General features: G+C 47.8%; 1 protein-coding gene and 1 long non-coding RNA gene across 2 annotated transcripts; both read left to right on the top strand.

Moving 5' to 3' along the window:
* Positions 1-7,779: 7,779 nt before the first annotated feature.
* HS3ST3B1 (heparan sulfate-glucosamine 3-sulfotransferase 3B1) lies at positions 7,780-37,202 on the top strand. Its single transcript, XM_050981405.1, has 2 exons — positions 7,780-8,351; positions 33,047-37,202. The coding sequence occupies exons 1-2, from the start codon at positions 7,909-7,911 to the stop codon at positions 33,663-33,665; spliced, it is 1,062 nt and encodes a 353-aa protein (XP_050837362.1). The 5' UTR covers positions 7,780-7,908; the 3' UTR covers positions 33,666-37,202.
* Positions 37,203-47,966: 10,764 nt separating this feature from the next.
* Positions 47,967-109,005, top strand: LOC115484588 (uncharacterized). Its single transcript, XR_003945256.2, has 2 exons — positions 47,967-48,045; positions 108,676-109,005. It is a non-coding gene; the product is annotated as an uncharacterized LOC115484588 (long non-coding RNA).
* Positions 109,006-125,402: the final 16,397 nt, after the last annotated feature.

Raw genomic sequence — 125,402 nt, 5'->3', positions numbered from 1 at the left:
TTCTCAGCCCTGCTGTGCATTGGCCATGTGTCAGGTGTCCATATGCTGCCATTTCACTGCCTTTAGGAAATTTTGCTGTTGCATGTCCTTTGCAAACAGACACCTTGCCAAAGTGAAGGCTAAGGAGACGGATATTGCAGTAGGTGCTCTCAGGTCTCTTTTTCAGTATTGCTGGTGCCACTATGGAAAATGAAAAATCCTGAACTCCAGTCTGCCATCACCCAAGGGTGCTTCTGGTCCCTGTGATCCCCCAGGATGGACTAATGCCAGCCATTCCCCCTCCAGCACTGCTGATATTGCTGCCCAAATTCTGCAGGGAAGGAGGCAGGTGAGGTGCATGAGGTGCCTTGCTGGGATGGCTTTGCACAGGAGATAAACCTGGTCTTTCTGCATTTCTGTGCTGGGCTGTGCAAACATCAGGCTTTGAGGACTCCTTGAACCTGGAACAGCAGTAGAAATGCAATGTTGTTTTTCCCTTATCCCATTTGGATAATTTGAATATGGTTGTTTGTCACTCTTTATCCTGGTTACTCAGGAACTCCCAATGAACTGGTCCTGCAGAATCACAGAATGGTTTGGGTTGAAAGGAGCCTTAAAGACCATCTTGTTCCAACCCCCAGCCATGGAATACCTGTTCTTTATGTGGTAGTGAAAAAAACAACAGTGGTGTGCTGTATCACTCCTGGCCCTTGGTCTGCTGGTAGCTGAGAGGGTCCCATCTTGGTGTTACTGTCACAGGAAGCAACTCTGCACCACCAGAAGCCTGTACTGAAGCTCATGGAGGAATCTGAACCAGTGACTCAAGAGGATGAAGCTGGGTTTTGTCTATTTGGACTTTGAATATTTTGTGTGGTTTTGCAGATAAAACAGTAGCCCTGAGGCTCAGAAGATCTTCATTCTTTCCTGATCTCTGTAGAAGAAATGCACTTCATCTGTAAAATAGGGATGGAGATTCTTCTTGTTGGAGGAGGGAACAGCTCAGGTCTCTGTCAGCCCACACCCATTGCTCTGAACAGCCCTGCAAGGTGAGTGCTGGGTAAGGCTTTGAGGAGTTGCATGGAGACTGGGTCCCCTCCTCTCTGACATTCAGCAGATCATGGAGCACAGCAGTGGCCTGGCAGGGTGGTGTGGGGAGCTGAGTTACGTGCCTGGGAGTTGCCCTGTGCTCTCAGGTTCACAGGGAGCCCCAGGCCTTGTGTGAGCTGTGTGTGGTACCTCAGCAGAGCAGGTATCCTGGTACCTCTGACAGGGAGGCATCCCAGCACAGCAGGCATCCCAGCACAGTAGGCAGTTGCTGGTACAAAACGCTCTGCTCTTTGTTCCACCATGAGTGAAGAAACCCAGTCCCTGTGCTCACAGCACTTTTCCTTCTCATTTCCCCCACTGGGCTTTTTTTTTTCTCACTTCCTGTATAATCTGCCCCAGCAGAGTCACACATTCACACTCTCCTGGCTCCAGCAGCATTTCCCGCTCAGCCAGGCCATGGTATTTCAGGGCTTACACAAAACACATGTCCTTTTCAGTTTTGACAGTCCCAGAAGAGTAGGAATGGAAACAGTGATACTGTTAGAAATCATTATCATTACAGATAGAAAGCATGTTGTCCTAGTTGCTCTCCAGAGTTGATTAGATATTCCCTCTTCCTTGGAAATGCAGGGTGTCTACAGAACACTTTGCTATTAAAACAGAGATATCAGCACTGTTTTCCTCCAAGCAGCTCTGCTGGAGGTGGTAATTCTATATGGTCCATTGCAGTCTGTCCCCAATGGCATTTTGAGTCATGGAATTTCTTGATCAGGCAAAGAGCCAGTCCCAGTGAGGGCTCAAGGGATGCAGGATGCCACTTGTCCTGTCCGTGGGACCTTGAGTCAAATACTTGCCTCTTGGTGCTGCAATTCCTTCTTCCTATCATGGCAAGACCAGTGCTGGAGGGCAGGGCTTGTCCCCCAGGAGAACGTGTCCAGTACTTGGCCTCGCCCGAAATAAGTCAGAGTCTGCTTCTAATGTTCGTCATCTCCCAAATAGGGTTTGGGAGGGTTAACGTGGGGTTAGTTTGGAGTCGAAGGCCTCAACTGTGCTGGGAGCTCAGAAGTGTCATCAGTGGTGACCCTCCTCCCTGAGATCCCTCAGACTGTACCCTTCTGGATGATTCCGTTGATGTTTTTTAGTCCTCTCTGAAATAAAAGTACTACAGGATTCTGTGGCTCCAACAGGAGGTCTAGTGAGCTTCAGAGCTGCCTTTTTTTCATGGAATGTGTGCTGTAACGCACATTGCCTGTGCCCCTCAAAACTAGTTGTAGTCAGAGCCAGACTCTGCTCTTCAAGAGAAATGCAAACATTGGGGAATTACCCTGGGTGATTGGAAAGAGCAGGGGTCTGATCTCCCACACTGACCTAACTGGGATGACTGGGAACATCTTGCCTATCTTCCTCACCCATAAAGCAAGTAGGAAGAAGAGGGAAAGAGTCATACCTGCGAGTAAGGTGCACAGAGACCAGACCATGCTGCCAGGGGATCTCCCAGCATGGCAGGACAGGCTCCAGCACTGAACTTCTTCAGGCACTCAAACCTCATTTGCAAAGAAGTGTCTGGCCCAGAGATCCATCTTTTGGTAGTAATTAAAGCATTTCCGCAGTGCTTCCAGGGAAGCTGCTGGACAGCATCCAGACTGGGAAAAGGAACCGCCTGAGTTTATCAGCGGAGTTCCAAGCTTTGGATGGATATTCCTGCTGCAAAGTTGCCAAGGCTATCCCTGTACTGAACCACACCCAGCAGCACTGAAGGGAAATTCAGGCATGCCAGGGGTAAGCGGGATGGCTGGGACCACACAGTCACCCAGCAACAGAGATCAATATTATTTAGGTCTCTTCTCCCTCGTCTGATTGCTCTGGCCTGGTTGTTGCGTTGCACTTGGCTTTCAGCAGGGGCAAGGACTGGCAGGAGCTGTCAATATGTTGGGAGTGAGGCTGATTAACCCTCCTCGCTTCAAAAATGAGGATTGGGAGGAGTGTAGTGGAAGCATCTGCAGGCAGATGTTCCCATGCCATCCTATGCTGCTCAGAGCTCTGCACAGGGTGTCGGTCGACCTCCACCCTGTGGGACCCAATGGACCTTGGCCGGACCAGGCAGAGTCCTCAGGGCTGTCGACTGACAAACGCTTCTGTTTTGGGGTGGGAGGGAGTCTGTCCCCTGCGGTGTAACTGCTGCCCGGCGGGTCTGGTCCCCTGGAGGCAGCCGGCACTGCGTCCCACGCTCCTGCCGGGAGCAGCATCGCTGGGCTTCCTGCAGGAATCGCTCCGTGGGGTGTCTGGAAGGTGCCCGTGGGGGAGGTGAGGAGCCATCAGGAAGTGCAGCTGAACGAGGTACCTGCAGACCTGAACCTTGGTGGTATCTGTCTCTGGAGCCGTGACAATGCCAGAGCCGCTGTCGGACTTCAGAGCTCAGAGCTCTGGAGACGGTCCAGAACCGCCCGCCGCTTGTGCGCCTTTCTCACAGTGGGGACTGCAGGAGGGCCGCGCTGGACAGACGGACAGAGGGACAGGGATTGCTCCGCGCTGCTGTTGGGATGTGCGGCCGAGTCTCGCTTGGCCGCGGTGACGGGCACTCCCTCTATTGACTTCTGCCGAAGTTGCATCCTTTCATCCAGCAGTGTCCCTGGCTCTGGTGATAATAGCACCTTCCCTAATGTCTGTAGCCCTCACTAAACCACAGACCAGACTGATTATTGCTGCTTTTGTAGCCTTTGCAGAGCTGTTTTTTATTTATAATTGCACCCCACTGGTCTCTTCATAATGATTTTCCCGGCTGCATCCTATGCGGTCCACTGCTGCAAAGCCACATTTTCATAGAGGCTGTTGTTGGTTTTAATCCAGCTTGTTATTTGGATGATATATTAATAGCAATATCTCTGTGAAGCTTTAGAGTGTTTTCTTTTCCAAAACATTTACAATAAAATCTAAGTGTTAGCCCTAAGAGCACATGTGTTTCCTTTGGCTACCTCCTCCAGCGATGAATCAATTAACTGTGTGCTCAGTGGAGAGCCTGTCTCACGAGCCTGTCTCACCCCGTCCTGTCCTGCCTTGTCCCCAGAGCCTCTCCTGAACCTCTGTTTAAAAGGTGTTTGGGACCCCAGTGGGAATAAGGGTGCTTGAAAGGCACCGTATGGTTGGAGGAGCGTGAACTTGTAATTGCCCATGAGCAGATTGTAGGAGGCTGTAATAATCCCAACTGTACTTTGCAGATGTTCATTTGTGTCTTGTGTTCTCCTAAACCCCAAATAACCCACCACACTTTATTTCCCAGAGAGGAAGGGTGATGAGGCTGGGTGGTTTGATGCTCTTGGGATGAGAAAGCACTAGTGAAAACAGAAGTAAAACCAAAGCTGTTGCCTCCTGAGTATTCTGAGTCTGTGGGTGGGGAGGAGTGGGGTGATGCTCTTTATTTTAGCCATTTATGGGGGAAACCACCCCCCCAGCAAAACTTGTCTTTGCTGGAAGTGGTTTAAATCGAACACTTAACTCACTGGGACTGGTGCCTTTAATTTCATTCAGAAGGCGACTGTGAATGGATTCTTCACCCACTTCAAAAGGCTGTGGCAGTGCGTCCGCTGTGGTGCAGATCATTCATGGACACTACAGGAGATGTGAAAACATCTGCTAGGTCCATGCCTGCTCCTTTCAGTATACTTACTCCCCTTGCTAATAATTGTCTGTGTTCTGTCATCTAGAAAGGGGCCTTGTGTTCCTCCCAGGTATTCTAATGCTAATTTGTTTAGTTAAAAAGAAGAGGCTAAACAGATGTGAACCATTTGGTTAGGTTGTAGTTCATTTGTTAGGCAGTGCAAAGGATTCTTGGCAGGATATTAAATATTACCCTGGCTGATCACAAACACTTCATATTTCAAGAGAGGAAGGGAGGTAGGGACTCCACTCCATAAATCAGCCTTTTCAAAGAAACAGAAAAAGGCAAACATTAGATAAATCTGTGTCATTATACTTAGAGATCAAAGGGGGTTTTACATATGTATTTATGCAACTGGCAACCCAGGAGACAATAATAACAAACATAGATCTCTGACAGCTTTACAAAAATAAAAATTAGCCGGTTCTAATCTGTAATTATCTGGGAACTGTGTGAGGTAGGAGGTTGCTTGCACTAGAGCTTTGCTGAGACAGTGAGCAAATGTTAAGTCATTCATAAATGCATCAGGAAGTTGTGTGGGCAAGAGGTTGCCAGAGCCACTGGGTGGTAGCAGGGCACGGCCACTGCATCTGCAGCCCTGGTTTTATCCACAGAGCCCAAATTAGGCAGGCAGGGGCTACCAGAGCCAGAGGTCACCAGGGAAAGCAGCATTTCCCCTCTGTGCCATGATGAAAATCATTCCTTTATGATGAAAATACAGAGTGATGAAAATATATAGCGATGGAAATATGTAGTGATGAAAATCATTCCTTGATGATTTTTGAGCAAATTGTCTACAAGGAATTTACCTGAAGAATCCATGAAGGCAGGAGAATTTCCATCCATGGGGTGTCTCCTGCTTGGCAGTAACATGGAGTTAGAGCACCGTGTCTGGTACCTTCCATAGCCTCACATGGCATTGTTGGCCTGGATGAGCCCTCCCACTATTCCCAATGGCTGGTCCACTCTGTACAGCTCAGTAAGTATAGGACTGGAGCCAGAGGCTCAGGTAAGTCATGGAAGAAGGGGAAGAAGCCTGAGAAGACCCCTGAAAGGGTTTACAAGCAGCAGAATAAGAGAAAGACTAATGGGAGCTGCAGTGGGTATTGCTTTAATCCAGGGCAGAGGAACTGAAACTTCTCCAAAGCAGCAAGCGCCATCACATCACCCAAGAGAAGGTGAAATTCAGTTGCGTTAAAATAATTTTGTGGACAAAGCAATGCAGCCACAGAAATTAGAGATGGAGAAGTAGCATGATGTCATCCCTCCTTCGTTCTGGCCAGTTACCGGGCTGATTTCCTATTCTCTTGTGCTGGTTTAAAATGACTTCAGCAACTTGGTTTCTGCCTGTTCCCATGGGAAACTTCCACAGTCTATAGATTTCACTGGTAGGAAACTCTTCTTGACAGTCAGACTATATTTTCCTTTACTCAATTCCATCATATCACTCCTACTTATGCCTCCTTGGAGCACCCTAAACGCTCTTCTCCATTGAAGTCAGTGCAGTTATGTGAGCAGTAAATTTGGCTTATGGCACTTGAAGAAATAGATATTAAAACCCCAGGGACGAATTAGGGAGCAAGGGGAGGGAGGGCAGTGGGGGAAAGGAAATGGTTTCAGGTTAAGAGAAACAAGATCTCCTCTTACATCTGTGTAGCAGTACTGCCCATGGCCCTGGTGGGAGCCTGCCCAGGACAACACAGCGGGACACTGTGAGAGGCAACAATGTCCCTGGGGTCTCCCTAGGTTGTTCCTAGGATGTCCCTGCTCAGTGGTGGGGTCACGAAGCCACAGCAGAGGGCTCTAAGGCATTATGTGGCACTTGGACTTGGGTACAGAGAGGTTGCATAAAGCCCTGGGCATGTGTCTTGCCAGTGGCCTGTCTCCCCCATCTGGGATGGCCACTGCCTGCTGGTACAGCAATCCTGATCCAAGAACAGTCACTGCAAGCTGCACCTCTAAAGGTTATATCTATGCATCTTTTAATAAAAACGGAATAGAAAAGCTGCCCAAATGCATTTGAGCTGTAAGTTATGTGATTGCTGGGAGAATACTAGCTAAAGCACTGCCATGGAATGTGCAAAATCCCCATCCCTGGAGAATGCTGGAGCAATTTGGTCCTGGAAAGGAGGGTCCCACAGCTAATGGTATTGTGGCAAGGATCTTCTCAGACAGAATCTTAGTCTGCCTTGCAGGACCTGTTGTGTTGGGTTTGGTTTCTGTGTGTTACTCCCATAATGTGGACTGTGGCAAATTCCACCAGGAATTTTTATGGGCTGGGATTTCAGAAAATACAGCATGACAGAAGGTGCAGCAGATTGAAAAGCCAACTCATCAACAAAAAAGTGAAATCACAGTATCACAGAATAGCTCAGGTTGGAAGAGACCATTAAAGGTGATATCGTCCAGCCCCCTGCCATAGATAGAGACACCTTCCATTAGACCAGGTTACTCCAAGCCCCGTCCACCCTGGCCTTGAATGTTTGCAAGGATGGGCCATCCACAGCTTTTCTGGGCAACCTCAGACTGTGTTCTATCACCCTCATTGTAAAAAAAAATCTCCCTGATATCTAATCTAACCCTGCCCTCTGCCAGTTTAAAACCATTATCCCTTGACTGGGCTAAAAGGTTTGTCCCCACCTTTTTCATAATCACCACTTAGATACTGAAAGACCACAATAAAGTCTCCCTGGAAACCTTGCTATCCACGTACCTGGGGATAAAGAGGAGAAAAAAATGACTGAGATGCCCCAAACACCATGATGCCCCCAGTGCCTGGCCCCCCGCTGGCGTCTCCCTGCAGCCGTGGGGGGACAAGGCACATGAAATCCCAGCCCGGAACTGAGTGTGTAGCACACGGAGCGCACCGGAGCCGCCCGGGAGTGCCGAACGGGCCCGCGGCAACTCGCGGCCCCGACGGTGCGACCCCTCCTGCCGCCGGCCAATCAACACGCCCTCCGCTCCCTTGGCCCCGCCCCTCATTATTATGCGAAAACCCGCAGCTGTGATTGGCTGAGAGCGCCGCCCATCCCCCGGGCCCGCGCACCGCCCCCGCGGCTCTGCCTGCGCTACCGGCGGCGGGCGCGGAGGGGGCCGGGCGGCAGCGCCGGGCGGCGGCGGCGGCGATGGGGCCGTGCTGAGGGTCCGCGGGTGCCCATGAAGCGCCGGGCAAAGCCGAGCCGAGCCGGGCGGGCTCCAGCCATGCATCCCGGTGCGCTCGCGGGCACATGGGGCAGCGCTTGAACCGCTGCCTCGATGTCCCCGTCGCGTTGCCGCCGCTGAGGCGGAGGCTGCTGCTGCTCTTCATCATGCTCTTCCTCTGGCTCTATATGTTCTACTCGTGCGCCGGCTCCTGCGCCGGGCTGACGACCCGCGGGTCACCCGCGCCGCCCCGCACCGCCCCGCCGCTGCCCCCGCTGCTGCCGGGAGAGCCGGGCGAGGAGAGCAGCCTGGAGGAGCAGCGGAGAGCTCCCGACGCCGGCACCCCCATCTCCAGCTTCTTCAACGGCTCCGGTACCAAGCGGCTGCCGCAGGCCATCATCATCGGCGTGAAGAAGGGCGGAACGCGGGCGCTGCTGGAGTTCCTGCGGGTGCACCCCGACGTGCGCGCCGTCGGTGCCGAGCCCCACTTCTTCGACCGCAACTACGAGCGGGGACTCGCCTGGTACAGGTACGGGCCGGGCCGGGCAGGGGCCCTGCGGCGGGACGGGGCTGAGCGGGGTCCCAGCCGTCCTGCGCTCGCCGCCCCGGCGCGGGGATGCGGCCGCCCCGGGCTTCGGAGCAGATTGGGAAGCGCCCGGGGCGAAGAGTAAATGCTCCGCTAAATGCTTTCCCCCGAAAAAACAACCCCTAAAAATATAAACCCAGAGAGCAACTTGCGGTCCCCGTTAGCCCAGGCGGCGGGGGAGCGTCTGCAGGTTTTCCTCGAGCCAAAATATATTTAATTTTTTTTTAAGTTACTTATTAATTTAATATTTTTGAACACTCTTATTCCGCTGTACTTCCCAGTCTTTTGCTGGAGCGTACTTTTCCTCCAGCTCAGGGTGTTGCTGAAGAATAACTGGTGTGTCTCCTGGGTCTGCACGGGCTGGCGGGCGGTGCGCTCAGCGACCGCGTGTTTGCGGGGTTTTTGACCCGTTTGGGTTAGGTTTTTTGGTTTGGGTTTTGTTTTTTTTTTTGTATCCATTGGGGTGAGACTTTACCCGTTTTCTCTTTTTCCTTTTTTTTGTGTGGGGGCAGGCGAAGTGGGGAAGATTTACCTGTTTGGGAATTTTTTTGCACGTTTGGAGGGGATTTGACCCGTTCCGGGAGCGCTGCCTGGTCTGGGAGGCGGCAGCTCCACGTTCCAGTTAAAACTTCCTCACTCGCTGCCTGCATTCAGTCTCCGTTAACTTTCTCCTTCCCCGTAATCATCTGTGGAGCTGATCGATTGCCCGAGGTCGCGATCGCCAGCCCGGCGCTGGACTGCGGGAGCGGAATGGGGTGTAGCGAGTAACGGGCGCGTCGGGAACAGGATGAACCCTTTGCATTGGGAGAAAATTATAAATTTGTGGCTTGCATCCTGTAAGGATGGATGTAATTGTAAGCGATTTTGCGAGGAGCAGCCCGGTCCGGAGTGTCTGTGTGCGGGTGGGCTCTGCGGAGAGGGCGGCGGTGGGAGCGGAGGAGAAATGCGATCGTATACCGAACGAGGGCGACCCCCGTTTCGGTGCCTTTCTCACCCTTTTCCGATTGAAGTTCCTTTATCAGGGTTGTTTTGAACATGTCTTTCTACTGAGTGTTTACAGGAATGCGAAAGAAGCCGAGATGGAAACTTTGAAGCTAGATGGGAGCTGTGGAGTTACGAATTGTAACCCCTTTGTAGTCTTAAAACTCCCATCCGACAAGTCCGATTAGGTTTATGTCTCTCTTTTTTTAATGTTGCCATCTCCCAGCAGTTAGTGAAATGAGTGCAGGATAAGATCTGATGAGGAGGAAGTAAATTTTGAAAGCCTTTTCGTTTTAGGAAATTCTGTCATCTCGGTGGAGGCTGTGGCGTGTTGTCCCGCAGCAGCCAAATGAAAGCTTTGTAAATTCAGCTGCGTTTAAAAATCTCACATTTTGAAGGAGAACTTGCATATAACAGAGCAGAAAACCTGTCAGGATTTATCAGCAAAATGGTGTTGTATGTGTTGAACTCTGTTTTTAATTAGGCACCTAAATTAGACCATAAAATGGTTGATTAATCTTTTACAAGAAGGAGGTGGAAGGGGAGAAGGAGAAAATAATGGTTATGATTGAGTTCATCTGTCATCCCAGATGTAGTGGGTGAAAGCCAATATATAAAGGATATACATTATTTTTAAATTTGGAGAACAGATATTGTGTTTAACTTCCTAAAACTTCACCTTATCAGCTGCTTAATTTTAGGCAGTGTGGGCCCTATTCCTGCAAATACACTGTAGTTTTTCATTAGTATCTTTGCAAAAGGGCTGTTTTAACTGAGATATGACAAATGTTGAGGTCTGAATGGTGATGCTCTCAAGCAGCAAGAGATGCTGGAAGTCTTGAAATCAGTTGTGTGTGATTCACCCCGAAGATGGGAGTGAGTCCAGCTGTCTGTGGGACTGGGACCTGGGTCAACTGGCGGGGGGGGTAACTACTTAATGCAAAATACTTGGGAGAGGATGAAAACCAGCAGACAAGTTGCTATATATTGTGCATTATTTCTAACTTAATTAGAATTAGATGCAGAAGTTTTTTCCTATAAGTTTAGTCATCAGAAGTCATCACTATAGAGGGGTAACTCCAAGCTCTTGCTGACTTCTTGCTGAATCTTGGCTTCCCAGCACTCCTCAAGAACACATTTATTTCTCCCAGACCTAATGAGGCTTTTATTTATTATCTTAGTATCAATAAGGAGATGTGTTTATACTTTCTTGTTAGTGTTTCAGTACAGTTGGATTAAAGATGCTGTAAAAGGTGTGTGGTGTCAGCATGGTGCAGTGAGCTGGGCAATCTCATCTTTATTTTTCAGATGCTTTTGCTCAAATCTACTGAACTTTGGAATTGGGGGAGTTACTGTGTCCTCAGCACCCAGAGTGCAGTGAAAATCCAATTGCCTGGCTTTGAAAAGATGAAAATAGAATTTTTGACCCAAGTCTCATTTGAAGTGTATTTTAGCTAATTGGCTAAATCCGTTTATGTTTGTTAGGAGATTTTGTTTGTTTAAGTTGTTCCTGCCATCCAAAATCTTCTTTTTCAGATTTTTAAGATGGAGGGAGCATGAGATTTACTTGTTTAGCTTGATGAATTCTTATTTTTGGACATGATTGTGATTAATCCTGTGTAACCACTTATTTCTGCCTGAAGTTTTCATCTATTGAAAATAACTTTAGAAAGAGGAAACATAAACTTGTTCCTTGCTCCATTTTCTGTCAAGTGAAATGAAATCTGTTGGTTTGTTTCCATAGTGTAGAATGTAGAACACCATCAAGAGGTGCTGAGTATCATTCCTGAAAATCAGGAGAAAAACAAGACCCATTAAATGGGTTTTTTTCAATCGTGAGATAACTGAAATTTGGTGGAAATAACTTCTGTGTGCACATTGCAGGGTTTTCTCCCCCCTCTCTCCTTCCCCGTAATGAATACAGCATGTTAACTGCTTCTAGTGAAAATATGTATTGTGACAGGGAAGGAATGGGATCCAGCCACTATTGCAACCTAATTTTATGAAGTGCCTTGAACTTTTGGATAGTAGAGAGGTTCCCTCTTTGTGGCAGTAGGGAGTTCAGCTCCACAGCCTGTGTGCATGTGTCTGGCTGAGCAGCCTCAGGGATGTCGTTGCTCTCTTTGGGGTTTACTGTAGAGCTTGGTGGGGAGGAACGAAGTAGTTCTTCCAAGCCTAGAAAATCAGTTGTTGAATTTCTTTTATGATTTTCTTCATTTGATTCAACAATGATGAATTTTGAAATGTCCTATGGACTTGAAAGTCTGTTGTCCTATAATTATTGTAAGAAAAAATGATTGTCATTAGTGTTACATGTTTTGGATTTTTTTTTTGTTATTATTTTCAGTCCAGTGGCCTGTAATGCCCAGTCCCTCCTGCCTTGGGCTGGCTGTTGTCAGCTCTACTCAGCATCACTGATTTATATTTCAAGTCTGTAGCTCTCTGCCAGGAACCCCTGTGCTGTGGCTGTGCCGGCTGTAACTGTGATAGCAGGACTAGGCTGAGCTCCTCTGTCTCTAGCAGTGCACCAGGGAGACCTCTTGTCCTTTTTTTCTTCTTTTCTCTTATGGAAAATTCTTAAAATGCTGGTGCTTTGTCTTCCCACTACTCCTAGGTTGCCCTAACTCATTGTCCTTGCTGACACTGGGTGATTTGGATCAGCACGATCAGGCCCTGTGGTCTGGTGGTGTGTGATAAACTGTTTCAAATATGCATTTCTTAGACTCAGAAATTGCTTGGACTTTAGGGTGCAAAGTGCTGCTTGAAAGCAATTCCTGAATTGAGAGAAACTTTCTTATTTTTTATATTTTTCCCCGAGCCTCCTTTTTTTTTTTCCCAAGGAATGTGTGGGGGGACAAGCTGGTGCTTGCAATTGGCCAGGATGTGAGCAAGGGAAGAATAAAAGTTTGAACCAAATCTTGAGCAAGGCAGGATTTTGCCCCTGTGTTTGGCCACTGTCTATAATCTCTGCTTTAATGAAGGTTTAATACCTGCTGCTTAGTTGCCTTCCCAGTGATGCATAGATCCAGCAGCACAGACAGAACCGTGGCAGTTTTCACTGTCACATTGTTTATTGGCCCCAGGAAGTTTGGGAACAGTCCTGATACTCCCAACTGGACTTTGGGTGCAAATGACTGCATCTAAGCAAAGACTGGTTCCTCCACTGCATTCCTGTGATTTGCGCTGGGTCAGAACAAGCATCTCCTAAAGGACAGTTGTGTTCTCTGGGAAGGTTTTGCCAAACAATTTTGGTATTGAGATTTTCTTTTCTTGATGTGGAAAAAAAACTTAAAACTCAACTATTGGCCTTGCATTGTGTTGTGCTTAAGCAAGTGGGGACTTTTAGTGGTCCCCTCAGAATGTGCATGGAGAATGTGCCCCCTTGGCTGCTGCAGTGGCTCCCTACGATGCGCCCTGAGCTGCTGTGTAATGTTGGGAGGAAAATGGCCCCCCAGAAGAAGGGCTGGGCTGCTATAATCAGTCAGCAAGGCCCTTGTGTTTGCATGGGATCATTCCTTCAGATCTGAGGAGGGTTGAGTTGTTCAAACAGATGGCAAAGATTATTCGTGTTGCTGGGGTTTCAGTGCACTGCTCTGTTTCAAGCATGTTGCCCGATATGACGCACGTGACAAGTTCTTCCCAGCACGACGCTGGGGGGGATGACATTGTCTGTTGTGATCGGGTTTCATGGCCTCACCTGTTGAGCTGCTGAACTTTTCAAAGTTGACCAAGCGTTGGGGGTGACGGATGCGGATGGTGGATCTGCCTGGCTAATCGTGTTAGTGCAGGACCCCGTGGCCTGCCGGGAGCATTGTGCTCCTTGGCATGAAAATGATGGGAATGAAAACCCATGGGCTCATCTCTGAGTTTGGGATTTATTACTTTTTTATTTTCAAGTGGGCCATGGCAGGTGTCTGTAACACACACTGAGCGTTGGATATCTCAAGGCACGTCCAGGCAAGGCTTTGTTTTTAAAAGCATCCAGCCAGCCCTGCGTGCAGTGGCTATAGAAACTCTACCCGAACTACTGTTCTTTGGCGCTGTATTTCCAGTCTGCCTGATGATAAGAATGTCCTGTATTTGGGCCTCTCTTGCTGCTGCTCTGTTTACTTGAGCCTGGGTTTGGGGCTATTTACCCATCCCAGCTAGGAAGAAGTGTAATTTAGTGACCATTCAGCACAGGATTCATGTCTCCTGGTGGCATGACCATGGGTGACCAATGGGTTCAGGTGATAATGAACGGGCCAGGGCCATGTGGGATGGGTAACATGGGTTTGAAGAACAACAAATACTGGGGCACGTTGTCTCAGTGGTGTAATTAGTGGGTCAGGGGCTATCAGCTACTACCTGTTGTCACCATGTGGTGCTTGAGGACAGGCTGGAGAGGCTTCTTCCTTGGTTTGTGGGAAATGACTAAGTGCTGTGCTGGGTCCTGACTTGCTGCTGATGACTGTACTGGGGCTTGCCCTAACCATTGCAATTCCAGGTCTTTCAGCAGCTTGCTGTATATTTAATTAGCTTTCCAGAAACACCATGTGCTTTTTAAAGGTACTCAGCCCAGCAGCAGCCAGAAGGCAACAGAGTAAATGGATCTTATCTTAGCTTTCTTAATGGAAACAAGGGGTCCTGTGACAAAACATATTGATTATCAGCAGGCTCAGAGGAAAGGAGGGGTGAATTCAGGACAGGCGTTTGTGGTGGTGTAACTTTGCCTTCAAGGAGTTGCTCCCAGTCTGAAGGTGGTAGGAAGGGGTGCAGAGACAAGTGGGGAAGGGCATCACATTGTGCCATGGGTCAGATGAGGGGAAGAAATGGAGGTCAGGAGCACAGTCCCTCTGTCTCCACCTACAGTGGAGAGTAGGGTCTGCTTGGCTGAGATGTGTGGTGTAACTTTGTCCCCATTGGATCACTGTTATGAATGGACTATCTCTCCTGATGCCATGCTGTCTTTGAGCGTTCCCTGTGGTGGTTTCCCTCCTAGGAATAGCCATTAAGTAACTTAGTGATGATGATTTAGCATGTGGTGCCCTTGTACTGGGAAGGTTCAGAGGTGAGGAGGCACTTTTGGGAGCTGGCTTGCTTGGCTGCCTGACCTTTCTTCCTGGCCCTGTGGCCTCAGGAATCATTCAGACAAGACCAGAAGCTTTGGTGTTTGGGACTTTAGATGATGTTGGTGGAACTGTTAGAGAAAAATAGGTGTACAGGTGCTGCTGGCAGATCTCACACTGATTTCTGGTAAATGAATAATCCCATTTTTAAAATCTTTCTGTCAAGATATGTGAGCATGGCAGTGCCCTGCCACATGGTGGCTAGGGAAACTTTATTTAGAGAAAAATAATACCAGGTTCTGCTAAATGCTTTACATCTGCGTTAACCTCCTTGGAAACGCCCTGGAACTAGCCTGCTTCTGCAGCAGTTTTGTTCTCTCCGTACAGAAAAGGGAGGGAGGAAGAACATCTCTTTAGAGGGGTGGTGTGACCTAGCCTTGGCATCAAGGGAGTCATGGCTCTGTTTGGCAGCAGGTCTGACCCAGAGTTTAATTTGCAGCCTATCTGGGATGCAGAGCAGCGTGGCTGATCCTGCCCTCGATGTGGCTTGTAAGGTGACACACTGGGAGCCTGGCTTTGCTATCCTTATGCTGGTGGGCGTCATCCTCCCTTGTCCTGGTCTTCCTGTGAGTGTTGTGCTGATAAAATTCCATAGGTCAGAGCCGTAATTTGACCAGTTTTCTCTGCTGGTACAGGGGATTTCTTATGAACACACCAAAGTGGTTGGTTTGTAATAAAAGTGAGCAGTTGTAATCTTTCTCTGGAACTGACACAGACTTTGCATTCTCGTCAATGCAGCAGGCAGCTCTTCCAGAAGAGAGGGAGGGTTATTGTCCACAGGCTTTTGTTATAAATGCCAATGTACAATATTATAGGTGGATGTGTGCATTTGACAAATCCTTCCTAAAAGTGAGCACAAGGCCAAATCCTGCATTGCCACAAACATGGTCCAGCAGTTCTGACTGTATTCTGCTACACTAATTTCCTTCAAAAATACACTTTTTCATGTGGGAAGTTGGCTCTGATGAGGAAACGAGTCTTCAGCAGCATGTGGTGACAGAGAGGGAACCAGATCCCCAAACATGACTGTGTCTAACGCAGTCCAGAACTCTGCCTAGGGATGGGCTCCAAGATCAGACCCTCAGTGTGCATCCATGTGACTGTGCAGAAAATGTCCACACAGAAACCAAAATGTTACAATTATTAACTTCAATAAAGCATCTTGACAAGCTTTATATTAAAGCCCCAAGCTTTCAGCCTCTTCTGTGTTTTTATCAAACGCAACCTTGCATTAAAGCTTGAAAGTCTTGAAACTTGAAAACTTAAACCTTCAAGTGTGGGTGAATGGCACAGAGAGGTGTAGGAAATCTTTGGAAAAGTGGTCATTTAGTGAAAGGGCAATTGTGCTGGGGTTATGCTCCAGCAGTATTTTTGATTTGGAATGGGGTCCAGAGGCTGAACAGGCTCAGAGCCCCTGTCACTAGGGGGAGGATGAAACCCCAGCGCCTTCCTAATAAAGTGCTTTGCTTCTTCACTGAGCTATGAAATATTAAAAAAAAAAAAAATTGGCAAGGCCTGCAGCTTTGGCATGCCTTCCATTTGTTTTCCTAAAGAGGTATTAGACTTGGAAGGAAATCAGGAGGTGTTGGAGTAAACAGGCGGTGTGTCCCAGCCCTTAGGTCCTGGAGTGGCTGTACACGGTCCTCAGCTGTTTGTACACAGGGCCATGAATGATGTTGCTAAATGTGAATTGCAGAGGGACCCCATGACTGTGCTGTGCCCTGTGTCTCTGCGTGTGGGAACAAACGTGCTGCCTGCCACTGAGGTGCTGTGCCTCTGCTCTGAACCCCTCTGAATACACCTCTGGGGCCACGTTTAGTGAATTGTGCCAGGTCAGAGCCAGTGTCCCTAGTGCTAGGGGGCTCCGTCTTCCACAAGTGGGTTGGAGTGGAGCCAGCTCATGAAGGTCTCACCTGTGACTACTGGGGCAGTGGTAGGTATCTGGGTGGCTCTGAGCATCCCTGGGCTCCTGCTCTGACTTTACTATGGCTGGACCAACCAAAGCGAGCTACAAAAAGCCAGGCAGCCTGGCAATTGCCCCTTGTTGGGGACATGCTCAGCAAAGCCTATCTTCCCTTTCCCAGTGCAGTGCACTGACTTGCAACTTAACACAAAGATTGTAACACCTTTTTTTCCTCCCCTTTTAATTTCCCTCTTGAGCTGGTCTGGTAACTAATGAGCCTTGGGCTGTCTACATGGCATTTGGAAAAGCAGAGGGAATAGCTAATACAGGGAAGAAGCCTTGAGAGGAGATATCAGCCTTGCCAAAGCAGAAGTGGAATAGCCGGTTAGGGTTTCAGCCTGGGTTTGCTGCAAGCTGAGAGGGGCCGGGAGCTGCTGTGTTCCCTGGTAATTACAGAGGAGCCACCGGGCACACACCGGAGCCTTGGCCAGATGCCCTGGCTGCACTGCCACTGCTGCCTCCCCCTGGAGATGATTCCAAGGTCAAACTGCTCAATGCAGTGTAATAATTAATTGGGCTATATAGAAACAGAAAGCTCATGTGGTCCTAAAGTAGCTTAAGAGCCCGTGGGTTTCCTCTTCTCCGCCTTCCTCCCCACAGTCTTCCTCTTCTGGGGCTCCTTTGTGGGTGAGCCCTGCAGTTGTCGTAGGCTCGGCTGTTCCAGCAGGGCTCACCAGTTGGGTTAAGCAGCTGCACAGCTGGGTCGGAGCCCAGAAATGATGGGGGAAGAGCAATGCCTGCTCTGCCTCACCCAGTTCCCCCATCAAACCCACTGCTGGTGCTGGAGGACAGGGCACATGCTGAGTCTCTGCCTTCCCAGAGTAAATCGCTTTACTCAGTGGTGGTGCCTGATGGGGAAGAGCCTCGAACTGGGAATAGCTGCTGGCATTTGCCTTCAGTAACAGGCATTCCAAAGCTACTCTTGCTTTGAGACTCAGTATAGCAAGAGCTAAGCTGGACAGCTTGTTCCCCATCATGGGGAACATGGGGAAGCTACAGTGTGGGGTTCAAAACTTCCCCGAAGGCATGTTCATGTGGCATTTGCAGAATGCAGGGGAAGAATAAGCTGGGCTAGGTTTCCTGGAAGAGGTACAAAAACTTAAGTTTGTAATGAGGCTTGGAACTAGACCCAAACAATCGCTTGCCTTGTGACTCCTGGGGAGCTGAGCCTTTTATGGCATCAAAATTGATAATACTCCTTTATTCATTTTCTCATGGATCGGTCTAAAACTGGTTGAAGCTCTCTCCAAACTCCTAATGTAAAAATTTAGGGATAACATTTATTTCAGCTCTGTGTTATTTTCAATGTAGCTGCAGAAACATCTTAGTGAAAATTAAAAATCAGATTTCTTAATCAAGCATTAGTGATTATGTGCTGTCAAGGAAGTTGAAGAAGGGCAGAGCAGCTTCCAGCTCTTCCAGACCAGACCAGGTTTTACAGCAGAGGCATGTACATGCCCTGAAACCATCGGCAAAGTCTGAGCCTTGGTTTTGCACAGGGAAATAAATCCTTGAAAACCAAAGAGACCCCAAATCTGGCTCCAAGAGTTGGGCAATGAGCATCGTCACTGCCCATGTTTGCTCTGGACCCTCTTCTGCTGCTTCCTAAGGCATTTCTACGTGCACATCTAGACTGAGGGCCACCACGGGGGGGTGAGGACTGGTGGAGGAGATGCCCAGGGTGATGGGCTCCATGCGAGAGGCTGTGTTTTGGCAGTGTAGATTGTCCATCTCCAGCTCCCTGACTCCAAGGCAGAGCTGACTTCTCTCACTTTTCAAGCACCAGGCTGCCTCTACATCCCAGGGATGGAAGCAGAGAGAAAGGACTTTGTAGGCTCACAATGGAATCCCAGAGCGGTTCAGCCGGGTCAGAGGGGGTTGTGCTGTCTCTTTAAGAACCCAAGGGTGTAGAGATCAAAGGTGTGGGCGAGTCAATTACAATTCACACTTGGTTCATCCATATGTTTGGGTATTTGAAAAGCTTCAATAGTCACCCATTTTATATCTCTTATGCCCATTGATTTGTTAATCTGACACTTGGTTTCATCTGAATAATAATAGCTGTCATTCAGAGTCCTCAGTGTTCAGGGAAAAGTCATTTCACTTGGGTTGTGCTCTAAGGCCTTGGCAGTCTGGTCCACGGTGCTCTTTATGTACAAGGCCTTGAAGGACTTGAGGATAATTCAGCCCCATGGCTGGCTCTGGAAGGAAATTGGCTCTGAATGAAAGCAGAGTGGGATGCTGGAGGTTGCTGGAGGGCTTTGGCCCGTGTAGTTTTACTCATAAAGTCCCTCTTGGTTGTCACCATAGCCATGGACCTGCCATCACAGTGCATGGGGTGTGAGGAGATGGCAGGGTTACACACAAAGACAACCCAAGCCATCAGAAATGGCAAGCAGGCCCTCTTAAATAGTGCCTGAGTGCTTTGGACCAGATCAAATCATTGGTATGGCCATGCGAAGTCTCTAATTATGTGAATGCCTTTTTAATGAGAAGCAGTGCTTTGCATCTGTTGTACTTGCAGCAGAGCATCTCCACCAGCTGAGCCTGCTTTTTAAAGAGCTCTTGGCTGGGTGTCATTGACTGTTTATGACCACGCCAAGATCCCAGGTAATGACTGGGCAGAAAGGCAGTCTGCAGACAGACCTGCTCCTTCATGTTTCCCTAATTGGCACCTGTTTCCCTCCTTCACTGGGAATTTCTCTCCTTCCCAAGGCTGGTTTGGTTCCTTCTGCTTTACCCCGAGTCCTGCAGGGTTACTGGGGATGCAGGGATATGGTGGCACCACAAACCTGCAGCCTGATTTCCTCAATCAGGCATGCTGGGTTTTAGTCCTGGAAATATTTGTATTTTCTCTCTTGGATGCTTGATGTGAGGGGTCAAAGGGAGGGGAGAGTCAGGAGGTTCATCCTGGCCTGACTAGAGATATTGGTGGAAAAAAATCTCACTCTGGATAGATGTCTCACTGCCCTGGTCTGTTTGCCACAGAGAGGTCTTGATTTCCAGCACTACTCCTTTCTGAGAGCAAATCACAAATCCATTAACAAATGAGTTGAGGTGACAATCCCATTTGTGTTAAAATGCATTTAGGGATCAGCACTGAGAGGATCACCGGTGTTTTAATTTGCCAGGCCTTTTGTTCCAGTGGGTGGCAAAATTAGCTCATCCCAATGAGGGTCACACTGACCTGGCCAGTGCCCAGATTAGTGGTGGTTGGGGTTGGTGCCACCCCTCCCTTCTGAGAAGGAAGCAGGAGACTTTCAGAAGTTAATTCGGTGTCTCAGCTGAGAATAAAGTCTAAACCAATTTTAAATTCTTGACCCACTCAATGAGATGCTAAGGGTAGTGAGCAGCTGGTGAGTACAGGACATGCTTGGTTGGTTGAGCACCCTCCCCATTTTCCTCTGATGGATTTGTTCTTCCCTGCTGTTACTGGCCACGGGAAAGGTTCTCTGATGGTTGGAGGGGCATCCCATTCCCTCTGTCACAGCTGAGGAGAAGCCTCAGTGCTGCACAGTTTCAAGGCTGGTTTGGGTGTTGCTGAAGAGGCAGGTGGACTCGTGCAGCTGAGATTTGACAGCACCTTGTTGGCATTACTTGGCCAGTGGAACATATGTACATGATCAGAAAGGGCAGGAAAAAGCATAACTTTCTTTCTTCATAAGGAAAATGGAAAGCTGACTGTTTTCTGCACTGTTGTTTTGAAGGTCTTTGCTGTTCAGGTGGTGCTGAACGCCTGTTGGATTCCTTTTGGTGCAGAAAGTGAATTCCTGGAGATCCTTCATGGCTTTTTTGAAAAACTGTGGTTGTAAATGTGTCTCAAGATTTGTTTCAAGCCTGGTCTGGCCCTGGCTACCTTGTGAGATCCCTTCCCACATGCTGTGGAAGAGCTAGTGGTCTCTGGTTCAGATGTTCCAGGAAGATGTTCCAGCAGGTTGGACCAGGGCTGGCCACTCGCATTCAGCTGCTTTTTGGGGGCTGGAGAGAGGCTGCTGCCATGGTCACTTCAGGGTTGATTTATGAGTGTGTGCCATAGAAATCTATATCCATATAACTGGCATGGACCTGCACCCTAGAGTGGCCCAAACCAGAGGTGTTTCTGTGGAACCAGCTCCTTTTCTGGGAAACTGGCAAAGTTCCCTATTGCAGCACAGCTACAGAAACAGCGTGGCAGTGTGTGTTGCTGCCATGCCGATGACTGGGGGCTACGAGATGTGACCATCTCCCCTGCATTGATTACACCAGATGTGCTCTCTGGGTCCAGATCCAGGTGTACCCTGCTCGCTGGGCTCCCCACCTCCAGCATACAGCAAAATGAGTCACTGCGACAGGGCCTGGAAGAGGAGGTACTGTACGGATGAGGCTGGTGGGATAACCTCCTGGGGGCTACCTGGATTGGGAATAGTGTCCTAGCCAGGGGCAGGAGCCTCAGGGTGCTCTGGTGTCACAGGTGGAATGAGCCAGAATGCCAACAGGCTGTACTCTTTCTGCAGTGCCAATTCTGTGTGTCTCAGTACCCACTTCTGCCTCCCCCAAATCCCAGATCCTCACATCGCTGGGGCTTAACCTGATTATATTGCTCCCTTAGCTGCAAGGAAGCATTTTTCCAAGACCTAGGAGGAAGAGAGACGTCTTGAAGACCTGTAAGGAGCAGTGCCCCAGGGGGTTTAACGTCCTCGGAGAGGATTAGTCCTGTTGCTACAATTGCTACAAAGAGAGCAATTGGTGGGTGTGGGAGCTGTTTGGGGCTGTGGACTCGATGCCTGAATGTGCCACCAGTACTGGCTGGTGCTTCTGCCACACTGGGGGTTTGTGCCTGAGCCTTGATGGCAGGGAAGGGGTGAGAGGGAAGAAGCTGTGGTGTGAGCACTGGGCATTGGTGCCTCTTGGACATGTCTGAGTGGCTGCTGTGGGGCAAGAAAGCTGACAGCAAGGTGTAGGCTTTGGTGGGACCTGTGGGAACCGCCCAGTTATTCTCCTGATGGAGTTGAAGCCAAACCCCTGAGATCAGAGTCTCTGCTCATGTGGACTGTCTTAGTCCCACATCCTCTGCTGCAGGAGACCTTCCTGTCACCTGGGTACCATGGATGTGTTTTGGTTATCCCACCATTACGATATCTTTCTCTGCTTTTAAGCCTCTTCCAAGACAGGCTTCCTTTGCACAGGCCTACTCTGAGCTAGCAAAAGCCTTGCAAGAGCTGTGGGGTTTTTGTCTTGTTTATTTGTCTCCACAATTAAGCCAATAGCTCCAGACCCTGTCTCTCTTTGCTGGCTTTTCTCTGGACAAGGACATTCTGTGCTTGCAGGTGCTCACCCAGTCCAGATGCTGGTTTCAGCTTCTCATGAGCGCAGGATTGGTACTGTTGCTTGGAGATGTCACGTAGAACAAATGAAGCAAAGAAATCAAAAGATGAAGTAATTGTATAAACAAAAAGGTATAAAAATCTTGTAAGTTTGTCTGGAGGCTGGGACTCTGATTTTGGGACGCTAGTCCGCAGAGACCCCCAGGGCCCTCAATAAAGCACCGCATAAAACAACTTTGTTGTTTTGTGTTTTACTCTCTTTGGATACGGGCAACAGTACTACTTAAGTAAAGCTGAGTTCAAGAATTCGTGTCTCTGGTGCAAGGATGTGTTGAACTATCACTCCTCAAGAGCAGAATTTGTCTTGCAATGAGTCTGTAAGTGGATCTATCAAAACATTACATAGTAGGAGGTTAGTACTCATAATGTTAACTCTAGGCTATACAATCTGGAGGGATGGGAAGTTGCTGGTCTTTCTGGTTGCAAAAGAATAAGAGGCAGAGGCAGTCCAGAGAATTTATTTTTTACCAGGAATGAGTTGTAAGCACTGAAATCTCTCTGGATGCCTAAAATTCTTCCTCTTTCCTCCCTTTCAGGCTGTTGTCTGTTTAATTTATTGAGAAAAATGTTTCTACAGCTTTGCAATAAACTCTCACACACTGTGGCAGTAATCTTGCCTTGTTACGAGCCTGCAACTGGTGCAGCTCTGGAGGAGTTGCTGATTTCCCGGAGTGAGTAGAGCTGAGCTGCCTGCTTCTGGTCCCAGGACTGGGGGCTCACACTGGTGGCCTCCAGGTGCCAGAAGAGAGGGAAGAGGATTACACTGGTGCAACTGAGGTGCTCCTGCAGGGATAAATTCCAGTTAAACACTCCAACGAGATGCATGAAGAGCTGTCATGGAGCAGGAATAAAACACACAGTTTGGTGTAGACAGTTGGTGCTGCGATCTGCTGATAAAGGGGCTTTAGTCCCAGTTTGTCAGTTAGCTCAGTCATATTTCCTGCTGAGTTCAGGGGATTTTTTCCCCCTTAAATCGTGAGCTTCACAGAACTTCCCTCTCCCTGCTCTGCTTTTAAACAAAACCAGTCTTTTTGTCCTTTTTGGGGGAAATGGAGACAGATTAGAGTTATCTCACATGACTTGACCGGTGGGCAGCGCAGCCCGGTGATGCCGAGCAATATTTTAAAGAGCTCACCCATGAACAGCAATTAGCTTTTAATTGTGGCACTGCCGCCTGCCCGGGGCTGCCGGAACAGCACCGGGCGCTCTTTGTCGCCGGAGCGGCACCAGGGGGGACCCTCGGCCATGAAAGGGGAGCGGCGGTGACCGAAAGGAATAAGATGCTCATTTCAGCCCCACCCCCTTACTGCGCTCAAAAGCTCTTATTTTCAGAGCAAAGCACAATTGAAGCATCGGGACAATGGAGTCCAAATCCTGCTGGGGGAAGGGAGATGCTGGCAATTGCATCTTTTGTTGCTTTTCCTTCTTTATTTGCCTATGGCCTCCCCCATCCCACCCCTTCAAGAAATCCACATAGATGCTCGCTAGATGATAATGAAATCACTTTCTTGGGACCTTGCTAATAGGATTATAATTATTACTGGAGATGAACTGGAATGAATAGAATATTTACCATTTCATCTTAAATTATTGTAAATCCCTCCAAAGCAGCCCTTTGATATGTAAAGTGCTGCTCCTCTCCCTCGTGAAGATAATTATTTAGTGGAAGTTCAGAGCTTTTAAGTATGGTGGGGAGTAGAAAGAGGCTTCCGTGTTTACATAAAGAGAAGAGGAGGGCCTGTGTAATGAACTGGGGACATTGATGAATATCTTGCCTGGCTGCAGCAAAGGAGGAAGGAAAGTTCTTGCTTAGCAGTTGTAACATCTCGCACTGTTATTTGGGGAAGAGGTAAAAAAATAATTGGAAATTTAGCTCTTCTTAATCCAAAGAAGGCTCCACATCCCTGCAGCCTGTGTTCAGTTGGTGCATGACCTACCCGGTGACAGTGGCAACTTCCTGAGTTTGTTCTGTAGAGCTGGAGGAATTTCTATTGGAGGAATGACCAAGTAGCCTGGGCATCCTCAGCCTGACAGAGAGATTTCTTGGGGGAAGGTATGGTACTTTCTTGGAGCTAGGCTGGAGATGGAGGGAGGGATGCACTAGTGAGATGGTGCAAGGACTGGGTCTGTGGTGTGAGGGCAGGGTCTGGTGAAAATGGGCAAAGCAAGGAGCCTTGCCTTGGATGGGCTGTGCATGCAGAGGTTCAGGAGGCATCACAGAATGTCCTGGCTTGGAAGGGACCATGAATATCCCCTCATGTCAACACTCTGCAGGGATACCACCCACTAGACCAGATTTCTCAGGGCCCTATCCAACCTGGGCTTGAACACTTACAGGAATGGGACAGCCAGTTAGACAAGGGGTTGGAAGAGAGATTGACTGAGGATTGTTAGGTGGACAAAGTGCATCAGGCAAAAGAGGGCCTCTGGACCTGAATTTAGTTGGAGGCTGAGAAAGCAGTAGGGGACAGCATGCTGCTTGCCCCATTCTTGCTCTGCCCTTTCCCTCCTCTGGCTAGGGCTGGAGATCCCCAGGCCACAAGGGGAGGACTGCACCCTTTGAGCACTTTCATATTAACATCTGTAAGGAGGGTGCCCTTCTCTCAACTTTCCAGGGTAGTCTTGGCTCCTTGAACGCTTACAGAGGCTGTCCTGCATGGAGCATGAGCTCAGGTAGGAAGGGGAATTGCTCCAATCAGCCACCTCAAAGGCCACCTTTATGCCTTTGCATCCTTTGCCAAGGAAAAGGCATGTCCCAGGAGTGATGGTGACATCAGCCATCAGCAGCCCAGGAGTCTTTGTGGAACCTGGGCTTCTCTCTTGTGCTTCCTGGTGAAAGCATAAGCCTGTTCTGTGCAGACAAGGCTCCCACCAAGTGTTTCTGCTGATCTAAGTTATTCCTTCTCGGTAGGTTGCAGCTGTATGGTACACCATATATGGCACTTTGATACAGAAGGCAGCAGCCCTGCAAGGGATAGCATGTCATATCTTGGTTATGAGACTGCTTCTAATTAACCCATTTAATCTCATGTAGGGGAGGCATGTAGGTGAGAGATGTGTTTTGTCTGGCACAGGGTGGGAGGCTGCCTTTGCAGCAGAGGCTGGTGGAGCTTGTTATACCCATTGCTGTTCCCAGAGGCACAAACCCTCCATGGATCAGGCCCTGCTTTGTCCAGGGTGGTGCACAGATGCTGCTACAAACTGTCCAGCTCTGTGGCTGGGTTGGCTCCCTGTGTCCTTGACCCCATAGGGAGGGGTCAAGCCTCTGCGGTGGCTCCGAGGTCTGATTTGAAAGCGGTTACTTTTGAAGAGGTAAATAAAGTCTTTTATTAAAAAACAAAACAAAACAAAACAAACCGAAATGCAAAAAAATATCCTAAACCTTGATATTTGCTGCAGTGCTTTGCCCCCTCCTTAGGGCACTTCTTGCTTTGATTTGCCAGGGCCGTTTGGTGTGTCCCGGCTGTGCCATGAGCAGTGGGGACGAAAGGGCCATCTGCCACTGCCTTGCACTTCCCCACTCCCCAGACCTTTGATGGAGTTTTTTTATTAGCATCAAAGGAGCTTAGATCAGACTCCACAGCCAGACCAGAGCTTGTTCTTGTGGGGTACATTGTGATGCCACCCATGGCCACCAGCTCTTTGGTCCCATCGAAGTCCCAGAGCACCTTCATCATGGGTACTCTTCCACACAATTACTGTCCTCTCCTTCCTTTAATCCCCAAAATTCCCCAACAAGTGAAGGGCACTTAGCAGATTTGGGGACAGGGAGCAAGGAGGGTGAGAAAAACATTAATTTCAGGCCGACATATTTTTTCCGCCTTTCCCTCCATCTTCACCTACTCCTTTCTCACCCCCAAAGTTTGTTAATTCCCATCATCTGGTTTGTGTAATCATCGTGGTGAGTGTTTGGTGGAGCTGGATAGGGTTACATCCATTTCAAAAGGCCGAGGCTGGTTCCCAGCCGTTCCCTTTTATTGTTGTATAATTTGCCAACCCAAACAACAGACTCCTGCTTGAGACAAAAGCACACATGTTGCTCTTACCACTGGTCATAAAAAAAGGAGAGACTGCCTGCTACTGTACAGGTCTGTAGTGCAACAGCAGCTGAAGCCAAGGAAAATTTTTGGTAAGATGATGTATCAAATAATAAAGCAGCAAGCACTCACACCCCCAGAGAGGAATTTGCCATTGCTTCTTTTCTCTCTATTTCTTCCTCTTCCTTCATCTCCCTCATTGCCCTTTCCCACTGCTGTCACCAGAAAGCACAGTCAAAGCCAAGCAGGTAATTTTGAAGTCAGTTTACCTGTGTGCTGGTAGCAGGGTTTGTGATGCAATTAAAACTTTTATTTTATTTTATTTTATTTTATTTTATTTATTTATTTTATTTATTTATTTTATTTATTTTATTTTATTTTATTTTATTTTATTTTATTTTATTTTATTTTATTTTATTTTATTTTATTTTATTTATTTTATTTTATTTTATTTTATTTTATTTTATTTTATTTTATTTTATTTTATTTTATTTGTATTACTTTAACAGTCTTTTCCAGAGCTGGTCAGATTCTTGCTTTTAAGGAGTATTGCTGGGATTCAATGGTTTTGTGATCAGCCATGCAGCCACAGGGGCCTGATAGGGTCGGGAGGGGACAGTGTGGTGGCCTCAGGAGCTGAGCTGGTGATGCTTTGGGGTTTTGATTGATGAGCATCTGAGCTCTTGCTCACTTGGTCAGGTGCCAGTATGGGGCTACAGCTGTGTGGTTTTAATCCAGCCCCTGGCTGCTCTTACCAGCACTGTACATTTTTCCTGCTTTCTGGCAGCAACAAACTGCCTTGGAAACTGGGAGCAACTGGGTCACTTTGGTAGGGGGATGAGCTGTAGGGCAAAGCTACCACCAATGGAGGTACCACCCCATCCTTCCCTGGGTGTCTACAGCTCTTTTCCAAGGTATTAGAATTAACTTGCTTGGCCTAAATTTATTTATTGATATGGGGAGGAGAGAAAATGCAGAGAAGCAGCAGGAATTAGAGTGAGAATTGGCTGTTGCAGTAAAGCCCTCCTTAAAAATGTTTGGCTTATGTTAACAGATGGACAGATAGACTGTGGTGTGAAATGAGCCCCTTGGCTTTGGTGGGATCCTGACCAGAGCAAAGCTGAACAGGACCATGCTGAGATGGGAACAGGGTACCAAACTGCCCCTGGGATGGGGACAAGGCAGAGGGAGATGCACCATATTGGAAAGAATCATCTTCTGAGGGGATGCAGCTTTAATCTCCCTCATCTTCTGCACTTGGTTCTTCAGAGCTGATCCAAGCCTGAACAGCCCACTGCTGGGCCTGTTTGCTTCCCAACCTGTAAAGTAAAAATGCGGCAAAAATCTTAAATTCATCATGTGCGTTAAGTTGTACCATGTTCTGGGTTGTTTTGTTACTGGCTGTACTTTAGCTTGGTGTCATCTTGGGTTTTCAAGCCCTCTGTCATTACTCTGGAGGCTAAAAAAATCCGGTTTCCCCTAGGATGGGAAAAGAACTTTGTTGTTTACCTTTTGTATTTCTATTCACCTTCTCACCATAACTTTTCAATCTAATTTATGCAGTTTCTTGGGAGGATTTGGGGGGCACTTTCCTCAGAAAAAAATCAGATTGTCAAATTCAGGTTTTCTGAAAAGGAATCACTTTTTGCCTTCTTGAAACATCAGTGAGGAATGGGGCAGAAACTTGTCAAAGATAGGTCAGATGTTCTGTGTGTGCAGTGCTGGACTGCAAAGCAAATGGTTATGGGTTACAGATATTAATTTGGCATAAATGTGGCTGATGTCCCAAATAATTTGACGTGCTTTTCCTCCCATTTCCCATGTTTTCCTTGCTTCTAGGGAACAGCTTTGGGGGAACGTCTAGAAATTCTGTGCTAAAGTGGTTCTTGCCTTATTTCCTGGCAGAGGTGCTGTGGGGACTGCTGTGAGTGCATTCCATCTCCTCCAGGAGAGTTTTATCACCTTTGCCGAGGGAAACTGAGGAAGCACAGAGGATTGAGGAAGAGTGGTGGTGTGGAGCAGAGAGGCTGGAGACTGGATGGTGCCATTGATGCAGCTGCATCACAGGACAACCCGGTTTTAAGACTTACCTGTGGGACTCGTTGCTTGAATTTGTTGGTGCAGAGGGAACATCTCCCAGAGTGGTGCTGGGTGGCTCCAGGTGCTGGATAGGAATCTACCCAGCATGAAACCTTCATCAGAAAGGAAAGCCCATCCTCTCAGCTCTGGAGCTTCTCTTGGGCAGCAGGATACCTGAGTGAGCTGGCCTTGGCTGGGCAGCCTGGTGGTGCCCCCGGGGCAGGGGGTCGTGGTTGCAACCCGGCTTAGCCCTGCCCTGGGCTCTGGCAAAGCAGGAGGGTTTATCCCAGCAGGTGTTGGCCGTGGCAGGAGGTGCATGGGGGGGACCAACAGACGTCCCCAGGGATAAAACCAGACACCACAGCTGTGCTCTGTCCTGCACTGGTCTGTCCTACCTGTGGCAAATAATGCAGCAACATGTTGTGGGGGTCCTCTCACCCCCCTGGCATGTTCCTCCTTGAGAAGTAACAGCAGATTAGCCTGGAGCCCCTCTGTGCAGACAAAAGCTGCCACAAAGGGCATTAGGCTTCAGGATTGGATTACCATGTGGCCACCTGTCATCCCCACTTTGTAAATTTATCTCACTCTGGGTCTGATTTTCACATTGGAGAAGTTTGTGCTTGAAAAGCCCCCACAAAATCCCCTGCCCAGTGCCTTTCCAAGCACAGCCTGGCTGAGTTCATCTTAGTATCCCTTCTTATTCCAGGCTTCAGAGCTGCGCGGGACTGGGGATTAGGGCTGTTTGAATGAAGAGAGCCTTTATTACATTAGTTTAAGTGGTTAATAGGTAAAGTAGGCCAATCCATCTTTAGACTAAGCCTACCACTTTGCCTACGGAGGGTGCAGGCTTCACCGAGGAAATGTTCATTAACGGAAAAGCTTTTCCTCTGTCCCTCTTGACATGTTAATAGCTCACGGTTAGGGCCTTGCTCTTCGCCTGTGCAAAATTCATAGCTGTGCTAAATTCTTAGCTGTGCTTATGCAGCAACTTCCTCCCCTTGCTGGGACCCAGTTCCGGACCAGCTCTGCCCTAGTCCGCAGTGCTGAGCCCCACCAGTGCTTTCTGGCTGGGCTGGGTGGGGAATAAAGGATGCTGGGATTCTGCTGGTGCTCCTTATCCTCATTTCCTTCATCCATGCTCAATAAGCAGGTGCCTCGTCCCTTCCCAAGCAGGGAGGTGGGGATGGAGTTCAAATGACAGGTAGAGGCAGTGCTTTGGTGCTGGGACTCTCTGCTGTGGGATGTTCTCAAGGCCAGAAGTATTTGTGGGTTTGAAAGGATTAGACAGTTCACAGTCGCTATGAAATAGGATGATTTGGATGCAGATGCTGTCTCCAGAGGTCTTTGAACTCTAGGTTGCCAAAAGGCAGGAGGGATGGCTTGCCAAGGTTTTCATGCCATATTTTCTACTACAGTTTCCACTATGGCCCTCAGTAGTGTCTCTATCCAGCCCTGGGGCTCAGTTGAGCTCTCTATTTTCCACAGCCTGGTTCCCTCTGTCATCTCCCTCTGCTCTCCTGTACGGACAGCAGTGGTAGCTGCACCTCTGCCTTTCTCACCTTGTGTCTGGCAGTGCTGGCAGGAGCTGCCCATGTCTCCATGGTGCCTGAGAATCCTCCATGGAAACAGAGGCTCCACGGTGGTCACAAGCTGCCTGAGGTGATCTGTATCCACCTGAGCTGAATTGGGGTTTCTGCTGGACCCCACCCCTTTCTCCCAAGGGGCTGCATCCCGCCAGGGCATCGTGGCTTCTCACCATCACAGCTCCTCTTTCCCCTCCCAAAGCAGCAGCTGTAGTTTAGCATGGCCCTTGCTGTCTTGGAGCCCCAGGAGCAGATATGTTTGGCTCTGGATCTAGTCCTCCTTCCACCAAAACGTATGTCCAGTGCATTGTGTTGGAGCCGCAGTGCTCTGCTGGGCCAAGTTGCCCTTCTCCAGCTGTGGCTTGAATGGAAATAAAATCTTCTTTCCACCACTATGAGCTCAGACCAGACAACGTACCAGTTCCTTCTGTCCCTGAGGCTCTGCTGTCTCTGGCTGCCAGCATGATGGATGGTGCCTCTGTGGGAGATTATGGAAACCACGGCAAAGCTCCTCACAACTGACATGCCCATGCAGTAAAACTTTGCTCCTGGATGTGGTGTTGTCAGAGGTTCAAACGATTTCTGTGGGCCACAATATTTGGCTTCACTTGCAGCTGTCTTTCTTTCATGCAGCCACTTTACAAACAAAGCAGAGTCTGAGACAATCTTGAGGGTCTCAGTTTTGGGCTATGCCTGGCACCTATTTGGTACAATGAAGGAAGAGCAGGAGCATTGGCCCGAGGGCTGTTTTTGGTGGATCCAGGTCGTGTACATGGGGTGAAGGTTCTGTTTCTGCCTCTGCTCACCTCAGCCCCTGTTGGGCAACCTGAGGGCAGTAGGTGTGTCAATGTGCCTTGTTCTGCTTTGCTTGCTGTGATGGGTCACCAGCAAAATGTTCTTAAATTGCCAAGAATTCAGGCCCTCTCCAAAAATAACAATCTGGGAGGTTTAGGCTTGCCCAGAACTGAATACTTTCAGCCACAAGTGCAGTGTGGGTCCAGGAGATGAACTGCTCTGCAAAGGGACTGATACAAGGCCAATGGATGCCTCTTAGGTAAGAGTTACTCCCTGCTTTCTTCCACTTATGGTGAGCTCCTCTGTATTTGCTGAAATGCTAATTAAGAACCTGTGTTTCCCAACTGAATCAACTGACTTGGCACTCCATCCCCAGCAATTTCCTCCTGCTTCACAGCCCAGCCCTGCCCAATGCCTTTATTTTGCAAGGAGGGGAAAAATAAACCTTGCATCATTCCCATGAGACTGATAAATACTGGCTGTAGTAGTCCTGGAGGAGAAATCAGTCCCAAAATGCAGGGCCCCATACAACCAGCAATCCAGTGAACCTGACCTAAAGCTGAAGGCTTCAGTGGAACACAGGCAACCTGAGAATGTTTTGGGAAGCTTTCTCCTCTCTAGGTCAGGTCCCAGGCCATTAAGGACTTCATGGGTGGAAAACAACCTCTTAAATCAAGCTGAAAAGCAGTTGGTGGCCAGTGCAGGATGCAGAACTTGGGTTTAATGTGGCCATAAAAGGGGACACCACTTAATGAGCAAATGTTGAAATCTACCTCAGCCCACGACAAATTTAACAGTTGCTCTGAGTGTTATTGACTGGCCCTATTCTGTGACAGCATTATGGGGTTGCAGAGTTGGCCAGAAAAGCAGAGGATTAGTCAGAGTTTTATTCTGGTTGCTAGTTTTGGCACACATACTAGCTCCTGCCTTCCAGAAGCTCTCACATCCCAGGTATCTGGTAGACCAGTGTGATTTTTATCTGCATGTAAAACTCCACTTGTGTGGACTTGAAATCCCAGCCTTCAGGGTTGCCACCACCTCTGGCCATGACTGGAGGTTCCACCTGATAAAGCTGATATCCTCTTCCTCCACAGTCCAGCTTGTCCATTACCACTTCTACCTGAGTGCCATGCAGATCTGGCCCAGGGTTTGTGTCCCACCTTGGGACTGTGGAGAAGGGGCTTTATGGGCAGCCTCTCGGCACAGCTCACAGGGAGGATGGAGGTGCAGCCACCAGGTGCCCCTTGCCAGTAAACAAATTGCACAAAGGTCATGCCAAAGGCTGGTGAAGAAAAATACCAGGTACAGTGTGAGCTCACCAATAGTTCCATAAAAAGCTACTGACCAAATTTCATAGACATAGGATGATTTTTGATGCAAACAGACCTCTCATTCCTGGATCCCCTGTTATTTGCCCTTAGAATAGATTGGTCAGTTTTCTTCGCTTGAGTTTTCTTCCCATTGGCTTTAGCACAAATTATCAGTGGCTGTGTTAATTGCAAGACCCCTGGTGATCTTTGCTGTGGAAGCATAAAAGCAGTCAGGGAGGAGATGGCTGTTGGGAGCAGTCTCTGTGTGGTGTCCTATGTCTGAGGGAAGCACAGCTTCAGGCTTGCAGATCACACACTGTCTGCTTATTTGTCTGTGCTGGGTGGATGCTTTGAAAACTTAATCAATTTTTATAACTTTAATTTCGTGCTTGACTCCCCTTTTGTCTTTTGTTTTCAACTGTCTCTCAACCCAGAGCAAACGAGTCTGTTTGGGCTATAAAGGGAAAGAACTGGCAAACGGTCTAAAATATTTTAGCTTGCCTAGTGAATAATCGGAAAAAATTACTCTCCCTGCTTCATGCCACTTCCATCAATTCTGCAAGCTCCCTATTCTTTCCCAGTGTGGTTAATTAGGAATAGGCAGGGAATAAAGTGGAATTGCTGGAAGTTTTAAGTTTTAAAAGTACTTTGTGAAGGTATGTCCTGCCCATGTGCTGAGCTTGTACCCAATATGCTGACCTGCTGTAACCCATGGGGCGGTGCTGTGGTGGGGGTTGTCCTCATTGTCTCTTGGACTGGGATGTGCTGAAGATGCCACAGGCAGCTCTTGATGCCCTTTCTAGTTCATGTGAGGAAACAAGTGATAGGGAATAGTAAAGAAGGGGGTGAAACTGGATGCAAGAGGACACCTGTGAGTGAAGTCCTGCTGTTGGCAAGCCAGAGAAAAATTGCACCCTCTTGCCTGGACTGGGAAAATTTTGCACTTGGAATGCTGAGGGAAAATGAGGTGGACGTACTCTAGTGATCTGCTTTTCTGCTGTACCATCCTCTCATTCCCGTGAGGAAATGAGCTCTGGACTGGGGCTGAGGTCTCAGTGGTGTTGTCATGAGCCAAAACAGCCACCTGGTGCAGCTCAGGACCCATCCTGACCAGTCTAGAGCTGGTGTGGTACATTCAGCCATGGTCCAAGCGCAGAATGTAGCTCAGCTAATCCACTCATGAATAACTGGGGGATTACTCAACTGGATTTCTAATACAGTGGCCTTTAATAATAATCCTCCCCTAATCCCTAAATCAATGGGAAATGGATTTGTCTGTATGATCCAAATGGCCTGTGAAGGCATTTTAGGGAGAAGAATTCTTGTGTATCTATGTGTGAACATACATGTAAGTGCATATGGATATTTTTGTTCCCCTTCCTTGCCCTTCTGACCCATGTCTGTGTGTTTTTCTGGCAGGGACCTGATGCCCAGGACACTGGAGGGGCAGATCACCATGGAAAAGACCCCCAGCTACTTTGTCACCAAGGAGGCCCCAGCCCGCATCTCCTCCATGTGCAAGGGCACCAAGCTGATCGTGGTGGTGCGGGACCCCGTCACCAGAGCCATCTCGGACTACACCCAGACGCTCTCCAAGAAGCCTGACATCCCCACCTTTGAGAGCCTGACCTTCAAAAACAGGACTACAGGCCTCATTGACACCTCGTGGAGCGCCATCCAGATCGGCATCTACGCCAAGCACCTGGAGAACTGGCTGCTGCACTTCCCCATCGGGCAGATCCTCTTCGTCAGCGGGGAGAGGCTGATCCGCGACCCCGCGGGGGAGCTGGGCAGGGTCCAGGACTTTCTGGGCCTCAAGAGGATCATCACGGACAAACACTTCTACTTCAACAAAACCAAGGGCTTCCCGTGCCTGAAGAAGGCAGAGGGCAGCAGCAAACCCCACTGCCTGGGCAAGACAAAAGGCAGGACCCACCCTGACATCGACCAGGAGGTGGTGCAGAGGCTGCGGGACTTCTACAGGCCCTTCAACATGAAGTTCTACCAGATGACAGGGCAGGACTTCGGCTGGGACTGAGCCTGGCATGGGAAAGTCCCCTGTTATTTGCCCAGCACGGTTTGCTTATATAAAGAGATATATATGTATGTAAAATGTACAGAAATCTATTTTATAATAATTTATTTTTAATTCCTAAGCAATTAATTCACTAAGCTGCCTAACCGCACTGGCTAGAACAGTAGCCTGTAACCTGTTTAACATTCCACGGTGTTTAATTCTAATGTCTCTCCTTTCCTTGTTTTTTTGCCCTTCTTTCTCTTTGGTTTGGTTTGTAACAGACAGTGCTTCCACTTTTCCTAAACAAAATTTGTACTTAAAAATCAGAAGGAGGGAGGAAGGGAAAGCACAAGTTTATTTTTGTTACGGGTATCTGGCCTTTATAAACACTTGCTTTCCCTATTCCAGTGTCCCAGTCTCTGCTCTGCTGTTGTGCTCCCTCATCCCACAGTTTTCTGGCTTGTCCCATGGCCCTGGGGGGTATTTCTCTGGGGTGGGTGGGAGGAAGGCTGGGCATCCCTGCACCCCACATACTTCTGCTGAGCAGCAGCATGTTTTCCCAGTGGCTGTAAGCCTGGGAACCCCAAGCCAAGGGCTTCTGCTCAGGATTGCCAGGAGGGCAATTTGCTCTTTTTCCAGCAGAGAAGTTGCAGAGCACGTTGCATAGGCAAAGCTCTCCTCAGTACAGTTTTCCTTCCTTTTTGTCCAAGAGGTTCTTTCCCACAATCCCTCTATGCATTTAAAATCTTTACTGCAGGACAAATGTAAAATGCTGTGTCTGTGTGTGACATGTGGTGCTGGTCAGAGTGACTTGCAGAAAGTGTTGCTCCAGGAGCACCCATGCACACCAGGCACTGCTGGGAGATGGCAGAGCCTGGAGCACATGGAGCACCCTCCACCCACCAAAGACACCAGCAGAACCACTGGGAGAACCTCCAGTGTCTGCCTGGCATCATGCCCAGCATGGAGCGTGTCCCAGGACATGGCACAGGCACTGTCACCTCCAGCCCCATGGCCACCATAGCACCTCCCAGTACATGAGACTGGGGAACATCACCCTTAGCCCTCTTAATTCCCATCAGTTTTTGGTCCAGCACCCTGTGTGGGGTCTCTCCCAAGAAGCATCATTTGCTTAGAGCCAGGGAGAAGTGCTGCTTTACCAACAAGGGTGAATCTGTAGGAAGGCAGGGGGGAATCCAGGCATGCTGGGGTTGGGGTACTCCTGGCAGTCCCAGGATGCCCTGTCTGGAGTAGCAGCCAGGAAGGACAGGAGGCTCCAAACATGCAACCATTAACCTGAATTAAATCCTTCTCCTGGGCTGTAAGCACTTGCTGTGGGATCCAGGACAGTAACCTGTGGGCTGTCCTGAGAGCTCTGCCAGTGTTCTGTGAGCTCAGGAGGTCCTGATAAGCACTGTGTGTGTCCAATGCCTTATCACTGCTGTCAGAGGTTCTGCCAACTTGACTGGAAGACTTTCAGAGCAAGGTGGCAGCAGAAGTGATTTTCTCACTGAATGTTTAACAGAAAGAGAGCTCTGATGTCTTTGGGTAGCAGAACTCCTCACACCTCATCTGCAGCCCTGAAATGTTGCACTGCACCGAGCATCTCCTGGTGTTGCTGTAGGACCATTTCCAGAGGCAGTGTGAGCAAAACTGGAAACAACAGAAGCACCAATGGGCAGAACATCTAATTTCATATGCATTGCCTATGGAAATCCATGCCCTCTGGCTCTCCATAGTTACCTGTAGCTCCCCCTTAGAGCTGCCCATTGTTGCTGTGCCCAGCTGCGGTGGGGCCCATTCAACAGCGTTTCCCAAATGTTTGTTTTACTTTTGCAGCCTCCTCACTCTTGCCTGCCCCTTCTGTCTCTCTGCTGTGGCTGTTGGGTGATGAAAATGTTCCTCAGAGCCTGGGCTGCTCTGTCTGGGTCTTGAGCTAGTCCTGCTCCAGCAGACAGAGAAAAGAGCAGACTTGGCTCTGGGTCTGCTGCAAGTGCCAGGGAGCTGCCCTTCAGAGCCCTGTTTAAACCTGAGGGCTTTTGGCCTGCTCAGCAGTGTCACACCTCCAAAGGGATTTAGGGACTCGCACCACCAGGTGTGGGTTCACACTTGAGGTGGAGTGTGTGTGGCTGACCTCAAGGACAGGGAGATTTGAAGCATAACAGCATCAGGCTGAGCTGCCTACAAAACTGCTGTGAGCAGGATCTAAATCCCTCCTTGGGGTTTGCCTCCAAACACATCTTCCCACAAACAGGGAAATTCTCCTTCTTGCCCTGAGCCATTTCAAGTGAAGAAATGAAACTTTGGGCCAATGCAGTCTGACTTCAGAGAGTTCAGGTGGGATGAGGGACCTGCTGGGCTCTGCAGGCTGACAGCCCCTGCTTTCCCTCTGTCCTGCAAAATCCAGCTGCAGGCCCAAGCAGCTGGGTGGATCTATGCACTTCTGAGGGGTTTGGCTTCAACTCCAGCCAGGTCCCTGGCTCTGTTTCCTGCTGCCAGGACAGGTGATGAGTGCAGGACTGTGTCTGCTTTATTCCAGACCCTGCCACTGTTGGGTGACTGAGGGGAAGGAGCTGCAGGCACTAAGAAAATACTTCCTGGTGGAAAAACAAGTGATTTTTGGTTCTCAAAACCTCAGTCTTCCTTCTAGCAGCTTATGCAATGCACAGAAAGAAGCTTGACCTCTCCACGTGGCCCTTGGGTGAGCTCCTAGCCGTGGCTGTGCCACCTCCCAGTGTTTCACTGGTGGAGCCTCCAGGACCTGTGTGCTGGCATGGGCTCCTTTCCAGGCGCTTCCCTCTGGAGTCTCTGCCGGCTGCTCAATGCCTGAAGGGTTCTGCATCCCCTTGCAAGTCTTCCTTGCTTTCCCGGAAACAAGTTTTTAATATCCTAATGCCTTCCTCGGCTGTACAGCAGAGTGTGGGCTTAATTTGGATAATCAAGCCCTGCTGCGAAGAACTCTTGTGGAGCAAACTTGTTGGAGAGTGGAAATACAGAGAGTGAGGAATAACTCTTCTAACCATAAGCAAATTGTCTCAATATCCTTTATAATGAAGTCTGCACTAGACTTTAATGTAAAAAAGCCTTACCTAACAAATATGACAATGAAGGTGAATTCTCTGTGGTGTTCATCAGGTTGCTAATATTGGAATCGGTGCATTTTTTTAAAATACCCCCCCTTATTTTTTTTAAATTAAGCTTGGAGGTGTGATGAGAAGTTTGATCAGTTGATTTTCTTTTTCACATTGTAACTTTAATTTATGGCTGAGTTTCATTCAGTCCTGTATTTGGAAGTGCAGTATAGCTATTAGTGATATGTTGTCTGTAACATGGTTCTATAGTCTAGTAGCCAATTTGTTAAAAAATAAAAGAACAAAATAGAAAGGAAAACAAACAAAAAAAGCCACATAAAAGAAAATATAAAAAAAGCATATGGAGTATTTTGTGGTATGTACAACACAAATTAATTTTACACAGAGAAAGATGTTTCTAGGAAAATGAAATTCTGATAATTCATACTATTTGTATGAACAAATAAAGCTCTATTTTCCGAAGCGACAGGCATGGCTGTGTTCATTAGGGAGGGTTGGATGTGCTGTCCCTGCCGGGACTGCCCATGCTGCTGCGCTGGCCCAGGGGCAAAGCCCGGGGGCGGCTGGTGAGCCCGAGGACAGGAACACGGTCCTGGGCCAGGGCTTCCCGGAGCCAAGGGCTCTCCTGGGGAGAGCAGAGGTGCCCCGTGCTGCCCAGGCAGGGTCTGGGGGCTGCCCTTCCCTGCTGGGCACGTCCAGCTGGGCATCCCCTGCTGCACCCAACGCCAGCTCAGGGTCTGGGGGCTGCCCTTCCCTGCTGGGCACATCCAGCTGGGCATCCCCTGCTGCACCCAGCACCAGCTCAGGGCCTGGGGGACTGTCCTTGGCCCTGCTGAGAACACTGGATGGGCTCAGGGTTGCTCCAGGACAAACTCAGTCCTTCACAGCTGCAGTGGGGAACCTCTCCAGTGTCAAGTTACTTTTCCAAAGCTTTGCTCTTACTGTAGTGATGCTGATCCAGCCTCTGGGGCCCATGGTTGCTGTTGCTCCCTCAGCTTGGTTTGGGGACCATTCTCAGGTGCTGTTTTGGCAAGAGCATCCAGAAGACAAGGATAAGGATGCCTGTGGCTCATGGGGGCCTGGATACAGAGAAGGTTTGCTCTGAAGAAGGTGGGCTGAAGAGTCTCCTTGCAGATTTAGAACCTCAGCTGAAGGAGGAAGTTCCTGAAGGCAAATGGATTGATGAAGAGGCAGGTGAGACTGTTGTAACACTGCTGCTAAGCACAGTGATTGCCAAGGTGGATTTGCTTTTTCTCTTGGTTGATACAAGAAAGGTGAGAAACAATTTCTTTAACATAGAAATCAAACAGGTCTCCAGGCTGTGCAAGTGAACATGGCATTTCTAGGGGAGATGCTTGGATTGATGGCAGCATCCCAGAGAAGCAGCACCTTGCAGGGATGAGAATACCCAGAGCAGGGAGGAATCCACCTGAAAGGGTACAGGCTGCTGCCAGGAACATCAGAGAGTGTTGAGACCTCCCTGAGGAAGGTGAAGGAAGGGTGAAATGACAAAGGATAATCTGGGGAGCATGTAAGCACTAGGGAAAGATCTGGGGAGGATCTGTGAGAGCAAGAAGTGCTGGCAAATCTTGGAGTTGAGTCCATGCTACCAAAGACATTAAAAATGTTGGTAGATTTCATAGGTAGAATTGCATTTATTGAGCTTTGGGCCAAAATGTTTCATTTAAAAGCACCTTGAAGCTTGAGGTTTTCACTGGGGCCTGTTTTCAGGAAGATATCTTTATTGTATATTTTGTATGTGTATTTTCCCTGTGCCCAGTGTTCAAATGTCTGGGAGTTTGTGCTGCTGGCAGTCCCAGGTCCCCAACAACCAGGGCATTGCAGTTTTTGTTATTTTTTTCTCTCCTTTAAAAATGAGAGGGGCGGCAGACAGATTTAGCCACTAAATCTGTCTGTAAATTGTTTTATTTGAAGCTAAATTATTATCTTCCAATTTATCTCTGTGGTTAAGAATCATGGTGTTAAAACTTTTCCTAATGCATATATTTAGAAAGGTAGTAATAGTGACTAATTGGTTATAAATCATGAAAACATTTTTGTGCAAGGCAATTGTTCAGCACCTTGTTAAATGTCCTTTTTATAAGAGAGAGGAATTTCTATGTTAAATGTTAGTACTGGTGCCTTCAGCTGGGGTAATACCATATGGCTGATGCAAATCCTCAGACCTTCCTGTAAAGCAGGATTCCCCCCACCCCTTTATTTACAGATTAAAATTAATTTCTTTAAAGCACCTGATTGTTGCAGGGTCCTACAGCCTAATTCGCTGTGAGAGCAGGTGGTCCCAAACACTCAGTGAGTTGGCTGGTTTCACTGTCTCTGAGCTCTTCTCACCAAGCTGTTTACTCTCTTTTCCTCCTGCTGCTTTCCCTGATTTTCCAGCAGACCATGATTCAGTCCTGCAGGACTTTTAGATCTTGATTTCTGCTCTGTAGTTTACTCTTTCCCCCTGAGAAGGGTCTTACAAATAGGATTGCAAGAATCAGCCACTCTCACTGGAGAAGTTTGCTTAAGAATTGGAGAGCATCGTCCTCCAGGAATGTTATTTGCAGCTATTTATACAGTCAGGTCTAAATGTGAGGCTTAATTCATGCTCATTAAGTCCTCTGAGATGCTTGATGAGCAGCACTGCAGCAGTGTTATGGGTTCCTGGCTATCTGAGCTGCTCACAGCAGTGAAAGCATCACCATTTTTCTTGCCTTGATCTTTTCCCCATCCCACCAGGGACTGGTAGGAAGAATATCAGTACCAGCTACCTCAGGAAGAATCTGGATATATGCTACAAAAATGGTTTGGCAGAGAAGATGCAACTGGCTGCTTTGACATTGAGGTTATTTAGCTGGGAATTGATGTGTCAAAACCTTAAAAGCTACACCAAAGAAAATTTAAGAAAGCACCATGAGTCCAACTAATTAAGTAATGTCAGCCAAATATAATTTATTTCTCACCATCACTCATGTCTACAACAGAATTATCTCATTTTTGATTTCTAATGACTTACTCTCTGTCATTAATCTAGCCATGAATTATTTTTATATAACTTTTTGGCATTGAAACAAAGAAATTTTTTTCTTTTTAATAAAGAGAGAATCCCTAGATAATTCTGCATCACCCTTGAAAGGGGGCAAGGAGTGTAGCTTAGGTTTCATGGCACAAATCCAGCCTCCCTTCCCAGAAACTCTGGTAGGCTCTTACCCAGGACGTCAGCTTATTCTTGCTCCCTGTGAAATTCCTTCTAGTTTCACACTGTATATTCAGGCTCTGGATTGGGCTTTTAGTCTGTCAAAAAGGAGGCCTTTTCCTGCACTTCTCAGGGATTTTTTTCAAAGTGCTTTTCACTGAACATTACTGGCTTTTCAGTTTCTCCCAGGATTGCTGGCTCTTCTCATAGGTACAGGCTGTTGCTGAGGTTTAAAATTTGGCTCCTTCACTTGGATCATGCACAGTTCTGTCCCAGGCATGTGTGTCCTGGTTATTGGAAGTGTTTGTATTCCTGCTTTGCTTTGTGTGTTTCTTTTCACTAACGGTTTGTTTTTTCAAGTTCAGCTTGTTTCCAAGTCCCCAGAGCAAGCCCCAAGGATGCTCCCAAGCAGGACTGTTTTTTTCATCCAGTACCCCACCTCTGATCCCAGATAGCTCCAAGGGCAAGGAGATGAACCTTTGTTTCTGCTGTTCATGGGTGAACAGGGTGAATCTGTAATGCAGAGGTCTCTGCTCTGCTGGGGTTTCTGTGGCAGTGCAGCCCTTGAGCATAACCTAGACACTAGCAAATACCAGAGCAAAGTAACTCAGGTGGTTTGGAAAGACAAGAAAGTGTTGGATGCTTTACATACATTGGCCTGACCTCCAGAAAAATCCCATTGTTTCCAAGCACTTCAGAAGCAGAGCCTGCTACCCTCAGCCACCAAGAGCTCTGCATCTCCCACGGGAGGAGCTGCCACTTCCAGCCAGCCTGGACTGCTGCAAGGGAACCTGGCCAGCAGGTGACCCAGGCAGACAGCAAGAGCTGCTCCAGCAGCTCCCTGGGGAAAGCAGCAGGAGCACAGCCAGGAATGCCAGGCAGGCAGAGATCTGCTGCCTTCAAAGGGTGAGGTGGGAGGGAGCTGCAGGCAGCGAACAGATGGCTGGAGGGAAGTGTGGAGAGTGGGAAAGGGAGCACTGCACAGGGCAAACATTGCTTTTCTGTGTCCTCTGCATGGGCTGGGGCTGCTTAGGCCTATCTTATATTTAAGGGCATTTCTGAAACTCAGTGGGTCATGCCCACCTTGGTAACAGATGTGTAATTTAAGTTGAACATGGCTGACTGGCCACAGGTTGTGGAACTCACACCAGGAGGGAAATTGGGATGAGTCACCTACAGTTCAGCATTTCTCTGGTGCTTCACCAACATCTTTCAAGGGCTGTATGGTTGCAGCAGGCTTTGTGCCCCCTCAGCCTCCTGAGCAATGGGATGGAGTGGGGTGGACAGCAGAAAAGGCCCTGACTTTGTGCCAGCCCTGCTCAGCAGCAGGGGAAACATCCCGGGCTTATCAATGATGTTTCCATCACAGATGCAAATCACAGCCCTGTAACAGCTACTATAAAGAAAATTAACTCTATCCCAGCACAAACAAGTGTATTTTTTTTTTTTTTTTTTTTACCTGTGCCTTCCTGGATGACCAGGCTCTAGTGCTGAATTTCTAAAGCTGAGCTCAGGGAGAAACAAGGGGTAAGTGAGCAGCTAAATCAAATTCATTTAGTCGCAGCCCAGAAGGCTGGAGGGCTCTGGTTGCTCCATGACCTGTCTCTGCTGAGGACTGGGAGAGGCCCTGGCAAACCTGCTCTCAGTCCAGGATCCCACATCTTAGTGGGTAAAGGACAGACCATGTTTACATCCTGCTGTAGCAGATGCAGAGCTGCTCTACTCTACTTGTCCTCTCCCCTCCTCCTAAGCAAAAAAAAAAAAAAAAATTGAAAATCAAAAAGCCAAACAAGGAAAATGCCTCTGAAATACAAAGGTGTTTTTGACTCATTTCTCCTTCTCAGATTTTCATTATTTCCTATGGAAAATCTATTTCACCCACAAAAACCTGCTTTGCAGAAACTTCCATGCAGTTAAAACCTAAGAAAACATCTTTTTGGAAAATGGAGTGGCACTAACACTTGCACTAATTCTGGCCCAGCAGAAGGCAGGCAGATGGGACACTGGGGAGCTGGGGGTCAGGACCTTGACAGCGGGATGTGTCTGCAGCAGAGGCAGGGAAAAGCCCAATAGCCCAGCTGATACCTGAGCAGACCTGCAGGTGAGTTCTGTCAGGCAGGCAGGGAGATGTGCTGAGGTCATTGGGCTCTGCTGGTATCCAAATCCACCTGAAGTGCTGCTCAGTTATGGGCTAACACAGGATGGGCTGCAGAACTGTCAGACAGCCCTTGGCTTTCTTTGTTGGGAGAATGATGGCAAGAGTAAAGTTCAAGCCAGGTGCTGCTCTGCCAGGGGAAAGCTCCAAAGCACAAAACTCCTGGGGCCCATCAGCACCAAGAAAGCACAGGAATGGCATCCCTGCTGAAGTGCAGTCAGAATTTAGCAGATAGCTCCACAAACCTGGGGTCACAGTCATGTGGCAAAGGGGGAATGGCTTCAAAGTGGGCAAGTTTACACTAAGCATTAGGAAGAAATTCTTCCCTGTGAGAGTGGTGAGGCCCTGGCACAGGGTGCCCAGAGAAGCTGTGGCTGCCCCATCCCTGGAAATGTCCAAGGCCAGGTTGGATAAGGCTCTGCACAAGCTGGTCTGGTGGAAGGTGTCTCTGCCCATGGCAGGGAATTTGGAACTAGGTGATCTTTGAGGTCCCTTCCAACCCAAACCATTTCATGATTCTACATGTTGCATCTCCACCTGCAGCATGGGCTGTGGTCTGCTCAGGTGATCCTCAGACAGGGACATGGAACAATACTGTATTGTTTTTCAAGCCTTTGTATCAAATGCCAATGTGGAGGGCCAAATCCTCAGTTTGGTATAAATCAGCCCCACTTCACATGCTGCAGCTGAAGTTGCCTGAGTAATTTCAGTGGTTCCTGTGGGGTTTATGGCACCTGGTGGGACCTGCATTTATGGAGCTTCTAAGCTCAAAATACAGCAGCAAAAAATACCTTATCCTGAATTTTTAATCCTGAAGCAGCACTTGGATACTACAGATGGATCCATGCATGTCTTTTTTTGCTGTTCACCACTTTCACTCTCCTGTTTTGAAGTTTAAATAATTATGTAACCTGGGAATAGACAGTAAATTCAGGAACAGCTTATAGTTTAGCAAAGATTGACTAATTCTTGTCAAGGGCAAGCTGGCATAGCTGTGCTGACTTCAAGGGAGCAGAATTGATTGATGTTAACAATGTGCCTGGCCCTGTTTCTCCAGATGTTCTGGTGAATGCCTGCAGATAATGAATTCTGTCTGGAAATCTGCTGAAATTTATGAATATTTGTGGGATAAAGATGTTGTTACATGGATTTACTGTGACCTGCTCCAGGCATGGCTCAGAGCAGGGCAAGAAGCAGCCCTGCTTGCTGAGGCATAAATGCTGAGACCCCAGTTCAGCTGTGGAGGACAAAGCTGTTGCAAGCACTGCTGAAAGTGGATTTATCAAGTGAGTGATCATAGCTTGCTCTGTGCATGTGTGTGTGTGTGTGTGTGACATAAACATCTATTATCTTCATTTGTAAAACTTCTCCTTGGCTTACCTCAGGGCAGATAGTTCTGAGAGCTCAGTTACAGGCAGTTATAGCTGCTCAACAACACTTCTGGCACAGTGCAGGGCTGTGACCCTGTCAGGGAGCAGATCTCTGTTTATTAATGTACTGACATCAAGCAGTGCCTAAAGTCACCTGGGAAACTGCTGAGCTTCTCACAAGGATGGAAAGAGATGAAGCCTGGAGCGTGAGGTCCTTGTGGCTGTTGGAAGAATTTCCAAGAGGTCTTTGGTCACCTTGAATCCCACTTGCATGGAAGGACAGCTTCCCTGTGGAATGGTCAGTCCTAGTCTCCAGAGGCATTGCCAATCAGAAGGAGAAATTCCATCCCTGCACCACGAGTGCAAAAGGATTTTCCCAGGGACAGGCAGGGAGCCTGTGGCAGTACTTGCAGTCAAAGGTGGCTTCCTGGCTCTCAGCCCACAGCTCTTTAAAGCATTTAAGCAGATACAAATCCCATCTGAGGACTGGATCCCTGTTCTCTGGAGGGATTAGAGAGCAGAAACTGTCCTGGTGTCAGAGCCACCAACTGAAACTGTCCCTGTGGAGTTTGAGGAGATGATCCCTGCTGTCCTTCACCAGTGCCTCCCCACCCGGAGGGAGTCTAAGGTGAGGAAGGAACTCTGGAGGTTTTCAGCACCCAAGTGATGCCTTTTGAAACAGCTGTTTAGCAGCCTCCTGCTCTACTAGCTTGCACAATGAGGGTAGGAAGGGGCTAGGAGTCTCCTGAGAGTGACCTGGGATCTTTTAAAGGCTTATTTTTAAAAATACTTTCATTCTCCTTCTGAAAGCTGGAGGAAGGTGTCTGCATGGTCAAATGACAGCTCCAGTGATCAATTAGGTCTTTCTAATGACCAACATCCTGCAGCAGTGAAGGTTCACAAGAAACCACAGCCTATTATTATTACATGATGAAATTGTAATTATAGGAGGGAAACATGGCATAACACTTCCACATCAGACACCCCAGAGCTTCACACTTTGCTGGCAACTCTGACAAATTCACTGAAGTATTTAACGAAGATGCTTCCTTCCCCTCTTCCCTCCCTGCCAGCTCCCCCGTATCCTGATTCAACACAAGTAGGAACTCAGGAGGAAACCAGGAGAGGGAAAATGTGGGAAGAGTTCATTGCACCGAAACTCTTCAGAGCAAACCCGTTGTGTCCTTACTGGTCCTGTGTACCTTCGAAACGTCAGTGACAGAGCCAGACATAAATGTCTGTAGTGGTGGAGTCTCAAATCCATCCACAGGCTCCCTCAGCAGTCAGCAGAAAACTGGTAATACTCCCAAAGTGTGGCTGAGGTGAGCTGTCTGTGGGAGCAGAGCCCGAAACGCCAGGCTGACACATTCAGGCCGGAGTTAATGATCTCGAAAAGAGTAATTCTGCCGGCTGTAAGCCATTTACTGTTTCACTTGCATTTGCATGTAGTCTGAGATGATTTGTCAACAATCCTCTGTAAATTGATCTTGATTTAGGCTAATCAGGATATGTCTTGTTAACTCAAAGTGTGTATTTAAACCCCCATTGAAGGTAATAGGGCACAAGTGCATGCTGAGGAAATATTAAATATTTTCACAAAAAGACTGAACTGAAATACTCAGCCTTTTTGTTGTTTCAGCCATTCTTTCCACTGGCAAGAAAAAAAAAATCCATTATTCTGATATTATGAGTTGTCTCCAATTATTTTGCCAAGCTGAGAAATTTGTGAAAATTCCACTCTGGAAATGTGAAAGCAAAACACGCCAGTACATTAAAGTGTTTTAAAGCCACTGCTGAAAAAGTGGTGACAGAGTGGCTTTGTTCCAATTTTCTGTCTGCTTTTTGTTTTTTCTTGTGTCTCTACAGAAATTTCAGGACTGAGTCAATTTTGTAAAAGTCACTTGAAATCCACAAGGACTGCATTTGCAGCAGTGCTAATGTAATTAACGTCTATTAAGTGAGCACGTGCCCCAAGCAGCTTAATAGGAAAATCTAATAATGTTTCCTATTGGAATGTTCCCTGTTAAATTGTCAAAGTGCTTTAGTGTATGTTTTCTGTAGGCAGCACTGTATAATGGAAATGTTACACAAATTAGTATTAGGCCCTTGGTGAAATGGGATCTTTTATTTAATTTGATTTTACAGCCCGGATACAGAGTGATTGCTGCTTTGGCCTTACCAGCATGTGGCCAGGCAGAATCAGGTTTTGCTGGGACCACCTTTGGATTGACTCCTGCACAGACCTTGCCTACAGAGTAGCTGGGGCTTGTTTTTAACCTGATTTCTAAAAGGCATTAGTAATGTCCTTGTGGAGCAATAGCATGGCAGGATGGGCTCCATAAAAACAGGAATCCAGCACTGGCTGACCAGGGTTGTGTTCTATTTTTTTTAAGGTGGGTAGTAGAAGAAAATGGAAAGCTCGTGCCTTTGTTTTTGTTTGGTAGCAGAGCTGCTTGAATGAAGTGTTTGAATGAAGCCCCCCTTGTCCCTCAGGTGTGGCTGCTGCCCCATTTGCTCACTCTGGGGCTCAGTGGTGGTTAATGGAGCAGGGACAGTCAGACCCTCATGCCGGGTTCTGTCCCTGACCTTTCCATGTGCTGGGATGGCAGGGAGATCAGCTGGGTCTCCCACTGGGAAGGGACAGAGGGCTGGGGAGCACAGCCACTGCTCTGCTCGTGGGGTGCCAGCCACGAGTGTCCACAGCTGGGCAAGGTCTCTGTGCTCCCTGTCCTGCTCCTGGGAGAACTGAGTCGTGAAGAGGGCAGTGCTCCCATCCTCTTGAGCCTGGGGAAATGGTGAAATCCCAAAGGAGCTGTTTCTCTTCTCAGTAACTACACAGTAACCTTGGTCAGCCAGCAGTAAATGCCCACATTAAACTCTTCCCTCCAAAATCAAAGTGGCAAATGTTTGTGCCACATGAGGGAGATGCTGGGTTGACTCAGTCTGGGGTGGTGCAGCTCTGAGAATTGAGTCTCAGCAAAATATTAACTGAAAGTTAACTGAGATTTGTTCCTCTTTTAGTTGTTTCTGTTCTGGAGAGGGGAAGGGATGAACGTCCCCCTGGATTTTAGCGGAACAAAGAGGGCAATTTGTTGAGGAAACTCGCTGGGATGGGCAGTGTATCTGCTGTTAATATGTAAGGGGAAAGGCTTGCCTCTCTCTTCAGGCTGCTGCTTTAACTCACCCCAGGAGGAAACCACCAGGCCAGGGGTTCTTAATTTTTCATCAGGCAAAGCTGCTTCCTTCCCTGGAACAGAGAATTTCTTCTTCAGAGCAGACCTATTAATTCTGTCCTATGCACCATCTTAGACTTGGGGCTTGCAGCACAGCTCCTGCAGCCCTTCTGCAGCATCAGGCACTTCTCAGATACCTCTGAAGTCACGATCTCCTCCAGGAGCAGCTCTGGGTGTAAGCTGGGCTGACCCTGCTTCAGGAATAGCAAATTATGGAAGGCTTTGCTGAGCAGCCCCCTTGAGCTCTGCCTCCCTTGGAGCCCCTGGGCTGCCCAGCTAGTGTCCAAGTGTCCCTGAGCCTGAAACAGTCAGCTCTGGTTTGGATTTAATGGCAATTTTCCTCAAAGCACTGCCCAGAAATTCACACATAAATTTTAGCAACCTGGTCTAGTGGAAGGTGTCCCTGGCCACAGCAGAGAGTTGGAATGAGAAGGAAGGAATGAGTTGGAATGAGAAGGAAGTTGGAAGGGTCATTAAGGTCCCTTCCAACCCAAACCATGTTGGGATTCTGTGTCTGAGGTTCACTGGGTCTCCCTGTCTTCCACAAAAGCACCATGATCATGGCAGAAGCTTCCCTGGATACAAATCATCTCCCAAGTGATGAATTGAGAACTCAGGAGCAGCCCCAGGTTTCCTGGTTTGGTGAACTGTGAGCTGCTGTCCTGATCCAAAAGAAAACAAGAAAACCGGACTTTCCAAAAACATTGACAGACATAACTATGACAGAGTTTTCCTGCTGTCTTTCAATGGCATTTAAGCAAAGCTAGAGCTGAGCTGATAGTGTTGGTATACAAGGACTGGGGAACAGGGAAGGGGGATAGAGAGGGGAAATTATTTGGGCAGTTCTTAATGGAAAATGATTTTAACAACAACAAATCCATTCTGTCTTCCTGTAAAACAATGAACTTAAAATCCTTGTGTCCTCTAAGTGAAAAGCCCTAGGCAGGGACAACTTTGACCAAAATCATTAAACAGGGAAACACTTCTCATGTGTTCCCGTTACCAGTTGCAAGAGCCTGTGAGTGTCTTTATAGATTTCTGCTGTTGCAAAGGAAAAAAAAAAGAGTTCTTGGTTCCTCATACTGATGAGTCTCTAAAACCTTTGCTTGGCTTTTTTGGCTTAGTTTTCTTTTTTGTTTGGGAGTGGGTTTAACGTTGTTGGGTTTTACTTTTATTTCCTCATGAACATTAAAGCAGTTCTCAGAAACTGGCTGGGTTCACTTTCACTTTGAATTAGAGAAACTGGGGCAAAAATCATAAAATGGATAAATGACAACATTTGGGGTAGAACCCTAATTTTTCCTGGTTTCAGCTGGCTGAGCAGAGATGCAAGAGGGCTTCCCTGGAAGCAGGTCAGAACTATTTCCCTCACCTAAGAGCCAAACTCTCTCCTAACAGCAGAGCCATACACCCCACTTTGTACCTTTTAGCTACTGATTTTTATCATCTCTGGAACGCCTTACAAATAGGCAGATCTAGCAGTAATGGTACTGGATAAAATCCTTCCATTTTCATGGTTTGGTAACTGATGTCAGGAGTTTCATGCTTGCACGGAGCATCAGCATGAACCATGTAGAAATGACTGATGAGATGTTTGGTCCGTGGCAGGAGAAGGGGCAAAAGCTGCCTTTCTCTTGAAGTATCTGTCTTTTATTACTACCTGTAAATGCAAACAGTCATATTGGGACTTTTCTGGCCAGGAACCACTTGGTTTAGGTACAGAATAGAGAGAGACCTTTGTCCATGCCTGTGGTGTTGCTGTCTTGGGTCCCCACCCGTTACGATTTTCTTAGTTTAATATTGCTGCTCAGCTAAATTTTAATTAATTTCTATTTTATGGAACACCGTACTTCCTGAGAGAAAGTTCTGAGTGCTGGGTGAAACAGGGATGTGGGTCCAAGGGGAGGGCTGTGGCAGCATGTGTGCGTGTCCTCACTGGTGCCACCTGGGCCCGCTTGTCCTGGCCTCACATCTCCTGAAGGCAAGAGATGGCTACAGAAACATGACCTCCATGAGACCTTGGAGCCTATTCCATGCATTTAGGAGAAAAACATTGCTGTTCAGAAGGAAAAGTAACAGAAGATGCTGTCTGGGGTAGTGGGGCACAATGTCCTAGCACATCCTGGCCATGGCACGTGGTGTGGCCACGGGTTGGGCTCTCCAGGGAGATACTGGTGGCTTTTGTCCTTTAGAGCTGGCAGCTGAACTTCCATGGTTTGAGTCTTCCAGTGGTCTGGGGCAGTGAAACTGAATGTAGTAGAGTGAAAAAGGGGGAAGAAAGGTGGAAAAGGTGAGACAAAGTGGAATATTGTGCTTGGTTTTTTCTGCAACCGACCCCCAGTCTGTGTGTGCTGTTTGACTTTGTCAGATGTTCTTGTCACAAAGACCCAGACTGCAGGGACAGTGTCTGGGTGATGCTGATATGAGCAGGAGTCTGGGATTTGCGATGGACTATCTGGTTTGAATCAAATAAAGAATCGCTCTGAATCCCTGCCCAAAGCACAAATGAAGCCTGCAGCTTGTTAACAAGATGAGAAAGTCTGGCCAACTCACTTAATCTATTCCAGGCTCCTCTTGGCTTCCAGGTGTTCGTCCTGGATCACAAGCCAAAACATCCTGGGAGAGGCTCTTGCTGTCATATTTCCAGCCCATCTGATAAGACTCTTGCCTTCAAGCCGGCATGCTGCTGCAGGATTCCCACTCTGGCCTAGCCAGGGATGTCAGCTTAGGGCTTTGAGGCCACATCCAAACTGTAAATAGAAAAATAGAGGATTTATCATCCAAATGCCTCAGCAGCTGTATGCCTTTGGCCTCAGAGCTCCCCTTTGGCACGTGTGCTTATGTTCTTGTCCAGTGTCCTGTCAAATCCCCGTGGCACTTTTCTCTGTTTTAAAGGGTGTGCAAGGAACTGGGCAGTGATGGTTGATCTAAAGGAGGTCCAAGCTCACTTCTGTCCCCAGACAAATCTATGTGACAGCCACATGCTATCTTAGAACCGTGCTAGGACATCTTGGCTGTGCCTAGGCTTCCAGCTGGGCTAAAGAAAACAGAAGGAGCCCCGTGCTGATGTGGAATGGGTTTGGGGCTGGTGACGTGCACTTCATATCCACTCACAATTCACAGCTCTAGACTTGGACTTCCTTGCTCTTCCTTGGCTCTCTGGGCTCTGACTTGCTTTGCAAAGAGCAGGGTAGGTTTTGTCGGGACTCAGCAGCCCGTGCTGGAAGGACAGAGCCCCTAAGCTGTGCCAATGACCAGCCTCCTCTGAGAAACCTGCTGAGTGAAGGGGGAGCAGGGCAAGAAAGAAAGGTCAAAGACTCATCCCTGATGATTTTCCCAAGCTCTTGATGGGGGTTGGACAAGGCTAAAACTCAACCCAAGGACTTTGCCACAAACCCCTGGCTTTTCCATAGTTATATGAAAGATGCTTTGGACTGACTTTTCGGTATTTCTCTGAATTATCTGTGTGTTCTCCTACCAAACATTACATGTACTTGCAATTTTTTTCCCCCCAAAGAGCTGAATCTAGTCACTTTTTTCCTCTAGGCTTCAGAGGAAATGGAAAGCTACTTAACTTATGTTTTATTCATTGCAGTCACTATCTCTTGTTAATTTACTTACATTATTTACAGAATTTTAAAGTATTTTGTGTGTCAGGCAGCATCCCAGGTCCTATAAAATGCTAATTTGCAAACTGTATCAGAGGCAAACATCTTTCCTGGGCCTCTAGGTAGACAAAGGGTCATCCCCATTCCTAATTTATTTTTTATGATTCTATATTTAAATTCAATAAAGCCTGCTTGAATGGCAGATCACAGGCAACCCACTTCTCTGTGTGGTTAAATTTTATGGAGATCCATTATGGTTGTGCTACTGGTACAATAAATTTAATTTTTGATCTAGTGCCCTTAATTAGTAAGGATGACTGAACCTGGTTTAAGTACAGGAATAACTATCTTGGATCTTTGCCCTCAATGAGAATGAAGATAAAGTTCCCAAAGTTCAAGTAACTTTCTGAAAAGAAACTAAGTTTTATTTCCACAATTGCTTCTTTGCACTTCCTGATTCCAATGAGAGAGGAAATGGGGGAAAACTCAAACCCCAGAAGGGTCTTAATGTTTTAGGCTTTAATCTCATGTCTGTGAGCTCTCAGCAAATTGGTCCAGTTCCCAGCCTTGGGGTGTTGGAGTCTTCTGAAGTTGCCAGCATGGCAACTTCAGAAGATTTAGGGACATTTCAAGACAGTCTAAATCACTGTGACATGCCTGAACTGTGTGTTTCCTGCTGCTCAGTTGCCTCTCAAGGTTTCAGTCCTGAGGTAGTTTTAGGTGTAACTGGTAAAGTTCTCACGAGGCTGGTTGCTGCTCCAACACAAGTTTTTGGAGGGAGCAGCTGTGATGTTTCTAACTGTTATGATATCTCTTTTGGAAAAAATAACAGATACTTTTTTTTTGGAAATGACTGGCAAAACTTGGAGCTTTTCTACTACTGGAAGCCAGGGAGGTCTTGTGTGGCTGTTACACTCTTTCAGTACTCACTATGAAAAGAAACAACTAAAGAAACACTGTCCACTAGACACTGTGGTCCTGGCCACCCTTTTCAAGGGAGCACAAAATCCTTTTGTAACTCTGAAGTTTGCTAGTCCATGTGTTCGTGATGGACGCTCACAGGACAAGCTGCTCCATTCTGCTGGACTCAAGAGGAGCTGGGTGAAGTGCAAGGCTGTGCAAGACTGAGGAATCTGCTAACCACAGCCAGCTCAGGTTTTGGGTTGTGTCCTTGATGTTAGACTTTGTTTTGGGGGAAGGTATTTTCTAAGTCAGCAACCTGTACACATGGGATTATGCTGCTCAAAATTTCCTTGTGTGTGCAGTGTAGCCAGAAGGAATACACTTGATATACAAAAGCTGTCATTCTACTGAGGGGAAAAAAAATCCCATTTGCAAGCTTGTTTGAAAGATTTCCTCCCCCCTTCATCTTAACCAAGAAATTGGCATGTTAATAAATGCAAGCCCCGAGAATCTGAATGCTGCTCAGACACTGTGCACGGGTTTGTCTGCAGCAGTGGATGCTCACCCAGCCCAGCAGCACACCCTGCTCCAGAGCTGGTTCTGCCACCTCCAGTCAAGTCAGGGACACAGCCCTGCCTTAGGATGTGTTAGATTTGTGTGCAAAGCAGAGCTGATAGTATATGAACTTTGATAGGAATTAAGAATATGATAATTTTGCAAGTCATTCTTTATGATGTCCTTATGAAGTGGGGAAAGGCATCAAAAGTTGCCCATTGGAAATTACTGGCAGCTAAATTTAAATATGTTCCTCTTCCATTCACAATCTTGTCCCCATCTTGTGCTGTGTTTCAGTGGGCCCATGGATCGAGATCACCTTCTTTCCACCAGGAGTAAGACCACCAATCCCTCCAAGCATTCTCTTCAAGTTGACTCCAATATTCATTATATGCATTGCTAAATATTCTTCCTTTTCCCAGACCTTGGTTAGCCTCACTATGACCTGAGAAATTCCTTCCTGATAGTTTCATAAGTACACATGGTGTGTCATTTACCAACATGGATTAAATCTAAATAAATCCACTTGTTCCCCCAAAAACCCTTTTTCTTCTGTGGTGTCAAAGCCTGGCCTTGGTGACATCATTATTCATCACAGGAATTGCTGTGAAGCCCCAGGAAATTACTGGCTAAAGCAGTCAGGAGACAGTTACTGAATGGAGGAAGAAAAATATTCTCTTCATATAAGAGCATGGGAAAAGAAAGAATGGAAAGTTAAGACAGGTTAAAGGATCTTTTGATGTGCAGAATGTGATATTCCCCTCTGCGTGGCAGAGATGAACTCTTGTTTTGCAAGGTAATGAACCTCCAAGGAAATACATCCTAAACAGGCTGATGCATCCAGATACAATAGGAAGAGAATGCTACAGTTCTAAATCTGTGTACCCGGAGATAAATGAAAAGGGGCTGTTCTTTCTCTGAGGGCTACACTGGAATGCTTCCTGATCCCAGAAGCTCCTTCATGCACATGACAGCTAAGATATTCCACGCTGGATCCCCCACTGATAATTTCCAGTGCATTTGCTGCAGTGTATTATACATCCAGGATCTAATTTGCTTTACTGAAATTGTCATTTTTAGTCCTAAATAGCTGATGAGCACTGGGCTAAAGACAACTCTCCAGAAGTGACCTTGAAGATCACATACCATTACTGACTCCTTGTTTAAATTGCAGAGAAATGCCGGGGCTGCATAATAAGATGCTGACTGTCAGGCTGAGCAAGCAAACTGAGGTAAAAATGATGTTGGGAAGAACTGCTGCTTTGACATCTCTGCCTGCACTGTTCAAAATGCTTTTCTTGATTCTCTGTTCATCCACTATCTTCCCTCAGTAAACTTCCTGGAGATAAGTTTCTGCTCTTCTTGGACAAATATTTTTCAGAATAAACAGGGAGGCAGAAGGAAAGTGTTTGTTTTATACCTTGGTGAAGTGATAAAAAAAATCTCCATGTTCTGCAGCCCTTGAACCATTGTTCCTTTGTGCTTTTGGCAGAAATGTTTGGGCTGTATTGATTTCTTGTGAAATGAAATGTTAACAAATGTGTAGCAACGATGGAAGTTGTTTCCTTCTCTTTCTTGTGAATTTTCTGAGCCTGGAGGATTTTTTGACCTTTATTCCCTAAGCTCCTGGTTGGAAATTGAATGAGGTTCATGGAAAAACAGTATAACAATTAGTGGTGCGTCCAGCTGGCTTCTCTGTCCCTCTACTGTCTGTGTCATGTGAACCTACCTGAGGTGTCAAAAATAATAACAGTTAAAGATCTATGAAACATTGGACATGAGGCAGCATACAAATAATGTTACTCACTTTTTAAAATTTTTATTTCAAAATTTATTAATTAATATTCTCTTGGAGGAGGAGCCTCCTTGTCAAGTTAATCTCATTTTCCTGGCTTAGCCCTGGGTTTTCTGCAGTGCTATGAGCCCATACAAGCTTTACAGTGCTCTGCAAGCTGAGGCAGCTGCTGACAACAGCCTGGCAGCAAAGCTGGTCCCACACCGTGCTCCAGAGGTGCCAGCAGCTGAACCTTACTGTACTATTTTCCATCTCTTAACAGAAAAAAAAAGGCCACCAAGGGGAAATTATGGGGATCAGCTCCTTCTGGAACTCCCACTGAACTGTTGGTTTTAAGCAGCAGATTTTATCTAAATCTCATCAAGGCACATCCAACCCCTGGGCTTTGTGTTGTAGCACCCTGAGCTGCCCTCCTGCACTGCTGGATGTTCCTGCTCTGATGACTCAGTCCCATAATATCCCACTCCTCCGTGAGTGACCTCCCTGCACTGTAGGGCTGTTTGCAGGGTTATCCAGGTACACTGCTCCAAGTACAAGCTCCCAACACTCTCTCCCTCCTGTAGTTTATAGCTCTCACTGTTCTGACAGGGAACAAAAGGATCTGACCTTCCTGAGGGCAAGCAGGGAAGTTACTCAATAACAGAGTTCTCCTTTCCCCAAAAGGCTGTAAATTGTGCTGAAATAGTGGTTTTACCATAGGTCAGATGAGAAGCTGCTGTAGGCCACCAAATGATTTTTAATTGAACACGAACCAGAGGAAATGCTTTACCCTGGAAAACTCCCACCTTCTGTCTCCTGCGGAGCACACATGTGCTGCCAGCACATGATGGAAGCACTCAACGTGGCATCCCGTGGGTCAGGGAAGGTTCTGGTCTACCCTCAGGAAGGACACAAAGGAACCATCCAGCTTTCAAACCGCTGCTGGTGCCTCCTTGGAGTGCTCAGGGACAGCTCCAGCCTTTGGGCTTGAGGAAGATTTGGACATGAGCTTTGGGGCCAGGCAGGGCAGTGCTGGAAAGCCCAGAGCACTCTGTGGGTTTGGGTTGCTTGCTTTGTTTTGGGGCCAGCCTGGAAGGACCTGCTCTAGTGGAAGGCGTCCCCAGCCACGACAGGGAGATGGGACAAGGTGCTCCTGCAGGCCCCTTCAAACTCAGACTTTTCTGGGACTATGTGGCACGTCCACTGTGACAGAGGGATGAGAAAAAATAGAGGAAATGGCTTTGCTCTATTGAGAAAACTTTCATTAACGGTTGCAAAACAAAGTCCCAAAACCAGAAGGTGAATGAACTGGATTTGTGCCACCTGCCACCTGTGCGCCTTTCTTATATTTCTGAAGATGGCAAGACAACAAGTGCCACAAGACACTTCTTTTTTTACATGTGTGACTGTTATTGAGCACCCTAAAAGTATTCCCTTCTTTAGAATTTAATCCTTCAAAAATGGCTCTTAAACACTTTTTCTCCTCCTCTGGGTTATTTTCTTTCATGCTTTGATGTTAGTATTTGAGAGACATTACTGAGCCCCAAAGTATGGAAGAAATGGTTCAGAGCCAAAAAGTTCTGCTGGAAAAAAAAATTTAAAAAGTATTTCCATGGCTCGTCTAAGTGCAGCCAACCTGGTTTTTGGTGGCTCCACTTTTATAGGAGAATTTCTGAAGTTCTACCCTGAGGTCACCAACTTGTGGGAAAGTGTTTGTGATTTCTCCCTCCCCAGCCAATAAGTATCAGTGCTACTTTTCACACTATTGCAGAATGACCCTAATTAGGCTTTTTAAAGTTAGTTCTGTACTAATGTTGTGGCCACGATCCTGCAAACACCTCTGCATATGTACAGACATTGTTGATGTTGAGTTCCTTCTAAAGCCAGTGAGGCTGGATCTGTGCTGAAAGCTGGATGTCAGGGATGGTGAGAACAAAAGCTGTGGGCAGATACTGCATTTTGTTCTAAGAGAAGACTTTCTGATCACTGCTGAAATGTTTAAGATAGGTTGTCTACGGATGGAAGCAAGACTTTTACATAAAATAAGGTCTGAACCAATAATTTCCTCAAATTAAAGCAGAATCCTAAAGGTTGGGGATATTTCCTGCCAAGGAAAAGATGAGTTTAACATTTTTATAGCATGTTATTGTGACTGAGCACTCTACTGGCGTCATCATTCCTCCCTACCAAGTGTTGCTGCTGCTGTACCAGGTGCAGTTTCCTCATGAGCTTCTTCCTCTCCAGGGCAGTTTCCCAGCCCAGGCAGGAGCAGCACTGCTCCCAGGGAGCCCCCAAGCCCTGGGAAGGCTGGCTCGTGCCTCATGCAGCTTTACCACCCAGGAATGCTGTTCCTGCCCACCCTGGTACCCCCAGAGTGAGTAGCAGCTGCAGGAGGTGACCAGAGGCTTGAAGCTGTGCCAAGCCTGGGTGCATCCAGCTGACCTGTAAGGAACACTGGCCTTGCACCTCCAGGGCTGGCTCTCTGTCTTGGCTTGGATCAGCTGTCCCCAGTGATGGCAGCAGCCCAGGGATGGCAGTAGCCTGTCTCTCACTCCAGTAAGACAGAGCACTTTTTTCTCATACAAATTTGGGCATTCTCCTTACAGGTCTCTGCTGCTGGGTTGTGATTTCCAGGAAAGGCCTCCTGGCATCTGCCTTTGTTTTTTTGTCTAGTTGGTGCCTCAGGAAGGAGATGTGCGTGGTGGACACGAGCGTGCCCAGGTCTGATTCGTTGTGGCAGGTCCTATTGAGAGGTTCTCGAGCTTCACCCCCTCTGTGACTCACTGTGTGTTTTCTCCTCTGGGCTTTGGTTCATTAAGTAATGAAGCAAACTTACTGAGCCTTGGACAGAGGCTACATGAGAACTTCCCACTGAGTTTCTTAAGAATTCTTGGTTTTGGTGATTCTGAGCTATTCAGAAGCCTAGTGTTGAATGTGTTAGAATAGATGGAAAGAGTTCAATTGATTTTGGGGGGAAGTTTGCTTTGGGCTGTTCACAAAGAAGAAAAGACACCACCTGAAGATGTTCCCTCAAAGTATTTCTTCCTTCCCGCTAATTTCCCAAGAGCTGAGGAAGTGGGCAGTCAATTATGCAGAAGAGCCACCACAGGCCAAGGGAAGCCCTCAGCCCTTGCCCAGACCCAGTGGGCAGCTGCATATGAACAGTGGCTGCTCTCACAAATCCACTGCTACCCTTTGCTGTGGAGATCCCTAATTAGACAGGAGCACTGGAACCTTTCCAACACGTCTCCCCTGCTGGCTGCCCTCCCATTTGGTCATGCTAAATGAGTAGGTAAATAGGCCTTTCATGAAATCTAACACCCGCCCTACCTAATCCCCCCTGCCTTCAAACTGTGGGGCTAATCAGTTGTTTTGACAGAACTGAGATCCAAATTCTATAAGGAATATTGCCAAGAAAAGTTCAAATCCAAGACCAAGATTAATGAGAACTTCAAAGAAATTTGCCACCAAATGTTACTAATTTTATACACCCTCTGTTTGAAACCAATGACCTAATTGGAAACTATATTCTTTAAAAGCCTTTATGTTCCAGCTCTTTAGTATTCAAGAGGTGACTTCTGAGATCAGAGTGGGTTTATGTCATTCGGTGGGACAGGACTGTTGATTTCCACTCCCACCTCCCTAAAACTGGGATAAAATATCCTGCATTAGGTGATTGTGCTCTTTATGCACAATAAATAACAGGTTTGTAATCAGACAAACAATTTCCTCCTGTTCTCCAATAACTGAGTATAATGTTGCAAATCCCTTAAAGCTGGTTAGAGAAATGAAAGCTCTGACTGACTTTGCTGCTTCACATGTTGCCAAAAATCAGCACATCAAAAAAATTATATTTAGTGTAAGAATGCACGTTGTTTCACAGAGCTGTAGATACTACCCCTGCCTTCCCAGAGTTTCACCAAGGTCTAAATGACTGCATACTCTGCACTTGGTTATGGATTTGGGAAGAAAACCTGAGGAGAGCATCAGATCATTGATGCCTTGAGCAGAGATAATCAACCTGCTGTGGAGGTCAGGCATGCTGTCGCTAGCTCAGGCACTTCTCTGTGCCTTGTGTTCTTCCTAGAACTCCACAGAGCTCCACGCTTTCCTGGGAGGGTCCTGCTGTCACCTGTGATGAGATTGTTTGTCCTGCATCTGACTATGCTGATCCTCACCCCTGGAGCCAGGACAGAGGCAAACTCATCCTGGAGACCCTGCAGGGTTTTCCCAGCAGATGAACTTGAACTGTATGAGGTGAAGGTGGGACTTGTCTTGTCTGGTGCTGCAGGTGAAGGTTTTGTGTAGATGTACATTCTAAATCGCTGCTTTCTGTATATTAGGAGGAGGAAAATTTCTCTACCTCAGGCCTCTACTTTAGTGTGAACTGCACCATCCTCTGGCACTAGCTCTTTCTCTGCTCTGATTGCAGGGAGACTGTGTGACAGCTCAGGGTTGTATCTTCATGTCCTGAGCATCAGTGAATCACAGAATTCCAGAAGGGTTTGGGTTGAAAGGTACAAGGTACCCTAAAGTCCACCCAGTGCCACCCTGCCATGGCAGGGACACCTCCCACTGTCCCAGGCTGCTCCAGCCCCAGTGTCCAGCCTGGCCTGGGGCACTGCCAGGGATCCAGGGGCAGCCACAGCTGCTCTGGGCACCCTGTGCCAGGGCATCTTCCCCTGCCAGGGAAAAATGTCTTCCCAATATCCCATCTAATGCTACTCTCTGTCAGTGTGAAGCCATCCCCCTTGTCCTGGCACTCCAGGCCCTTATAAACAGTCTCTCTCCATCTTTCCTGTTGGTTCCCTTCAGGGGCTGGAAGGCCACAATGAGGTCACCCCAAAGCCTTCTCTTCTCCAGGCTGAACAATCCCAATCCTCTCAGCCTTTCCTTCCAGCAGAGCTGCTCCAGCCCTCTGTGGACAGGAAGCAGCTATGAAGCAAAGTCTTCTCAAAAAAATCATCATTGGTTTTCTGGTCAGAACAACAGGTCTGGAAGGATCTGTAGAGAAGATTTTAGTCCATACCCCTGAATAACCTGGAGTTGAATTATTTGGGATGTACTGCAGCTCATTTCAGACACCAGAGGACCTGGGATACCTAATTTGCCAACGCTGTCGACTCCCCTGGAATCTGTACACAGGTTCCGTGTGCTGAGGTGTTTGACATAAAACCAGACTTGAGCTTCTTACCTGCCACTGCACAATGGGGTGAGAAGCTTCTCTGGAGCCAGGGGACACAGCATTCAGACCCGACACACTCTGAGGATTTTCTAGTAATTTGGACATAAAAGTTATTTTTTAATGGAGGTTACATGATCTCTCAGGCTAAGAGATGGTGTTTTCCATTCCTAAATCACAGCGGAATTCCCCCTTTCTGCATAAATTAAAATGCAGAGAGTAGTTATCAGTTTAAAAATGAATAGAGGAATAGCAAAAAAGAAAAGGCTGGAGCACTTTGGATACATTCAACCTTTAAGAAAGATTCCTTGTTTTCACATCGGTGATATTTTGCCAGTAACAGCTTTGTGAACATCAAGGAAAGTTTTTCTTGGGTTGTTTTCAGAAAACAGTTTAAAAAGAATTAAAAACCAAATGGAGTCCTTAGCTGGCTGAGGACCTGACTCCTGCAGGGTGTGTGTTACCTGCTGCAGGTTGGCCACAGCCTGGTGGTCATGGGGGAGCTTTGAGCAAGTCCAGCTCAATGATTCGCCCCCACCAAAGATGTTTCTGTGCATGCCCCTTGCTGCCAAACTCTTTTCTTAGAAATTTCTTGGATTCTGCCCGATGAGGATCCCTCCCCCTGCAGTGAGGGCAGCGTCCCGGGCAGTGCTCAGCGCTGTGTTAGCAATCCTGCATCTGCTGGGAGAGCTGGGAATTGGAGGGATTTCCTCTTCAGCCCTTACAGGCCTTGCGGGGTCCGTGCCACCTCAGGAGTCTGGGCAGAGTTTGAAAGACTTAAGTGTGGGAGAGACCAAATTTCCCAGAAAAGAGAAATTTGTGTTTTATAAACCCCTCAGTACCCATTTTGCTCACATCCATTTTATGATTATAATTACTTAGATCACTTTTTAGATTAAGAAAAACAATAATGAAAGAGTAACTAAATAAAAAAGCTCAGGAAAAAAGAAGGAAAACACTGCGGTTTCTGTTCAGAAATTTCAACCCTTCAGCAAGAAGGAAGGCTGGATTTTTAGAGGTGAGGTAAAAGGCTGGCTTGTAGCTACATGTATTCCACTATTTCATCCTGCTCTTCTCTTTATTCCTGCCCTTAAAGAAAGGTGAATCTCCCATGCTTTTTCTGTGCTTAAATGAGTTGTGACTCTCCAGATGTCTGCAACAAAATTGGGCATTATAAATACATATACATACAAGAAACATTAGATATGTGCACACACATGATAAATACACATGTATAATGCAGTACAAGTGAGTTTAGAGGGCAGGTCCAAGCTCCAGAAGATCCTTTGTACCTTTACCTCTGTGTGATGGGCCCTAGAAAAAGCTTACCCATGGGTTCTGTCCCTCTGGTTGCTCCATCACTGGTGCACATAGGAGGCTTGTGGGAATAGACTCCAGAATTTCCTGCCAGTGGGAGATCCAACTCCCAGGGAAATTCCTACTGCAGGGGCACCACTGTGTCCATCCTTGCTGGGGTACAGCACTGAGAGGGGAGCCCTGGAGCTCAGCCCAGGAGAAGGGGGACTGGGAAAGGGATGGGGAGCTGCAGCAGATCAGCGAATCCGTGGGTTGACAGAGCATTGATGGCTCATGCCAAGAGGTGGAGCAGCTGTGTGCACCCCTGGCTCATCCCATCTGCATTCCTGCAGGGCTCACTGACCATGCTCTGGGTGTGGGGCAGCACCAAACACCCGTGACTCCCTGCCAGAGTTCCCTGTTGGGCTCTGAGTCTGAATGAGGCTTTTCAGCCTCAAACAAGTGATTTTATGTAAACTAGGTAAATAATTAAGATAATAATCAGTCTGTTAGTGTTTCAGGCCCCATTTCAGATTCCAGCAAGGAGATTATGATCCTGTAAGTGCTTTGGAGTGGGATGATTTCCAAAATAAGTGAAACTTCAAACCAGGGACTGATGATTGCTGGAGACCCTGTGTCCTCACAAAGACCTCTCATCCCTTTTCCAGTTCTCTCTGGTGGAAGCTGCTCTTCCTTCTTGTGTAATTCCTAAAACCCCACAACATACAGTGAGCTTGTTCTTTCCTGGGGCTTCCACTGCCCTGGGCTGGGCCTGACTGCTTGAGATGCCCAGAGGTCAGAACACCACAGGCATTGCCTGAGTTGTCTGGGTCAGGTTTGCTGGATTTTATAGATTTTTTTCTGGGTGTTTAACCCAAAAAAAGGACACAGCATCCTTTTCTGGATCATGAGCCCTGGAAGCACATGCCATGAACCTTTACACCCACTACAAAGTGCATGGCAGGCTGCAAGGAGAGCAAGCACGTGTATTGGTTTCTCTGCAGTGGCAATCAGGAAGGGAATTAAAATTATGACATGTTGCCATGGTAATGAAGTCCCAGGATTTGGCTAGGAGGAAAAGTGAGGTTGTAGTTAGTTGCTCATGAATTCCTCAGTAGGCTTTTCAATACTGTGTTTCCTTTAAATGAAATTGGAGAAAGACTTGCAGTTCATAGTGGGGATAAAAATTTTATGAAGCTAAATCTAGGCAGTGTTTTAGTGTCAGTCAGCATTAACCCACAGCTTGAACACATAAATAATTGAAATTTCAAATACCCCTGGATTAGAGCACCGGCAGCACTTGAGGGCCAGTGCTCCATGGGTATCCCAGAACCTCTCCAGCCTCTTCCACAGCATCCTGGGATGAAAGCACCATTCCTGCCTCCTGTCCTGCCCCACCTCTCAGAGCATGTCTTTCAGCACAGACTCCTGTGCTTGCTCGCTCTGCCTGGGAATCAATGGTCTTCAGATGCTCAGGGATGCAAAAGGGGCCAAGGGTGCTCAGTTAAAACAGCTTTTCTTTTTACTGCTGTGTTTGAATGACTTTCTGAGCTGGTAGGAAACAGAAAATCACTATGAGGTGATCTGTGCTGAGAATCTCCTGTGTAAATTTTTTATCTTCTGTAAACCTCCAAATTTGGCTTGTTTAATTTAAATTTAAAAATCAGAAATGCCCCCATGAAGCTGCTTTATTTTTTCCCATTGTTTTAAATAATATTTCTCAATAACAGCTTAGGTACAGTTTCCATTTTCAGTACAAACTTGAATATCAGTATAAATTTGAACAGTACAAACAGAATTAGTTGTGACAGGCAAATTTACAAGGTGCTGATCCTGGATAGAGATTTTTGAAAACTATTTCATTTGAAGGAGTTTGTCATTCAAATGTTGCTAAGTCAAAGCTGACAGTCATAAATCTCTAGTAGCATGTTCCAGAAAGGTGTGTTAATAAATCTGAGTTTGGGATTGCCTCCAATTTCCTGCCAGCAACATGCTGCAGAAACTAAATAAAATAAACAGGGAGAAGTTAAATCTGAGCAGGACTATAGCATTATTTAAGAGCAATTTTTTACTTAGGCAAAAGTCTTCCAAAACTTTTAATGGCCTTTTGTGATAAAAGCTCCCATTTAGGTAAGTTTCTCTCAAACGCTTTTTCAAAACAGTAAAATTGCACTGTTAAAACCCCAGAGGTAACAATGTGCCACTTCAGCCAAAACAACTAAAGCTTCCAGCTTAAAAACAAGCTTTATTTTACAGCGAGAACGAAAACTTCCTAAGGAAATATGAAGTGGTTCTTCAGGAAAAGCGGGAAATGGGAAGACCCCCCCACTTACTGAATGTGTTCTTCCAGCAAAAGCACTCTAAAACAAATTCTCATTTCCCACGAGAAATGTGCACATCTCCTATCAGCTGAAAAACGTTGTGTTTTGGCATTAAAAGTAGTTGCTAAAAGATCTTAACCAGAAACAGGAGGTGGATTGGATCAAGGGAAACCTCCATGGGACGTGTGCTGCTTCCCACTTGCTGGAGTGTCCGGGGGGGTCTGACTGGGTGTTGGGGTCTGCAGTGCTGGGCTTAGTGAGGAAAGCACGTGCACAAACACAGGTCTCTCATGGCAAGCCTGCAAGTGTCAAATCTTACTACACTGATCTCAGGGGTGTTCATTTTAATCAGTTCCTGGATGGGCAGATTAGGTCTGTTCACTCTCTTTTGTGAAATCTCTGCAATTTAGCATTAGTGCAGGTCTAATTTTACAGTGTTATTGTTACAGAAGGTAATACAAGCCCCAGAATACTGATAAGGAAATAAACTTGTGAAGTCCATGTCGGTGGTCAGTTCTCTGAACTAGTTAATTTACTAACTGGTAAATGAGATCAAACAAAACTTTGACTTTCAGCTCAAACAGAGCCATCACCCATTTCCATGAAATCCTCCCCAGTGCTTTTTAATTTTACTTCTGTTCTTCACAGTTCTCTGGCAAGAGAACCTCGCTGAAGGGGAAGGACCACAGCTCCTTGAGGGACCATCAGTGCTGATTAGACCTGGGAAGCAACAGAAACTTCAAAATGCCACATCTCCAGCCAGAGGGCTGTAATGACCTTGAACCCAGAGCCTCGCTTTTGACTGTGCTCACTGGAGCTCTCTTTGCTTGTCTCTTGGCAGCCACATTTTCATGGAATCATAGAAAGGCCTGGCTTGGAAAGGACGCCTCATTCCACCCCTGCCATGGCAGGGACACCTTCCATTGCCCTGTGTTCTCCAAGCCCCAGACAACCTGGCCTTGAACCAGGACTGGGACAGCCACAGCTCCTCTGGGGAGCCTGTGCCAAGTCCTTACATCCCTCCTACACAAAATCATGAGTGATGTGGGGACAGGTCACTGTCCCACTGCTCCTCTCTCCTGCCAAGGTGTCTTTGTCTTGGCTACCCCAGATCCATGTCTGGCTGCACCTGGAGATGTGTGGGCTCTTCCTCCAGTCTGTCTCCATCTTCCCAGAGGCACAACCGCAGAGTAAATAAGAGGAAAACCTTTTGCAGTGGGCCTTGCAAGTGTGTTGTGGTGAATGGCTGAGTTGGTCCAGGCAGTGCTGGTGAAGGTGGGACTCAGGCTGAGTGGACATCAGGACTGGTGGTGATAAGTTCCTGGGGCTAATGGTGGTGGCTGCCAGCAATAAGTCCCAACTCCCTTTCTCTTGTGGGGAGTCTGCATTGAAATAGAACAGACATGGCCAATGTTTCTTGAAAATTTTCTTCATGCTGTGCTTGCATCTCTCTATTTCTTCTCCAAGTCTGTCCTTATTTTAAGAGGAGGTACCAAGGTGAATCCAGGCATAACATCCTGGGCATCCTTTTTCTCCAGAGCCCACTGTGTGTTTGACTTGGCTAATATTTCTTTCTCAAGATCGATGAATGCCCATCCTGTTTGCCTTTCTCTGAAGAGAAAACAGATAGAATAACCTCCCTCCCAGTCCTCCTGGGATTAGATTCCAGATCCTGGCAGCCCAGCTGTGACAAAGGACAGGTGTGGGTCTGCAGGCAGGACAGGGGCCAGGGTGTCCCTGCGAGTGCTGCTCTTGCAATGTGAACCATCTTCCTGACCATTGCCATTAGGAAGGACCTCTGCTCCCTGTCCTGATCAGCAGGCTCCATGTGTTTGTGGAGAAAATTAGAGGAGGGGTTGGAAGACATTACTGTTTGTGGGAAGTGTGGAGGGGAGAATAATAGGTGTGAGGAAGGAGAGGGAAAAGACAAGGAAATATTCCAAGAGTTGCATTAGGAATGGACGAAGTGAGGCAGGCAGGGTTTCTCATTTTGCTGCTGTGCTTATTTCTCTAAACCCTCTCATTTCTCGGACTTTCTTGTGTTCAGTCCTGTGCTTGTTGGGAAGGGTCTGGGAAGCAGAGGATGCCAGTGGCTCTGCAGTGTCCCTGTAAAGCCGAGCACAAGCTCACTGGGGCTGAATAACTGGCAGAGTTACATCCATGGAGCCGCCGTGGTCCAGCAGGTACAGCCTGACACAGGCCTGGCCTGACCCCTTCACTCATCCAGGCCGAGACAAAGCCCAGCACTGCTTGTTGTAGCCAGGGAAAACTCCAGAGCCAAGCTGGGACCAGCTCTTGGTGCAGCTGTGTGGAGCAGGACACTCTCTTGCACTAATGCTAAAACGAATCTCTGTTCCCAGTGCCAGCACAGAGTCTTGCAACAAGGCTGAGCACAAACCCTGTACTGAAAGATTTTGGTGAAACAGATGTGACTTGTTTTTTTCTGCACTGCTGCTTAGTTTATGTGTCACTATAGATGTCCCTGCTGTGGTCTAACACCAACAACTGAAGACAAAAAACCCCAAAAATGCAAATTCCCTTTACCAGTTATGTTTGGAGGAAGGCAGAGAAAGCAGAGAGAAACTGCAGAACTTAACCTAGGTTAACTAAACAGACTCTTAAACTCTGTTTCAACATAAGGCTTCTAACATTACCTGCTCGGCATGTCACGGACAGGGATAAGAGCCACCACCCTGTGCACAGCTAATCACAGAGCCAGCTGCCCCCAGATTCTCAGGGACATAAAGGTTGTGAGGGAGAAAGGGGAGAGCCCTTTCTCTGACATCGTGACACAAGGAGAAAAATGAATAAAGGATGGGAAATCTCACATGACAAGGCAGGCACCAGTCACTGAATGGAGCTGAAGTGCAAATCCTTCTACAGAATTCTTGTACCATAAAGCCTGGTGGGTTTTTTTCTCCCTTTGTTTTTTTTTTTTTCTCTGACTTTGTATAGCAGTGCAAAGGGTAGCCATGAACTTGGTCCTTCACTTTTTTCAATTCTGCCCAAAATAGGTCCCACTGTCTTTTTAATGTGTCAGTCTTTATTGGGAATGTGGAACTAAACCTGGCTATCCTTGTGCTATCATTGGCACACCCAAGGCAGATCAATTTAAACTCTTGCCTCATCTCATTCTGCCCTACATTTTTCTTGCTCTTCTTTCTTGGAGAGTGACATCTTGACCACCACTTCCTATTTTTCTGTTAATTTGAACACTGAGGACCAGCTCTGGGGCTGCTTTTCTCAACTTGTGTTCTGAGTAGTGGAGTCCAGACTTGCCAGTTTGGGTCTCTGCTCTGGGACTCAGCTCTGGTGAAACTTCTGCTGTTTCTGCCATATCCCTTTCAGAGGTTCCTCTTGGAAAGTAAGCCTCTCTGAATGTCTGCACTGATTCCTTACAGCCTCCTTTTCTGGGCATCCTGCAGGGACCTAAATGAAATGCTGGAGGAAATACAGGCTTTTTTTGGAGCTTCACGGTTAAAGACACTTGACAGAGACTTGAGAGTGTTTTTTCCCCATCTCTGTGTCACTGACCTCCAGCAAACCATTTTATCTCCCTGTTTCCTATCTGTGACGATGATAGAAATGTTCCCTTTCTTTCTCCCGTTGTCTGTCTTATCTATTTATATTTTAAGGTCTTTGGGGCAAGGACTGTCTCTTGACTGTACAAAGGCTGACAGACAAAGGCATTGACCTTGCTTGGGATCTCTAAGTGTTAATGTGATAACAGTACCAGAACAGTGGATGAATGCTAAACATTAGCACAGTCTATGTTAGAAAAGAAAGCAAAGTATTTTCCCTTCCTTCTAATAGCTTTTCTAATAGCAACAATTAAGGCATCAAATAGAAAGTACACAGGGCTACATGAAAAACTGCATGTTCTACAAAACACTCCGAATGAAACAGTTTCATCAAAATTGAGGTTATCTTCTTCAGTTTTCTAGGGGGGTTGCTTGTTTCATTTGTTTTGTTAGTTTTGTTAGTTTTGTTTGTTTTGTTTGCTTTGTTTGTTTTGGTTTGTTTTGCTTGTGTTTTTTTTTTTTTTGTTTTTTAAAGCAAAATCCACCTTCTGAGAAGGAGAACCCTTGTAGCTTGCTAAAGCTTTTAGGTCACTTTGGGCATTGCAGACTCTGAGGCAGCAGCTTTGTCACAGGAGAAAGCTTTGGGAGACCACAAGCCCCAGGGCCAGGTGTGTGTCGTGGCTGTTTCCTGGCACTGCAGAAATGGCTCACACCATTTTCAACCATATAAACGTGTTTTGGAGTTTACTCATAGAGGAGGTTTTCCTTCTGTTGCAAAGCTGAGAAAAAACTTCCAAATCTTGCTAGAAAATGGAGGTCTTCCCCTCAAGAAGGAAAATGTCCTCTCATCTCCACAGGTAAGCTGTTTCTTCAGGCAACCAGGAGAAAAGTGTTAATGCACTGCTCATTAGGAATCTAAAATTTCTGCTATGCTCTCCTGCATCCTAATCTAAGCACATTTCAAATCTCTTTCTTAAACAGAGATCCAAACAAAAATTAAAATGTTGGTGTTAAAGGTAAACTCAGCAGGAAATCCAGTTTCTCTCTTCAGCTGTAGATGTAGTTTTGACCTCCTAAATGTGACTTTTTGTGTTAATTTAATACTAAATTCCCATCAGATTAAGCACAATCTGAAAACACAACAGGAGAAAGGCAGAGGAGGGGAAGCCAAGCAGCACTTAACGTCATCTTTACTTGTGTTTCCTGCTGAAAGATCAGATCAGGTAGTGAATTATTAATGCTGCAGTCTGGCACAATCCTGGGCGTGCAGCCTGCCAAAATGTAAAAAGTCCATTGCAAAGGCAGGATATTGGATCCCAGTGGTGCAAACAGGCTTGCTTCCATGTTTGAAAGTTCACAGTGGGAGAATTCAAATCAACCTCTGAGGTTGGCTGCAGATTAAACTCCTCTATTTTTAATTAGATGCCACGCAAAGGACCTCAAGTCAGGAAAAAAGTAACACTAAACCCATGGAAATATCCATAATAACTGTCCTACAGACTCAGTCATTGTCCTGGGGTGAAACATTAACATCCTTTCATCGGGCTGAAACATTTGCTTGGTTTGGGTGGTTTTTCTGCAGTCCAGCAACTTTAAAGTCTAATGAGTTAAGAATTGCCCAGGATGATAATGGGGCTGCTCAGAGACTTTAATAATTGGCATGGCTCAGGAAGGGGAGAAACAAAACTGGAGGAGGCTCCCTGGGGAAGGGGGTAAGGCCACAAAGGGTTGAGTGGGCACCGTGGAGAAAAGCGCTGCTGCTTTCACATTGCTCGGTGCTTAAAGGAAGGCAAAGCCTGGCCACAGCTGACTGATTCTGGCTAATTGGAACCTGCCTAGAGGCCTTGCTCCTCTTAGGTCAGGGCAGCATCCACCCCTGGGCCCTCCTCAGAATGTGGCCCATCCACAGCCTGTGACAGCAGTCACGAGATGGCAAATAGGTGTGAAATTGTTCCTTGAGGAAGATCTTGTTCCACCCATTTGTCTTTGCTTTTCCATAGCTGGGATGGACCAAACTCCTGGTTTTTTACAGGGCCATGTAGTGACAGGATGAGGGGCAATGGATTCACACTGACTGAAAGCAGGTTTAGATTGGATGTTATAAAAATTCTTCCCTGTGAGGGTGGGCAGGTCCTGGCACAGGTGCCCAGAGCAGCTGGGGCTGTCCCTGGATCCCTGGCAGTGCCCTGGATGGGGCTTGGGCAGGTTGGTCTGGTGGAAGGAGTCCCTCCCCATGGAAGAGAGCAGGACAAAATGCTGCCAAGGTCCCTTCCAGAGCCATTCAATGATTCCTCCTGCTTCAGGGCCAGCAGGTCACTGTGGAGCCTTCCTTCTCTGATCATTAATCAGTTGCCTCTCACTCACTGCTCCTCTGCTGCTGAAATCCTCATTAAAACCTTTCAGGTGATGCTGGTGGGTTTTGGTCCTTGACAGGGGTTGCTCCAGTCCAGGGCTCCTCTTGGGAGTGGAGCTGAGTGACTCAAATTGGCTGTTTGCATTTTTGCTTCCAAACTGTGAGTAAAAGAGCCTTTCTTATGTAACAGCACTCCCATAACTGCCAGAGGGTGGAGGCTTGTGTGGGGTCAGCTGTGGGGAGAGCTGGGTGCTGGGGCTGTGCCTGCTCGCTCCTGCAGTGTGAGGATTGGCCTGGTTTGGGGCACTGATTTCCACTCAAATACCTTAATCCTAAAATAGCTCAGGGAAAAATATAATTTTGATGACAACTCTGCTCAATCACCTTTTTACTGCCAAAAAATTATCACACTGTGCCCTTATTGGGTAGAATTCATGTTTCTGATAAATACAGTGAATTTCCTGGACACATTAAAGCCTGTTATGCATTATAATTGATAATAAAATTTTCACTGAGGTGCAGGACAGAGGAGGAAGGATTGTTCAGGTATTTCCAATATAAATTTCATGGTGACCTGAGAATTATGGCTAACAAACACTTTCACTCTGTCTTTTTTAAATGCTACTGAAGTATTAGGTTAGGGGATTTTGTCATTGTTAGCAGGGGTTTTGTACTTGTCTTGGTTTTTTAAAGGAAATACCCGGTGGACCTGTGAATCTTTCTACCAAACTTTAAATCAAATCCACTCCTGTGTTCCATTTTTTGTATAACTCAAGACAAGGGGGAGGCTGTAAGATAGTTTGGGGTGCCAAAAAAGTAGATTTTTGAAAAGTTTCTATGTTTAATGTTTCCACAGCCACTTGCTGACATTCAGTACTTCAAGGGACTGGGCAGTGATACTAAATCAGAGCTTTTCTTCAAAGTAACCATGAATATGAAGAAAACCTAGAAGAATTTGGATGGGGGATGCAGAACCATTTCAGATGTTATTGGTCCTTGCTGTTTCCCTTTTCAGCAGGTTTCTGCTGCAGCGTTGTTGCCCTCTGACATTTGCTCAAACCAGCAAGGGGAGGAAATGACACTGTGGTATTGATTAACCTGCCGTGCAGATGCTGAACAGAGGAGGTTTCCCTGAGAGCAGGATGGAGCTGCTCTGTGAGAAGCAGTCCTTTAGAGCTTACCTGGATGACAAATACCGCAAAGCAGCCTCATTATGCAGACAGTGCTGGGCTGCAGTGGAGTTGTGTTGGCAGCATATTGCAGCAGCTGTCCCCTGAGCTCCTCGCCCAGCCCCGGGGGTGTGCCAGCACAGTCCTTGTGTCCCCTTGGCAGCACACGGGGCCAAATTGCACTTTGACCACTCATCTTTGAAAACCAGTTCCACAATGAGGTAAAATTAATCCTGTGAAGACCATGGTGTACCTGGAGAAGGTGCTGTAGTAAAACGGGGATGGAGAACTTGCTTCCTGTGGCTATGAGTTCAGTCTGGAGATGAGAATGCTGAAATGCAGTACCGGAGAGGTTGGCAAGGTGATGAAGGTGGCAAATCAGCAGATTCAAAAGGGAATTTTTAGAAGTCATGCCGGAGTGGTCGGGCTCGTGGGCTTTCTCTGAACAGCATCTCCTGCTCCCACTGTCAGCCCAATGATTGTCCAGGGCAAGAGAGTTTGAGCCAGCAGAGCACTTTTATGTGATATAAAGCAGCTTTAGGAAATGTGGAGGAGTGAAACAAATCTGTGTTTAGGACCTATGCTAAAGGCAAATCTAGTTTAGCTCATCCAGACTCCTTTGCTGCAGAGCAGCTCAGAGATGGCAAGTAGATTTCTTTTCCATATGGAGAGCTAGAGGGAAAGGGCAGATGTCAGGCTGGTGTCAAGTGTTTTGTACATTTGGAAACATTCAGGTTTTATATTGAACCCCAGCTTTAATTGGCTGGGTTTTAATCACATTGAGCACTCGGAAAGAAATGCCTTTTTATTAGATTGGCTTTTGTAATTTTTCAGCCCTACTTGAAGCAGAGAAACCTGCAACATTGCTTTAGCCTTTCAAATCCATCAGCTCTCCTTACACAGCCAGAAAATCTGTGCTGTGTATCACTGATTCAGGAGCTGAAATAGCTAAAAGAGGAAAAGAGTGAAGCAGAACCTTAAGGTTTGTCATTTCTCTGAGGAAATGCACATTGCTCTCTAGAAGTAGCAGTATTTTAAAACACTCTAAGCATGAAATGATTAATCAAACAGAAAGAAAAGGATGTTTCGGCAAGGCATACTTGAGAAACTATTTTCCATCCATTGAAATGTAAATACTCAGAAGCACAGTCCCTTTAAAAGCCCAGATTTTTTTTCCTGGGGATCCTTGTTATGTGGTTACTACCCTTTTTTCTGTGATCACAAGGTAGGTAGGGAGTGTTTCTGTCTAAGCATGGCAGCAGGAGAATTAAATTAATATCACACCACCAGAGACACTACGGCTCAACTTAAAAATGAGTTGTCTCCTTATCATGGGGGTTTGCATGTTATGTCTCTTTTTGCAGACCCAGCCTTCTGACACCAAAACGCCAAAATCCATTTCAGATGTGACAGCTGTAAACAGCCTGGAGTCAAAATGATTTCATTTTGTAACACATTTAAAGAAGAAGAAAGCCTTAGACTGTGCTGTGGCGCTCTCACTCCCTGTCCTGGAGCATCCCCTGTGCAGTGCCCTGGGCCGTGGAGAGGCTGGGCTTGGGCAGCAGCCACAGTGCTCCCAGCACCTCTGCAGGTCCTTACACTGCTGGTCTGGGGGGTGGAAAAGCAGGCAAAGGGAGACCAACACCAGCATTTAGGGGCCAGAAAGGCTTGTGGAGTGAAGGTCATCCCCTCGTGCAGCCTTTGTGCAAATCAGCTCAGGGTGAAATCCTGGGTCCCCTAAACCTTAGGGTCAAATGTGCTGTGCACCACAGAGTTCCAGGGAGAATGGAACAGGCACAATTATTTCTCTCCTATTGCACCACTGTCTGTGCCCCTAATCTGGGATTTGCTTTTAGTGGGACTTGCTAAAGCAGAATTGGGTTGGTGTAAATTTTTTGGGTGTGGAAAGAGGGAAATTATTGCAATGAGTTTGATCTGTTTGGTTTTTATTTTTTCATTTGACCATATGATTGTGAGTAACCCAGTAAATATTCTGCTGGGTTTAAATTTTCCATTCTTTCAAATTCTTTCTATAAATAAAGATTGTTCTCACTTCAAAAACAAGGGCACCATTTCAAAAGAAAAATGAAGTATTTTGTTTTACAAACACCAATTATTTTATTTTATGGGTTTTTTTTTGCCCCAAGCAAGATTTATTTCAAATATAAACAATCTGAGTTTGCAGAAAAGTGTACTTTTTGATGGATAATACATTCTTTGGGAAGGCTTGCCCAGCTCCAGATGGCAAATAACACCTCTGGGAGGTAGCTGGGATGCTATACCTTGGAACCAGCCTCGGCTGGCAAGGGGAGCTGGGGCACTCACTCAGGGCTGGTAACCAGCACGGAGGACTGACCATGGCCCAGAGGGGCCAGCTGTGGGCACACGTGATGGACTGCCCTGCCTGGGGAGCTGGGCCCAGCCAGGGCTGTGCTTCCACAGCACGGACCAAATTTAAATATTTTCTCATGAGGGCTCTGAATTTGCTGCCAGGCAGCAGCAGATCCCCATTTTTGCCTCTGACTCTGAGCTGCCTTCCCTGCACCACCCCCCCCCCTCACACTGAATTTTGGGGCCTTTCTACATGTGGGTAGGCTTTAGTCCCAAACAAGCTTTTATTTCTCTGGGTAAAAGGCCAAAATTAATACAGTTTTGTAATAATTTACAGTTGCCTAGGGAGGTCCATCATGCCAAAGGGAACATTCACCCACTAAGCAACCTCAGGTGAGACCCTGGTCCCACTGCTGGGAGTAGCTGTGGTCCTGTAGCTTTATGGGGTCATGTGTTCACCCCACTGCTCCATGAATGAAACTGGGGATCAGCAAAGGAGATAATTCGGATTAGCAGTTAGACTTTTGGGTGCTCCTCCCTGTGTCATTTAGGAAGCTGTGATTTATCAGTTTCTCAATGACTGTTCTTAGCCCAAACACAAACTTTGTGTTTTATTGCCAGTTGAAATGGTAGTTGGCTCCTTTATTCTTTCATTTTTTCTTTTTTTTTCTTTTTTCTTTTTCTTTCTTCTTAGAAAAAAATGCAACTGTGTAAACTCTGCTTGGTTAGAAATCTTCCTGCAAGCAAACCCTGAGGTGGACTGCAGGGTTTGGATCAAGAATAAATTGCATATAAAAAGGCTGGTAAACCAAAGATCTGGGTGACAATCCTAATTCTCTTGTCGGGTTTCTGTGAGATATTAGGTAAAGCACTGAAGGACTGTCTCCCTCTCTTCCCACAGCTAAGAAACCGCGATGGATAATGCTCAGCCTGTCCACACAAGGGATCTGAGGCTTGGCTGCACAATGTTCACAAAGCTTCTGGAAATCCTCAGGTGTGGGCTGATCCACGGGTGCTCCTGTACCAGTGACGCTGGGCCAGAGCAGTCTCTGGGACATGGATGCTGGCTAAGCCAGATGTTCATCCTGAGCTGGCCGCTGCCTTTCTCTGGAGGGAAATGCCTGAGCAGAGGTGACACTGGCAAATTCTGTGCCCGGTCCTGCTGTGCTAGCACAGAGCTCATGTCCATAGTCTCACTTTCACATCAATGCTGGTCCTTGCAAACAGTGCTGGGAATGCAATAGCAGCAAAACATGCTCCTTTAACCTCCTCGGCACCGGCATGTGAAATAATACCCCAGACAGGTACCCTGAATGCTTTTATAATTTATTCATTCAACAATTTCTTTTGATGTAGTTAATGTTGTATTTCCCTGGCCAGGGCTGGCACATGAAGCGTGAGAAATCCTTATGGACAGCTTGCTTTGCCTTTCAGAAAACAAACTCGTGTTGTGTGCCGAGTGGCCTAAATGAGCTGATTCCTCGGGGATGTGCTGCGGGCCAGGGGAGGCGTGGGCTGGCTGCTGGAATGCTCAGGCTCACCTCTGACCAGGGAAGGGGCAAAAGAGACCAGCTTCCAGGGAATTCTGATCCATTTTATCCCCTCTGGTCAGCACCTGAGCTGTTTCTTCTCTCCTCCAGAATTTCAATTTTATGTAAATACCAATAAATGGGAAACAAGCATAGTCCATGTCCCCTGTGCACAAATCTACACCAGCTTCTATCCATGAAAACTTCCCTTTCTCCCATTTCTTTTCTTCACCAAGAGACTTCCTTGTACAAAACTTCACCTTTATCCTTGTTTTATCCTTATCCTTCTGTCATGTTTTGTGCTGCCTTGGTCCTCCTGCAGCCGTGAGTGGTTTTCTCCAGTTGAATCTGAGGAAGTAGATTTCCATAGCCTAATCTTTAAAATGCCAAGACAGAGGAATCAAAGAAGATGAATGTATGTCAATGGTTTTCTTTTGAAGGGAGATTTTTATATTTTTTACTTTTCACAGCTTGTCCATTGTAGTCCACTGAAGAAACTGGAGCTATTTTTAAACAGAGGGGTCCGTGAAGCTGTATTTTACCCCCAGAGTGAGAACTCCAAGGCTAAGTGTTAATCTCAATCTGATTTCATGTGCAAAACAGCTGCTTGTATCTCTCACCCTGCATCTGTCTCAGATGGGGCTGGTTTCAACCACTATGGTTAGTGCAGCCAGAAAGTTAATTTAGTGCATATTGGGAAATTCCTCAAACACCATGAGACTTAACACCATTTTTTCTATCAAACCCTTGAAGTTTGTGTTGATATTTAGAGGTGTGAGACTGCAGGGCTGGGGAGTGGAATGTTTCACTAATTTATTGGAGGGAGTTGATCTGGGGTGTTATCTCCACAGACCAAGCTATTATTGTTTCACTTACAGGCTAAGTGCAATATAACTCAAAGTCACAAAGTGCTGCCTGTAATGCAAGCCCTGTAACACTCTCCTGTGGCTGACACCTGAGGTAAAGAATGTGTCTGCCAGCCTCCTTGAATAACTTGCCAGTGTATTCTAATTGGGTTTGCACGAGGCCCAAGGTGATTTATAGATGTGCTTCGAGCACATTATCCAGTGGTGAGGGTGCTGCTTTGGCAATTGTGAGATGGGAGCTCTTGGGCTGGCTTTGCTGCTGCCTCTGCTGTGATTTTGGGTGGCTGTTTGATGGCAGATGTGCCTGTGGGTCCTTCCTGAGTCTCACAGCCTGAGCAGCTTAGCATGAGCCAGCCCAGCCCCAGTGCAGACAGTGGGAACTGGCAGGAACACAATTAGAGTTACAGAAACGTCAGTGCTCCTTCAGGGGAGAGGCCTGAGAAGTCTGCTTGTGAGAGAACCCCTCTCTCCAGCTCACAAGAGGAAACAAGGGTCAAAAAGCACAGGGCTGTTCCTTTGGAGTTCCCAGGGCTCTGTGCAGGGGAGGTTTCCAGGAGCTTGGCAGAAGGGAGAGAGGACCCATCTGGCTCTGTGTGAAAACAAGGCTTGTTTGGAGAACCTGATAACAGCTCAGTTCAGCACAGGAGCAGGAGCTGTGTCACTTTGGTCCTCCAACCAGCTCTTTCAGGGAGACAGGATTCAAGCTCAGGTCACTCCTGGCAGTGCCAGGGCTCCCCATGTCAGTCAGTTTTCAGGCACTGGCTGGGTCTGTGTGAGGAAGGGCTGCAGAGAACCAGCAGAAGCCCATGGAGGGGTGGAGGGCACCAGCCCTTGCTGCACATGGGTGTCTCTGCTACAGCTAATCCCTAAAAACCATGGTTACTACAGAGAGGAAGAACATGGCAGGAGGTGGCCTGGAGGAGACAGCAGATGGGAAAGCAGCAGGAGAAGGAGCAGCTGTGCCCCGTGAGGGGCTGCTGGACAGGGCCAGACTCTGCTGCTGCAGCAGTTCAGGGTCCTCTGCAGTGGGTTCACAGTGATTGGGAAAGGTTCCCGTGATAAATAGGCACAGCAGGTCCCTAATCAGAGGTGTGCTTGGGGTTGGCAGAGGGCAGGGGTGGGCTGGGAGGTTATGTACACCTTCCCACCCTGCTGCTGGCCCAGTCAGCAGCTGCACAGTGCCTCGTATCACCCGGATCATCAAACCCATCCAGCCACTGTGGGCTGGGAGAAGCTCTGACCTCAGGGTTGCTGGCTAGGATATCTCGTGCCAGCAGCGTGACTGCATGTGTACATGTGTTGTTATTTTCCTCTTTCCTCTCCATTTCCCTCTCTTCAGGGCGGTTCTGCTTTTGTTTGGAGAAAACCCAAAACCAACCCTGACTTGTTTTCCCATTCTCCAGGCAGCATGGAGCAGGTTAAACACACCCAAGGATGGGTGGGCTTGGGTGTTTTAGGGGCACTTTTGCTCCTGCCCTGTGCAACATAATCTCAGCCCCCTTTGTCTTGGGACCCAAAAGCTGTTTTGGAGCTCAGTCCTACCAAAACCCTGCTCCTAGGATAGCTGATAGGCTGAGAACAAGGCAAGCAAGCTGTGGAGACACAAAACAGAGCCTCAAGATCCTGACTTGCATATAAACCAGATTTTTTTTAAAAAAGAAGAAAAAAGCTCAATCCTACTTACAGCTTTTTATGGGGATGGAGGAGGTTATTCAGTAACCCGCATGTTCACAAAGGCACTTTTGTTCCTAATAGGGCCTGAAATGTTACAACCTAATGTGTAACTTCCCCATTCACTGATGTGGCAGCACCGAGATTACTCTGTAAGGACACCTCCCTAAGGAAGCTGCAGGGCAGCACCTGCCTTGAGACAGGGGTGTGCCACCTGGGCATGCCAAGAGCAGATCCTCCGAGCTCAGGCAGGGCACAGCCATGGCCATCATCCTCCTCATCAACAGGGCTGGCTGCTCAAAAACCTGCTCTGGGCACGGGCTGGGACAGAGGAGCTCAGCACCCAAACAGCTGGGATGTGAAGCCATCTGGCCACGCCTGGGAGTTGTGATAAATGGGAGATGGCCTCTCTCTGCAGCCAGAGGTGGTAGCTTGCTCAGGAAATTGCAAGCTCCTTACGTTTCTAAGGTGCTTTAGACTTTTCAGCAGTTGGCTTTAAGGAAAGGTGAGGCATCCCCATTAGAGACAGGCTTCCTGTACGACAGGAGAAAAGAGTCTGGGATAGCTAAAGGGGTCCACTGGAGAAGTGAGTGCAAAACTAACGCTTTATCTCCTTTCCCAGCCCATGCCTGAGCCCCCCTTATTACCTGAAGTTGTGACTGTCACTGAAACAGAGATATTGTTTGCTTTTCTAATCCCAGCAGGGGATTAGTTTGAAGCACAGGGACCAGAAGCCTTCATAATATGAGACCTAGGCAGCGAAACTGCAGCTGATGCTGTTATTCAACTCAGTAACTGGGTCTTTGAGGAATTATTCTGCATTATTTGCTTCTCTTGTATCGCATGGCAGGAAGCGCCACAGGATAATTACTCGCATTAGAAATGCTTCCTTTGGTCTGTTCTGAGCATTTCATGTTTCATCCTCCCGGGTGCCCTGTGTCAGAGAAGGGTTCCAGGGGCTGCAGGGCTCTTCTGGGTGTTACCATGGAGGGGCTTCTGGTCTGCTGCTGGATTTTGCACTTGCTTGTATTTTACTGACAATGTCCAATAATAGACATAGCTTTTCACACCTTTATGGGGAAAAAATACTTGGTTAAAGAAGGTGAACTGGGAAATGAAATGGGGCAGGAGGGCACAAAACTGCAAAAAATTAATTTTGGGGGCTTTGTTTTCTGTCTTTTCCTGGGCATACTTTCAGTGGCTTTTATCAGGATGCCTCATTCCTGGAAGTGTCCAAGGCCGGGTTGGATCGGTGTAGGAGTAGCCTGGCCTAGTGGAAGGTGTCCTTGACCACAGCAGGAGGTGGAACTGGATGAGCTTTAAATCCTTTCCTCTAACTCTTCTGTGATTCTATGAAAATTTTATTTTATCAAATCCAAGTTTAGAGGAAAAGCAAATTTTCTTAGGTAATTTGTACTGCCCAAGGGCATGTTGAGGACTCTGGGGCACCATCTGCAGTGTGTGGTCCTGTCCCTTCTGTGCCCCGGGTGTCTGAAGATGTGTCATCAATTCCACAAAGCCTGCTCATCCCTAAGGCAAATTCCTGAATTGCTTCAAGCAACAACTTACCCCAAGTGCAAGCCACAGCCAGTGGGATGGGTGAACATCCCCCTCCTGGCAGCAGCAGCAGTGCTTTCCAGTCCCACATCCATGGATTTGCTTCATGCAGACATTCTGACCTTGTTTACTCTTTCCTTTATCTGCCTGGCCTTTCTGCAAATATTATTGCATTTGTTGGAATAGACCAATTAAGTGGCCAGAGCCCTTAATGAAAACCTTGACTTTTCTTTAACCTTCCTGTGGAATTGCTCATTAGTGGGAAATGTTGCTGCTGGTTTGTACACATGGGCAGAGAATTCTCCACACCCTTTTCCAGGTGGGATGGTGCCAGCTCCCAGCAGTGGGAATCCCAGATGTCCCAATCTCATGGATGCTGATAGCTTAGAAATGGCAAAAAATAGGCCCTTGGTGCCCTGCCAGTGATGTGCACCTGCGAGATCTTTTGAAAGAAACAGCTGAAATAAGTGCTTTGCAGAATGATGGCATCTCTGATTTCAGGTCTTCAGCCAAAAATGGATCCCACTGATGCACAGGGAGGGGAAAAACTATTCTGCTTCTCCCTGTTCTTCCTCCTTTGCACCTCCGTGAGAAAATGGGTCATTTCGTCCTGTGCTAAAAGCAAAATTATAAGAAAAGCTCTTTTTTGGTTTTTTATTCTGCTCTAATTTTAGATTCCTGAGTGCTTTGAAATGTTGGACTCCTAACAGAGAGCACAAGTTTCCTTTGCTCACTGAGTCTCCAGCTGCTCTGATTTCTCATGCAAGCAAAGGACTCCTGCTCTCTACTCCCTCCCCAAACAAAGAATTAAACCCCATGTATGCACATTCCACCAAAGTCCAAGCACCTGTGTGAAGATCCTGAAATACTTTTCATAGAGAACTGTTCATAGTAGTAATTTTTTAAAATGAAGCTTTTTTTAAAAAAAATCATTAATCCTTGAGAAAATATTTATCCTCTTCAACTTGTTTTGATATCACTTGGAAACAACTAGTTTAGCAAAGCTATTAGAGACTGGTCTTGGAATAATTAGAGTCAGTGCAACTGAAGCACAATATCTCCAGGCTGATGTTTTTTTCCTTCTTTCTCTCCTTATGCTCCACACTGCAATTGTTCCAGTGGGAAACAGGTGGAAAGGAAATTGAGGTTTCATTGCAGTCATTTCTAATTATTGCTTTTTATCTCTAATGGGAGTGGAATTCTTAATCTTTGAACTACAATGTCAAAACACATTTGCTAGCTAGAACAAATTAAAATAATCCCTCCCCTTATTTCTTCCAGGATAGCAATTGCTCTGTTTTATTTATATGCCATGGACAGATTAACATTTAATCCCTCTTGTTGTGTTCATATCCCAAATGGCCATGCCCTGGCTAGGAGAGGAGGAAGTGGAGCAGGTGTGTTGCAGGTCTGGGATGGGTGTTGTTCTCCTGTACCTGCCATGGTGACTGAGTGACACCAGGCCAGCTTACCTGTGAGGAGGTATCAGAATCACAGAATTGTTGGGTTGGGAGGGACCCCAAAGATCACTTCCTTCCACCCCCCTACCATGGCAGGGACACCTCCCACTGTCCCAGGCTGCTCCAGCCCCAGTGTCCAGCCTGGCCTGGGGCACTGCCAGGGATCCAGGGGCAGCCACAGCTGCTCTGGGCACCCTGTGCCAGGGCATCCTCCCCTGCCAGGGAAAAATGTCTTCCCAATATCCCATCTAATGCTACTCTCTGTCAGTGTGAAGCCATCCCCCTTGTCCTGGCACTCCAGGCCCTTATAAACAGTCTCTCTCCATCTTTCCTGTTGGTTCCCTTCAGGGGCTGGAAGGCCACAATGAGGTCACCCCAAAGCCTTCTCTTCTCCAGGCTGAACAATCCCAATCCTCTCAGCCTTTCCTTCCAGCAGAGCTGCTCCAGCCCTCTGCTCATCCTGGTGCCTTCTCTGGGCTCCCTCCAGCAGCTCCAGCTCCTCCCTGTGCTGGATCCCCTGGCTGGAGGCAGCTTTGCTGGTGGGGTGTCCTGAGATCAAGACTGTCTTGTGCTGAGGGATGGCACCAAAACCAGTGTGTGGTAACCTCTGAGCCTGTTTTATTTGTGTTTGTGTCTGGGATCTTGGTTCAAATTTTATGGTAATAAACCAAAGCCAAATCTAGATGCGGCTTTGAACTGGGCCTTGGTTAGACCAAAGTTAGAGACAAGTGTCTTGGCAACCTGGTCAGAAGTTGTCCCTGGCCAGGGCAGGGCTTTGGAATGGGATGAGCTCTAAAGTCCCTTTGAACCCAAGCCATCCTCTGAGGGCACAGGGGTAAAATGTGGCTCTGGTGAAGGGTGGAGGTTTGTCTGTAGGACAGACACAGTCCTGACCATGTGCCCTTCCCAAGAGCCCAGTGGCCAAGGCAGGACACAGCTGTGGAAATCAAAATGTTTTTCCATGCAAGACCAGGTCTCTGCTGAGGGATAGTAGATCTCCTTTGACCTTTATTTCCTATCTGTAGATGTGAAGAGCCCCTTTTCCAATCCTGCTTCCTGGAATTTTTGGGGGTTTTTGTTTCTACATCCCCTGGAGGGGGATTGAGGCTGCATCTGGGAAGTCTCCTAGTTGTTTCTCTGAAATGATTTTTTCTGTTTCCTGTTCCAGCCCAAGAGGGAGCATTTGGTCAGTGCACCCAAGCAGTGTCCACCCTTTGTTACTTCTGCCCTCCAAGGCCCCTCAGTAACCACTGCCAGAGAAAGTTGGCCCCCAAGGCTTGAATTACAGTGAAGCCATGGATAGAAAATACACCATGAAATTTTATGGCTCCTGCAAAGGGGCTGCCATCTGCTTTTTCTTCCCCCCCGCCTTTCTTTTTTTATAGCCATTCCACAGTCTATTAAACCATTACTGTCTGCTCCCCCACTTCCCGCCAAGATCTGTGTCCATTTCAAAATACAACACTTTCAAAGTAGCCCTTGGGAATTGCCCAGGTCATTCACACTGAACAGACCTTTACCGATCCCTTATTTAAATTGGAATCTATTTGTTCACATGCATAGGTATATATTGGTCTGAGCCCTTTGTCCCTCCACCTTCTCTTTCTTCACACAAACCAGAAAAAAATCTTGCTGTGATGAACCTGAGCAAGAATTGTTGTATCTGGTTGTGCTTTACTGGTCCTGCATAGAGTGATTCTCTGAATTCCCAGCCTGAATGATGTTAGTTAGGCTCCTCCTGTGGTGGGACACAAAGGCTACAGGTACGGGGCTGCTTTGCAAAATTATCCATAGTCCTACAAGTTGCAGGGCTGTGGGTGCTTTCAGCCTGAAGACATATCTATCTCCAAACATCAAGCACGATCCCAAGAGCTCTGTCTCCTCTTGCTTTCCTGTGCTGTTCCTATTCCATCTCTTTCCTCGCTGTTGTTTTATGAAGAGGGAACTGGATTCCACTTGTTTCTGAAAATCACTTTTCCACGTGGTGAGCTTTGCTATTTCTTGTGATGGGAGGGTTTTCCTTCCCTATAAACGGTTGGGTAGGTTTCATATCTCCTTCCCCGGAGTTTTTCATTCTGGAGGTGGAACAAAACGTCTTCAGCTGTGACAGGTGGGCCCAGGAGGGAACACCCAGAGCCTGCCGGGCACCAGCGTCGCTCTGCAGGGAACTCAGGAGGTTGGATGCTTGTGGAAGGCATTCCTGCCAGCTCCCTCCTTAAGCTGAAACAGCTCTAAACCAAACCAGATTTCCATAGCCAAATGTCTTTGCAACTTATGCATCTATTGGAAGGGGATTGCAGGTGCCAGGGGTGTGATTTGCCCTTGATTACAAAATTGCTCCCTCCTTGTCCCTGTGTAAAAAGCACAGGTTTTTCTGAAGGTGATTTTCCTCCCCATCCTTGTCTTTTTTCCTGCCTGGTTCTGCACTGCCCAAGCAGCCACAGGGACCTGGGCATCCCGGAGCACCCAGGGCAGAGCTGCTGCTGGGGTCACAGCCCAGCGATGCTGCTGACTCCTCTGCAGAGCAGATGGCTCAGAGGTACTCTGTGGTTTGTGCTCCACAGTCATTTGGAGATGCTGTGTGATGGATCAGGGCCACCTGCAGCATCCTGGGGAAGAGGAGAATCTCTTGGTTGTTGCCCAGCCAAATGTATAGGTTTTCTTTAATGTGCAAGCTGTGCAAACAGGGCTCTGGACAAGCAGCTTGGTGCAAACTCTGATTCCCTGTGGCTCCTGCTTTCCACGAGGACCCTGCTGCACAGGCACAGCTGTCTGGCTGCAGCTCAGGTCCCTGCCTGGCCCCGGGGAGCTGGGGGACCACTAGAGGGAGATGGGAATGACTCCCAGTATCTGTAATCATCATGTTCTCTCTAACAATTAACACTTGACCTTTGCAGCTCCAGTCGCTCTCCAGCACCTTCTGTACCTGGGAGGAGGAGCTCAGCCAGGTCTGCTGGGTCCTTGTTTTGGGAAACATTTTTGGTTTTTTCCTTAATATAAATCACACAGCCTCACTCTCTGCTTGAATTCTGAACCCAAAACTTGGTTGGATGCTTCCATTTCTGCTAACTAGGAGTTATTGATGTTCTCTGAGAAGTTATATGTGGGCGAATTTGCTCTTCAGTTTTTTTACCTGGGATAAAAAGTGTTTGGGGCATCTGTAGCTGCAGGCAGAGTACAAGGATACCTGCATTTCCCCATTCCCAATTTAACTCAGAATACAGGGTTTGTCTTTAAGGTAAAGGCTAGTCTGTGCTGCCAGAGGTTCACCAGTAATTTGAAAAAATTAAACTAGAACATTAAATACTTTCCAACCCAAAATGTGGCTCTTTCTTGATAACACATGGAAGCGCACAAAAACATTGATTTGAAGTAAGTTCACATGACTAAAATGAAGAAAATAATTGTTTTCAGTGTGTTTCTCTCAAACATGGATTTTCATTTCTTCCCTCTTTTTCATCTTTATACTGTGATTTAAAAAGTTTAAAGAGACAAGAAAAAAAAAGCTAAAAGCAGCAGTGTGTAAGTGTGTGAGAGAGAAAGATTGTTGAAAACTGAGACACAGTTTCTTGGTCTGAAACAATGTGAGAATTTTCATTACTTGCATTTGGAAAAAAAACCCAACCAAGCCCTGAGCAAACTGAAACCTCATGTGGGAACTGTCAGATTCTTTCAGAAGCTATTTTTCACTGGAAAGCACTTGCTCATAGAAAGCATCTTGCCCAGCCTTATTATGGACACAAAAGCTGCACCTAATTGGTTTATATGCTGAAAGGCATCTTATTAGGGAGAATAACAGTGCGTGTGTTTCCCCTGCACGGGATGGCCCCGGCCGGACCCGGTCACCCAGCAGCCAGGGCTTTGCTGCTGCAGGAGGAGGCAGCACTTTGGGGACTCCATCTCCCCCTTTTCCATGGCAAATCAGCTCTTTGCAAATGTAACCTGGCTGCTGGCAATGGCACGTGTCTGCTGCGCTGGTGTGTGCAGCCTGGGCTGTGAGGGTCCATTGTGCCCAGCAGGGACATCAGGGTCCTGCTGGGACATCAGGGGTCCAGCTGGGACATCAGGGTCCTGCTGGGACATCAGGGGTCCAGCTGGGACATCAAGGTCCAGCTGGGACATCAGGGGTCCTGCTGGGACATCAGGGGTCCAGCTGGGACATCAGGGTCCTGCTGGGACATCAGGGGTCCTGCTGGGACATCAGGGGTCCAGCTGGGACATCAGGGTCCTGCTGGGACATCAGGGGTCCTGCTGGGACATCAGGGGTCCAGCTGGGACATCAGGGTCCTGCTGGGACATCAGGGGTCCTGCTGGGACATCAGGGTCCTGCTGGGACATCAGGGGTCCTGCTGGGACATCAGGGTCCAGCTGGGACATCAGGGTCCAGCTGGGACATCAGGGGTCCAGCTGGGACATCAGGGTCCAGCTGGGACATCAGAGGACACGAGCAGGAGGCATCATTATCTGGGTGCAATTTGGGGCAGAACTGACCAAAACAGGCAGTGAAACAGAAATTCTAATTTTTGAGCAGACTTGGGTATTGGTAAAGCCACAAACACATTTACAGAATAGTCATAATTTCAACCTCCCAGGCAGAGGCACTGGGGTTTATTTGGAATTATTTGCTCCCAGAGATAGGGGGGATGGGCATGAGTTTATAGTGAGAAATCCTCAACATAAGGACCTCATGTCTGTGGTAGGATTTCTCATCTCATGCCAGCCTCAGGACTGAAACCAGAGGATGTTTTCCTTCAGGCTGCTAAGGGAAATGCTACCCTGGAAAATTTTTAATTTTAAGTGTTGAAATTCAGCTATTTCCTGTGCTATACATTTGTGTGACACATACATGACATAACTGAAACTTCTGGAAACTCTTAGAAAATTAACCCCCTGTCTCGACATCATATAAACTGGAAAGCTGTTTGGAAAGTTGAAATAGAGTGTGGGATGTTAAATTAATTCGTGTGTGTAGAAAATCCTCGTTGGTTAAGGGGAAGGGTTTGGTTTTCCTCAGCCTGGCTATTTCTTGTGATGGCCAAACTCTGCTTTAGGCCAAGGCTCTGCGCACGGGGCTGAGATCTTGGGTGGAATTCAGCCACAAAACACTCTTGCAAACAGCAATTCTTCTTTGCTCACTCCACTGATAAAACATTCTTGCCTGAGTACATGCCTAACCATGCTCTCCAATTAGCCTGCTAATTAGACCCCCAGTATCTGTTTAGCTTATTAATGGGGCTGAAAGACTTTTCAAAGCAACATTAGATAGAGCTGAGGAGATTGCTGCGGGTGGTGGGAGATCCTGCAGGGTGGGTCCTGGCTTTTCTGCTTTGTTCTGCTGACTCTGGGGGATGTTTGTTCAAAGTCTGTGGGGTGAAAGGGCTCCCCAAGTCCCTAGTGCTGGTGCTGCTGGGAAAGATTTTTGATGGGAGGAGTAGTTTCCAAAGGGATCAGTCCCAGGTTGAAAATAGGTGCATGTGGGAGAAGGAACTTTCCATTATAGTTTTAGAGTGCCATTTTAAAATAGAATATTTCAAGTAACTCCAACAAAATGAAATATTCTTTCTTGGCTTAAGCTTGTCCAAAGGAAATATTTCATTTTGATTTGCCCAATGAAATATTCTTTTGGGGGAAAATAAATAAAAAAAAGAGCATTTCTCATGACATAGTTTTACTTTGTAATATTGTAATTTTCTATCAGAAAAAAACAATTCCAGTAGAAAATTTCCTGCTGACTCCTGGTGCAACCTGTCCTGGCTACTGGAGAGGAACAGGGGCTGACTTTTACAGTCTTCAAGGCTGACCCTTTCCCTTTGATCAGTGCTGATTCACTTCCCAGCAGTGGGTGCTCCGCTGCCCGGAACTCTCCATTCTCATTGCTGCTCTTTGTTTGGGAAAGTTGCTATGAGCTTTTAGCATCCCAGTGGGCATGGAGAAAGGACCTTTATGCAAGTTCCCACTCGGCCTGAAACAAGCTCAGGTCTTCTTTTACACGAGCTCACCCCAAAGGAAAAACAGCTTTTAGTGACCTGCTGCCCCCGGAGCTACCTCTTTTTGCTGCACAGAGTCTTTATCAGCTCTGGCACCCTGGACCACCTGGGCTGGGGCAGCAGGAGGCACGGCCCATGCTGGGCAAGGACAGAAGGTTCAGCACCAGCACAGAAAGGACCTTCCAGCCTCAGTGGCCCTCAAAGCCAGGCAGGGCTGGGACGTGGCTCCACCTTGGGACAGATGCCTCAGGGCTGGCGTTTCCTGGGGCTGCCCTGGGCTCACAGACAAATAGAATCATGGAATGATTTGGGTTGGAAGGGACCCTAAAGTCCATCTAACTCCAGCAGGGACACTTCCCACTGTTCCAGGTGCTCCCAGCCCTGTCCAGCCTGGCCTTGGGCACTGCCAGGGATCCAGGGGCAGCCCCAGCTGCTCTGGGCACCTGTGCCAGGGCCTGCCCACCCTCACAGGGAAGAATTTCTTCCCCTCATTTAATTTAAACCTACTCTCTGTTAGTTTGGAGCCATTCCCCCTTGTCCTCACACTCCAGTTCCTGATGAGGAATCCAGCTTCATCCTCTTTGTAATCCCTTCAGACACTGGAAAGGGCTGTGAGGTCTCCAGGTGGGTTTGGGTGGTGGCTCACAAGCAGTACAAGAAAGGGGTTGAACACCAGCAGAGATTGTTGGAAAGCCTGACTTCTGCTTCTCCCTTGTCTTGTTCTTGCCTCCATGTGCTTGAGCTTGAGATGGATGGAAGCACCTCTGCCCCAGAGCCCTGGATGCAGACACAGTCAGCCTCATCATCAGGTCTATTGTCCATTTACACCTAAATTATTATAATGTTGTAAAAAATGTACATATTTACAGACAGGCTCTGAATTGACATATTAAAGATCTGTAGGGTGCATGGGATGGGGATAGTGGGGGAGGGACTGGAGCACAGCTCTGGGCCACCCTTGGCAAACCATCTGTGTCTTTTCAAAGGGAGGGTTCCAAACTGTGTATGCCAGCTGAAGTTTAGCAGCAGATGAAGATGCAAAGTAGACTGGAAAGTTTCAATCCAACCTTGTTGGTTTATTACAGAAAAAAAAAAAAAAGCAACTAACTTAAATCTTATCATCAGGCCGCACATTTTCTTCCCAAACTTACATTTTTTATCTACAGTGATGAGGTTTTGTTAAAACAGAAAGAATCCATTTTTGGTTTGAGGCAATGAGGAGCTGGGATTTTGGGGGTTTTCTTTCTTTGCTTGCTTAAAATTGGAATATTCCAGGGCCCTGCTGAAAAGCAAGACCCAAATAGCACCAGATCTTGACAAGGTTTGGAGAGCTCCAATATCCCTGAGGGAGCATAAAATATTCCAGTGTTCAGATCTGAAGACAATTCCTGCCTTTCCTCCTCAGCCTTTACTTTTATTAGGTCAGTCTTTTTTGTGCTTATAATGAAGAAAAATTGAGGAGGTTTTGAGGTAGGGAGGGGCTGAAGATATTAACAGAAATATGGGTTTGGTGTGGCACAGTGTGCTGGAGTCTCCTGGCATATTGTAAGCTTAGACATGTTGTCTTAAGACCCAATAAGAAATCAATTGGTGCTGGGGCTCTGCGGAGGGCTACGGGAGGTCTGGGAGATCGATGGGACTGTCCCAAGGGCAGCTTTCATCACCAGGGGGAGGCTGTGACAGCAAACACTGGCTTTCTTGTCAGTCCAGAGTGCACATCTCTTGCAGCAAAATTAAAAGCACAAATTGTCCTGGTCATGCATTGGAGGACACTGACCTGGGAGGTGGCAGCACCCAGCATCTCCCCAAGGTCTCCCTGATAGGGACGTGGGGCTCGTTTTGTTTGTGACCAACAGCTTCCTCCTCTCTGACCCTTTACTGCCTCCAGCAGCTCACCCTGAAGTCTTCTCTTTGCCTTCATTTTTTTCAGTTCAGAAATTCATCCCTCTGACCCTGTTTTTTTTTTTTTTGTCTCTTTTATCAGACAAAATTTTTCCTCTGTTGTTCTGGGTTGGGCAAGAACTGCACAACTCAGCCCTGAACCAGCATGACAGCCAAAACACTGATTTAGAACCACATGTTTCCAAAACACCCTTTTTTGTTTATCTCACTATTGTGCTTGCCTGTGTTGCCCTCCTGTGCACAGCTGGAAGGGTTCCTGCCAAAATACCTCCAGCAACTTGCTTTACAAAATGCTGCCTTTCAGAAGCCTTTCTTAAGTGATTTGCTGCCTGCCCCTGCCAGATCTCAGGAAACATTTAGGCTTTTACTCTAAGTAGCATGAATAACATCTTGTAATAATAATGACTAATAAATAGCATCTTTGCTATAAATAACACAATATTAAATTGAAATCTCTTTCGGTAAAAGGTTATTAGCAGAAAATTGAAAGAGATCAAGTTGAGTTTGAAAAAATCTCTGCAGCTGTGTTTGGCAGTGTCTAATCAGACCTGCACTTTGTCCCAGCTCTGCCAGGGCAGCCTGTGGATGGACTTCAACCTGCAAAGAAAATCCCATGGGCATCGCTGGAAGTTCCTGCTTTTTAAATTTGAAAAATAGGAATTCAGTTTGCAGAAAACCTGCCAACATTCCAACAAGTTCTTCACTTGAAGGTGTGAAAGGTGTTGCTTTTGTCAGCCTTTGGGAGAACCCAGGCAGTGAATTGCAGTTTCAGTTGATCTCACAGAATCACAGAATCCCAGAGTGATTTAGGTTGGAAGGGACCTTAAAGTTCATCTCCTTCCATCCCCCTGCCATGGCAGGGACACCTTCCCCTGTCCCAGGCTGCTCCCAGCCCTGTCCAGCCTGGCCTTGGGCACTGTCAGGGATCCAGGGGCATCCCCAGCTGCTCTGGGCACCCTGTGCCAGGGCCTGCCCACCCTCTGAGGAAATCTAAATCCCTTCTCTTTTCATTTAAAATCATCCTCCCTTGTCCTGTCACCATATTCCTATGTAAAAAGTCATTTCTTTGACTTGCCCACGGCCGTGGTGTGATGTGTCACCTTCCCAGGACTTGTGTCTGCAGGGCCACGAGTGGAGCAGGAGGTAGCAGGGCTGCTGTGGCTGGCTCCCCGGGCTGAGGCACTGCCCAGGGGCTTGTCCTCACTCTTGCTGGTGCACAGGAGCCTCAGAGGGAGCCACGGGGCTGTGCTGGGGACAGCTGCCCTTTGTGAGCCATGAGCACATCAGTCAGCCCTGGAGGTGCCATATAAACCTGCCATGAATTATCTGGGATCTCCTGGCATCACTGGGAAGGGCACCTGCCTCAAGCTGCCATTCCCATGATGGAGAGAGGGCTTGCAGCTCTTGGTGCCCATGATCAGATGGAGACCTGGTGGAAAGGTGCAGGGCTGCTGTGGTGAGGGCTGCTTCTTTGCTGCCAGGCTGAGCTCAGCCCTCAGCTGCTTGTTCCTCCTGCTGAACAGGACTGCAAGGCTCTCCCCAAACACTCTAACTAGGTCAGCCTCAGGAGAGGGCTTTGTTCAGCCCTCCAGATGTCTATCTGTCTATTTTTTTTCTCTTGCTGTTTTTAGTTTTTCCAAAGCAGAATCCTTTATTTAAGCTCTCTGCTGAAACTGGACAAAAACAAAGACCTGGAAGTTTTATAAACCTTTGTCTTTTGCCTGAACACCTTTCAGCCACAAGTATAAATAGATCAGCTCAGTGGTTAAGCAGAGGTGTTTCTTTTCAGCATTGCCTCGGGCACGGACTCTCACCAGGGGCTGTGGGTCCAGGACATGAGCAGCCTGTAGTCCCATATGAGGGGGCTGGCATAGGGAGCAACTTCTTGCAAATCACCTTAGATGCAAACGCTCCCCTTTGGGTGGTTCTTGGGCTCTGAATCTGGGGATGGTCCTCCCATTCCAGCTCGTGTGCCTTCCCTGGAGATATGCCCAGTTGCTGCCTGGTGTGTGCAAAGGAAATAATTGGAGTGTAGAACCTCAGTTCAAAACCTGACTTTGAACACGTCTCTAAATGTAACTTCTCTGCCTATTCCCAAACTCCGAGTGCCTCTGGCTGCATGTTCTATCAATGAGAAAATCCTAAAGCCCATAGGCTGACACAGGTGGAGGTCAGGGATGGGAACTGTGGAGGTGGAGGATGAGCAAGGTTGTTATGAAGCATATTCTCAGAAAGTAATTGGGGCAGTGAAAGGGAGAATGAATCAATGTCACCTTGAGTAAGCATGGAGATCAGCCTGGCCACATTCCTGAGATAGCTGTGTGAGATCTGACACTGGGATTCATGGGAGACTTAAAACAGAGTCCAGAACTGAGGGTGTAACCTAACCTTGGGAGCAGTGGGAACATGGAGAAGATCAAGGTAATCTCAGGAGGCTGCAAAAGAGAAGGTCAGATGTGGTTCAGCAAGGGCAGAGGGGCTCAGGTTCAATTCCTCTCTAATATCCGTGGCTGTGAAAGGAACTGCCCTGCTCAGCCCAGGTAGCACAGCCTGTCCTGCAGAGCAGTGTCCTGCTGGCCCCAGAGATCATCAGCTGGAAGATGGGCATGAGACAAGCAGGGCCTGCAGTAACTCTGGGAAAAGGGAAGTCTCTCTGTGCTCTTTGAGAGTGCCAAGCACTTCCTTTACAGCTCAACCTTCATGGAGCTGATTTAGACAGCATCTTCTGCTTTAGTAAAGGGGGCAGGGAGCAAAGCTTGGTACATTCCACTGCCTTTTGGGAACTGTGTGTTGGACAGCTTTGAACTGGAGCTCTCGTGGCTCTAAAAGGATCAGGATTCACCTCATGTCTGAGAGGTGCCTAGGGAAGCACCAGCTGAATGGCCCTGGGAACTGGCCACTCTGCAATTTCTCAGATTTTTAACCTTTCTGCCAGGATGTGGCCGGAGGGAGCTCCCTAAGCAGGGTCCCGGCAGCTTCCCTGGAGCTCACAAGACCATTGGGCCTGCTTAAGATGGGAAGACTTGAGCAGAAACCTCCTTATGGGTCCCTCACACCACCTCCCCTGAGGACAATCAGTCAAAGCTCCTGGTTGAGCTCCAGTTTACCTTTAGTTCTGCTAATACAGCACAATCCTCCCAGCCCTACTGGAGGCTTCCAGGCTTCTTCGCTGCTCGTGGGGGCTGGGGGCAAATCCATCCCATTTCTGATTGTCACGTTCGAGTCCTGTGCAGGCAGATTCGTTCCATATGGCAAAGGGATCTGAGCTGCTCAGCTTGGCACAGCCAGGCACTCGATGGGAAAATGATACATTTAATTGCATGGACGTCACAGGGCTGGGTTCTTTGCTTAATCCTGGAGCTGGAAATAAACACAGAAAATACTGAATATATAGTTGGCTGGGGATGATTGAGAGCATTCCAACTTTCCTCACAGTGAGGATTTGGAGGGCATCACGTGAAGGAGATTCCCATTTTCAAGCTGCACAGGACATATCTGAGCTGTTTGTAAGTTTGCTGGGTTTGGCTTGTGGACATTTCAGCCAGCTGTAAATGTGGCCCCATGTTATGAAATGAGTCAGATGAAAGTCTCTTCTGATTTTCAAGGAAGCATTTTTGATGTGCTGAATTGGGCTATAAAACCCAAGTGAGGGAGAGCTGCCCTGGACCAAGGGCTGGTAAATTCTGCTCGTGGTCAACATAATGTCTTAAATTTTCCCTGAAAATCCAATGTGGAGATCAGCTCCTCTGCCTGCTGGAAAAAGCTGTCCCACATAAAAAACAAAATCTCCTTGTTTTACAAGCTTTTCCTCCTGTGTATCTGCATTTTCTCCTCTCCCTGTTATTATTTGCTGGTGGTGACAATTCCTGGGGGCAGAGAATGCCAGGGCAGTCTCTCCAGGGAGTATCCCAACGTACAGGTGGAAACCAAAGTCCACTTGGTAGGTCAGGAATTTCTGTACCATGAAGCAGCCCTTTGTGAGAGCAGAGAGAGCAGTTTAGGCATGGGAACAGAGGTGTCAAACCTGGAGTTTTCCCTTTGGCTGCCAGTACCCAGCACTGCTGCTCCTTTGCTGAGGGTTTCCCAGGCAGATGTGGGCTGTGGGGCTCCTGCCCAGCCCCTCTGGAGGCTGACAGGCACTTGTGGAGAGGCCAGCATTCACCAGAACTGTTGGGTCTACCACCTGACACAGCATTTGTGTCTTGCTAGTCGTCAGCCTGGCTGGGAACACAGCACATCTGCTCTGATCAGGATACCTGCAAAAGCAGAAACACAGGACTATCCCTGCCCCCACCATCCCAAGTGAATCTCAGAAGGAATATCCAGGAAAACCTGAAAAAAATATTCTTCCTGAAACTGCTGCTTCTGGCAGGCAAAGATATAGAATGCCTGGAGAGGACAGAACGTGGTGATCTGTAACCCTCACTAAATTTGCCTCAGTTTCTAATAGCCATTAGCTTGAGCTCTGGAGTGTGAGGTTGAACTTCACTTCCAAACTGTTTATTGCACTGAACACTCCTGATAGCCATATCAACATCCTGCCTGGGCTGCCTCAGTCCTGACACAATTAGCAAGCCCAGCTCTTGCCAGCAGTGATAAGGGAAATGGCTTGTTCTGACCTAAGGCTGGTTACTCTCAGGTCACTCCAAAGCATCCTCTCCATCAGGAGTGGATCAGGATCTCCTGAAGGGATGGGAAGGGAGGCTGAACACACTTCTCAGCCTGTGCTGTTATCTCCATGAGTTGCACTCTTCATTATTTATTTCCAGCTGCAGATCTTGTAGCTCAGGAGGTGCTGTAGCACAGCTGTGCTGTGACTCCATGAAATTTGGGCTGAATTTGGCACAGAGAGCAAGGCAATCACTGCTGGGAGGGCTTTATCTCCTCAGTTTGTGAAGGGTCAGGGCTGCTGACAATAATATCGGTGACCCACCTTTGCTTCTGCTCCCAAACCCTTCATTCTGCTCCAGATCCTTGGGGCTGTTTCCTGGGAATAGCGAATGACACGGCTCTCATTCCTTCCCTTCCAGTCCTTCCATTTGGTACCAGCTCTATTTAATATTTCATTTTGCATTTTCATAGCTAGGCACTTATAGACATTAATTATTTAATGGCCACATTTCTTGTATTAAATGTATAGATCAAGGCAGCTGCTGGTGTTTCTAAAGAGGGTGTTCACTAATCGGGATATGCTGCTCTTCCAACTTTCAAATAAAAATCTTAAAGGTCCCTTTATTTGTTCAGCATTTTCAAAGCTTCACTTTCTTGTTCAGTGCTGAATGGCACCTTCAAAAGCACTCAGTGTTGTTCTCACCACAGTCCCTAAGAAAACAGGGCTGAGCCATTTCAAAACCCTCTCTTCTCCCCACCAAACCCAGCACTGTAGCAATATTCCCAAGCTTTTATCTGCAGTTACATCGGGGTAAGGAAGCAGGAAAGGCTGGCTTTTTTACCCTCATTTCTGTTCCTTGGAGCAATTCCATAGCCTCAGAGGTGTTGCTCTGGAGACACAAAATGTATGAAGGCAAGGTGTGATTTTTCCATCTAACTGAAGGTTTTTCTCCCCTGTCCCATCAGCTGGCCTGGGTCAGGCTCAGATGACTGAGGAGGGAGAGGGTGGTGGGACAAGCCATGAAGGTGTGCGAGGGTCTGGTTTTCTTGTAGATGGAAGATAAGGGAATGGAGGAGATTAACCAGTGGGATGGCAATTCTCAGCGTGCCAGCATCCAAAGGCAGCTGATCTGAATTTGCTCTCCAACATGAACTCCCCACGTACTGTTTTTGACGGTGTGATGCCTCTGTCTCGGGGGTGGGTGACATTTGAGGCCCTGCACTGTCCAAGTAGCTGGGCCTTGCATCCCTCACAGTGGGAGCTGCCTGGGTGGGCACAGCACACGGTCAGGCACAGCCCCACAGCTCCAGCTGAGCTGGAAATGCCACATTGAAACTGTTTTTCTTTGGAGAAGGGCAGCTTTGCTTCCTCTTGATGACTGATTTTACTCAGACCTTTGTGACTGAGAGACAGTAAGGCAGCCTGGTGAACCTGCCTCCTCTCCAAACTCAGCCTCCTCCTGGTGATGTTCCTTCTCGGTTCTCCATCCAGCCCCACTGGATTTTGGCTTTGGGACTGTGGAGACCAAGGATGTGCATCTTCTGAGGGAGCAATCCAGTCAGGTCCTGGGTGGGGGAGACATCTCCAAAGCTTTCCTGGAATGCCAAGCTCACCATGAGCAGTCAGCCTCCCTTCATTAGTCCCAACATGACGGAGCAGGCTGGATTTGCTCATGGGTGGAGCTGGAAGAGAGTAATAAACTGCTCTTAATGAAGGGAGCACTTTGGTTTGCTGTGTCTGGCAGGCTGTTTTCATCCTTTGTACTCCTGGCAGCTGGCATCCCGGGCAGGACGGAGGGACTGGGCTTTGGGAGGGGTTAGGCATGCACTGGATCTGCTGCCTCCCCCTGGCACGGGATCAAGGCTGGAATTTTCATTACACATGATTTGCCTGCCAGAAAGAAGCACTTTGATTTAATTCTGGTGGCTTCTTGCTCAATGCCAAGCTTGGAATGCGATGCTCTGATGTCTTCCAGCTTCTTAAAGCAACCGCAATGTCCCACCAAGGAAATTTATATTTATAACAGAGGAACTGCACTGGAGTGTGGGATCACTTTATTGAGAGTGAGCCATATTAGAGGTGGGTGCCATGGTTTGGAGTGTGAGACTGGCTCCTTTTGGAATCCTGTGCACCAAGCTCTGATAGGATCAGAAATTCCTGATTCCCAGTAACTGTTCTTGGAAAGCTCATCTGTTAAAAAGCAGTCACCGTGTCGCTCTCCCTGGGAGGGGAGGAGGGAGGCTGCAGAGCTGATGGAATATTTTCTGGCATTAATGTCCTTTGAGAAGGGAGACTGCACTTTTGACAAGATGACATTTTTCAACAGAAAGCATCTGCTCACCTCAAAATGTTGTTTTCATGCCAAAAGAATACCTCAAAACTTAATTGTATTATTTTCTGAACAAAAATCCAAAAGCTTTGGGGTTTTGGCAACAGATTTCAAGGATTCAGATGAAAAAAAAAACTATTTGTTTTTGGAAGACCAAGAGGCCAAAATATTTTTTTCTTTTTAGTTCTATTAAAAAATTTAGGAAAAATGTGAACATATTTTCCATGAGATGGAAGGGACCCTCTTTCAAACCAGCTCTAGATCTTCATACAAAATAAGTGTTAGTGGGTACTTCACGACAGCCAAATTCTGTCACAAATCATGATGTGGGAGGATGTGTGGGAATCAGTACAACCTGTAAGATTTTTATTCCTTGTGGCTCTCTCTGAGGTAGTTTAAACTGACCCAAAGTGGGAAGAACAGATGAAATAAGAGGCAGAAACAAATTGTGAAAATGTCTGAGGCCATGAGAAATTTCAGTTTCTTTTGGACTCACACATTCAGTTCGTGCACTGTTATTTCCATTTATTTTGCATTGACTGTTACATTATCCCACAATATTAATGTATTAATATATTAAGAGAATGTCAACATTTGTATGTAATACAATTAGTGTTTTAATATAAAACTCAAAATGAAATGAATCAACATGACATTTGAAACGAAATCTTTTAAAATTCCATCTATTAAAATAAAATAGAAAAAATATAGTACCCTGCACCCTATGGTACAGATTCCCAATTTGGAATTTCAGCAGCTGTGAAATCCCATGCCCCAGGCAACCCTTTAGCCCTGCTATGTCTTTCCTTTCTTTTATTTTCTACCCTACTTGGACCATGTCCTGAAGTTTGTGTTAATTTGTTCTGGTTAATACAAAATTGCATGCAATCCAAACATGATGTTATTTTCAAATCCTTCTTTCTGGGAAAAGCAAAACAGGAAAAGATAAAGACTTTTTTTTTTTTTTTTTCTTTCCACCAAGAAGCCAGTATGGGATCTGTTAAAATCTAGTCATGCTGGATTCCCATCCAGCTAGGGAACACAGGCAAGGAATTAAAGAACACTGTTTGACAGCAAAATAATGTCATACAGTTATTGACACATTTATATACGTAGGTTTATGTGTATTTATGAGGAGCCCAACTCTCTTTTCATTTGCACTGGCTTTGTTTCACCACAAGAGCCCATGGAATTAATCCAGAGGTACCGTGGTGTAGAGGAGAAACCCTTGGCCCTTATTTATGCTGTCCATCCTGTAATTTCAACCATTCTTCAGCTTCCCCTTCACTTATTCAGGGATTTGGGAACTGCAGCCCCGTTTGGAACATCCACAGTAGGTTTGGGGTGCTCCCGTTTCCCCATGACAGCAAAGAGCCCCCCCAGTCCCTGCACAGCTGGCAGCTAGGAGAGCCCTTAGAGCCAGAGCCCTGCTCTCACCTTTCATTCGTGGTCCCTTTCATTCATCTTCACCAAAACCCCACTCAGCCGGGCCCACGCCTGGCTGTGCCCTGGCACAGGTGGGCAGAGCCTTTCCCGTGGAGGGCAAGAGGTAGCCACAGGGCTCCTGGGCAGGCACAGAGCTGTGCCACCCTGCCAGGCAGCTCTGATGCCAGGCTGGCACTGCAGGGGGCCCCGAGATTTGGGAGCTGCACCCAACAGCGCCCGACACGCGGCAGGAAACTCTGTGTGTGTGTGCCCAGGGATTCCTGCGTGCAGGAAACAATTCAATCCTCATTTCTTGATGGAGAGGCCACTGCCTTCAGCCAGGTTTCCTGAGCAGGCCTTTTCTCGGTGTCTGGGAACACCAGACCTTGGCTTGTGAGGCTCCTGAGCAAAAGAGCCACACAGCAGGAGCACCCAGAGAATCCCAGAATGGCTGGGGTTGGGTGGAACCCTAAAGCCCATTTCATTCCACCCTCCTGCCATGGCAGGGACACCTCCCACTGTCCCAGGGACACCTTCCCCTGTCCCAGGCTGCTCCAGCCCCAGTGTCCAGCCTGGCCTTGGGCGCTGACAGGGATCCAGGGGCAGCCCCAGCTGCTCTGGGCACCCTGGGCCAGGGCCTGCCCACCCTGGGATGGGAATCCTGCCAGGGAAGGATTTCTCCCCAGTACCCCATCTAACCCTGCCCTCTGGCAGTGTGAAGCCTTTCCCCCTTGTCCTGGCACTCCAGGCTCCTGTAAATTGTCTCTCTCCATGTTCCTTGGAGACTTCTTCCAGTACTGAAATGCCTCAATCAGGTCACCCCAAAGCTTCTCTTTTCCAGACTGACCAATCCTCAAACTCTCCCAGGCTTTCCTCCCAGCAGAGCTGCTCCTTCCCTCTGCTGATCCTGGTGCCTCCTCAGGGCTCACTGCTCCATCCCTCTGTTCATCCTGGTGCCTCCTCGGGGCTCACTGCTCCTTCCCTCTGCTCCTCCTGGTGCCTCCTCAGGGCTCACTGCTCCATCCCTCTGTTCATCCTGGTGCCTCCTCAGGGCTCACTGCTCCATCCCTCTGTTCATCCTGGTGCCTCCTTGGGGCTCACTGCTCCATCTCCCTGTCCTCCCGAGCTGGGCCCCATCCCGTGCAGGTGGGGCAGGGGCTGTGCTGCTGCCTGTGGTGGTATGGGAGACCTTTGGTGAGACTTAATCAGGACAAATCAAGTTTATGGTTCTACTTGAACACTCGTCTGCCAAATCCTTCTCACCAGGGCTACATTCAAAGAGATGGGAAAGAAATCCAGCAAAATGAATACAGGTCTCCACAAAGAGGGAGGCAAAGGGGTGAGCTTTGTACAGACTCTGGAGTGGGTAAATCCATCTGTTAGAGCTCACTGTGCAAAGCCCAGGCCACGGGGGGGACAGGACAGGTGAGCTGCATGGACAGATATTTGTGCCTACCTGAACATGCTACTGACACAAACTGCACCCACAAACATGAGAGTGGAATTCAGCCACGGGAATGTTTAAACATAACAAATATTATTTCCCAGATGAGATAGGGACGAAGAGTCTGGAACGGGAGGTTGTTGATCCCCTTGGCAGAAGATAATGAAGGTCACAAGCACAGAAGCAGTAGTATAAACAACAAATGTGTACATTTGGCTCCAAATGAGGTTGAGGCAGAGTTTTTTTGGTACAACAGACCCCACACAACCACCTGAAATGTCTGAGCAGCAAATATCCCTCCCTAGGAGTGGTAAATCTTACAGCACCAGATATTCCGGATATAAGAGGTCCATTACAAGAAAAAACCTCTCTGTAGGAAACATTTCAGCAGCACCTTTTACTGAGTGAGATCCAGGAGGAATTAGACAGGAACAATGGATACTTGCCCTTCATCAAGAAGCCCTGCAGGCCAAAAGCCATCAAACTCCTGATTCTCAGTGCTGGAGCCTCTGGAGGGGTTGCTTCACTTTGCTTCCCCCACTGCTTTCCACTTTTCCCCCTTCCTTTACAACCCTTCCAGGGCCTTGCCTGGCCAACCTGAGACTATCTTGCTTTACTGATCTTAACAGTCGATCTTTAATTAAGGCATGGCCTGTTTTGGTCATTAATTTACTTATCAGGCAGGGAATTAAACCCATAAAAACTCCATCCTAGCTCTGATAGATCACCCTGAACCTCAGGGAACACCAGGGAAAGCGGGTATGCCATGGGAATGCCCATGGGAACAAAATTGCTCTGGAACCTGAGCACTGCCACGCTGTGGGTTTCCCACATCCCTCCTCAGGGAAGGTTTTCCTAGAGCTGGAGACCAGCTAGTTTGGTCAATTTGTGATTATTGAAGTTGGAGGTTTGTTGGGTGCGGGCCAAAAGCTGATTGAATAAGAACTGCCTCAGAGGGTTGTGGAGCAGACCCAAAGCTGAATGTAATTATCAGCTTAATTCTAAATTAATATTTTGTTAGGGAGTGGGATAGCTTTTACTTTCCCCCACCCTCCCTCACAGCACACACCACTGATCTGGGTTTGTTGAGCCCTGCAGGGTGCTCCAGGTTATACTGCCTGTGTCTGAGATTGTTAAAGCCTGGGAGAGTTGGGACCGTTTAAAATCAGAGCGAAAAAAAAGGGAGGAAAATAGCTGGGAATGGGTGAATGTCATATAAATAGCAGTAAAACTGTTAAATCTATTTGCATTTCACACCCAATAATTTTCAACTCCACCTTGAGAGCGCTGCTTGAAAGTCAGCACTTTTAATTGTCCAGTAAATTTCCTTTCAGGCAGCTGCTGCACAAACTGCCTGTGCCTGCAGTGAGGAAAAGCAGAGAACTGATTTATCTGAGCACGGAGACAAACACGGCCATTTGTGTGTCAGAGTTCCCCCTCTGTTGCACTCAGTTCAGCGCCTCAGGGCACTTGGTCGTGGCTCTGCAATTTGTCCTCAGGCACCAGCAGCACCAACCTGCCCCTCTGAGATGGCACTCGGCCTCCTCAGCCCGGAGCAGCCCCTGGAAGGTCCCGAGCCCAGCCTGCCCACCCACACCTCCACGCCCTCACTGTGTCTGCTGCACCAGTAAATTACCCTCTGCCAGGCAGGAATATGTGGGATTTGGAGCAAGCAGCTGTAAAGTCATGCCTTATAATTCAATTAGAGCTCAGGATAATTAGCTGACTTGTGTCACATCTATTTAGTTTGACATTGGTTTCTTGGAGGTCCAAGAACATGGCCAAAGGGGAATTGAGCTCTTTATTTTGTTTGGGTGTTTGTTGGTTGGGATTTTAGTGTTTTTTTGGTTTTTGGTTTTTTTTCTTTTTTCTTTTTTTCTTTAGGACTCTTTTTTATTTAAAAGAAAAAACCAAAATTCTGACCATACCTTTATATGGGATTATTTCAACAGTTGTGGAATTGTTCAGTGTTCTTGGAAATAGACACAGAAAGGACCAGACTTGTTTGATTTGTCAAACAGTTTCAAAGAAAGCTTTTGCCCCTGGTGTTTCTATGTCCCATCTGGGAGCCTTTATTTGTATCTCTTCATTTTTGAAATGTTCATTTCTTCCTCTTTCACTTCCCCTTCCTTTCCCATTGTCCTGCCTGTCTCTGCCATTGCTGCCTTTCCTCTGTCCCTGCTGGGGCAGACACTTCCCTGCCAAGCAGCCCAAGCACAGGGGCTTTTCCCAACTTCTCCAGTTGAGATGAGCACTAATAGCTGGATTGTCCAGCAGGGTAAAATCAGATCTGATCACATGTGGAAAACAGCTTTTTAGCTATTTCAGTGCTGGAGGTTTCATCTGAAATCCGTGAATCTTGGGAAGCTCCCTATGGCCAGAATCTGGGGCTGTGTTTAGGCTTCTGTGTAATTTTCTCAAGCTTTGAAGAAATCCGAACGAATGAATGGAGCCATAACTTCACATCAGCTCTGGGATATGTTTCCTTGGTGCCAAGCCTTTGCTCACCAAACGGGATGGGATAGCAGGCAGTCCATTCCAGCAGGGGCTGGGGACGCTGCTTGTGCCCCCACCCAGCTGCTCCACTCTCCTCTGCTCACCCAGCACCCAAGCCCACCTCAGCTGCTGGGTTTATTCCAAGCTGTGGTACCTTTGAGTGAGCGTGGGTGAAGGGTAAAACCAGGCATGGCAGGTGTTTGTACACAGCTGTGAGATGGGGGCATGAGGGAGAGTCAAGCCAGCATCAGTGGCCTCCAACACCACTGAGGGTGAAAAGGTGAAGCAATGAGAAACAAAGGGGCTGGGAGGCCAAAGGCTGGGGAGGAGATCCTACAAGACATCACAGTGAAGAGAAACTGGCTGGAGAAGGTGGGGAGAGGCCAAAGTGTCCCTTCCAGGTGAGAAAGACACAACTTAGGGATCCTTTCACTACCATGGATGTGCTCGGGCATTTTGTTACTTTTTCTTCATTCACTGCAGGTGGGGCAAAAATACATATTAAAGAAAGGAAACCTTCATAGAGCATGATCATCCTGCTCCATCCCAGAGGCTGGTTGAGTGGGAAGTCAGCTAAAAAGAAAAAAAGGTAGAGAAAAATATTTTGCATTGTCTGCTCTTGCACCTTTCCCTGCTGCTGAAGATAAGACCATGCTCCCATGTGCACACACACACCTGCACACACCTGGGAGAGGCCACGGGGCTCTGAGCAGGTTTGGAGGCAGCTTGTTTGCAATCTGAGCATCTGACCCACCTCTGCCCTGCAGTCACAACTGCAACAGCAAAATATGTGTGTGTGCACAGGGTGGTAATGCTGGCAAGCAATTCTTTTTTATATAGATCTGCTTAATAATTACTGCTTCCTTATTCCTCTTAAAAGGTCCTGTGCGATCACAAATAGATTTATGTACGAGTTCTTGTTTAGATAGGTACAGTAAAGTAACCACCAGCCTCATCTATTGATGCCTGTGCTTCATCATGCATTTAATGGTCTTATTTCTCCGTAATGAATGAGTTGTCCAGTGGGAAATAAATTAAAATGCCAGTCTGGGGATCAATCAGTGCTCTCACAGCCTCTGTAATGGGATGCTCATGATCTGTAGTGAAGGTATTTTTCTGGGATGTCCTAGCTGCTCATGGCAGGGGGGTGGAACTTTGAGGTCCCTCCCAACCCAAACCATTCTGTGATTCTGTGATCAACAGACCAGAGGGAAATGCAGGGTGACTTTGGAAGCTTCTGCCTTCTGTAGCAGGGACTTGTCCTTGGAGTAGGTTCATCTCATGGAACAAGTAAGAGCTTTCCTGGGCTTCCTCTGGAGTCAGTCAAGACAGATGAACAAAAGGAGAGGGCAGTTAAATCTCTCCATATTACCCTAAATCCCTTCCACTGCCATGGGGAGCTGCCAGCCCTCATCCAGTCCTGTCCTTGCAGCTGCTGAGGAGCAGGGACGTGTCAGCTGTGCTTGTGAGCTTAATACAGGGAGGGAAAGAACATGTTAAAAGTTAATTTGCCATAAAATATGTCAACGTCCTTTTCAGCTTTTACAAGGGGTTTTTAAGTGGGTAGGTTGAAGTGGCTTGCAGCAATAACAGGGCTGTCCTAGGGGTGATAGATTTCATTCTCTGATGGGAAAACGATGTGAATCAGCCTTGTCTGGCAGCGTGATCTCCTCGTTCAGGGGAGAGTTCAGCAAGGCCAGGGCTGATTAGAGGGAGGCTGAGGCCGATTCCTCTCCCCAGCTTTGTCAGTCAGCTCACAGGGCTGGGAGAAAGGTGTCAGGGGCTGTGGGGAGGAAAGGAGTTGTCCCAGCGTGGGCAAGTCTCCTTCCAAGGCTGAGGGGAACGCTCTTAGGCAGAGGGGGAGCGTGGACAGCGTGCCTGGGGAAGGGGGGCAGCAGGAGGATGGATGGGCAGAGCTCTTCTTGCGGCTTCAGTTTTATTGATCTGGTCATTAACAATGGGATGAACCTTAAGTGAATTCCAGGTGTCAGTGCCAAGGCAGGTTATTTCTGTCATAAATGGCATGTCAGGCAATCTGAGAACTCAGCTGTTCAGTGGGATGGAGAGGAGAAGGGGAGAAGGACATGTCTCCTTCTCGGGAGCCTGTGCTTGGAAGGTGCAAGAGAGCTGCTTTCATCTTGGGCCAGGGGCTCCGGGGAAATTCAGTGCTTCTCCAAACTGGAAAACTCGCAGTGAAACACCCTAAAAATTCACAAGTGCCATCATTCTGACAAGTAACTGCAGCCTCTCCCAAGGCTGTGCATCAGCCCCTCCCTCCCTTGGACCCAGGCCCTGTCTTGTGCAGCCTTCCTCACTTATTTCCATTGCCAATACTTCTCATTTTTAGTGTAATTTTCCTTGACTCTGGAGAGTTCTTTTCAAATACTACAAAATTATGATGCTTTTATTTTTGTCCGAAAAAATTTCAGGCTTCCTTCTCTCTTGAAAAAGAGCTGAACATTTCTTTTAAAAGCCATATTTTTTGCCAACATACTTCTCTGCACAGTAGGCTGCTCTGGTCCCACAGTGCTAGATTGTATTTCTGCAGCCAGGTTCTCTGAAAACATTGTGACTCCTAAATGGAGATGAGTCCTGTCTGGCTAGGAGGTCTTCAAGTCCTCCAGGTCCTTGTGCCTGTTTGGGGAGTATCTCAGAGTATCCTGGAAGAGGGTTAAACTTAGGGCTGTCCAGTGAAAGCCTTAAAGATCTGCCCTCCCTGTGCCTACAAAACACAGATTGCCTTTCACTACGTTTCAAATTCATGTTTTTCAGCTCTTTAATTTTAGGCTTTGATTGTGGAAGGGTAGAAGGTTTGGGAAGTGGACAATGCAATGTGTTATTGTATCTAACTGCTGGGCTGCATAATATTTTTGCTGATTTTGGGTGTCTTAGAACAAATTTGTGTAGTTCATAGCCAGCACCCAGCTGACCTCAGGCTGTGGGATCTTTTCTGCATCTCCTCTAAATTCTCACCAGCCTCCTCAGTATCCTGTTAGAATATTTATTGCCCTTCCCCTGGAAATCGAGACTTGCTGGTCAGGAGATAAGGAGCTGGGGGAGCAGCTGGGCAGTTCCAGGCTCCCCAGGGATTTGGGCTCTCAGGACCCGCTGGGCAGCGCTGGCTGCTGGAGGCCACTGAAGCCTTGCATGGCATTTTGTTGTTCACTGAAAAATGTGTACAGGTCATTGGCATTCCAGATCTTATGTTTAATCTCTTTTGCCATTGCAATCCTTCCTAAAGGCCTTCACTGTGCAGCATTTTGTCCTTCTTAAGGTTTTTGGAAGACATGAGAGACCTCTAATATTTCCGATGCTTTAAAAACATGCACTGGACCCTGCAGATTATAGCCTTAAAATTTCCTTCCTGGAGCAAATTTCTTCTCTTTTAGCATTCAATGAATACTGAGGTTGCTTTTCTGGGGACTCAGGGAAATGTAGATATGTGCTCCAGATTAGATGCTGGTACAGTGCAAACACACTACAGAGGAAATCCTGGCAGGGTCAGGTTCCCTCCTCAGATTGTATCTTTGCAGTGGGTTACTCTGTGCAGTAACTCAATCTTATTTAAGAGTCCCCTTCAAGCCAGGGTAATGCTGCTTCCCAAAGCATTAAAAAGCTGAAGCCAATTACATCTTTATTTCATTAAATATCCTGAACGTTGCCCATATATTTCGGGGAATGGCATGACCTGATTTACAAACATGTCGCCATGTGTGCAGTGCCCATGGAAGCAATTTTATAAACATTCCTTTCCTCATTACAGTTTTCTGCCCACTTCCAGCAGGGCTTGGAAAGATCCTTGGTGGAATGAACCTTGGGGTTTCTTTCCTCCAGGAAGGCCAAGCAGTCCTGGACATCCCTCTCCTGGATAATGGGTCTCTTTGGAGAGCTTTGAGACCAGCAGCCCAGGAGAGGCTGGAGAATGTCTGCCAGTGAGGGGGAAACATCTCAGAAAGGAATAATTTCACAGGCAGAGGTTGTCCTGTGGGATATGGAGAGAGGAAGTGCAGCAATCCCCACATTACTGTTGGCAGGAGTAATGTGGAGGTGTGGGAAGAGGGGAGAGCAGGGAGCTCCTCAAAATGAAGCTGTGATTCTTGGGCCATCCCGCACGGTGAGAGGGATTGACACTGTGACTTTTGGGACAGAAGGTTTTTGGAAAAAACCAAAAAAACCAAACCAAAACAAAACCACCTAAAAATAAAACCCCACCCAATATTAGTAGAGTGAGGATAAAAGTCTGAGGTGAGCTCATGCAAGTGTAGTAATTTTGCTGTTTTCCTCCAGTCTCCATCTCCTGGAGTTTTGCCTTTAGGTGAAAGCACTGATTTTCATGGTTGCACTGAGTATGTTTTTATCACAATGGTGGGGACAAAGAGCATGTCAGGGTAGGGCCAGCTGGTACTGCCATCCATACTAAAGCCCATTGTCACCACAATCCATCCCAAGCCTGAAGCAAGTTAAATAAATTATATACTTATATACTTGCTCAAACTCCCTGCTTGGGAGCTCTCACAGGCTCTTTTACAGGCAGAGCCTGATCTCTTTGTGCTCTCAGTATTGGTCCTAGTGCCCTAAACTCTGTGAGTTTCAGATTTGGTGCTCGTGCTGTGGTGGGACCTGGGCAGACACCCATTACAGCCCTTGCCTTGCTGTGGGACAGGGTGCTGGTGAGGTGCATCTGTCTTCCTTCTCCTCAGGGCGAGCATCCAGGCGCAGGGAGCTGGGATTGCTCCAAAGCTTCCCTCAGTGTTGCAGTCATTAGCAGTAAAATCTACCCCCCACTAGAAGCAAAACCAAATGTAACCAAATAAACATTATTCTCCTTCTCCCTCCAAGCGTTTTCTTACAAAAAAGTCATTGCCTTTAAAAAAGAAATTAAAAAATCAAATCAGCTGCCCTCTCCAAACAAAGCTGGGTATGACAAGACCATTCCCTCTTTTTAATCTACAAGAAACACGCCCTTACCCGGCCCACCAGCTCAGCCTCCCATCCATGACAGCCCTTTCCTCTCCCAAACAGGCAACAGATTTCAATTTAGCTTTGAGCGAGGGAAGCTCAATTGGGTTATTAAATTTCACACACTAATTGACACGCCTGCCGTAAAATATAACTTGCACAAACACAATTTATACTAATGACACAGGGAGGGGAAGGTTTCTGCTTCCAGTGCCCCTCTCCTTCCCTCTCCCCCTGCTCCCACGGGAACCCGCCTTAATTGCCCCTCCAGCGCAGGGAGGTGAGCAGGGCTGGGAGGTTAAAGAGAAATAAATACTGAAATGCTGATGGGATGTTTCCTGTTTCAGCAGTGAGGGCTATGCAGGTTTCAGAGCTCACTCCCCTTCCCAAGGCCTCCCCCAGGCTTTGACTTCCTCTGTAACGGCAGCAGAACAACTTCAGCCCAAAGCCCCAGCAGGAATTCACCAAGGATGCGTTACAGGGAGGCTTCTGCAGGCTGCTGGAGAGCTTCATTCCCGGGGACAGCCAGGCTGGCAGCTCCTGTCACCCTGTGGGTGCTCATCCTGCACCTCCTGCTGCCAGGGAAAACCCTGCAGCAAACAATTCCCACCCGGGGCTCTCTGCTGCTCCACTGCAGAGCTTTGGACACAAAGCTCACAGCAGGGTTTGGCCACTCTCCCTCCCGGTCAGCAGACTGGGAGGGAAAGTGCAGGTGTGCTCTGTTCAGGTGGGTGACCCCCCAAAGGATGGGGCAGATCCTGAAAAACCTCCCAGGAACATCTCAGCTGCTTCCCCAAAAACTCTTTTCCCAAAAGAGTTAAAGCACAGCCAGTTTTCTTCTGGAAGATGTTTCTAAATAGTTGATGACAAAATCTTAGCAGCGCCTAGCAGTTTAGCAATTCTGTTAGCTAATTGCTACTTTCCCCAACAATTTAAAAGAGGTCCTTTTTGTTAAGAAATAGGGAAACCATTTTTAGATTTTATGTTTTCCAAACATGCACATGTTCTTGCCTTTCAAATTCCACTCCCCAAGCCCAGGGTTCTGCTGGACAACAAGGAATGGAGTTGGCATCCTTAGGAAGGGGGTATCATCACAGCAAGGGCATTTTCCAGCAAGGCATGGGGCTGCACAGGTGGTACTGGAGAGCTGTTGGAGATGCATCTTTTGCTGCAGCATGAGAGCTTTGCCTAAGTCACAGAATCCTCATGAAGCAAAAATCAACTGAGTTGCAGAGCTGTGGTCTAATTTTAGCTGTGTCTGAGTCACAATGCCAGAATTTAAAATTGGTTACACAGGCAGTGACTAGGAAAAAAATTGAGTCAGTTTAGCATCTTTCTCTGGCAGGTTTTATTCATGGGAAGACTTTTCTCAACAGCATAGAGCCATGGAATCCCAGAATGGTTTGGGCTGGAAGGGGCCTCAGAGCCCATCCAGTGCCCATCCAGGTGTGCCAAGGCACCTCCCACTGTCCCAGGTGCTCCCAGCCCTGTCCAGCCTGGCCTTGGGCACTGCCAGGGACCCAGGGCAGTCACAGCTGCTCTGGGCACCTGTGCCAGGGCCTACTCACCCTCACAGGGGACAATTCCTTCTATATATCTAACCTAAATTTCCCCTCTTTCAGGGTGAGCCCTTTAATCCTTGTCCTGTCACTGCAGTCCCTGTCCAACTTCCTTGTGGGTCCCTTCAAATCCTGGCAGGTGCTCTGAGGTCTCCACACAGCTAATATCTACCAGGGAAGGTACAACTCCATACCCTTCATGCCTCCTGATCTTTAAAGAAAAGAAGCAGGAATTTATGGGGCATAACAAACCCAAAACTCTGTGGCCACTGAGTGCCCAGCCTGGCCCCATTTTTGGGAGGGAATGAAGAATTCTTCTAGATTTTACCCCTTTTGCCCGCCCTGGGAGAAGGGAAGGCTCAGCCCCTGCTGCCTCGACCCCTCATTAATGCAGAGCATGGATTTCATTACACTGATTGTTCAATTCTGTTATTAACAAGACATAAATCTCTGCACTGGTCACTCTCAGCCTTCAGGTCACAACCCCTGGCAGAGGTCAGCAGTGATCCCCAGCCCAGGTCATGGCCCTCAGCCCAGTACCTGTCCCATGGGCTGGGGCTGCAGTGGTGGGCTGGGGGCGAGTACTGGGGCTGGCTGCCCCCTTTGCTCCCATTTCCAGTTTTCCCCTGTGCACTGCTCTGCTGGAGCCTTTTGGATTTTCCCAGTCATGACTGGAATCCTGGGATGTAATCCTGCCATTGCAGACCTGAGCAGAGTCTGAGGGGTGACTACACAGAAATCAGTCTGTCCACCTTCACCAGAATCCTGCCTCCCACCCTCATGGCCACCCTGCAGTGTCCCAGAAAAAATGGGAATTCATATAAATACAGAGATACCTGCCAGCAGCCTCTTTCTTCCTCCTGCTTTTCCTTCCACCTGCTTTTCTTCTCTGTTGCTTTTTCCCTTTCCTCTGCTCTGAACCCAGTCTTGGAGCAAGTTATTTGAGGTCCCCTACAGATTTTGTCATCAGAGCAATCAGCAAGCAGCTACTGAACTCCAAGCACTGCTCATATCCCCCCACACCAGGCTGAGGCTGAAGGACCCAGCTCCCTGCACAGCCCATCTCACCTCAGTCCCCATCCCCTCATGCCCTGCTCGTTCCCTTCACTGGTGTGTGCTTCCCCAGCAATTCTACCATGCCCAGGGGGTGAGGCACTGCAGACCTTGAGAGGGGAAATATTCAGGGCTGGAAGAGATGTCTTTGCTGCTGCATTGACTGGGGATGTCTCTCTGCAGGTAGAGCCAGGTGTGCTGTGTCACTGGCTACGCCCTCAGCTGTCCTGGAGTGCAGGCAGGACAGGGAGAGGGGCAGGGACAGGGATGGGGACAGGGGTAGGGGAAGGGACAGGGATGGGCACAGGGACAGGGATGGGCACAGGGACAGGGACAGGGATGGGGACAGGGACAGGGACAGGGATGGGGACAGGGACAGGGATGGGCACAGGGACAGGGACAGGGATGGGGACAGGGACAGGGATGGGCACAGGGACAGGGATGGGCACAGGGGTAGGGGAAGGGACAGGGATGGGCACAGGGACAGGGTGGGGGCAGGGGCAGGGACAGGGACAGGGCTGTGGGGTTGTGGGACACCGTGGGACCGGAGTCCCCCTCAGCACAGCTGCTTCCACTTGGCACAAAGTCCCACCCTGCAACAAATCTGCTTTTTCTTGGCATTTTTTTTGTCACCCAGTGGGGGAGGAAGGGCCGGGGGACCAGGTGGCATCCATCCAAAATGGGCAAGCATTTCATTTTTGTCTTTAGGGGCACTTCGCAGGCAGTAACTCCACAAACAGCAATTAACCACAAGCTGTGGGCAGTGTTGGAGTGCTTGCCCCCTAACTTGCTGGTACATAGGAAATCTGAGATGCTGCTAATAGGTTTTCAGCAGCTGAGTCCATTTCTGGCCAAACCTATTTGATATGGCATTCAGATAACACTGTTGATTATTCTCCTGAGCACTCACTGGACCCTTTCTGTGCTAGTCCTGACTGCAAGTACAAACAAACAGAGGTGGCAGGGAGCTGGGGAAGCCCACACCCCAGCTCATCAGCAGGAGCTGGTGTTATCCTGAAATGCAGCTATGCAGCAGCATCATTAATTCCCTAAAATGCAAGGCAAGCTGACAGTCCTAATTAAGATGGGGACTGACAGTCTGGAGGTCCCTGGACTGCCCACTCCATTTTCTCAGGGCTTGTGAAATGTGGAGAGATCATCCCTGCTGCCTTCCAGGTGGCCAGATGGGAGAGGACAGGGCTCCCCCGGATCAATATCTGGTCCCAGCCATGCCCTGCAGCAGCTGCTCCAGGGAGGCAGAGGAAGGAGAGGCAGGCCTGGTGGTTACAGCAATAACACCCTCCCTCCCCTGCTCCATCCACAGGGGATTTCCCTTCTTCCTCCCCAGGGGTGAAACTTTGATCCCAAAGCAAGAGCCTCCAGCACCAAAGGGGCTGTTGAATGATCCCTCTCTAACTCTGGCTGCTCCAGTTACTCCTCTGAAGGACCATATGATTTTTCCACAGTGGTTTGGTTGTACCTTGCAGCAGGGAAAATATTTCCTGGGAGACTGTTTGACCAAGAGTTCACTCTTTAAATCCAGATCCTTGATCCTCTCTGTGCTGGGATGAGCTCTGGAGAGTCATGCCAGGGTATGGAGCAGCCTGCCCAGCCCAACCCTCCCTGTCCACGGGCAGAGTTTGCTGGCCCCAAAGGTGGATCTGAGCTGATGCCCTGCCCTTGACGAGTCTCCTGTGTCTCACCCTCCTGCCTGATTCTGCCCCACTAAAGCTGCCCAGGGCATCCTGCCCAGGGCTCGCAGCTGACTCCTTTGGGCACAGGGCCAACCTCCAGAGGGGGATGCTTCCTGATTCTCCCTGGCAGTCAGAGATGTTGTCTGTGCTGGTCCCTGTTTGATGCCTTCCTTTTAAACACTATTGTTAAGGCGGTATTTTAAGGGATTACCCCGAGGAGATGACAGACAGACAGGTCTGTCGGTCTGTCTGCTTAGCACTCTATCTTTTCTGCAAACACCCTTGCTCTCTAGCATGTGAGACAAGGATTAAATGCACAGAAAGAAACAATTCACTGTGACTTGGCCTGCAATGTCTTTTGAAAGTGAAGTTATGGCTGTCAAATGTTAGCACCATGTAATGCCTGTCTTTATGGTATCTTTGCAGGAAAGTGATGACATGGCTCCATTACGAGCCAGGAGCTCACACAGGAGCTCCCAAACCTACACTCTTGGAATGGCGTTTCATCTCCTTCCCGAGGGCCTGGGGCTCTCACACAGGCTTTGTGCCCAGCTGGGATGGCTGGGCACTGACACCAGGGCAGAGACACTGAACAGAGAAAAGAGCAACTCCTCCAGCCAGCCCCAGCTGGGCCTGGGGAACCTCACAGTGCTGCTGCCACACCACCCGTCCTCCTCCCAGCCCCAAGGACACTGCAGAGTTGCTTATCAGCCTGTAAATCAGCCCTGGCAATAAAACCTGGCATCCAGAGCAATAGCTTTTGTACTAATGTACTTCTTTGCAATTGCTGTGCAAATCCAACATATTAACGACACAAATTCACTGCAATAAATGAAGACACCACTGGCCAGGGGCCAGAGGTTACTGAAGACCAAAAAAGAAAAAGAAAAAAAAAGTTGATTTTGCTCCTGCCAGTTGGCAAGTTGGTATTGTGAAATTGGATGTGTTGGATATGGAATGCTTTTGGTGAAGGATGGGAAGTGACTGTTACTACTACTACTACTACTACTACTACTAATAATAATAATAATAATAATAATAGTGGTGTCAGGGATTTGGGGAGTGAAAAGGGAGGCTGCTTCCCATGTGTCAGTGAGAGGAGGTGTTTTCCTCAGGAAAGTAAGGAGGCAAATGTCTTCATTGCTGGAATGATGGATTATGTGAGCCAGCTCACAATTTTCAGGTAAGAAAAGGTGTTCACTGATGTGAAGGACTCATTGCAGCCTGGAGAGGGGGACTTTGTCAATTAATTGATTTATCTATTGCTCCCTTTGTCTTTCTGCTTTTAGATCCATCTCTCTCCATTACAGATCCAGCTCTAACTCCACGTGCTGCCTTTTCTGTCAGTGGTCAATTGATCTATGTATTGACAGTGGATACAGAAATAATTGGAAATCTCAGATACTTTATTGTGAGAGATTTGAAAATCTTTATGTTTAGTTTAGCAGAGGAGATCTGGTGCAGTATGTACCACATCAAAGATAAGAGAACTCTTTAATTTAGTAACAAGAGCAAATGCCTTCTAATTAAAATTAGAGCTATTCAAAAGAGAAATAAGGCATAAATGTTTAAGGATGAGGAAAATTAGCTATTGGAACAAGTGATCAAGTGAACTGATGTATTCTGTTGTGTGCAAACAAAATATTCGTAATTCTGGAACTGTAATTATAATCAGCTACATATTACTAGGCTAAAAGTTGAAATAACTTTATATTTATGACCCCTGTTCTATCAGAGTCTTATCAGCTGATCAAACTCTTTGGATGTGAGCTCTGCAGTCACAGCATGGACTGGTGATCCAGGCTGCGAATCCTCCTATCATCAGCATCAGTCCCAGTCATTTACTGAAACTGAGCAACGGTGTAGGAGAGACTTATTTGGAAATTACTGTCTGCAGGTAAAACCTGCCCTCCAGGCAGACATCAGCCAAGGGCACTGCAGGACGATGGAAGCACAAAAAGGAATTTGTTTGTAAGGATTGCAGCAGCCCTGCCAAACTCCATGGCTGTTTTTGTTAGGAAACACCTTTTTTTTTTCTTTTTTTTCCCTCTCTCCCAGGGTACACAAGTAACACGTTCCACACCAGGGCAGATGCTGAGCTGTTTCCTGACCCAGCTCTGCTGCGGCTCCTCCAGCAGCTCCCAAGCCTCCATTCATTGCAGGAGACAGAAAGTTTCTGTTCAGACCAAGGAGGCACTGGAAGGCTTTTCCCACATGAAATGCCAGTGTGCGTTGGTGCTCCAGAGGAGCTCCAGGGTTTGCTACAAACACAGAGGCAAATTCAGCTCAGATGGAGCTGATGAAAGCTCCCCGATAAAGACTCGTTTAGCTGCAGAGCGTGTGCTGGAGGAGGAGAGCTGCACAGCTTTCCAAAGGCTAGAGAGCCCAGCCAGAGCTGCCAGCGGAGCGGCTGTGCCAAGTGGAGCAGTGCAATGATATCAGTAACAGGAATTGTACCCGGGGGAAGCAAACACTCAGCCCATACAACTGCAAATCTGCTCCAGCCCCGCGCCACCCTGCCCCTCTGCCTGTGCCTCCAGCGGGGGCTTGGCTGCGGCTCAGCCTACAAGTGGAGGCTTTCTTAGGCTCTGTGTTTGAGTCTACCATCCCTCCTCCCCTGCTCCTCAGCTATTTAGAAAAGGGTTCCTGGCTGTGGTGTGAATGCCTCATTCTGCTGCAGGCAGCGAGGACCCGCCAGGCTGGAGCTGAGCATCTGTCCATGCCGGGTGCTCAGGAATTAAAGTGCTCCTGCTGATGGGGATGTGAGCCCTGGCATGCTGCTCCTGGGCTGGGGACTGGGCTCAGAGCCCTTCTCTGCTGTGCTGAGTCTGCTCTGACCCGGATCAGACTCATGCCAAGTGTTGGGTTAATTCAGTGAGGAAGCAACCTTTGCTGTACCCATCACTCTGGGGCCCCTCAGCAAACCTCACAGAGATCTGGGAGGATGCTGAGGTGTCAGCCAGCATCCAGACACAAGGTGGGCTCAGGCCAAGGGTTTCTTAGAGGAGTGAAGTCTGTACTGACACTTCAGCTACATCTGGAGGATCTCAGCAAGCAAGAGGTGACTCGGCTTTGTTTGCAGCTCAGAGGTGCTTTGGCTCCATCTACAACCCAATTTAGGGGTATTTTTAAAATAGTTTCTGCTGTGAGGAGCCGCTCCAACAGCTCAGGGCTCTGGTTCCCAAGTGCCAGGCCGAGCAGAGACCAGCCTGGCTGCTGGCAGCCCCCTCCCCAACAGAGCCCATGGAGCACACGGGCAGCCATCCCAAAGGAAGAACTGCCCTGGCACCGTGGGATTAGACGGTGGAGCAATCCTTTCAGGCACCATGTCATTATCTACAATTTCCAGGCCATCACAAATAGCACTTGGGGTCAGTTGTCCCCTATTATTGTGGCAGGGGGATGGAGGGGGCTCAGCAGAGCTCAGAGAAGGGCTGACTCTATTAGCACACAAATTGCACGCTTTCAGAAGCTGTCTTCTGAAGGGCTCCTAAATACACTCAACTCTAACTAGGAAGTTAAGAATGTTAATCTAATTGTCACCCAGACATGTTTGTATTACGTGAGTTTGTCCACTCCTTCAGCCCCTTATTAGCCTAAAACATGAGCACAAGAGTCAGTTTTGACATTGTGTGCTGAGATGGGTGCTGCTATTGCATTTCTCTCTTGTCCCTTACCTCTCCCTCCAGGCTTGACTGTGAGGCCTTTAATGCCATGCCTGATGCAGTGGGATATAAATGTCACTAAAACAAAACAGATAAAGTTTCTGGTTATAGGAAAATTACCTAAATATCAGTACCTCTTAAGATAATTTGTTCCATTAGGTAATTTGCCTCATTCATGGTCCATTATTTTAAGAACAGTGCTTGATGTAAGGGCAAAGTGTCCTTTACCTGTGCTACTAAGGTGAAGTATTCTTAAAAATACCTGGGATGAAGCAATGGAGTGAGAATTCAGTGATTTGGGTGTGCAGGGATCAAGTGCTATAATGAAAGTTTGCCTTTTTTCCCACCAAGGAACTGGGTACTTTCAGAGCTGAAATTTGTATCTTTTTGTAGTGCATGAATCTTTACTGGAGAGCTTCAGCTCCCTTCTATGGCTCCGGGAGCCTGGCAGAGTTAGCTAAAATTAAACAAAGTAATTTTTTGAGAGCTTCTCTGTTCAAGAAGGGAGCCACAGCACAGGCTGCGAGGAGCTTGCAGGGGAAAAGGAAAGGAGTGCCAGTGAGCAGAGCTTCCTTTCAGCTGTCATTTAATGCAGTTACTGCTGAGCACAAACTTACAACCTGAGTGAGAGATCTGAATTTGGAAGAACGGAAAGGGGCAGGATAGCTGCTGCTATCAGCAGAGCCCTGGTTGACTGAACTTCACTAATGACTGGTTTTTCCTTTCCAGAGGTTATTGGAGGCTCTTCAATGAGGATTCTGTGCTCCCACTGGACACAGCTCTGCAGAGCAAAGGGAGCCTTCCCTCATGTAATGAGTGTTTACCCGAGATGCTGATACTGCCAGAGTCTGTCAGCGCAGGATCAAAACCAGCACTGCACAGGCCCTGATAAAGGGGCCAGATGTGCCACTGTAATTAATGCAATTTGCTAAACACTGCAGCAATTTAGTGCAAGGTGATAGCACAGCAATCCTGGGGCCAGGCAGCGCCGTCCCAAGGCACCCCCAGTTGCTCCAGCTGCCTTTTCCTCTCTGCCATTTGCACTCGTTTGGAAACTTAGAGGGTTGGGAGGGGAGCCACGAGATCAAGAAAAGAAGGGAATGGAGGCATGAGGGAGCACAAAACAGGGGGGTGAGGGTGGTGCAGCCATGGGAGGGTTGGCTGGGGACAGTGAGTGCAGGAGACAGCACACACACAGTCCTGCAGAAACACAGCCCCAGGAGCACCAGGAGACACAAACAGCAGAGCTGGGACCTCCAGATCCCCCGGCAGAGCAAACACATGCACAGGATGCTACAAAAACAACCAAAACCTGAGAAACCTAACTCTAACCCTAACCCCAACCCCTAACTTTAACCCTAAATCAAACCCTAACCCTAACCCCAACCCCTAACTTTAACCCTAAATCAAACCCTAACCCTAACCCCAACCCCTAACTTTAACCCTAACCCTATCCCAAACCCCAAAGCCAACTCAAACCCCATCCCAAGCCCTAACCCCTAACCTGAGAGGGCACCAGTGCCAGGCTGGGCATGGCCCCTGATCCTCCCTCCCACACAGGGGCTCATCCCTCAGGGTCTGCTCCTGGCACTCCCCGGGAGTTCATGCAAGAAACACAAGAGCTCCAAAGTTTCTGGTTTAGACACTTAAATCCTCTGGGATTTTTCTACTAAAGAACTGGAAGAAATCAAAAAGAAACAATAATGAGGGAAAAATTAAGAAATTTCTCTAAAAGCCCACACGTTTCAGAGGAAGTGATGGGAAATTAGAGGCCTGTGATAGATGGGCTAATTTCCCTAACTGACAAGCCAGACAGCTCCCCACAAAAAAGCCCCAGTGTTTGGGTTTGATTTGTGAATTTGTGCCACTTATTTAGAAAAATACCTATACTTCCTGCTTGTTTCTTTATTTTCTTCATCTTTTTTCCTTTAATCAGCATTTTTAAAAAGAGGACAATTAAAAGGCAGAGGAAAATTAAAGACTGAAGATGAGCAGGAACGTTGCCCTCTTCCAGTCTCCTCAGAGTGGGGAATGCTCTTGCTAACTTATTTAAGTTTGACAACCTTTGAATATAAACAGCTGATGAGAACTGCTGAGAAATCTTTAAAAGAAGAAAATGAGAAAAAAAATCAGGTTTTTGAGAAGCTGAGTGAAGGAATATCAACCCTGTCACCCCTTTCAGCACTGGACAAAAGAGAAGGATGAAGGGACATAATTAAGTATTGGAAAGTAGCATGGGCTTGCAGGGGAGGAAGAGCCAGAGCAGCGTCAGGGCAGAACATTTCCCGCAAAAATCACAGAAAAGTCCAGATGTTTCTGGCTGAGCCTTGCCTGCAGCTCCTGCCCTCCTGGGAGAACAGCTGGGAGGAGGGTGGTGCTGAGGGGAATGACCTGTCCCAGGCCCTGCCTTGCCCACAAGGAGCTGTCACAGCCCCAGCAGCTGAGGACGGACTGGGGCACACCCGGCATCACCCCCGTGAGGAGACAGGGAGTGGGGAAGATTGTGTTTCACTGGGGTGCTGCTGGACACCAAAGAGCTGGGAGGGGTTTCAGCAAGGAAATTCCTCTGAGGCACCCCAATCCTCCTGTGCAGATGGCTTGAAGCATCTTTGGAACTAGCAGGGAAGCTCCTGGGCCACTTGCTCACATTAAAAGGCCCTTTTTGGGCCACAATGCTTGTTTTTGTTGACAGAAACGATGCTTGTGAAGGCAGGACTCTGTGTGTGTGTGTTTTGCTGCATAACACAGAGTGGAGCCTCCAAGCTATAAAACTTTGAAACCCCAAATCTACAAATCCCTTCCCACACCACCCCACTGGCTTCAGGAAAATGCTACCTTTCAAGTAGGGATAGGAAATTAAAGGAAATTAATATGTTACTGAACAAGATTAATTAATTAGCTAATGTGAATACATTACTTAGGAACAGTAAAACCCCAGATAACTTTTTATGGCTGAGGAAATATGGTCTGCAGTGGTTTGATTCCAACCCAGTAAAACCAGCATTCATGAGGGAAGCATGAGGGGAAGGTGCAGAGAGGGGCCAGGTGCCAGCAGCTACCTGGCAGTCACAGGATGGAACAGGAGGAAGGACTTGAGGTTACAAGACCATAAAACACAGGAGTCCATAAAGTTTCCGAGTTCTGAGGCAGCCCTTGAAGTTAATATCATGCAGCATCCGAGCCATAACAAGTCACCTAGAACCATTTGTTATTCCTTGACAGTCACCCACACTACAGATATTCCCAAAGTCCTTTAATGCCTCGGGAACACTCCTCTTATCTAAAGATTTATGGCAACATTGCATCTTAAGGAAATACCAATCAATTACTGTAATGCTAATTTCTTCCATTTCAATAACTCTCCCAAGGCACAGACTGACTGTGTGTGACAGGGTAGCTGTTAACTGCAGGAGCTGTGGATTGCCCTGGCTAATTGGACACTGTGCCAGTCCTGCTGTCGATGAGGGCTGCCTTATACAGCAGTTACTGCTAAATTGCCATGTAGTTCATATTATAGTCCTGGGCTATTCTCTAAACATCCTGTGGAAAACTTTTTACACGCCATTCTGTGCAGAGGAATGGTTTGACACCAAATTCATTGGTTTTGCATCTTAACTGAAGGGAATTAGGTGCTGACATTCCCCTGAAGTGTGACAGAAGCCGGGTGCTTCATTCATTCAGCTCTCTGAAAAATTACTCTCCTCTTCAAAATGGATGAAATGGATGTGCAGCCCTCAATGCTTTTAAGGTACAGTTGACTGTTAGCTTGTCTAAAATGGATGGGTTTCTTTTTTTTTTTTTTTTTCAAGCAAACCCATACATTATATAAAAAACCCTGAAGAAATTACCTTTAGGTGACTTTGAAAATCCAAGCCCAAATACATCACGGTGATTTTTTAGGAGGCACCTTATGTCTGTGAGTTACACCTCACCACTTGAGACTGAACAGCATCCATCTATCTCTGCATTTCTCTCATGCATCAATGGAACAGCTCTTTCCTTAACGACCACTTCTGCAGGCTGCTCCCTCCAGCACCCCTCTGCAGCAGGGCCATGCTTGTCATTCATTAACAAATTAATCCTGTTCTCCTGGTCTGCTGGATTTCACTCCTGGCCCCGCTGACCAGATGGAAAGTGACAAGTGGAGTGAATGGTGGCACCTCTCCTTCTGCTAATGCATTAGGTGCCCTTCAGTGGAAATGCTCTTTAGAGCCATGAGCAGCTCCCTCCCATGCTGTGACACTGATCACTTTGGACCGGGGCACTTGAAGCTCTCTGTGCAGGAAAGCCAGGCTGGGACACAGCAGGGGCCAGCCTCAGAAGGGAGGCAGGGGTTCTCTGATGTGAGAGACCACCCAGGATCAACGCTCTGCCCTCCTTGTCTGGTCCATGCTCTGCTCCCTTCCTGCTTATCCTGGCACTCTAACCATGATCCTGGCTGAAATTCAAGGACAGGGCTTTTCCCTTCCATGGACAGAGGGTTTGAGGACTTGCTACATCTTTTCCAGTAGAGTTTATTTTAATGCTGCTCTTTCTCGTCCAGGATCCATAACTGCTGACCCTTCTTGCAGCTGAGGATTTCTGGGCTCCTAATTGCATTTACTTGTTACCTTGAGCTGTAATTCTTGCTCCATACCTTAGTTTTGAAATGAAGTACCCCAGATTGGAGACACCATAAATAACATGGAAAATAACCTGGAGATGAGAGGTTGTGTGGAGAATTCAGAGAAGCCTCCCAGTATCTGAAGGGACCTAAAAGGAAGCCAGAGAGGAACTTTTGACAAAATGGGGGGAATGGCTTCACACTGACAGAAACAGATGTTAGGGAGAAATTCTTCCCTGGGAGGGTGGGAAGGCCCTGGCACAGGTGCGCAGAGCAGCTATGGCTGCCCCTGGGTCCCTGGCAGTGCCCAAGGCCAGGCTGGACACTGGGGCTAGTGCAGCCTGGGGCAAGGGAAAGTGCCAGAAATAGATGGTGTTTAGTTTCCTTTCCAGCCCAAACCATTCTGTGATTCCATAACTGGGCAGACTGGATGTACTGACTCTTTTTGAAAGGGAATGGAGCAGCAGCTGGAATGGATGGGAACTCAGCACGACTCAGTCAGCAAACAGCACACAAACCTTTCCTGGTTCTTACCCATGGGATGCAGAGGTTTTATTTCCAGGTCAAGCTTTGAAAACCAGGAAAAATGCCATCAAAACACAGCGTAAAACCTGCCTCAAACTGTGCAGGTGACTGGATTTCACTGATAGAGTAAATGATTGCAGGAAATGAACCAACAGCTGCTTGCACTATTGTAGATAAGGTGTCACTGCCTCCCATGAAAAGCAAAAGGTCCTTTTCCTGTGAGTTGTATCTAGGGAATCAAATTGTGTGAATAAGCACAAAAAGAGAGGTGGCATCTGCCTTGGGAGCTGCAGCTCTCTGGGCTGGCTGCTTTGCACTGCAGAAGGTTCAATAAAGGAGCAGAGTGGAGTTCCTGGCTGAGCTTTGTCCTGGAATGTCCTCAGTGAGCAGGAGCTGCAGACAGGGACAGACAGTTTGCTTTCCTAGCTGAGAGTTTGGTTTTTTGGCTGGGATTTTGCTTTTCCAGCTGAGGTTTTGCAGTCTTTTCAGCCTGAGAGGAGTTAAAGATGGACACCAAGGTCTCTCGAGTAAAAGCTGTCTGAGCACAGGTCTGGCAGGGCTTCCCTTTTGCAGCCAGCATTCCAAGTGTTGTCTTATCTGCACAGCCTTGCATCCTCACCAAAGCCAGGAAGGTGCTTCTACTCTTCAAAGGGCCTTTTTTCTTCTTGATTCAGGACTTTGAAGATGGTGGTTACAGTGCATCTCTATGGACACCTTCTGCAAAGTGAGAATTTAATATTCAAAGGAGAAGTTGCTGCCTCTGTCATCTTAATGGCAGGGAAGGTATTGGTCTTGCAAAACAGAGAAGGTGGAGGAAGGACAAACAGTTTTTGGAAATGCCTCCCTACTTGTTTTATATTCAACCTTTCTCTATTTTGAAGCTAAAAAATAATGAAATCAGAAGAAAATAATAAAGTATCAATCTTACAGGCAGTGGAGGAGAGGTGTAATATTTACTATCACAATTTGGACTTTCCAGATTCTGATGTGGTGTAAAATATGTGAGATACCTTCAACCAATTCCTCAAATTGAAAGAACAGTAACATTCCTTCTAGAAAAGATGCACGTGGTGTCTAACAGCTACAGGGATTGTTCCTATTCAGTGCCAAAAATAATTGGGATAAGAAGCTTTTCTTAATTTTTCTGGACAAAGACTTTTATCACTAGAATCCCAGTTTAAATCATGAAGATCCCAAGATGACAAACCAAATGTCCTGGCTGGAGAAATAAGAACTGAATTTTGCTTCTGCCTGTCCCCAAGTCTCCATTACAATGGGCATATCAACTGAAATATCAAACCATCCAGAACCTGCCAAACCAGCAGCAATGTTGCCACTTCTCTCATTTTCAGTGAATTTAGTGATCTTCAGATTTCAGGAAAGCAGGGGACAACTCCAAGGCCTTTCAGTTTATTGTGAAATTATTTGCTCTACTTCTGAAACAAATCCTGTTGTGCTCTGCAGATGGCACGTTTGCTACCAGGTACTTTCATGTACCTCTGTGTTTATTCCTGGAAAACTGGCAAAGTTCATGGTGCTCCTGAGAAGGCATTGCTGGAATGTTGTCACGTGGGGAAAGTTCCTCTGGAGCAGGGTGATTCTGCAATATCTACAGTGAAACTGATGAGCAGGCAGATTCACTCTCTGCAAATATTTTTGCTTTCCTTTTACTGCTCCTGGATTTGGAGCCTCTTTTTTCTTGGTTGGAGTTAATGCATTGCAGCAAAGCTGTGGCTTGGACTAATTCCGTTTCCATGTCAAGAATGCCAGTCCTTGGAGTCCTGCCTGCTCCTCTGGGAGGGTGCTCAGCTGGCAGGACCTAAACAGGTCCTCCATAGAGTCAAGGTGCTGCAGCCACGCTGACAGTGCAGCACCTGAGATGCTGATGCACCTGTGTGTGATGGTATTAACTCACCCCACTGGCTGCAGACCCTCTGGAGAGCTGGGCACACATCTGGCTTTTGGTGAGCCAGCGTGGCTGGACTGTCAGTGCAGCAGCTTGGCCTGCCAGCCCCACAGCCTGGTCAGAGCCTGCTCCACTCTCATCCTGGGAACATGGGAAGTGCCTTGGCCATTTAAAATGCAAACACTGCCTGTAAGCAGCCACCTCTCTGCTTTATTTGAAGCATTTTTGCCCCTGTTTGCTCCGAGCTGGCCTTGATTCCATCAGTTGATAGAACCCATCCTTTCAGGTTCCTGGATGAATGGGGGCAGATATCCTGGAGCAGACAGTGCTGGAGAAACAGGACCCTGGCTGGCCAAACTCTCTTTTTGGCACAGAATGTCCTGTGCAGCCCACCAGCCTGGCCTCAGCTGGGTCAGCCTGTGGTGCTGGTGTAGCTGGGAGCAGAGTGACTCTGCTGTGGGATTTCTCCTGTTTAGGGAGGCAGCCACATGTAAGCACCAGCAATGAATCTCCTTACTCTTTAATCAAATTAGTGTCAAACTAATTGGGTTTTGGGGCCCCCTCCCAAGGTTTGCTAACCCCCTCACCTCTGCCTTTGTTTAATGCATCAAGGGCAGAAATAGGAGACCTGAAGGACAAAACATTTTAACTGCTCTCCCTTCCCTCACTTTTTCTTTCTTTCCACCAAGGACAGTGTGTGGGACACCCTGCTCCTCACTGCTGTTTCACCTTGCCCTTTAGCCGTGGGAGGACAGATGCCCTTGGGAGAATAAACAGGAAGGGCTAGGCTGCCTCTGCTGTTCCCTGGGGTTAACAGCCACAGATCCCGCCTGGCTCTGCTCAGGAGCCTTCAGGCGGAAGGAAAAGCCTAAAGCTGGAACACCCTCTGACCAGCCTGGCTGCAGACCAGCAGGAAAAGCCCAGGGATTTTGCTCTGCGAATTTTTTTCAGCTTTCCTGGGACCATGGGAAAAGGCCATCTCCTTCAGGCCAAACATGGGTGTCTCTAAAGCTGCACTCCCAGCAGGGGGTCATGAGAATTCATTATTCAGCCTTAGACTTCACTTTTTCATGATCCAAAACCCAACAAGACAAGAAATGGGCTTCCTTCCATCTGCCCAAATGCTAAGCACAGTCCAGGTAAAGTGCACGAAGCGAGGTGCTGGTGCTGAGTGGTGAGAGCACGCAGCAGCCAGCCAGGAGAAGGGATCACCCTCTTACAGCCAGGATGAGAATTTCCCTTTTCAGCCTGGCAGCAGGGAGAGCTGGCCCAGGAGGTACCAGCTGTTGAGGGCTCTTGTGTAGACACCACTGTTACATCAGAAAATTGATCTGGTTTGCAAAGTTAGGAATGCTTTCCAATGGATCTAGGGCAGATTGAGGGTTCTGGTCTGAATTTATGTCTCTGTGTCATTTTAAGCAGCAGCTATTTTGGATTTTCCTCCTTGCAGCTCTGCTGTTTCCTGTTTGTTTGATGGCCCTGTTGCACCAGGTGCCATCAAACAAACAGGAAGAGCTGTCTCTGGTTTGATCTGAGCTGAGCAGATCCTGGCTTGAGAGGATTCTGTGACTCACCAGCAGCCCTGGGGGCATAAGACACTCATACACCATTCCATGTTCGTGTCCACCCACATGGAGCAGCCCTTCCCAAGCTTCTGACAGCTGATCAAACCTTGTGGCCTTTGAGAACACAGGCAAAGCAGCTGCAGAGGCTGAAGCTCGGTGTGTGCTGACGCTGATCTGAGTTCTAATGACAGCAGGAGTGCCAAGGAAGCAAAGAGCAGCTCCTGGGAGCTGCAGATGTGCCCCACCCAGAGAACCAGCTGAAATCAAACCTCTCTGGGCCTGCTGGATGCCCAGCTTTGCTGGTGGGAGACCCCACTGTGCTGGCACGGGGTGAGCAGGGGTGTGAGCAGCAGGTGAGTGTCAGGGCTCCCAAGCCTGAGAGGGCTCAGGCTGTGTGTCTGGGGCTCTCTAAGCACTGCTCCAGCCTGGGGTGAGAGTTACCAGGGCTGTGCCTGCTATTAACATTTAGAGGGTAATCTCCCTAACACCATAAATGCTAACTACTCTGGCGTGCCCCTGACAGCTGTAATTGTCTGTAGCCCTGTAAAAAATAACAACCATCTGGCAGAAAGTGCTGCTGCTGGGAGAGGAAGAGGGAGACAGGCACCAGCAAGAGCCCAGAGCAAATCCCCCAGAACAGGTTACCTTGGGGCTCTGTGACTGCCTGACAATCTGCCCTGACCCTCCTTTCAGCTGCTTTCAATGTCATGGGAGGAGCATCTTTCTGTTCCAGCCTTACAGACAGCACAAGACCAATGGGAATTTATTACAGACAAGCAAGCAGAAATACTCCTGCTTCACTGGAACTGACAAACTGATAAAAAGAGCTGGATTGGTGGAGATCAAACCCACAGGCTACATAAGAAACCTTACTCAGTGTATGAAAGAAATGCATTGCCCTGATAGTGGTGTGTTGTAGATCATCTGGCACTTGCAAGAAATGACCTGCCTGTTCCTCAGCACCTCTGTCTCTCCTCATCATTACAGCCCTAGGAAAAAATGGCATATTAAGTGCAAAGACCAACAATCCTGGAAAGGTAACGAGTCCTATTATCCACAGAGCCAAAGCAGCACTCCAGGAGCATCTCTTGGCTGTAACCTCATCCACAGAGCTCCTTCCTGGGTCAAAGAAAGAATCCAGCTCAGGCAGGCTGTTCATTCACTGCCCTTTCTGGTAAGGCTGCTGAAAAAGCCTGTGGAAAATGTGGGAACCAGGAAAGCAGGATCATTTTCCAGCAGGATCCATCCACAGCCTCAGGAGCACCCTTAGAGGCAGAGCCCTTACTTAGGTGCATTGACCTCCTTCTGCAAGCAAAGCCACACTGCCAGCAGCAGAAATGGATGTGTCATCCCTTCCTGTCCTTCCAGGTCCCCCCACCTGCAGCCCTTGATTTCTTCCAGGAAATGGTGGTCCATACTGTAATTCCTGGGGTGAAAGCACCCAGCCTGTGTGCTCCTCATCACAGCCACTTTCCAAAGTATCTGTCTGCCAGCAAAAGAAATCCTTTCACATTTGCAATGTGAAGGAACTGTGTTTTCTGGTGCTGGGTTCTCTGGGGTGAGAGACAGCTCTGAGCAGCAGGGGTTAGGGGCTCCATTGTGTCCCTTGCTGGGGTTGCCCACCACTGGCTGCCCCTTGCACACATCCCACACCCAGGGTCTGGGGCATGGAAACAGCACCCACCTGCTCCTGGGCTGGGCACCGCCCCATCAGGAGCTGCTTTTGGGGGGACAGTGGTGCATGGGCAGAGGGGCTGAGTGCGTGTCTGTGTGGGGAAGGCAGGGCAGAGGGGGAGGAGGGAGAGAAACAAGAGTAAACATGAGTTGGGAGGGTTTTCAAAGCCGGCAGAGGGCCTGGAAAAGGACAGGCTTTGAATCCTGCATGTTCTTTTAACTTGGCCTCTGATTTGGAGAGGCCCCTGAAAGCCTGGTAAGCCTCATTGAACTTGAAAAGCTACAAGCTTCCTTTCTTCCCCATTTGCTTTGTCTTTCTTATCTCATTCATGTGAGACATTGCTCCCACCCTGGCCTTGCTGGAGAGAGGAGCTGCCGAGTCCCCAGTGCTGCTGAGCAGCAGCAGTGTCCCAGAGAGCAGCTGCAGTGCCCCAATGTCCCAGGGAGCATCAGCAGTGTCCCAGAGAGCAGCTGCAGTGTCCCAATGTCCCAGGGAGCAGCAGCAGTGTCACATTGAGCATCAGTGTCCCGTGGAACATCAGCAGTGTTCCATGGAGCAGGAGCAGTGACCCAGGGAGCAGCAGCAGTGTCCCGTCACCCCCAGAGAGCCCCCAGGAAGGGCAGGAGTCATTGCTGAGGTGCTGCAGGGCCTTGGTTCTGGGCTCCTCTGGAGGGCCCGGGGCTCTCCTGCCACCCTGGGCACTGGGACCTGCTGCCAGGGGTGCCAAAGCCAGGCTGGGACCCCCTCTCTGAGCCCTTCTGCAGGGGGAAGCTTTGGGCTTGGCTCTGCAGGGCACAGACCCTTGTCCAGATGCTGAGTCTGTGGCTGCCTTCTCAGCGGAGCCCCACACACCACAGGCTCCTGGGGAGCAGGGAAAGCTCAGGGGAGCTCCCCCGAGCACTGGGGCAGGCTCCAGAGGGTACAGCCACCAACATCCCCAGGGAACAGGCCCAGTTGCTGGGGAATTGCCCGATCACTCCCTTTCTGTGGCTCTCCTGTGGGGTTTTCCATAACTCTGCCAGGATATCAAATCCCTGTTCCCACCCAACTCAAGGCACTTCCCTGGGCTCTGAGGAGTCTCTGCAAGCCTTGCCCTGTGCTGAACCACACAAACCAGCATCCAGGAATGACTGCACTGCACTCCCTAAATGCTCTATGGGATTTATCAAGACCAGATGTAATTGTTCCTTTCAGTGAGGACAAAGGCACACCCACCTTTTAACACTGCTTATCCTACTGGGAAGGGGAGATAAGCCCCCCAGGAGTCCCACCACACCACAGGGAGAATATTAACACTACCATTTATAAAGAATCAGCCTTGTCCATGTCATTCCTCAGTGCTGGTTCCTCACAGCAGGTATTTGCAGCCAGATCTTCTCGTGCAAGCTGCAAATAAAACTGAGAACTTAGAGCCAGGTGGGCCTTTTCTGATCAGTATTGAGCTAAAAGGCAGCTTCCTGCAGCACTTCTCCCGCGTGAGTGGGGAGAGGGTGAGGGTTTGGAGACTCTTGATAAACACGTAAAAGCTCAGATATCATGAGAAAACCTTTTGTGACATAAGGACCTCTGCATGTCAAGTGAATTCATTACGCACCAGCTTGACTGGCACTCTGCGAGTGTGTGCTGCAATTACACTGAGATGGGGAGGCTGCACAGCTGCGCTTCCCTGCTCAGAACACAGAGCCAAAGTCACAAAAACACACAAGGAACTGAGCTCTTTCCACTGGGCAAGGCAGAGCCCGGTGCAGCTGGGGGGTCATGAACACTTTGGAGTTCACAGGGCTCTCAGTGCAGGGAGAGGGCACAAGCTTTTCCTCAGAGACCGAAACTGGGGATTTCTCCTGTCTGCTGTCCTTCCCCTTCCACAGGGATCTATGAAATATGCAGAAGGCCTGCAAAGCCCACTCCAACCAGAAAAATCAGGGACAACTCTGGTAAACTCAGTGTATTTATATAAACCCAATCAATCAAGCCCAGTGTGTTTTTTCACCTGAGCCTCAGTGCAGGGGACTTTCCTGCTCCCCTCCCACGGCAGCACTGCCTGAACACTGGGATAACCACAGGAGTGGGAAAAGCACACAGGGGACGGTGACTTGTCAAAGCCTGGAGAGAGCAGACACTTGGGGAAACCCTATAGCACACACATAAATAGCATCCCACAGTGTTCTGCACACACAGGCTCAATTAAAGCAACTCTTCCTCCCTCCAATGGCTGGAAAACGAGCAACAAACTCCCACCCGTGCCCCCCTCCCCAGTGCTTTGGTGCATCTTAATTCCACTCCTGGCTGGGCTGGGAGATGGGTGTGACTGCAGCTGGCAGGTGAACACCAGCTCAGCCCTAATCCCACCCCAGGTATGGTCCTGGGACACCTGGGTCCCACACCAGCTCCTTTCCTAGTCAAGGGAGGGATCCTGCAGACATTGCTGTCCACCTGTAATTCTGAGGATTCCTACTGTTCAGGCCCTGGAGAGGTCAGATAACTTTTCCTTCCTTTTATTTCTCATGAGGATTGCCCTGTTCTCAGGCTGCCTTTCCAGCCCAGAGTTTGCTTTACACCTGTAGAGTCACACCTGCTCACCTGAGCCAATACCACAGCCCAGGGCTGGGACGTGTGCTCTGCACTTCAGCTTAAACCTTTCACTTAGACTTTTAGTTTAAACCTTTTCCAAAATGACCTGAAATAACTTGAAAGTTATTTTCGGAGCTTCTGCACAGAATATTAAACTCTTCTTCCCAGGTGAGACAAGCCCTGGGACCTGCACGTTCCTCCCTCTCTTACAGCCCCCAGCCCTGCAGGCACCAAACGAGGCCTTGGAAGGAAAACTGCACAGGAAAAGACATAAAAGACATTTCTCCCTTGTACAAGAGATCCTCTGTAATACTACCAAGCAGCAGGATGAAAAGATTGAATCCAAATTGTCTTTTCAGAGTTCCCTGTTAGGACGTTTCACTCTAGTAGTGAATGCCTGGAGACAGGTACATGCTGGCATTAAATTTTACATCCTTTTGAATTTTCATTGATTAATTGGAAAAAGTAGCACCATGTTTTCTATTTACACCCAGCTATTTGTGCTGTATATTAGATTAGATGATAACCTGCTTCTACTGAAGTTATGGCAATAATTTAGAGCTCGCCCAACTCAACAGGAAATTCCAAATGAAAAAAGAAATTTAATTTTAACTGTGGATGAATTAATTGTGTTTGACTCTGA

Source organism: Serinus canaria, chromosome 18 (assembly GCF_022539315.1).
Source record: "Serinus canaria isolate serCan28SL12 chromosome 18, serCan2020, whole genome shotgun sequence".
Classification (NCBI taxonomy): domain Eukaryota; kingdom Metazoa; phylum Chordata; class Aves; order Passeriformes; family Fringillidae; genus Serinus; species Serinus canaria.
The sequence above is the reverse complement of the archived record's forward strand: the minus strand, read 5'-3'. Positions and strand labels throughout refer to the sequence as shown.

Excerpts from the sequence above, each read along its gene's own strand:
- HS3ST3B1 (XM_050981405.1), top strand. The coding sequence starts at position 7,909 with ATGGGGCAGCGCTTGAACCGCTGCCTCGATGTCCCCGTCGCGTTGCCG. Across the intron at positions 8,352-33,046 it reads CGGGGACTCGCCTGGTACAG|GGACCTGATGCCCAGGACAC; the intron begins GTACGGGCCGGG and ends TTTTTCTGGCAG.